This window comes from Solanum lycopersicum, chromosome 1, assembly GCF_036512215.1.
Source record: "Solanum lycopersicum chromosome 1, SLM_r2.1".
Lineage (NCBI taxonomy): Eukaryota > Viridiplantae > Streptophyta > Magnoliopsida > Solanales > Solanaceae > Solanum > Solanum lycopersicum.
In genome coordinates this window covers 89,550,680-89,691,148 of record NC_090800.1, presented here as the reverse complement: position 1 = coordinate 89,691,148, position 140,469 = coordinate 89,550,680, and the positions used below count along the sequence as shown (strand labels likewise).

At 31.1% G+C, this 140,469-nt stretch overlaps 15 protein-coding genes, 5 long non-coding RNA genes and 1 other non-coding gene across 37 annotated transcripts in view; 13 read left to right on the top strand and 8 right to left on the bottom strand.

The window, feature by feature from the left end:
- The window catches only part of LOC101266676 (uncharacterized), a 10,623-nt gene extending 2,045 nt beyond the window's left edge, over positions 1 to 8,578 (bottom strand). For both annotated transcript variants that reach the window (XM_010316821.4, XM_004230486.5), the window contains exons 1-11: positions 8,175 to 8,578; positions 7,827 to 7,903; positions 7,099 to 7,257; positions 6,369 to 6,582; positions 5,298 to 5,384; positions 5,032 to 5,171; positions 3,976 to 4,056; positions 3,090 to 3,154; positions 2,405 to 2,580; positions 1,302 to 1,432; positions 1,122 to 1,209 (exon numbers count right to left, since the gene is read on the bottom strand). In XM_010316821.4, coding sequence (XP_010315123.1) covers positions 1,122 to 1,209; positions 1,302 to 1,432; positions 2,405 to 2,580; positions 3,090 to 3,154; positions 3,976 to 4,056; positions 5,032 to 5,171; positions 5,298 to 5,384; positions 6,369 to 6,582; positions 7,099 to 7,257; positions 7,827 to 7,903; positions 8,175 to 8,342 — 1,386 coding nt within the window. In that variant the 5' untranslated portion in view covers positions 8,343 to 8,578. The remainder of the gene's footprint in view (positions 1 to 1,121; positions 1,210 to 1,301; positions 1,433 to 2,404; positions 2,581 to 3,089; positions 3,155 to 3,975; positions 4,057 to 5,031; positions 5,172 to 5,297; positions 5,385 to 6,368; positions 6,583 to 7,098; positions 7,258 to 7,826; positions 7,904 to 8,174) is intronic.
- A 1,445-nt stretch (positions 8,579 to 10,023) lies between these two features.
- LOC101251335 (endo-1,4-beta-xylanase 5-like) lies at positions 10,024 to 13,567 on the bottom strand. 6 transcript variants are annotated; one of them, XM_019211844.3, is made up of 9 exons: positions 13,537 to 13,567; positions 12,614 to 12,699; positions 12,371 to 12,423; positions 12,078 to 12,294; positions 11,807 to 11,976; positions 11,595 to 11,693; positions 11,093 to 11,501; positions 10,605 to 10,981; positions 10,024 to 10,527 (listed from the first exon to the last, which is right to left on the bottom strand). In XM_019211844.3, exons 2-9 carry the CDS (start codon positions 12,666 to 12,668, stop codon positions 10,183 to 10,185), a joined length of 1,725 nt encoding a protein of 574 aa, XP_019067389.1. In that variant the 5' UTR covers positions 12,669 to 12,699; positions 13,537 to 13,567; the 3' UTR covers positions 10,024 to 10,182. The 6 variants fall into 6 exon arrangements, with proteins under 6 accessions (XP_019067389.1, XP_010315121.1, XP_004230568.2 ...); XM_010316819.4 differs by lacking the exon at positions 13,537 to 13,567 and adding an exon at positions 12,775 to 12,993; XM_004230520.5 differs by lacking the exon at positions 13,537 to 13,567 and adding an exon at positions 12,779 to 12,992.
- Positions 13,568 to 15,783: 2,216 nt separating this feature from the next.
- On the top strand, positions 15,784 to 22,037 carry LOC101250746 (uncharacterized). Of its 3 annotated transcripts, none has more exons than XR_003244214.2 (7): positions 15,784 to 15,985; positions 16,941 to 17,087; positions 18,124 to 18,366; positions 19,872 to 20,222; positions 20,571 to 20,692; positions 21,159 to 21,360; positions 21,509 to 22,037. It is a non-coding gene; the product is annotated as an uncharacterized lncRNA (long non-coding RNA). The 3 variants fall into 3 exon arrangements; XR_182385.5 differs by having other exon boundaries at positions 17,509 to 18,366; XR_739174.4 differs by lacking the exon at positions 18,124 to 18,366 and having other exon boundaries at positions 15,788 to 15,985.
- Positions 22,038 to 24,832: 2,795 nt separating this feature from the next.
- Positions 24,833 to 29,432, top strand: LOC101249866 (uncharacterized). The gene is made up of 5 exons (XR_182383.5): positions 24,833 to 25,032; positions 25,317 to 25,716; positions 28,015 to 28,120; positions 28,386 to 28,446; positions 28,868 to 29,432. It is a non-coding gene; the product is annotated as an uncharacterized lncRNA (long non-coding RNA).
- Positions 29,433 to 29,541: 109 nt separating this feature from the next.
- Positions 29,542 to 36,924, bottom strand: LOC101248721 (2-carboxy-1,4-naphthoquinone phytyltransferase, chloroplastic). Of its 2 annotated transcripts, none has more exons than XR_011211820.1 (12): positions 36,618 to 36,907; positions 35,254 to 35,524; positions 34,233 to 34,336; positions 33,321 to 33,392; positions 32,632 to 32,770; positions 31,139 to 31,245; positions 30,974 to 31,064; positions 30,830 to 30,868; positions 30,635 to 30,745; positions 30,292 to 30,367; positions 29,987 to 30,125; positions 29,542 to 29,881 (listed from the first exon to the last, which is right to left on the bottom strand). XR_011211820.1 is itself a non-coding variant. In XM_004230511.5 (12 exons), the coding sequence occupies exons 1-11, from the start codon at positions 36,695 to 36,697 to the stop codon at positions 29,997 to 29,999; spliced, it is 1,209 nt and encodes a 402-aa protein (XP_004230559.1). In that variant the 5' UTR covers positions 36,698 to 36,924; the 3' UTR covers positions 29,542 to 29,881; positions 29,987 to 29,996. The 2 variants fall into 2 exon arrangements, 1 of the variants encoding a protein (XP_004230559.1); XM_004230511.5 differs by having other exon boundaries at positions 30,292 to 30,357; positions 36,618 to 36,924.
- A 7,506-nt stretch (positions 36,925 to 44,430) lies between these two features.
- ABCG3 (ABC transporter G family member 3) lies at positions 44,431 to 48,876 on the top strand. Its single transcript, XM_004230503.5, has 8 exons — positions 44,431 to 44,834; positions 44,966 to 45,045; positions 46,622 to 47,080; positions 47,161 to 47,247; positions 47,321 to 47,446; positions 47,580 to 47,771; positions 47,851 to 47,937; positions 48,005 to 48,876. Exons 1-8 carry the CDS (start codon positions 44,648 to 44,650, stop codon positions 48,668 to 48,670), a joined length of 1,884 nt encoding a protein of 627 aa, XP_004230551.1. The 5' UTR covers positions 44,431 to 44,647; the 3' UTR covers positions 48,671 to 48,876.
- On the bottom strand, positions 48,805 to 59,078 carry LOC104645389 (uncharacterized). Of its 6 annotated transcripts, none has more exons than XR_011211826.1 (4): positions 58,751 to 59,035; positions 58,370 to 58,498; positions 55,779 to 56,442; positions 48,805 to 49,397 (listed from the first exon to the last, which is right to left on the bottom strand). It is a non-coding gene; the product is annotated as an uncharacterized lncRNA (long non-coding RNA). The 6 variants fall into 6 exon arrangements; XR_739166.4 differs by lacking the exon at positions 48,805 to 49,397 and adding an exon at positions 52,831 to 53,123; XR_011211827.1 differs by lacking the exon at positions 48,805 to 49,397 and adding an exon at positions 55,225 to 55,657.
- Positions 55,411 to 58,375, top strand: LOC101267569 (ABC transporter G family member 1-like). The gene is made up of 8 exons (XM_069289597.1): positions 55,411 to 55,660; positions 55,797 to 55,876; positions 56,004 to 56,462; positions 56,578 to 56,664; positions 56,747 to 56,875; positions 56,958 to 57,149; positions 57,277 to 57,363; positions 57,467 to 58,375. Exons 1-8 carry the CDS (start codon positions 55,411 to 55,413, stop codon positions 58,181 to 58,183), a joined length of 2,001 nt encoding a protein of 666 aa, XP_069145698.1. The 3' UTR covers positions 58,184 to 58,375.
- An 890-nt stretch (positions 59,079 to 59,968) lies between the features above and the next one.
- On the top strand, positions 59,969 to 60,704 carry LOC138338613 (uncharacterized). Its single transcript, XR_011211822.1, has 3 exons — positions 59,969 to 60,081; positions 60,166 to 60,251; positions 60,555 to 60,704. It is a non-coding gene; the product is annotated as an uncharacterized lncRNA (long non-coding RNA).
- An 8,765-nt stretch (positions 60,705 to 69,469) lies between these two features.
- On the top strand, positions 69,470 to 73,213 carry LOC101247666 (phospho-2-dehydro-3-deoxyheptonate aldolase 2, chloroplastic). Its single transcript, XM_069289587.1, has 5 exons — positions 69,470 to 70,300; positions 71,056 to 71,333; positions 71,467 to 71,743; positions 72,115 to 72,360; positions 72,696 to 73,213. Exons 1-5 carry the CDS (start codon positions 69,767 to 69,769, stop codon positions 72,945 to 72,947), a joined length of 1,587 nt encoding a protein of 528 aa, XP_069145688.1. The 5' UTR covers positions 69,470 to 69,766; the 3' UTR covers positions 72,948 to 73,213.
- A 2,349-nt stretch (positions 73,214 to 75,562) lies between these two features.
- LOC101268808 (protein EXORDIUM-like 2) lies at positions 75,563 to 76,966 on the bottom strand. Its single transcript, XM_004230583.5, has one exon. It carries the CDS (start codon positions 76,879 to 76,881, stop codon positions 75,976 to 75,978), a length of 906 nt encoding a protein of 301 aa, XP_004230631.1. The 5' UTR covers positions 76,882 to 76,966; the 3' UTR covers positions 75,563 to 75,975.
- Positions 76,967 to 90,395: 13,429 nt separating this feature from the next.
- Positions 90,396 to 93,336, top strand: ABCG67 (ABC transporter G family member 67). Its single transcript, XM_069289564.1, has 8 exons — positions 90,396 to 90,905; positions 90,998 to 91,077; positions 91,192 to 91,650; positions 91,729 to 91,815; positions 91,918 to 92,043; positions 92,209 to 92,400; positions 92,505 to 92,591; positions 92,670 to 93,336. The coding sequence occupies exons 1-8, from the start codon at positions 90,719 to 90,721 to the stop codon at positions 93,291 to 93,293; spliced, it is 1,842 nt and encodes a 613-aa protein (XP_069145665.1). The 5' UTR covers positions 90,396 to 90,718; the 3' UTR covers positions 93,294 to 93,336.
- Positions 93,337 to 93,775: 439 nt separating this feature from the next.
- LOC101267279 (phospho-2-dehydro-3-deoxyheptonate aldolase 2, chloroplastic-like) lies at positions 93,776 to 97,006 on the top strand. Its single transcript, XM_069295217.1, has 5 exons — positions 93,776 to 94,270; positions 94,539 to 94,816; positions 94,950 to 95,226; positions 95,591 to 95,836; positions 96,165 to 97,006. The coding sequence occupies exons 1-5, from the start codon at positions 93,980 to 93,982 to the stop codon at positions 96,441 to 96,443; spliced, it is 1,371 nt and encodes a 456-aa protein (XP_069151318.1). The 5' UTR covers positions 93,776 to 93,979; the 3' UTR covers positions 96,444 to 97,006.
- Positions 97,007 to 103,692: 6,686 nt separating this feature from the next.
- LOC101251627 (uncharacterized) lies at positions 103,693 to 107,372 on the top strand. The gene is made up of 6 exons (XM_004230521.4): positions 103,693 to 104,010; positions 104,640 to 104,852; positions 105,480 to 105,575; positions 105,785 to 105,930; positions 106,426 to 106,645; positions 106,903 to 107,372. The coding sequence occupies exons 1-6, from the start codon at positions 103,876 to 103,878 to the stop codon at positions 107,107 to 107,109; spliced, it is 1,017 nt and encodes a 338-aa protein (XP_004230569.1). The 5' UTR covers positions 103,693 to 103,875; the 3' UTR covers positions 107,110 to 107,372.
- Positions 107,373 to 108,703: 1,331 nt separating this feature from the next.
- On the top strand, positions 108,704 to 112,608 carry LOC101254539 (7-deoxyloganetin glucosyltransferase). Its single transcript, XM_004230532.5, has 2 exons — positions 108,704 to 109,320; positions 111,427 to 112,608. The coding sequence occupies exons 1-2, from the start codon at positions 108,798 to 108,800 to the stop codon at positions 112,380 to 112,382; spliced, it is 1,479 nt and encodes a 492-aa protein (XP_004230580.1). The 5' UTR covers positions 108,704 to 108,797; the 3' UTR covers positions 112,383 to 112,608.
- A 1,777-nt stretch (positions 112,609 to 114,385) lies between these two features.
- LOC101266986 (7-deoxyloganetin glucosyltransferase-like) lies at positions 114,386 to 116,704 on the bottom strand. Its single transcript, XM_004231306.5, has 3 exons — positions 115,994 to 116,704; positions 115,219 to 115,927; positions 114,386 to 114,672 (listed from the first exon to the last, which is right to left on the bottom strand). The coding sequence occupies exons 1-3, from the start codon at positions 116,559 to 116,561 to the stop codon at positions 114,435 to 114,437; spliced, it is 1,515 nt and encodes a 504-aa protein (XP_004231354.2). The 5' UTR covers positions 116,562 to 116,704; the 3' UTR covers positions 114,386 to 114,434.
- A 1,555-nt stretch (positions 116,705 to 118,259) lies between these two features.
- Positions 118,260 to 118,344, top strand: TRNAM-CAU (transfer RNA methionine (anticodon CAU)). Its single transcript is given in 2 exon segments — positions 118,260 to 118,297; positions 118,309 to 118,344. It is a non-coding gene; the product is annotated as a tRNA-Met (tRNA).
- Positions 118,345 to 118,885: 541 nt separating this feature from the next.
- LOC101246094 (chaperone protein dnaJ A7A, chloroplastic-like) lies at positions 118,886 to 125,465 on the bottom strand. The gene is made up of 8 exons (XM_004230501.4): positions 125,197 to 125,465; positions 124,295 to 124,409; positions 122,473 to 122,614; positions 122,315 to 122,372; positions 121,718 to 121,760; positions 120,338 to 120,386; positions 120,171 to 120,251; positions 118,886 to 120,076 (listed from the first exon to the last, which is right to left on the bottom strand). The coding sequence occupies exons 2-8, from the start codon at positions 124,399 to 124,401 to the stop codon at positions 119,219 to 119,221; spliced, it is 1,338 nt and encodes a 445-aa protein (XP_004230549.1). The 5' UTR covers positions 124,402 to 124,409; positions 125,197 to 125,465; the 3' UTR covers positions 118,886 to 119,218.
- Positions 125,466 to 129,500: 4,035 nt separating this feature from the next.
- Positions 129,501 to 134,998, top strand: LOC101266681 (uncharacterized). Of its 2 annotated transcripts, none has more exons than XM_010316811.4 (4): positions 129,501 to 130,378; positions 131,587 to 133,132; positions 134,068 to 134,511; positions 134,708 to 134,998. In XM_010316811.4, the coding sequence occupies exons 1-3, from the start codon at positions 129,600 to 129,602 to the stop codon at positions 134,440 to 134,442; spliced, it is 2,700 nt and encodes an 899-aa protein (XP_010315113.1). In that variant the 5' UTR covers positions 129,501 to 129,599; the 3' UTR covers positions 134,443 to 134,511; positions 134,708 to 134,998. The 2 variants fall into 2 exon arrangements, with proteins under 2 accessions (XP_010315113.1, XP_069145640.1); XM_069289539.1 differs by having other exon boundaries at positions 131,587 to 133,161.
- Positions 134,999 to 135,582: 584 nt separating this feature from the next.
- Positions 135,583 to 138,346, top strand: LOC101247964 (metacaspase-1-like). 2 transcript variants are annotated; one of them, XM_010316810.4, is made up of 6 exons: positions 136,020 to 136,697; positions 136,904 to 136,981; positions 137,150 to 137,222; positions 137,308 to 137,419; positions 137,510 to 137,686; positions 138,050 to 138,346. In XM_010316810.4, the coding sequence occupies exons 1-6, from the start codon at positions 136,295 to 136,297 to the stop codon at positions 138,104 to 138,106; spliced, it is 900 nt and encodes a 299-aa protein (XP_010315112.1). In that variant the 5' UTR covers positions 136,020 to 136,294; the 3' UTR covers positions 138,107 to 138,346. The 2 variants fall into 2 exon arrangements, with proteins under 2 accessions (XP_004230645.2, XP_010315112.1); XM_004230597.5 differs by having other exon boundaries at positions 135,583 to 136,697; positions 136,904 to 137,222.
- On the bottom strand, positions 137,915 to 140,223 carry LOC109119316 (uncharacterized). Its single transcript, XR_002026622.3, has 3 exons — positions 140,066 to 140,223; positions 139,819 to 139,968; positions 137,915 to 138,221 (listed from the first exon to the last, which is right to left on the bottom strand). It is a non-coding gene; the product is annotated as an uncharacterized lncRNA (long non-coding RNA).
- Between the last annotated feature and the right edge of the window lie 246 nt (positions 140,224 to 140,469).

Sequence of the window (140,469 nt, the reverse complement as noted above, 5' to 3'; positions counted from 1 at the left end):
AACTGACCATTAAGATTTCGTCTAATCCTTATACTAAACTAACCAATCATAGTGAAGTGGTCAGTTTATTTTAAACAAATTGACCAGTTAACTATGATTGGTTAATTGTATTCTAAATTGTAATGGTTCTCTATCATCATGATAGCCAAAAAGGATGTTAGAAGCAAGATGAATTTCTTAAGCGATAGTAGAAGTATTATGAACAACACCGTTTTTTTTGTCTGACGAATATTATGACTACACCATATCAACCCAAATTCCCAAATTTAAATGTGTCAGAAAATATTTACCAATAGAGGATAATAAATCCTTCCATCCAAATTTATGTAATGGTATTTCCTTTTTAGTTTGTCTCAAAAAATGACATCTTTTTAAATTTTAGAAATAATTTAACTTTAAACTTCTCATTTTACCCTTAATGAGATGATCTATAACCATACAAACATCTATGGCTTTTTTAGAGTACAAGTTCCAAAAATCTTTCTATGATGCTCCATGCACAGTCAAAAACCATCCCATAAACTGGGACGGTGGACCAAGTACATATTTCAACTTCCTAAAATCTTTCCTTTGATGTTAGAATGAAAGCTAAATATTTCAGAGTGGTTGTATTCCTCTTCTTTCGTCTCATTTTCTTGGACTTGTTTTCTGCTTCAGTCCATCCGAGAAGATAATTCTTTACTTACACGACAAAGTTCATCATTTTCGATAAAGTCAATTTACACACTATGGGAAGCCAGGTGCACTAAGCTCCCCCTATGCATCGAGTTCGGGCAAGGGTGGACCACATTTGGACCTTGCAAATTTGCTAGAAGTTCTCTCCACGTTGTGATCTACTGATCTTATATAGTAATCTAGTTTACATTATTTTATTTTTTAAAAAAAATTGTACATTATTTTAATTTTATTTGGCATCTCTACAAGTCCTTCATATCATTCAATCATTATTATAAAATATACAGTTTAAATAACATGCTTTAAAACTTCATGAAAGTCACATAAAGTCATGCAAAATGAGAAAAAGGAGTTGTGTTTATGCCTCATATGTGATAATATTTTGACATATTTCCTGGAATGAAACCTTCTAGCTTAACAAAAAAACATATTGATCAGTTACTTACCTTTTCAAAGATAGTCTTTGCGTCGTTTTCAAGATGGATAAGGTTGAGAAAGTTGTATGAAATAGGAGGGGCATAGCGTGCGACCATCCTAACATAATTTACATTGTCATTTTAAGCAGTAATAGGCAGATAATGGTTGCAAATTCCCTAAGAAAGAAAAAGGAAGAAAGAGAGACGTACGAGCATATCATAAGCAAACTGACTGAACTTGTTTGTCTTGGAGTCAATGAATAAAATGTCAACATTCCTATTTTGAACAAGGAATAGTATGTGCACATACACATATACATTAAAGGAATAAAGGCAGCAACCTGCACAAGAAACAAGGGAAAGAAGACAGGAAAACATAAATATGACTGTACAAGCTAGAAAGTAACTTTAAGACCCTACCAGTTTAGCTCATTCAATTTAATGTCAAAATGAAAATTGGTGACTTCCATATGTTGGAAAATTATACAATAGCATAAGTAGTCAAACCGCTTGATAATCTCCAAGGGACATGTAAGTTGGACGATATTGTTGGTGAGATCCCTATAAATATACCCCTAATTAATCTCTTTTCCCCAAAGAGAGAAAGGTCATGCAAATTCTGCATTCTTCTTGTTCCATGAATAATTTAAAATGTTTTCAAGGAAAAGAAGCCAAACAGCATTTGACTTTAATTACATCTACTGGAGAAATATACCCATCAACCATTAAGCTCCATCAAAATATTCAAGCTAAAAGAAAGGGGGCACATAGTGTCTCCCTCTAACTCGCACATACAAATAAAAGTTATTGATCTCATAGATCTAAACAACGAGAATACCTGTAAACATGAGAGAAGCTCTGTAGAATAGGAAGCAATGCTCATAAAAGTACATGTATGGCAATACTTACTCTTTCCACCACATTTTTACCTCTACTTCAAATGTGCAGAAGAACACGATCCAAGCAAGGAACAAAAGAAAGCTACAGAAAAATAGAATTTAAAGAACATGTTCAGTCTATCTTTTTAGCAGTAAGATGTTTCCTCCATCTTACTTGAGATCATATATGGAATCCAAACAACTAGTGAAAAAAAGTACCTTCACTGTTCAGAAGAATTATGGACAGGATAAACGATGCAAACGGTATCACAATGTTGTGTTGATTATTGCTAAATAAATCATTTGGGAAGTTCTATCTCAAATCTAGTCAAGGTCTTCAGACAGAAGCTTTCAGTCATTACAAAGTTAAAAGATTCTATTTCAATAAACTAAGAGAGGATAGAAGTAAAACAAAAAACGATAGAGAAATGTTACCTGTACAGGCATTTCGTGCTTTTTCATGGCATTAATCAGAATAGAAAAGAGCGATAAATCAACTCCATTTGGTAGAATTGTTGCCTCGGCAAGAAGTATAGAAGCGGACATACAGCCTAAGAGGATTGCCAAAACTTTCTGAAGTTGCTTTGCCAATACACAACGCCAAATCAACTCTGCAGGGGAGCAACTCAATAATTCACATTGTATTTGGTCATTTATTCAAATTTTCTTTTTATTTTGTACTTTGTGTATGATCATTTATTATGAAGCTGCATTTTCTTAGATGTTTTATACAGAAAAATAGGAAATACGTTTTTTTGCCTGCAACATTTACCTATAAGAACTAGAAACTACATTATCCCACAAACATATTAGATTTTGTAGGTAGGATTATGTATTTCAAACCAATAAGAACAACAACAAATCTAATCCCACAAGTGGGGTCCGGGGAGAGGGTTGTTTGTATGCAGCCTTACCCCCTTCCTTGTGATGTCATAGAGGTTGTCTCCAATAAGAATTACCAATATTCTACTTTTGAAGATCATCATCGAGATTCATTATAAAAAGAAACTTGTAACATAATGTGCCGCTTTCTTTGCATCTAAGTAGGAAGTGTTTCAAGAAATGCCAGAACTTGAGAAAGCCCATCTTACAGAATGAACAAAAAAAATCTGACGGTCACCTGTCGTGTCCAGCATAGACCCTAATCTTCCACTTCTTTCAGGCCGGAAGCTTGATACGTATTTCCTGCCAAGTTAAGAAGAAATAAATTCCTAGAGTCAATTGAGATATCAACACAAACAACTTAACCGGCACCACCAGATTGTGTATACCTTGTACCACTAGCCTAACAAGTTCACATCAAAGAAAAGCTAAATATACTGTCTTACTACTGCGCGTGTCTCGGCTCAAATTGTACCTCTCCTATAGAATCAACTCAATCAAGTAAACAACATGAAAGTGAGCAGAACACTTCCCCTAGTGAACGCGAAAGGTCAGTCCCCCTCCTTTCACTTTCTTTTGAGATTGAATGCCAAAGTTTCATTCTATCAGTTTCTTGTCATATGAAGATTTACTACTGGTCAAAATAAAAGAACTTAAATAGTAATGATGGCCAAGTCAAAACCTATGCAACAGAATTAGCAGGCAGGTTTAAGCACATGATTAGGGGAAGTAAAGGAGAGCACTACTCTTTGATTCATCCGGTTCACTGCATCATCTATCAGTTTTTAAGTCCTGAAGACCTGAACCATGAATCTTCGTACAGAAAACACACTAGATATTTAAACAATTACTAACTAATTACTTCACAGAGATACATATAGGACTATAGCTATAAAAGACTGCTACAACAACAACTACATCAATCCCAAGCTCATTTCGATCGGCTATATGCATCCTCCACATTCATTCTGATCAATTTGAACAATTATTACAATCCTATACTCAAAAATCTGTCTTTTCATATAAAGTAGGGGTACAATGATTCTAAAACTTAACCAAAAATGTCTAGACTTCTACAGTTAATGGAAAATGAGGTAACAAGAAAGAAAGGAGATAGAGCAAACCATCCAGTGCCACTACGGTGCTCAAAGTTCTTTATGGTATCTTCCAGCTCAAGTGCTTGAGTTACAAAATTCATATACTCGCTGTATTAGAGAAGGGGCATAGAGTTAATTATATGATATTAGTACATCAACGAAATGTTAAATAAAATATCAAACTGCATGAGTTGAATGTATGAAGTTGGGTGTTTGAGAGTGTTTCACCCATAAATCAAGTGGTTCTTTGAGTAGATAATTCCCAGAAAGCACACACCAGGGGGAAAATGTATTGCTTCTCAGTTTATGTGGCACTTTTTGAATTTCGAGATCCATACCAATCTTTCTTTGACTGTAATTTTTATATATCTTTGAAATATTTTGAATTGTCAATTATTGTGACTAATAGTATTTTTTACATAATTTCTAAGTACACAAATTTTATTTCAAAAATTTAAAGATTCCATGCCCGAAGTACTGTTAGACTCTTGAAATTCGAACGGTGCTACATAATTGAGACAAAGGGAGTATTAGTTTATTAATTTACTCTACGCATATTAAACATATAGTAATGCTTCAGTATTTCCCTTTTAGACAAATAAACCATTCTTCATAAAAGTTGAGAGCTTTAGTGGGTTCAACTTCAACAGACAAAGGGGGCAGAAAAAACATTATACTGAAACTATTAAGCCACTAACCTACAGCAGTGTAGTTGTCATAGATGGAAATACTAGCCTTAAAAGACCATTGCAGAAGAGTTACACGAGACCTGATGTAATTATTAACATTCAAATCTGGAATAGATAAGATAAAAAGAAGAAGGTTTCAGGGATACCAGGATCCTAACATGACCTCAGCCATAAGACGTAGGAAATTTTCTTGGCTAGTTTTTCACCAGCGCAAAATGGACTCCTAAGCAATTAATATATTCTTAAATTCAAAATAAAGGACTCAAAGCCTGGGTAGGGGATCCAGGTTAGAACATTTTTGATAACCAATTATACGGCATGACTTCTCATCTATGATCCAAAATATCAACCATGCCACACGTATCACACTTCTTAGTCAGCCATGAAGATGTACCTTTTGTATCGGTAGTATTTCTCTCGAGCTATCTCGAGCTGACGTCTAAGTGCAGCCATTGTTTTTGCATCAGTGTCATAATCCATATCATTTTCTCCTAAATTCCCCCCTTGTGGTTTAAAAGAGGGGTCTTCGCTAAGCTGCAGTTCAAGTAAAACAGGCATTAATGGATATGAGAAAAGAAGCACTTTAAACAAGAATAGAAGTGCCTAAATGTTAATATGAAGCTTTGAGGCATAATCATCAGCAAACAAAAGCATGATTACCATCTGACTCAGCATCTTGTCTATGACATTCATGTAAGGTCTCAAAGGATCACGCTTTGACATCTGTTTTGACGTGGCTTGGGCAACCTGAAAGGGTGAAACCACATCTTTACTGGTGGATGATAAATTTTGAATTCTTCATCTTCAACAAAATTAATCTTTGCTCCAACTGCAGCATTTTAGGTAGGTCAAAAAAATGAACAGTCAAAGCAAAGATAGCCCGGGATGGAGAAATGCATGCACATACTATCAAACCACCCCACCAATTGTCTCAAAAGCAGCTAAATGTATTGCTAGCCTATTTTTTATTATAAATAGAGTACTGGAAAATTATGGAACTGCACTAAAGATAAGAACATGACTTCAACAACTGAAACTGAAATTTGTGGAGAATTCAAAAAGTAAACCTAATTCTTCTTCGAGCTCTCCCTTTTCTTCTAGTGATTTGTATGCGGAGATCCCTAATTCACATGTTGCTCGGTTTGATGGAAGTAACAGATAATAAAATTCAGTCTTGTATCGTTCTAAACAACAATGGTAAAATAGGACAAGACAGCTTGAAAATGCATTAGCGAGTCCTAGAACTTTCTTATAAACAACATAACAAAACAAATCTCTCGGTATCCTTTTTTGTTGTAGTTGGTAATCCGCAGCCGCTACCCTTCGGTTGTGCACAGGATAAACCATGCTCCAGTGTAACAGGCTGTAAGCCGCACAGGAGAGATAAATCGCACTAAGCAAGCCCTATGTGACAAGCTCGACTGAGAAATCATGTAGGGGTTTCGAACTTGAGGTCCCCCCTCCCATTCGGAGTTCACCAACTCAACCACCCTTGCGGGTTAAAAATCTCGCTTCTCAAAATTTTCCATCTTAAACATATTTCATCCGCGGAATTAGAAGTTGTAGTCTCTGTTACAGCATTCTAATCTTTTTCAAAGATTAGGAAAACGAAATATTTGTCAAGAAAATATTTTAGAAATAAATGTTAAAAAGCACAGAAGGTGTATTGATAATTAGACTTTGTTATGAACAATTACAGAAGAAAAGTCACGTGTCAAGTACAGAACTTACTACTATTGCATTTGAAAAATCCTGATGAGCATCATCAAGTTTGACGGCCATTTTGGCCACCTTGTGTGAAAGAATCTTTTGGTGAGTTGTCCAATCTGCAGATCTCCAGATGCCTTTTGGAATTTCACTTAGACCAAAGCCAAGAAGAAATGCACCAGTGACTAGACCAAATGTATTGGAGCAAGCCATGGCAAAACCAGGAATGTTTCCTATCCTGCATGTGTATATTCACAGTTTGAGAGTGGAAGGAAGGGATCAATGGTTGGAAATAGAAGCTTGGGGTGGTAAAATGTGGAAACAATTTTGCAGGAAAAAAGAACAGACTAGGCCATGTCTCTTTAATTCCTGTGCTTCCTCCACGACCAAATAGATGTAAGGTCTGTCTAGATAGTAAAAGTTAAACAATCACATCAGCCTTTATCTACTACCAATTCACACTTTAATATAGAGACTAACTGGTCAGCTCATTGATCCCAAAATAGAGGTGCTCTACTTCACCAAGATGCCTCCGTGGCACAGTTTTAAAAGAATGCCTCGCAGTCTTTTTGTTGCACTTGGCAAACAGTGTTGTCTTGTTGTAAAACCAGTGCGCTTATTTTTATCCAAAAAAATGTAACATAATCCAATGACAAACAATCAAACATGATTTATAACAACAAAGCTCAGACTCGGGAGAAGAGAAACATGTGGCTGCAGTCTACATAAACTATTGAGAGAGTTAGATATAAACCGGTATTCTTGAACAACAATGAGCAAGACAAGTCCAACAAGCCCGATAGCACCAACGCATAAGTAGAAAACTAAGTTTGCATGTGCACTAGTCTTCAGTCTTTCAGTCATAGTGAAGTCCCCTGCATCTTCATAACCCTGAAGTATAGGCACCACAACCCTAAAATAGCCATATGTATGATAAAAAGCACTTCGTTAGAAACGCCCCAACCAGTGTCATCCAAATGTTACTGAAGCAATATCTAATGAAACTTGAAACTACAGAAAATCACTCTTTATCAAGCAATAACAGCTATTAGCTACATTTGGCAGTTTAAAAATTGATCATCCACTTACAGATTTGAACAAAATCAGACGCCTGTGGCAGTCTGCGAGTTTTCAGTGTTTCCTTCAATGTGGACCAACTCTGAAAAGATTGATGTACATATACTCTTACCAATACTCTTAGTTTTCCTCATATGACTAATCAGAAAAACTCGTATTTTTTTCTACATATGTCAATAATTCAAAAGTTAATCCTTCACCCCCAAAAGGCTAACAATGCAACAATTGTCCTGATCACAAACAGCTTAAAGAATTTATTGAAAAAAAGAAGATAAACCCAAAACAATGCACTTCAAGTACTACTATTCTTCTATGTTCAGAACTAGTACAATGCATTTCAGTAAGCAATCAAGGATGGTGAATTAAGCATAAGGTTCCACATTAATATCAGAGATTGTAACGCACCAAGTGAGTAAAAATGTACTCCAATAAGACCAGCTCCAAAAGAAAGATATTTGTCCCTTGTCATGATTGGATAGTGTCTGCACAAAACAGGAACAATGCTTAAACCCTTGTCTACTAGATTTATGAATAAATAATGCAAGTATGCATATTAAGCTGCTAGGTCGAGGTCAGGTAAAGCTAATCAATTCTCACAATATTGTTGTACACGTTATGTAATCTCCCAAAGCCAAGCTACAGCTACATCTGTACCAGCTAACGGGTCGAAAAATGAAATATTGAGAATTTATGTAACTGATCGGTCGTCGAAAATGAGCAAGGATCAAAAAGGTAAGGGAAAGTGAAACGTACAGCCCAGATATCGGCAGGAACAAGGATGATGATAGAGAGAGAGCAGAACCAGGTGTAACCGACGGTGTAACGAACATAACGAGGTACGTCTGGTCCGGCGAAGTACCAAAACGTTACTCCCACCATTCCGATGGTGAAGGGTAACGATATGAGGTAAAACACCCACATTTCTGATGATCTCCGTAGCGCTTTCCTTTTTTTATTCGCCGGCGTTACAAGGAAAGCGATCGGAAGAAATGTTACCTACGTGCCCTTTGCGTGGAGAAAGAAATACACCGAGACCGATTCATGCTACCACCTCACTCACCTTACCTTCCAATTTACCTCCAATGCCGGAATAACTACAAATTACTCCACTTCTTAAAAAATTCCATATATTATTAACGGAAAAACATCAAAAATATTTTAAACTTGGCATATAAGACATATTTATAATCATACAAACAATATGATATATTTAAATCGAAAAAGGATCAAAAATACCTTTGAATTATCTAAAGTAACTCACATATACTCTTAAATTAAATTTTGGCTCAAAATTACTCTTCCCGTTAAATTATTGGGTCAAAAATGTCCTTCTAATTAACGGAAATTCTTAATTGCCATGTGAATGCCACATGGCACCCCAATTGATTTTCATTGCCACATCGACTAAAAGAAAAAGGGTTAAAAGTACCTCAAATTATTCAAAATAGCTCATATTTACCCTTAAATTATATTTCAGCTCAAAATTATCCTTCACGTCAAACTAGTGGGTCAAAAATGACCTTCTTATTGGGGAAAGTTGTTAAATTTTACACGTGTCACATTGACTAAATCCCTAAATCTTAATTTCATTTTATGAAATAATGAAATGAGGGGGGAAGTAATTAGGATTTAGGGATTTAGTCTAGGTGGCAGTGGGACCTTATTGACATGCAATGTGGCATCCACATGGCATTTAACAACTTCTGTTGATAAGAAGGGTACTTTTGATTCAATAATTTGACGGAAAGGGTCGTTTTGAACCAAAATATAGTTTAAGGGTAAAAATGAGCTATATGGATAGTTTAAGGGTATTTTTTACCCTTTCTATTTAGTTTACGTGGCAGTGGAATCCTATTGGTATGCAATGTGGCATCTATATGGCATTCACGTGGCATTTAACAACTTCCGTTTATAAGAAGGGTATTTTTGACCCAATAGTATGACGGAAAGGATAGTTTTGAGTCGAAATAAAATTTAAGGGTATATATGAGATATTTCGAATAGTTTAGGGGTGTTTTAAAGCTTTTTCCGTATTAAAATTTATAAGATTCAAAACATAAAAATATTATGACATATTATGATCACAAACTTAAATGTCTTTAATTTTTTTAAAAATTTATGTAACATTAAATAAATTCACATAAATTACATTCCTAATGTTTTTTTTAAAAAAAAAAAATTATTCGGCTGCGGAATAAAGAAGTAAATGATGTGTTTCACAATTTAATTTCCTTAACCCGTCTTTCTTGACCTTAAGTTTAATCACGGAGAACTTTTAAAATTTTAAGAAAAAAGAGAATAAAATTTGACAATTGGAAGACAAAAAAGTCTTAAGGTATTGTCACCAATATTAGAATTTGAAATTTAAAATGCTCGTGATAGGCTCTAATTAACATCTCTAATATTACTAGTAGGTACTTCGTCTGTATCGCTCAACAAAGAAGTTGGTAAAGTGGGTATATAATTGTAGGAATATAAAAACTTGATAGAAGCATTCAAATCAATATTTTGATTAATATTATTATTATTTTCTTTTTGAATTATGACGACTTTTTATATATTTAGTCGGGCTCAAATATAAAATTAACTTAATACGTAGTGATAGGAGAAAAAGATGCATATATCTTATAGGGAGGACATACATATTCTCTTCTCAGTACTTACACGTAGCATGTACATTGCCCGTGCTACTTGTTTTCTTAACAATGAAAGTTGATTGTTCTTATCAATTCACATTTTCAGTGGCATGTAAAAGATGAATTCACAGAATAATCGAAACATGGAGTGTTTCAGACTTGTCATCATAGACCTGCACTCTCTTTGTAACATTGGCACCACTATTAGGATTGTAAACTGTGATCTCATAGTCTCCATGGAAAACCTTGACCTCAAACGATCCTTCTTTATCTGTAACGCCCGTTAAGTTTGTTGTCTTCCATTCAGCAAATAACTTGTCAACCACCTCCCCTGATGGCGAGTTTTGCAATTCGTAATTTAACAAACACATCTCATTGCATCTATCTGGCTTCCATCCTATCCATATCATCATCCCTTTCACAGCTGGATGTGCAAACGCTTCCCTCATAATTTCTTCCAAATAGTAAGCCTGTAATTATATAATATGTTAGACCGTCAGCAAACATGACAAGTAAAATAGGACGTGAAAAAGTGATAGGAGTCTACCTGGTTGGAACAGGGCATAACATTTAGCTCGGTAAGCCAAATGGGCATTTTAGTTTCTCCTAACAAATCGAAGACAGCACGAACATATGGTATATTAGGATGACTATCAAAATGCCCTTGAAGTCCAATTCCAATCACCAATTCCTCATTCCCTGGAAATGACTTAATCTCCTGAAGCTTTTCGACATATTTAGAAGGTATAGAAACCATATCACCAGGGTGCTCTAAAGTGTTGAACTCATTTAAGAACATAGTCGCTTTGCTATCTAATGAACTTGCAATCTTGTAAAAAATAGCTGAAGCATTTTTCCCAAGTCTTTCCTCAAATAGCGGGTGATGTAAATTCTCATTTACAACATCCCAAGCAACCAATTTACCTGTAGAGACGAACGGATATTATCAGCTACAGGTTCAACTGAACTCAATGTTTTCAAAATAATAAAAGTTAAACCTATCAAGCTTAAATTTTGAATCATGTGTTTATTTACCTGCATATCTTGACATGATACTACCCATTCGTCGTACAGATTCACTTAAAAGTTGTCTTGGGGGTAAATCTTTTACCCAACGTTGGATATTATCTGCTCCCCATAAGACGGTATGTCCTCTGACATCAATCCCATGGTCTTCAAAGAATTTGAGCATTGCATCTGGAGTACTATAATTTTCGTGGCCCTGTAATCCTTCCACATAGTACCATTTCATCTCGTTGTCAAAAACTGCTGTTGTAAACCTGGACACGAACCATTTTTGATATGATTCAGACATTAAAATGGATGATGGTGTTGCGCAGCCAATCACAAATTGAAGTTTCCTCTGTTGAATTTTGATTTTTGCTCCTCCAATTTTCTTGCCATTCTTATTTGACACATTTACTCTCAGTGTCCTCTTCCGAACCTATCAAAATATATAAGACAGAAAGAGTAAATTAAGAGGAGAAAAAAAAAAGAATGAAATTTTCGTTTGGAACAAGTTAAATTTAGGAACAACCTTCTCTATATTTTTGAACCGATTTTCCTGCCATTCGTATTTGGTAAATTCTTTCAGAGAAACACTATCCACCCTTAACTCGGACTTCGTGTTATTACTCTGCACAGTTAAAATAATACAGATTACTTGCTACAACATGTTAAAAAATGTTGCAGTAACAGTTATAAATGAGAATATTTTTACAATTGCCTCGCTCAGGTGTGATATAATACCTGAAAATGGAGCTCTGAATGTGCATTATGATCGACAGTGAGTCCACCTTTGATCATAGACCAGCAACCAGATTTAGCTATTACTGATCCCACAGTAATAACAGTTTTTTGGGCTGAGTTATAAATCATGGCAACCACAGTATCTGATCCTTCACTTAATTGAACCCAAGCTGCACAATATTATTTATAATTAACTTGATAAAATTCAGGTTCTTCAAAATCAATTGTAGGAATATGAAATTTTCTTTAATGCCTATAGTAATATTTTTACCTGAAAACGCGTAATATAGGCCCTTCTTTAAGTGAAAAGATTGTGAGACACTATAAGGCGTGGTTCTATTATACGCCACAATAAATTTGTTTCCACCAGATTCCCTTGCTTCTATTTTTACATGACCATCCATTTTCCAGGCCTCTGTGCCTTTATCAAATCCAGGATTTGCAATTAAGCCTCCTCCATATTGAGGATCGAATGGTTGCTTGTGGCACTGAAATTAGCATACGTGAGAAGAGTTTAACTTCAATACGTTGATACTGTAAAAAGAGAAATTCGAGTATATATACCTCTATTGTTGCTGAATGGTCATAAGGTTTAGTAGCACCATGAACCAAATATCCTAGAGAAGTGAAATTGTTGTTAATTACTACTTCATATAAGATACGGAAAGTACCTGCAAGTGTTTCATTGCCAATTCGACTCAAAGACATGAAATTAAACATCTTGATTTTATATATTCAGATTATATTAATTAACTTGTTCGTCTTCACAAAAATGTCTATTTCACGGAGCCTGTGCCTTCTACTGACCTGCCAAAAACAAGGAGCAAAAGAGAATGAACCCATTGTTTCCAAGTGTAGTCATGTAAAAGCTTTCTTCCTCTCGCGTTTTGATTCTGAAAGATAAAAAAAAAAATAACATAAGAAATGATGTAAACAAACAAATTGTACTTTAAGATTGATATTGCTACTTGCAAAATGTGTAATGCCAAAAGAAGTAACGCAATCATATGATCAGCCGGTTCATCTTATAGAAATCAAATGCCAATGAACTTCCAATTTTCGGCAGGAACGGTATATAGAGACAAATGTGTGAAATAATTAGGAGGAGTTGGTTCATGAACTTCCAATTTTGGGTACGATTAATAGAGACAAAACTATGATCACATGTTCTATGTAAGCACTGAAATGCAGTGAAAAAAAATGTGAATAAAGTTATTATGTAATGATAATAGCTAGCACATGTCTTGGTGCTCATAATTAAATCCAATTTTGAAACTCTCTCCCTAACTCCTAAGAACCATTTATCTCAAGACCCTTTATTATGTTAGGTAAATGTTGATGCTCTTACTTCTGACAAGTTGTTTTGGTCGAATTGTGAAAAAAGTTTGTATGCTAGTTAATTTGATGGACTATAAAGATAGTGACTTATTTTTTTAACTTAGGTCAAGAACAATTAAACTGTAAACCTTACCGATTTAGTAATGACACATAGTTGATTTTTCATATGATTACTCAACTAATGATTATTATCTCAAAAAAATCTCTTTTTTCTCTAGATTTCAATATTAATTAACAAAGAAAGTGATTTTACGAGAAAATCGACTGTCATGACACAACACAAAAGTGGAGCTAGGGGAGAATATTACATAATTCATGAAAGAAAAAACTGTATGAAATGCTCACCAGAAAAAATTAATAGAAACAACAAAAACTACGCTCAAGTGACTTACTAGTATTAGTCAAAGGAATCGCTTTCTTTTCTTCCAATTGCCTTAATCTCCTTTTTTTTTAAAAGTAATATATGAACCACTTCATATATATATATATATATAAACATGTTTGTCAAACCGTGTACATTTAAAATATTTACATAATATGAATATAACATAGTGGAGCTTTAAAAGCTAGGTTAATAATGAATTCTTCATCCGATCGAAGAATTTCGAAATAGATGAATATTATGAGAATCAAAAATTAAATTAGTATCGTAATTTAAACGTAAAGAAAGGAAATTAAATTAAATTAGTACTATAATTTAAACGTGAAGAAGACAAGTTAAGGTGGGATGTTATTATTTGGGACAAATCCATAGCCAAATTTAGCATCTCAGATGTGAATTTAATTGTGATGGTTGAACCACAAAATATTAGAACAGATGCATCAAAAGTAAGTAATAGTTACCAGCTAGATAAAGGCTTGTTCATTCCATCTAAATTTAAAAAGATGATACATTTTTGCATTTTATGATGATTAAAGTATCTAATTCTTTTACATTTATTAAAAGAACTACATAATTATATATTTTACATAAAAACTCTTTTTTAAGTCGACGCCTATTTTAGTTTTATTCTTCAAACTTTTATTTATACAATTTTGTAGTATTTCGTATTTATCTCATGTATTTTCTTATTTTTTTTTTAAAAAAAGATACATGATTGAATATAAATTGGGAAGTCATAAATCATTACGAATATTTACTGTAATGATTCTTGTTGATTTGTTGCGGAAGTCATAAATCTTGTTACGTGAGATTTCTATTGTGCTATGTAATACAAATTTATGGTTAGTTTGATAGTTTTAAAAACTTATGGATATAAATCATATTTCTTAAAAAAAATGAAATATGTTTCTCAAATTTTATGGCCAAACACATGGTAAAATTTCACCCAAATTTTCATCCAAATAATATTTGCCAAAAATATTTGAATATCTATGAGCAAACGCTAGCTAAATAGTGGAGTTAATACCTCAGATTGTCACTCAACTATACACTCTTCTCTCAGAAGAGTGCATAATTGAGTGATCATTCTATACCCTGCACTATTTCTGACCTTTTTTCCTAAATCAATCACTATATTTCGATCTCAAAAAGTAATATAATACAAAATTATAAAACTTGTGAATCCAAAAGTGTAACATTTGAGTCAATCTACTTGTGTAACAGAAAAATAGCCATAATAATCAAGTTCCGATCATATAAAATACATAATGAAATTCTGCACAAAATTATACAAAATTATGTAAAAGGATAAAAAAAAAATCATAACTATGCGAAATTGAATAAGAAATGTCACTTTGCAGCTTAGTCTAAAATATTATTACGGTCAATAATTTAATACAAAAATATCTCTTACTTACAATGAGTCAAAAATGCTATTTTTCATTTTTTTTTTTGCCTTTTTAACAACATTCTTTTCCAAGTGATGGTTTTTAAAAAAATATTAAAATGTTTATTCTACTCCGATTCAGAAAAGGTCAAGACATAATTTTTTAAAATTTATTATGGAATTCTTTATTGTTACTTAAATGAAAATAAATAATAAAATTATCATGATATTATATATATGACATATGTTATGATTTTAAATGGTAAATGAAATTATTATGTTTTAATTATTAAAAAGAGATTAAAGAAAAAAAAGATTATTTCTCACTTATTTATTAGCTAAAGTGATTTTAAACGAAAAGAAAATAGCAATTAGGTTATTCAATAGTAATATTTTTATCTAAGAAAATATTTTTTAAGAAGAAAGAAAAATTACTAATTGTTATGGTTTTTTTTAGAGTCAAATTATAAAAACTTTGATTAATATTTTATGATGTATAATTTTATCATGTTGATATGCAAAATTTATAATTTCTATTATTTTTCGTATAGTTTTTGAATATCTAATATTGAATTAACGTATTCTAATTTAACTTTAAAAATTAATCAAATTGACTTCTGAAAAAATCGCAACATGACAAATAAAAGTGGACAGAATGAATTTTATCTTTTTACCGGTAAGTAAATAATAAAGGTGTTTTTGCATCAAACTATATTTAATAGTTTGGACATTTTTAGACCAAATTATTGACAACAAAAATATATTTGAATCAAAACACTATTAATTAAGGGTATTTTTATTCGGCTTCACACAACATTTTTTTAAAAATCATTTTCCGTATATATCATAATGTTTGGGGCCATTTAGGTCAATTGAATTCTTGGGCAAGCATCCACGATCCGTGGGCCAGAAGTCCATACCCCGGGTATTTTCCCAAATCAACTCTGTCAAAACCCTAATAAACCGTTTCTCGTGGCGGGTCGCATCGCCATTTGTATCCATCCGAGTAAGGGTACATTCATCGGACCAGTTCTTCCTTCAGTTTTAGCAGTGGCTTCCATACCGAATCTAGGTATTGCAATTTTGGGAGTAAATAGATTTGTATGTGAATCACGAATGTGAAAATGTCTGCATTGATTTCAATTTTGGAAATAATTTTCTTCATTGTATATAGACAGGAAGAAAACAATCCGAAAAATTAGATATAGTTGCTGCTTTTCTTCAAGAACTTCAAGAAACTATGATTTTCTATATTTCCTTTGGTCCCAATTTTGCATTATTGATCTTTTAATTTTTTGTCTAAATAAAATGTATGGAGTTATTTCTTGACTGATTATATTGATTTATAGAGTGTGGTGCTGAAAAAGGAAATGGAGACAATGGGGTTTGTAATTTCAAAGAAGAGTAAAGGGACATGGAGATATTGATTCAAGGTTGCTAATGACCATAAGCAACACATAGACTTGTCTCGTGTTAAAGAAAATGCTGTGGTCTTAACAATTGGTTAGGAAAACCAATTCGAATGCTTCTAATTCTATGGTTGATTCACATTTTCAAAGTGTCCATTTGAACAATTAGAATTAGTTTTCGGATCACTTGCAAAAGCCTCAGGTTTAAGTGATGGATATGTTTCTAAGTAGTATTTTACATTTATTGCAAGGTTTGAAGCACATTATTGCACTGTCAAATGTAAAGGGCCATACTGATTTTTCAGTTTGGTACATAAATGCCTCTTTAATTGCTATATGTGTATGTTTGTGTGTGTGTCTTTTTATATTTAAAATATTATATATCCTTATAACGATACAAGGAGAGAAAAGTGAAGGTATATTTCAGAAGATAAGATTTACATTGTTATCTTCTGACCGATACTCATTTATTTCTTGTTTCATGTCATTTCTTATCTTTCTTCGTTTTAGATATGATCGCCATTATTTTTTTTCACGGCATTTATTCAATAAATGGATAATTGTTGTTTCTTGATATACTGTAATAGCTGATTGGATGCTCATTTGGCCTTTTCTCAGGCTCTTCCTTTGGTGATCAAATAAGAATCGCTTATTACACTAGCGTGTTTTTTATAAAGGAGATAAACTAGTGTTACTCTACAAGGAGATTACACAGGCAAATATGGACTTCTTAGTTTCCTGGTTGGGCAATATGCAAAACAGGAGGTTAGTAGAGTTCAAAACAAGTTATCTGATTCAGTTCTGTCCAGAATTTTTTTGAGAATATATAATCAGAGGTTGATTGGTTGGCCACATAAGAAAGTATCATTGCACACAAAATTCTGCATGTCTAATATACTATGTTTGGTTTGCAACATAAAACTTTGTATTGCTAATTTAATTTCCGGTGTAAAACTATGCATAACAAAATCCCCTCCCTCCCAATTAAGTGTCTTGGTTTGACTAAGCATAGAGTTTAAGAAACAAAGGGAGACTTTTGAATCATAACAAATGTGCTTTTAAGCCAAAAACTATAAGTCCATCCAGACAGGCTTTAAGACACATAACATTGGGATGGAGGGAGTACCATTTTTGTTGTAGTACTAACTATGTATGGCTAATACTAACATAATTATGTGCAATTCAGATCATGGATATGGAATAAAAAAAGTAATTTGGATAAGAGTATCTAGAAGCATAGATATTGCTTTTAAAGTACACAAATATTCAGCTGATAACAATCAAATGGCCCCTCGAGGTATGAGTAGTGTGTGCTCATTTCCTATACAAAGACCTTGAGGACATGCAACAAGTGGGCAGTAAGACTGGCAGGTCTCTTGGTCAAATGTCTCTCCAACTCTTTTACGCCAAGTATTATCATATTGATGGTAATTTGTGACCCCTCAGTGGTCGTAATTATTTACATTAGGGTGTAAAAGGTACTCTATTGATCTATTTTCTTGTGAATTTGTATTCCTGATGTTTGGCACTTTTAGGATAATGGTAGCTGGTCAGTTCCATTCATTACTATTGTAATTCTCAATGACTATCGACTTGACTTGTACGGTCACACTTATTAGGCACTTGTATGAGAGAGATTAATTCAACCATAATCCATGTAGAAGGCTGCTATAATCTGTCAATCTGAAACAAGGATTGGGAGAATCACATTTCTAGAGATCACACAATTTATATTGGTATCAAAAAGAGTAAAAGAAAGATGTAGAAATGGTAGTTTATTAATTCAGCAATGTGTATGCAGTTATAAAGAAGGGAGGGTATGATAGGATTTGCATGCGGTTTTCTCCCACATCGTCTGCAAAGCAAAAAACCGTTCTTTTGTTAATCTATTTAGCGGTCTCTACTTATGAACTTCAACACAGCTATGGGGCCCGCCTAAGTGCGGGCCCTTGATGGCTCACATTACCTTGTTGGAAGGTCCTTCCAATGAGTTGCAGTATGCTGCAAATCTTGTCTGCGCGTTTGCTGGAAAGTAGGGATCCAGGTAATGTAACTTCTCCCTCAAGCCCTTGTTCCATTATATTAGTTTTGTCCTTTTTCTGGTTTTCATTTTCTTTGATTTTTATGATAATTGTTCATCCTTCACTTTATATCCTTGGTATATGCCTATAAGTTTCCTTTCTTTCTGTCTCTTACCTTTGGGCGTTATGTTTTTCTTATTTTTGTTGAAATACATTTGGAAAGAAAGAGAACTAAATTAAGTATAAGCTCTTAACACATATGAAGTTTCTCGTTCTTCTTTCAGATTTACCAGTTTCAATAAAAGCTTTTGGTTCTTATTTTCCCTTCTTGTGCATCTATTTTGAACGTCTTCATTCTTTTAGTTCCAGTACGACATCTATCTTAAACCTCAGTTAAAAAGCTTCATCTGAACAAGAACAGAAAAGGCATGTACTGACTAATTGAACGGTTTTGTTGACCCAAATATTAGAAGTTTTCACTGGTTCTGCTCTCAATCTGGGTTTATCTTGAATGATTTGGATAGTCGGTGAATGTTTGATGGTATATGGATTTGTTTCTTCGCTGATTTTAAATGATAAGATTCTTGTTTCTTGTTCTGAGAATCTTGGATAAGATCTCAAAGCTAATCCTATGGCGGTGTTCTAAATTTCTCTTTTAGATGTTTAACATAGTTGACATTTTTAAATACAACATAGCTAGCAAAAAGAACATGCTTTATACCTGCTGACATCGGCTCATCTGACTTATTATTTGCCAATTTTCCTATTTTTTCCTGTTATAAAATATTAATTGGTTTTTACCTCATATAAATAACATCTAGTTTTTTAATCCTTCAAAGATGATTGACTGAAATCCAGATTGGTTAATTCTAATACCGAAAGGAACTTGTCTCCTGGATATAAGCAGTGATTCTTCATAAATTTTCTGATTTATCATGTCTGCTAACCTTAAAGGTCTGACAACGCAAATGTAGAAAATAATTATTTTTTGGCCACATTTGTCCTTAGTGTCCTTCAACATTGTCATCCTGTCATTCAGCCTGGATTGGTATGAAATTTGTTGCAGCAGCCTCTTCACAAAATTCTGTTTACCACACCCCTTGATGACAATGTGTGACGATGTAAAGTTATAGTATATCGGTTATTAACATGTCTCAGATTCGAAATAGTTTTGTCTTTAATTCCATTAATGAACTCTGTATACCACAAGTTTACCAAATATTAGAGAACGACACTATCCATACAGCCGGAACCTCATGGATGCACAAAGTTAGAAACACAATGCATTCCTCATATGTGCAAAGTCAGTTTTTACATCATTTAAGCTCTCATATACCTGTTTCCTATAGATCCACATTAGTGCTAATGAAGAACATCCCAGCTGTGTGCTTGGCATCATTCACTGTAATCTGGACTAATTTGACACTCCCACCACAGCTGTGTTGCCTATTGCAATGTAACAGGAAGTAGCACATTTCACATGAAGCACCAGCAGACAATTGACTTGTGTGATCCTTTGCTTTCTCAGGTTCCTGGCTGTCAGCACCCCTCCCCATCTGCGATCCAAGCAATTAAACACACCTTTCTTGGTGCTATCCCACCTGTGACTCAAGCAATCAAACAAACCCTTCTTCTTGTTGCCTGAGTTACAAATCCAGGCTATTAGACAACCACTATTGGTGCTCGAGGTATCCCATCTGTGAATCGAGCAATTAAACACACCTTTCTTGGTGCTATCCCACCTGTGATTCAAGCAATCAAACAAACCTTCTTGGTGCTGCCCGAGTGACAAATCCAAGCTATTAAACAACCTTTCTTGGTGCTCAAGGTATACCATCTGGGAATCAAGCAATTAAACACACCTTTCTTGGTGCTCAAGGTATCAAAACCAATAAATGCAGGACCTACATTTTAAAATTGAAATAGAATTGTCTTCCTGTATTAGTTACCATTATCAATTTTTTTTTATCTTCTGTATTATGTATATAAAGATTAGAACCTAAATGAGAACTGTATCAAGTTCTTTTTAATGTATAACATTTCTGGGAGGAGTATATGACATTTCTTAACATTTCCTTTTAGTTTATAGCCCTACATCTCTTCTTCCTTCCCTCCCAGACCTAGATGTGTAACTTTCTTTATTGAGCCTTACATCATCCATCCACTGTATTCCGAACCTATTCAGCACTCTCACCATAGCTGTGTTACCACTTTTGCAATGTAACAGGAAGTAGTCCACACTATCAACCGTGCATTTGCACATGAAGCACCATGCGTCAGCTGACAGATGTGATCCTTCACGCTCTCATGTTCTCGGCTGTCAGCATTGGACCCAAGTTGCGACCCAAGGTAATAAACATATCCTTCTTGGTGCTCCAGGTATCTAAACCAATAAATTTGGGATCACACATCCAAATTAGAATAAAATTGTTTTCTGTATCATGCGTTCAAAGGTTGTAAATTGGAAGTAGAAGTTTGGCCAAGTGAAAACAGTATGAGATTATTATTTTTTAATTTATAGCCATACAATTGTTTGGTATATCACAACATTGTTGAGAGGAATATATGACATTTCATAACATTTCTTTTGAATTTATAGCCATACAATTGTTTGGTATATCACAACATTGGTGAGAGGAATATATGACATTTCATAACATTTCTTTTGAATTTATAGCCATTTATAGCCCTACATCTCTTTTTCCTTCTCCCAAGGCCTTTCTGTGTAACTTTCTTTGTTGTTCCTGGCATCAGTGTAGTCTAAACCAATTCAACACTCTCACCGCAGTTGTATTGCCACTTTGCAATGTAACAGGAAGTAGCCTACATTCTCAACTGTGATTTTGCACATGAAGCACCAGGTGAAAGCTGACACATTCTGATCCTTCGTGTTCTCGGCTGTCAGCACTGGACTGAAGCTGCAGACCAAGCTAATAAACACACCTTTCACGGCGTTTGCTTAGGTTGGAACAAGCATTGTTCTTCATTTATCACCCTACTTTGTGGGATTATATTTGGTATGTTGTTGTCGTATCCCTCCATCTCTTCTTCCTTCTTCCCTAGGGCTGTGAAACCTTCTTTTGTTGTGCCTGACATAGTCCTCTGTTTTCCAAACCAATTCAGCACTCTCACCATTGCTGTGTTGCTACTATTGCAATGTAACAGGAAGCAGTCCACATTGTCAATTGTGCAATTGCACATGAAGCACCAAGTAACAGCTGTATATGTGATCCTTCGCATACTCATCTTCTCGGACAAGTCGTGGTATAAATGAGAGGACTTTTTCCTGGAGCCTGGTCAGTAATACTGGATTAGGCTGAATTGGCAATTATCCAGGCTGTGGTTGCGAACTTGCTTTCTGTAAGCAAGATTCCGATGGATAAACTTACTGCAGTTGTAAAAGGTATTGAAATTAGAACCTCAGATTGGCGGAGTCTCTTATCAATCAGTGATTTTAAGGCCCGTTTGGGAGTCAAAAAGTCCAATGAACAACTATGATCCTTTCCTGAGCAAGTTGGGTTAGTTACATAAATCTTCACCGTGCAGGTTGATTTAAACCCCCCTTGATCTGATCTAATATTAGTAAAAAAAAATAGTAGCTTTGATTTAATCGAAGCAGTGTTACTTCAATCAATGGAAAAATCTATCAAGAAATAAAAGAAGAGAAATAAAGTTGCTTTTTTTCTTCTTCCGACTTAATTCTCAATTTATATAATGAAATATATGAACCACTTCATAATAAATAAAAATCTTCGCCACACCGTGTACATTTAAAATATTTCCATAATATGAATATAAAACGTAGTGGACTTGGAGCTTAAAAAGCTTGGTGCATGAAAATATTAATTTCGAAATACATGAATATTATGATAACCAAAAATTAAACTTGTGCTAGAATTTAAACCTAAAAGGGGGAAAAAAAAGTGAGATCAGAGATCTTACTTTTCGAACAAATCCATAGCCAAATTAAGCATTTTAGATGTGAATTTAATCGAGCTGGTTGAACCACAAAAAATTAGAACAGATTCACTAAATGTAATTATGGTTACCAGCTAGGTAAAGGCTTGTTCATTCTAAGTCAAAAAGATTGTTATATTTTTATTTTGTTTTGCACTTTTTGCAATGTATGTTGCAAATTTCATGGATTAAGATTTATATTGCAATTATATAAAAAAGTTAAAGTCGGATGATCTATTTTAGTTTTATTCTTCAAAAAAAATTTATTTATATAAGTTAAGTCGACGATCTATTTTAATTTTTTAAAGAAAAACACGACCAAATTATAAATCAACCTCTACATGTCAATCTTAAAACTAACGTACACAAGACTAAAAAACTTATAAATCCAAAAGTACAAGATTTGGGTCAATCAACTCGTGAAACTCAAAAATAATCACACACAATTAAGTTTCAATTGTGTAAAACATAAAATTCTCCATAAGACTATATAATTTAGGGAAAATGGTAAAAAATACATTTAAATCATGTAAAATAAACATGTCCCTAGTTAGCAGCTTAGTCTAAAATGTACTTTTTGTTAATAGTTTCATCCAAAAATGCTTCTATTATTAATTAATGGATTAAAAATACTATTATTTTTTTCAATTTTCTTTTCAAATACATTCTTTTTGTAATAATGGTTTTTTAAATTAGTAAATATTTGTTCTAATTCAATTCATAAAAGATTAATAATTTTGTTATCATTATCTAAAGAAAATTAATGATAGAATTACCATGATTAATTAAAAAGGTACATGGAGAATTGTTAAAACGAGATTAAGAAGAAAAATATGTTTTCTTCTTATTTATAAGCTAAAGTTATTTTAAAAGAAAATAATAATAATTGGATTCTTTAATAAATAATATTTTTTTAAAATTAGAAATAGAGTATGTTTAAAAAGAAAAAAACACTACTAATATAGTTAGAAAAAAAACATTTTTGATTATTAAGTATAATAAATTTAGATCAAACTAGTAGTGGAATTTTTTTTTGTACCAAACTATTAATTGAGTGCATTTTTGCTCAATTTTACCTAGTATAAGGACATTGTTAATTCTTTCCTATAATAACATTTTATGTTTAGGGCCATTTAGGTCAATTGAATTCTTGAACAGACCTACAAATCCACAATCCATGGTCCAGAAATCCATAACCCGATTCATTCGGCTATTTTAGAAAACTTTCACATATAGCCATTTAAAAATAATTAATTACTCTTCATGACTATAGTTTGATAATTACAATTTGTAACTACATGTTATACGAAGGAGAGAGACAAACGAGACTGGGAGAGAGAGGAGAGAGGCTAGAGGGAGAAAAGAGTGGGAGAAAGGTGAATTTTAGATAATTGTATATTATACATATGTATTTGTATATATGGCAAGAGAAATTGAAAGAGGGAGGAGAGAGGAGAGCGAGACTGGGAGAGGGAGGAGAGAGACGAAGGCGAGAGAGGGCATAGAGTGAGAGAGAGATGAATTATATATGTATATAATTGTATAGTACATATATATTTGTATATAGGGCAAGCGAGATAGGGAGAGGGAGGAGAGAGGCGAGCAAGAGAGGTCAGAGAGTGATGAATTGTATATGTATATAGGTTAAATAATTGTATATTATACATATGTATTTGTATATTCTGCGAATTATACATATACAAACATGACTAATTATAAAAATTCAAAGTCAGTTTACATAATTAATGTATAATATTAATGGCAAATAGTAATTATAACAAACTATACCGATAATAAATAATTATAGGGAAAATTGTATAAAATAGCAAACTAATAACCTAAATTAAATGGAATGGCTAGGGTTTGATTTAATTGTGCTCCATAGCAAACGTTGGCAAAAATTTGCCAGGCGTCTCTCTCCCAGAAGTCTCGCTCGCCACTCTCCCATTCTCGCCTCTCTCGCTTTATACACAGAAGTGTATAATTTCTGTTTCTGTTTTGTATAAAGCGAGAGAAAATTGTATATACACATGCAAAAATGTATATCTTTGTGTTATACTCTTAATTATATAATTTACAAACATTTTACTTCAAATATTGCAGAGAAAAAGGCCAAAGAATTATACAATTGTGAATTATACAATTGCAGTGAAATACAAATTTTTCTAGCTTTATACAACAGAAGTGTATATATTTGTGTTTCTGTTTTTGTATAAAGCGAGAAAAACATATATCTTCTTGCTCTACACTTATAATTATGCAATATACATACATTTTAATTCGATTCAACTGTATGCAAAGCTAATTATACAATTGCAGCCAAATAGGCCAGCGAATTATACAATTTAGGCCAGCGAATTATACACTTTTATATGTATAGCGAATCATACAGTTTTTATGTTTGCTATGGAGCGCAATTATGCAAAGTTTGCTATATTATACAAATATGATTTTTTTGTTTGCTATATGTGAAAGTTGCCCATAATTAAATAGTACAAGTTTGCTTTGTTGCATAATTTTCCCAATGGGCTATAATAACCCAACAAGGCAACAACCGAGAAACACAAAGAGTCCATGACCCGGTTTTCCCCCCAAATCGACTATGTCAAAACCCTAGAAGACCCTTTACCGTGGCGGGTGGCGTCGCAACACTAGCCATTTGTATCCATCCGGGTCAGGCTACATTCCTCGGACCCATTCTTCCTTAGCAGTGACTTCCATACTGAATCTAGGTATTGCAATTTTGGGAGTAAATAAATTTTACATGTGAAGAATGTGCAAAATATATTTTGTTTGTGAATCAAGAATGTGTTAGAAGTCTACCTAGATTTCAGTTTTGGAAATAATTTTCTGCATTGTATAGACGGACAGAAAACATCTGAAACAAAAGATTAAGTTGCTGCTTTTCTTCAAAGAAACTATCATTTTCTTTGGTCCCAATTTTGTTGAACTTTTAACTTTTTGTCTAATAAAATGCATGTAGTTATTACTTTTAACCAATTATATTGGTTCATAGGGTGTGGAGTTGAAAAAGGAACTGCAGACAATGGGGGTTGTATTTTCAAAGAAGAGTAAAATGATATGGAGACATTGGTTCAAGGTTGATAATAGCCTTAAGCAACAAATATACTTGTCTCGTATTAAAGATAATCTTGTGTTCTTAACAAATGGTTAGGAAAACACATCACTTGCAAAGGCCACAATTCACTTTAATGCAAGATGAGTCAATCTGTTGGTTTAGGGCGACAACACTTGAATCTGATGGCATGCAATTACAAAGAAGGTGTTTCTAAGTAGTGCATTTATTTGCTATGAGCCCCAGACGTTCAAGGTGTTATCTGTGCTGAGTGGTGATAGTGGTTTGCAAGGTTTGAAGCATATTATTGCATTGTCAAATGTACATATTGCTCTTTCAGGTTGGTACATAAATGCCTCTTCAATTGCTATGTGTGTATGTTTGTGTGTGTTTACATATATAATGTATATATGTATGTGTGTGTGTCTTTTTATATTTAAAGTATTATGTGTCCTTATAATGGAAATGTAAGTCATCTGCAACAGAAGACATGAGGAGAGAAAAGTGAATGTAGATTATTTCAGCACATAAGATTACATAGTTAGCTTCTGACTGATACTCCTTTATTTCTTTTTTCATGTCATTTCTCGTCTTTCTATGTTTTTGATTTGGTAACAATTATATTCTTTTCATGGCATTTATTCAATAAAATGATAATTGTTGTTTCTTGATATACTCTAATAGCTGATTAGATGCTCATTTGGCCTTCCCTCCTTGGTGAACAAATAAGAATTGCTTAATACACTAGTGTGTTTTTGATAAAGGAGACTAATCTACAAGGAGATTACACAGGCAAATATGGACTTCTTAGTTTCCTGGTTGAGCACTATGCAGACAGGAAGTTAGTAGGCTTCAAAACAAGTTATCTGATTCAGCTCTGTCCAGAAATTTTTAGAGAATATGTAGTCAGGGATTGTTTGGTTGATAACATAAGAAAGTATCACCGCACACAAATTTCTACATGTCTGATATACTATGTTTGATTTGCAACATAAAACTCTGTACTGCTAATTTAATTTCCGGTGTAAAACTATGCATAACAAATATTCCTTCCGTCCCAATTTAAGTGTCTTGGTTTGAGTAAGCACAGCGTTTAAGAAACAAAGGGAGACTTTTGAATCTCGTGGTCTTAAATAAAAATGTGTGTAGTCTTTATTGTGGTCTTAAACTTGCCAGGTAGATTGTTGAAACTGGAAAACTTACTAATATAGAAAGAGTCAGTCTTTCTAGGACAATCAAGAAGGAAAGTAAGAGCATGTTTGGATTGACTTATTTTAAGTGTTTTAAGCACTTATCTAGTGTTTGGGTAAGATAAAATAATGCTTTTAAGCACTTATCTAGTGTTTGGGTAAGATAAAATAATGCTTTTAAGCACTTGTGTCTAAGCCAAAAACTACAAGTCCATCCAAACAGGCTCTACGACACTTAAACTTGAGATGGAGGGAATACTCTTTTGTTGTGATACTAAAGTATGTATTGCTAATACCAACATAATTATGTGTGATATAGTGTATTATCTTATGTGGGATAGGATACGGAATAAAAATAGTAATTATCGATACTTGGATAAGAGTATCTAGAAGCATAAACTTTGCTTTCAAAGTAGACAATTATTCAGCTCATAACAATCCCTACATTGATATTCATTGCATAACACTCCTTCATCATGATCCCTGCATAAACTAGTCCGCAAACCAAATGGCCCCTCCAGGTATGAATAGGGTGTGTGCCTGTTTCCTATATGAAGACCTTGAGGACATGCAACAAGTGGGCAGAGTAAGGCTGGGATGTCTCTCCAATTCTTTTAAGCCAAGTATAATCATATTCATGTTAGGAATATCTCTTTTCTTGAGAATTGCTATATATGCCAAATATACTTGTCAAATTTTTTTATCACAGCAGCGGTAGATCACATGTCATAAAAAAGATATGCCATTAATGGGAAATACGTTACTTATTCCTAGAGATAATTTCTTTATAAAGATTGTGGTCAGATTTTGTTATGGTCTTTATCTATCTCTATCACGAACCATGTGCAATGACTGCCCACTCTTTTAGGATATATTGGCATATCGCATGATCAAGCCAGTTGTACTCTTTGGTTGTTCTGTCCTGTCTGATCCAATTGATTGTAATGTGTGACCCCTCAGCGGTTGTAATTATTGCATTAAGGTGTAAAAAGGTACTCTATTGATTTATTTTTCTTGTGAATTTGTATTCCTCCACTTCTTTGATAATGATAGCTGGTAGGTTCCATTCATTACTATTGTAATCTCAATCCACTTAGCTTGTACAGTCACATTCATTAGGCACTTGTATGAGAGACACATTGATTCAACCACAATCAAACATAGAAGGCTGCCATAACCTGTCAATGTTAAACAAGGATTGGGAGAACTGCTTTTCTAGAGATCACACACTTTATATTGTAGATTTGGTATCGAAAGTAGTAAAGGAAAGATGTAGATTTTGAATGTAGAAATGGTAGTTTATCAATTCAGCAACGTATATGCAGTTATAAAGAAGGGAAGGTATGATAGGATTTGCATGCGATTTTGTCCTTCATCGTCTCGAAAGCGAAAAATCATTCGTTTGTTAATCTATTTAGCGGTTGCTAATTATGAACTTCAATACACAGCTATTTGGCCCGCCTAAGTGCGGGCCCTTGATGGCTCGCATGACCTTGTAGGAAGGTCCTTCCAATGAGTTGCAGTATGCGCGTTTGCTGGCACGTAGGGATCCAGGTAATGTAACTTCTCCCTCAAACCCTTGTTCCATTAATTAGTTTTGTCCTTTTTCTGGTTTTAATTATCTGGATTTTGTGATTATTGTTCATCTTTAAATTTATATCCTTGGTATTTGCCCATAAGCTTCCTTTCTTTCTGTGTCTTGCTTTTGGGCATTGTGTTTTCCATGTTTTTTGTTGAAATACATTTGGAAAGTAAGAGAAATTAAGTATAAGCTCTTAACATATGACATGTCTGATCCTTCGCATTCTCATGTTCTCAGCTGTCAGCACTGGACCCGAGCTGCGATCAAGTTAATAATCACACCTTTCTTAGTGCCCAAGGTATTTAAACCAATAAATTGGGATCATAAATTCAAATCAAGATAGAATTTTCTGTATCATGCATTTTCAAAGGTTGGAACTTGGAAGCAGAAGTTTGGATAAGTAAAAACCGTTTGTGTAATTTTTTTTCAATAGCCATACAATTGTTTGGGATCTCATTACATTTTTGTGAGGAGTACATGACATTTTATGACATTTCTGTTTAATTTACCATCTCAAAAAAAAAAAAAGTTTTCCTTTTTGAATTTATAGCTACATCTCTTCTTCATTTATCACCTCACTTGTGGGATATACTGGGTATGTTGTTGTCGTATCCCTACATCTCTTCTTCCTTCTTCCCTAGGGCTGTGAAACTTCCTTCACTTTCCAACCGATTCAGCACTCTCACTATAGCTGTGTTGCCACTTTTGCAATGTAACAGGAAGTAGTCCACATTCTCAACTGTGCATGTGCACATGAAGCACCAAGTAACAGCAGTATATGCAATGCTCCGGCGTTCTCATGTTCTCGGATCTTAGCGCTGGACCCAAGCTGATAAACATATCTTTCTTGGTGCTCAGTTGGATCATACAACTCGTGGAGGACTTATTCCTGGAACGTGGTCAGTAATACTGGGTGTCCCTTATACAGCAGCAACATAAAACCTTGGTCAGAAACTAGTATTAGGCTGAATGGTCAATTATCCAGGCTGTGGTGCAAACATGCTTCAGCAAGATTCCAATGGATGAACTTATGATAGTTCAACAGTTGTAGAAGTTATAGAAATTAAGATGACAGTACACTGTTTGTTTGTCTGTTGAAATTTGTCTTGTAATAGAGTCCAACTTGATTGAAAACCTGAGACTGGCGGAGTCTCCTGTCAATGATTTGAAGGTCTGTTTTGGACTCGAAAAGTCCAATGATCTTCGATTTTACAAACAAACAACTATGCCCCTTTTCCGAGCAAGTTGAGTTAATTATATGAATCTTCTTATTTTAAACTTTAATATGATTTATTTAAAAGAAGTAGCTCTGTTTTAATCAGCCAGTTTAATTACTTTAATCAATAGAATAATCAAGACCTAAAACATAGAAATTTAGCAAAATCAGTCACCATTAGGCAAACATAATGTAACCTATATTATTAATTAATTGTCATCAGGAAACACTAATTTATTATTGATGCATCACATTCATGCATTTCTTGAAAGTTCTTCTTAGTGCTCAAGTCTAATACACTCAAAAAGAATTTTGGAAATTTACTGAACTAAGGGCAGTTCAAGTAATCCAATGTCCATTGGATCGAGCAGGCAGGCTATTGCCAAGAAGCTTTGAATCTTTTTTCCATTCCCTTCTGTAGAAAGTTCATCTTGTAATTTGAATTCAAAAGAGACTGAGTTTGTAAAAGAAATTGCTCCTTGATGCTTTTCAGGTCTCTCAGCGACAATGTGTATTCCTGAGATCAGACGTAGCCACTAAATCAGTAAAAAGTCGTTCTCACGTAAATGCTATACTCATACTGCACTCTGGTAAATAGTTTTATAACCACGATAAGCCTAACCTGATGAATCCTATATTGGTTTTGGAACAGGATATCTAGCAACCATTTTAGCAGCTACCAAGCCAGCAGCCAGAGCCACTCCAAATAGAGCATGAAGTCTCACACAGTAATACTTTGCCATAAAGATCTTTGCTTTGTCCTAAAAATTGAAGTTCAAAATCATGACTCGAATGAACATTGATTGCCCAAAGGGGGAGCAAAGTAGATATAAGTCAGAGGAGGATATACAGTTGCACTTTCTATATTACCCCAACAATGACCAAGATGATGTTTTCGTGGAAGAACAAAACAAGATCATCACTCACCTTATGGTTCTTCTCCACATAGCTAACTACGAGTTTTCCCACTGGTATTGTTAAAGCACAAAGAATCTGGAAGAAACTGATACTGGATTACATAGTGGAACATATCTAAGTATTCATAATTTGAAGGTTAAAATGATAACATTAAAATCGCCAACACAAAATCCATAACAGATTTATCACAACTTAGTAAACTTCTTTGGTGACTACAAGTTCAGGAAATTGTTTCTGGTTAAAACCAAATGAACAAAAGCTTCCCAAAACATGTACGTTGCAGATAAACAGAAAAGGAAGTTTCTCATTGTTAATTATTGTAACCACATTAAGAAACCATATAAGGACTTACAATACATGTTAACGGAAGTGTTTGAGTAAAACCGAGAAGAAGCATCCCTGAATAGAGTGTTGCCACACCCACTTTTACAACTCTAGAACCAGCTTCAGTACCAAGCCTAACCTGAACTCAGAGGCAAAAATAGAAGTGACCAATAGTTCTTTCATTTCTACTTGAACTTTTGATGTCTGACCTAGGTGTACTTACCAGTGGAGAAAACTTCCTCACGGCCTTATCCCCTTCTACCTGAATTTTGTATCAGATGAATGAGTTGCAAGTACAGGTAAAGCAATGGTTAACAAATTATTTCTCACAACGATTGAGTCAGGGAAGGTAAGGAGACCTTATTACCTGGTGGAAATGACTACAGAACAGGATAAGTGATGTTGTGAAACCAACAAGTGCTGATGCTGAAAGTGTTGTATATGTGATTGGGAGCTCACTGAAATGCATATTAAACCAGATTTAGTTATGTGTAAAAGCCTTCATTATATGAGTACTAATATTAAGACAAACCTGGTGTTGCTTTGAAGCAAGTAAAAGGCAGTCGTAGCAAAAGGACCAAATGCAGCAAAGCACAAGGGTTCCCCTAGACCTTGATAACTTAACCGAAAAGGTGGGCACTACAAGACAATTTGTTAGAAGCAACGGAATCCAATTATTTATACATTGAGGGGAAAGAGAGACAATAAACAACTAAAATTACTCATAAATCTCCCATATAGCATAGAGAGAGAGATTAGCACAGAAGCTCACTAATTTATTATTAAAAACATTAAAATAAGATCTTTGTAATTTAGCATGGAGAACAAGAGGACAAGACAGGTGCTGTAATAGAAACAGCTGAAATTATTTTTCTTTTCTTTAAGAAACTAGTTGGTATTGAGCAAGCTCCATCGAGGGAAACTTTGAACAGATACAGCTGAGGGTGAAAGAGTAAAGTAGGAGCAGGGAAGAGAAAAATTAGAGTTCAAGAAGGCTGACTACTTCCTGTTATCCCAATGGGAAATTGAGATTAAGGCATGATAGATTGATTAATTGCACTTGGATTAGAGATTTTTTAAGCGAAAACTTCGATTTCCAAGCATTGTAGCAATTAGCGGGGTTATAAGAATGAACCATTTGAAGTTCAATTCTTCTTTATAAAGAGAACCTTTTCCACTTCAATTAAGATGTTGAATTTCCTATGTTAACCATAACAATAAATATTGCTTATGGAGCAATATATGCAGGATCAGAAGTATAGAAGATTCCATTGAACTAAATTATTTGAAGGGAAAAATCTAATATACCCCTCAACTTTGTCATTTAGAGCTCAACTTTGTCATTTAGAGCTGATATACCCCTTATTATTAAAAGTGACTCATTTATATCCCTACTTATAAACAAATGACTCACATATACCCTTTTCCTCTAATTTTTTTCTAAAAAGTATAATCCCTATGAGTAAATTTAATCCTCATCAAAAAAAAAAAATTGACTTTTTTTTATTTCAATGACTAATTTAGAATTATTATTTTGATAATCAAATTTATTTATGTTTCACTAATATTTTTGTAAAACTTGTTGTAGATGACCAAAATTTTTTCTTCGAATACAAAAATCAAATTACAATATAGACAAAAAAAGTTAAATTTTTTTTCTTTAAACTAAGGAATGAAAGAAAAAAATAAGAATAAGAAACTCAAATAATTATAATAAAAGAAGTCAAAAAATGATTTATGTATGAAAAAAATTAAAATATACCTTGAACTTTGATAAAAGAATCATATATACCCCTAAATAATTTTTTTAAAAAAATTAAAAGTAAAAAATATAAATTTAAAACTAATTTTTTAACTTCCGTTAAATGAAGGGTATATGTGAGCTCATTTTGTAACGGCAGGGGTATATGTGAGCCGTTTGTATAACGGTAAGGGCATATATGAGCCACTTTCATAAAGGGGTAAATCAGCTCCAAATGACAAAGTTGAGGGGTATATTAAACCCTTTTCCCTTATTTGAATTACCTGATATATGTAACCACAAGTAATTGCAGAAGCTAATAGTAATATAGCACGTAGATTTGCAGCCTCCACAGATGTATAAGTAAGCCCCAAGAAGCCAAGGGCAAGTAACAAGCAAGCAGCAACGAATGTTCCTGTGCGGCTTACACCAAGATTACAAAGCAAAGTGAGTCAACCTTAAAACAGTAATTCCAAACAAATTAATATAAGGCCATTGCAAGACCACATTGTTAAGGCAACCTTATACTGGAAAAGTCACCGGAACCTCATATTCACAAACTGAAATATGGAAGCAGTCTGAGAAAGAGTGACTTTAATTGATACATCCTCTTCTTTTTTTAGAAAGGTAACATTTTAGTTGACACATACTTTTAGTCAGCAAAAGACTCTAGCACATACTTGATACAGGTTATTGACTTATCTAGCTTGTACTCACAATCTAGTAACTATGACAAGTAGCAGTCTGACTGAAGGTTAGTCAATATACAGGTTATCCTGTCCCCTTCAAGTATTCAATGACAATGATTTCAAGCATAAGAATTAAGAGCTCAATATACACAGCCATGCACTTCATTTTCAGAAAATTATGGTACATCATCCTATTCAATTAAAGTAAGATAAAGAAAAAAGAAAAAAAAAGGAAAAAAATAAAATAGTAATGCGATTGTCATGGCAGCAGTAGAAATTTTTACCTGCCAACAATGTTCACAACTGACTCTTTCTTGTCCTTATCAGCTCCTGTGTCAAAATCATAAACGTCGTTGCTGCCCAGATTACAGAAATATTGATACAGAGTGCAAGATGTGTAACAAGGACATTATAGTCCTTACTTGTAACATAACCATAAAAAATAGAGCCACATGCATTATAATAAAGTACAACCTTTTTAAAACAAATCAAAATTATTCCTATTATAGTGCACCAAGGCAATGTCAAGGGTTGGCTAGCGGTCAATAAAGTGGGTAGAGAACCATAAGCTCTCATGTTCAAATCCCTGCGGAGGCAAATACTAGGTGATTTTCCCCATTTATCAAAGCCTTGATGGGCAGAATTGCCTAGTACTTGAAATGGTGGGAGATAGTAGGTACCCCTTGAAATTAGTTGAGGTGTGCGCGAGCTATCCCAGACACCACAGTTTTTTTTAAAAGAAACAGTGGGTTTGATGCTTAATCACTTCCATCTACCAAGTTAGCCCAAATATCTCTCTCATATGTTCAGAAACAATCTCAAAATATACAATTCTTGCCAAGGCAACATGGATTACACTTAAGGGTAGAAGAAAAGAAAATGTAATGAAAGTAAATGAAAAGAGAGGGGGAAAAAGAAGCAGAGGACTAGAGAAGAAAACAAGATTTTCAAGAACTAACCCCTCCAATATAAAAGTCCTACCCCTATCCTTATTCATTAATTGTTGCAACAAGATGAACCTAAAAGGACTTCATCTTGTTGATTGAAGAGGGATTTGATTGTATCTAAATGTCATTCAATCAAGTGCTTCTTGCACTAGACAACTTTGACTAGATGGTGAAAGCACATCAAAGTATTTCCACCATGCCACCATGATCAAGTAGTAGATAGAATTCCCAAAGACAGTAAACACACACCTTAAATTAAGCCAAGTGATAATAAAAACTGAAGATGCCAACAGCATAAAATAACGCCTAGCAGAAAAGAGGCCTGTCTGCAAATAAGCAGCTGCACTCCCCACCTATTCATGAGGAGCAAAAGAACAGTGAGATTTTAGTGTGACGATGCTGCAAAATCTTGTTCACTATAAGCATAGACAGTTTTACTATAATTATTCACTACAACAACAAAACCAAAGGAATCACTTTGGAAATCTCTTTAGCTAGATCAAGTGAAAACCACTAACACCAAACATAGATGGGCTCCAAGAAACAAGAACAATATGGATTTTTTGCTCAACTAAACTCAGAATCAAACTTCTACGTATAAAAGGGAATTCACCCTTTACCCTAAAAATAAATAAATATAGGTGAATTTTTTATAAGCCTAACATCACTCTAGCTTTAATGGAAAAATCTCCTATTTCTTTTTTTCCAAATAAAACCAAAAATGACGTAACAATGACATCCTCAGAGTTGTCTTCCTGTTCTTTCCAATCTTTTGAGTAACATGATCATGTTATTTCAATGGAATACAAAATATCTCGCCTATCTAGTAATCATCATCACTCACATATTGAAGTTTACCGGCTCCTGACAACAGTTCAGGCTGTTCAATTTATTATTTTATTATACTGTTTATAATAGTCTTCTAGCTGCAGTTATAGGTCTAGCTAGCTTGTTTAGTTTATTCACAATGGCGATTCTGCATCATCTCCGATCTGTAAATAAAACTTCTCAACAAATATATAAAAAAAATCCACCACATTTTTCTTGATAGGCAATTTAAGTAACATATTTAACAAACCACAGGTAGCCTTTGTATAGTTTGGTAACACAAGATTAGAACTCGTAATGATTGCTTGCATTTTGAATATCATTAAATATAAGAAACTAGTTAGGTGTTACCTTCACATTATGCCATTCACATAGGTTTACATCCAAAATCCAAACAACATATATAGTTGAAAATGTTCCAAAAGAAGACTTCAAAACTTACAGTTAGAGGAATTAAGGCTACAGAGTATATTGGCAATTTGATTGCCCTCCATATCAAAGTAGCTTGTGAGATATTTTCTTCATTCTCCTCACTGGTAGCATCATGTTGTTGCACTTTACACATGAAGAAACCTCTCAGGCTTGAATGCCATTGCTTGACTTCTTTCCATCCTAAGTCAATAACACTGCCAGATCTTCCTGTGCATTGGAAGCAGCAGATTGATCTTTGTCTGACGTGTGATGGTAGTGAACAAGTCCTTAAGATAAAATTCCTGCCAAACCGCATAATGTCAAGGTCAGAAAAGATTCAATTGCTGATCAGGGATTGAACTTAAAAGGTTTTCAGACATTGCGGTAACTATTCAAAAATCAAGCCCAAAGATAATCAACATCTTTGGGATGTTCAGCAATCAAATGACAAGCAAACATTTTCTAGCATTTGCAAATTCAACTATGTAAACAGCTAAATATTTAATAAGCTACAGAAGGAAATGAAATAAAAGGAAGCATTCATAATGTATTGAAGCTACACATAAGAAAATATCTACAGAACAGATTCATTTCATGAACTTTGATATTTCCTAAGGTTACATGCCCTGCATTCATGCGTACAAATGTGGATAGCCACGACTGCATTTACGTTTAAACATATCCACAAAATGTATTCACCTCATGCATTTTGACATGTCCTGAAGTTGAGTAGCCAGAGACAGTTTCCTCCATTTATGCATATGCAAAAATATTGATCACATACTAGTCTAAAACATATTCGCTGTTTCAACCATACCTATGTTTAATAATATTTCCTCATAAAAATTATTTGCTGGTGTACCGAACAGGGTGTAGATTTCCCACTCCATTAATGTTTTAAGCATGCTCGTTACAGGTAAATGAGTAGCATTTCCAGCTCTCGAACTACTTATATAGAAAATGACAATTCTATTTAGAGTCAAGCCCTTCTTGACTCAATCCCAGAGTATAAACTAGTGGTTAATAAAGTGAATTCAGAACAATGAGGTCTCACATAGAAAGTCCACGGTAAATATACTAGGTGATTTCTTCCTATTTATCCGAACGCTTGATCGACAGATATACCCGGTACTTGCACTAGTACTAGTGGGAGGTAGTAACTACCAGTGATTTTCTTCTCTTTTTTTTTGTGATTTAAACTTTACATATGACACATTAAGACGATGAGATTAAAAAGTAATTTGGTACATACATAAAATCCAAAAGTCTTTGTTTACAAAGACAAACAAAATTAAAATTGTAGAAATATGACAAATAAACCAAACATATCAAACCTTTTTTCATGGAAAAACTTTATCTTGGAGATTTACTCACACAACACTAAAGTAAACTTGCCTGGAAGAAATAGGCGCATGGCTAGTCTTATTAAAGGCAGAAACAAGAATTGGAACATTGAAAGTGGCTGACGATGCCATCAGTAACTCTGATTACCACTTAAAGCATCAGCCAAAATTGGGATTTTGAAAACATCACCACTGAAATTGAGAATAAAGAGACAATGCCCAAGAACATATAAAAAGTAGCAAATTTTATCTGTATCAAGAATCAAGAATTTCAAGAAACACCAGTGCAAAGATAAGCCTATCAGTTGAGCAGCAGTCAATAAGAAACAAAAGGACAAAATTAGTCCCTTAGTTTCGATGGTTAGTACAAAATAATTCCCTCTTTCTATATTTACATTTTAGTCCTTTAAATTTGTTATAAATTACAATATTTTTAGTTTCCAATTTTCCATTGAATATTTATGAACCTAAACTATTAATTAAGACGAGAATCATGAAAAGAAAGAAACTAACGAAAAGTCACATGATAATAGTTGGAGAAAATATTAAGTACTCAAGAGTTTTTTTATATTATTGTTGGGAGGTAAAAAAAAAAAGTTAAAGAATATTTTTTTTTTTGGAAAAATCAAAATTTTGATTAACTGTCGAGTAAAAATAACTTTTTTGCATCTTAAAAATTCTTTTTTTTAAGAAAATTAGAAACGAAAACAGAAAATTATTTTTTTGTGAAGACTAAAATATCACTTACATATTTATCTATATCTCTTAATAATTAATTAACATATTTCATAAGTTTTGTTAAGTTCCATTGAAAAGTTTCTTTTTTTTTCTTTTTATATGATAAACCTTTTATTTTATTTATATTTATATATCTTATTATTTATATTTGATATATTATTTTATAAATTTGACAGTCAAATTCATCTTGTTACAACTATTATGGCTAACAATAATTTCATACGATGATATTCTACCACTGATAAAGACTATTTTGCAAATGAAGACATTATTATAGAGATCGAACAAGAAGATGGGTGACCTTAAAAAATACAAGGTTGTTTACTCCTGTGAAAATATTGCGTGATAAAATTAGAATCAAATTCATTGAAAAAATTTGTGATGTATGAAGAACTTTATCTATTTTTATTATAAGATTTTTCGTATTTAGTGATTTTATTTGCAGAATAGTTTTTAAATTTATTTTACTTGATATTTTTAATTATATTTAACTCATCATGTTAACAATGTATTAATATTTTATTTATTTACTTATCTATGTACAATATTGATTAATAATTTGATTATGTGTATTTTAATTTAATTAAAATAAAATTCTAATTAAAGTTATATATTAAATATTTAAAATGTTTTTCTTTACAAAATAATTTTAAAAGTATATTGATATTTGCTCTTTTTTGTAATTTGAATCTCAAAGCACTTTTCAAATGAATTTGTCCAAACATCAATTTTTTTTTAAAAAGTTTATTTTTCGAAAAAAACTAATTTCTGAAAAAAATACTTTTAGAAGTAAAGAGTTTTTAGCAGCAATGTATTTTGGATCTTTCTACTTGATAATTTGTTAATTAGCTTTTCAAACTCAATGAAATTCAATATTGTAATCCCTTGTGTGTTTTCATCATTAACCAAACTTATGTGAAAACTTAATAATTGAGCTTGCTCAACCAAGCGTGATTTTTAGCGTTAAAGGAGCGTGTTTATCAAGTACTATTTTAAATTATTTTTTAAAATATATATTTTTTCTTTTTTTATATTTTATGGAGTAACGTCTTGTACTAGTAATTATTATGAAATAACTATTACATGATATTACTATATATGCCATGTCATTTATGTAAGAAAAAATGAGCTACACACTATGATTTGAGAGTTTTAAAATTTTTATTTTAATTTTGAGAATTTATTGGATGAAAATCAAGTAAAAAAATTTAGGATACAAGCTGACAAAGTACTTAATAAACAGAGTTCATGTGGGGGTTATATCTTCCTCACGCAAAAGTAGAACACCAATCTCAATTAATTAATGTTCAGATAATTATTAGCTCCAATTGTGAATATTAATGGTAATGCTAAGTGATCAGAAAATTTAACTAGAATTTAGTTAAAAAGTTTTAGAAGTGTATAATATTTTTAAATAAACAGACCTTTTTCCATTTCTTAACTAAAATGTATTAAAATGACTAAAAATATTAAAAAGAGAAAATAATATAAATAAAATATATGTCGGGCCAAATTTTGTGCCCAATTTTTTTCCCAATATTAATTAGAGTTGAATAATGTTCCAATCTTTTTGAACAATCTTTACCTTATAAACGAATTTTTGAGTGGAAAATCTTAAAGTTTCTCATCATTATTAGAGTATTATATCAATCACGATTCATTTTTCTCAAAGAAGCAGAGGCCCAACTAGTGAGCAAATTATAATAAAAAAACTGAGGAATAAAATTAAACTTATATTTTTTCAAAAAAATTTGAACATGTACAAATATACTCTAGTTGCTCTTCTGTTTTCTCCCTGCTCCAAAATCTAGCAGATGATGACTACCTTAATGTAGCATGGTTTTTTATTATATAAGTAGTTCAAGTGTCATTATGCAATTCTCTCTTTTATTTGTTAAGACTGAGGCAAATTGATCATACATGTACCAGGCCGACTGCTGAATATATGAACTGTGAGCAAGTGAAACTGTTTTTTTTTTTTTAATATAGAAAAGGGTCAAAAGTGTTCTTAAACGGTGCATAAAATGTTTTCAACTAAAAGACTGAATCATTCTAAATTTAGAAATAGCATAGTGTAAACTTGTCGTTTTAGCTTTACTGAGAAGCTTCTATAGTCACGTGAATGTTACGACAATATTGAAGATCATAAGTTTCACAACATCTTATAACTATATACAATATGACATGTTAAAAGTCTTGAAAGTAATGAAAATATTCATTTCTTTCTCAAAATTATGTGCCCATTCTCATAGGTTCAATGCTATAACTTTCGAGAGTGACATACTTAATTATAAACCAAGATTATAGAGTTCAATATTACTATCAAGGATTGATCAAGTTTTAACTAGATAAACCATAGTGAAACTTTGAAGGGTTTCTTTGAACCTTAATTTCTTTTCTCAATACATACAAGTCCACTTAATTGACATTGGAGCTCCATTAATTTGCCATTGTAGGGTAGGAGGTTTCATAGTTAATGTTGTGGCAAATCAAGTTCAAATAAACTTCTTTTGTGTTTTAAGAATTATTGACATTAATTTGTCATTGTAGGGTAGGAGGTTTCATATTTAATGCTGTGGCAAATCAAGTTCAAATAAACTTCTTTTGTGTTTTAAGAATTATTGACATGCAGTGCATGTGATAAATGGTTCTTTAAGTTTTTATAACCAAATTAAACTAACAACGTTTTAATCGATTTTGGCTCCTCTCCGATAATAGATCTCTCCGATTCCTCCATTACCTTTTTAATATTTTAACATATGTCATACAAATAATCTAATGACTCATATTTCTTTGGTTAACTAAAGAGTTTTATCATAATTAATATTTTTCTCACTTTCTTTTGGTGCTTAGAATCCTTTCTTCTTAGTCATACTTTATTAAACTAGCAATGCACTAAACCAATCGAAGAGATTAGTATACTAGAGAAGAGCCTCTTCCGTTTAAATTCATGTCGACTAAGGAATACGTACTATTAACTACGTATAATACGTATTAATAGTACATTAGTACGTAGTACGTGTTACATCATGTCACAGTAGAAAAAGTCTTGCCTCGATGACATTAATACCCGCGCACCATGCCTTCTCCACCACAAATTATTCCTAGTACTATTTTTTTTTTGTTTTCAGCTGAATGTCCGGAGTCCATATTGAAGATTCGATTAAAATTTGAATAGCGCGCATGGTTATTTTTGGTTTCCTAGTATTATATCACTTGTCTTTTTCTTTATGTATCCGCTAAATTTTTATCTTCATTACTCTTTTTATTTGAAGATTGAAGATATTTTTTCTAATTAAAAAATATTTAAATTTCAAACTTTTTATTTTATATTAAATAAGATAATTTATAACCACACAAATGTCTAATTTTAAGTGGTATAATTTAAAAAATCTATATATATTCACCACTCAAATGGGGAGAAATTCCCAAGTGTTTTGGATGAATTTGGAATATTTTGTTCTTTTAACAGTGATTAGACTACGTGTCTAGATTATTATTTTTTTCAGAGAAAAATTAACGCCGACATGAATTATTGATAGGCAAAGGCACCACAATGTAATTGATCATGTCATTATATTGGAAAGGAGCAACTGCCCCATCCTAATTCATGACAAAAACTTAACTAAAATCTAGCAATGGATAAGAAACGAATTTTTAAATAATAATTAAATCTAGCCATATTTAAATGTTATGACAATATTGATGACCATGAATTTCAAAAAATCTTATAACTATATACAATATGACAAGTTAAAAGACATAAAAGTGGTGAAAATAATCATTTCTTTCTCAAAATTATGTGGCCATTCTCATAGGTTGAATTCACGTAAACTGACATTGAAAGAATAGAATAGAAGTAGTGGATTGTGTTATCAGAAAGGGCAAAATAAATTAAAAATCTAACAAGTTGAAAAATAGGGTAATAACAACAAATAATAAGTAAAGGCTGATATTTTCCTGGATTTGGAGATGAATGGTGAAATATAAATAAAAGAAAAATATGTGTGATATTTATTAAAAGTGTGACAGTGAAAGTTAATAATCAACATATGTAACACAAACTCACAACAAACTTTATCAAAAAAATAAGAATCACCAACGTATGTTTGTGATAGAACTAGTGGGAGTGTCTCACCTTCACCTTTAATTAGAAGTCTTAAATTCGAATTCTAAATATGAAAAAAATTCTTTTGAGAGCGTCACCCCGAAATAAGTAAAAAAGAAAAGAAAAGAAAGTCAGACCCTATATAAGTCTTTACTACTTGTATAAGCACTACTAGCTTGTGATTCGTGTAGAGCTAGAGTGTCTGTACCCTACAATACTAGAATTTCGACTCTTCTTGATGTGTATAATTATACTCCAAAGAATATTACTATCAAGGCAAATAAAGGATCGACCCTTCGAGTTTTAACTAGAAAAGGTGATTCTAAACCATAGTAAAATGTTGATGAATACAAGTCCACTTAATCGACATTGGAGCTCCATTAATTATGGCTGTGGCAAATCAAGTTCAAATAAACTTCTTTTGCGTTTAAGAATTATTGACATACCATGCATGTTATACATGGTTTTTCAATTTTTTATAACCAAATTAAATTCATCACGTTTAAATCAGATCTCCAAGTAAGGACAATAGCATTAACTATTTAATACTTTCTCTGCTCTTAATTATTTGTTTAATTCTTTTTAGTTGTTTCATTCTACTTATCTATTTTGCTAAATAAAAAAATGATAATTTTTTTTTTACATATTATAACCTCAATTCATTAATTTTGGAAAAGATAAAATTTCTAAAGTTTTAAATTTTTGATTCATTTGTTTTATACTTAATAGGCTAAAATAGTAAACTCACTATATCGATCATTATTTTCTTGATAAATATATCAATTTAAAAATGAATAAATAATTAAAAATACAGAAAATATATATTAATAGTACGTGTTACATCATGTCAATTGTCACACAGAGTAGAAATAGTCTTTGCCTTTAATGACAATAGTACGCGCCATCGCTTCTTCACCACAAATTAATCGTAGTACTATATTACTTCGTCTTTTTTTCGTGTCTTCAATACTCTCTATATTAAAAAAATAAAATTTATTTGATCGAAAATAATAAAATATTAAACTTTTCATTTTGTCTTTAATAAAATGATCTATAACCATATAAATGTCTATAATTTGTTTTAGATAGCATATTTCAAAATAAAAAATCTATTTATTTATTCATTACTAAAATCCAGATTAATTCCTAGTGTTTTTGAAGGATTTGGAATTTCTCGTTTTTTTTTTTTAAAATAGTGCTTAAATAACGTGTCTATTAGTTTTTTAACACAAAAATTAACCCCAATATGAATTATTGATAGGCAAAGGCACCACAACATAATTCATTCATTATATTGGAAAGGAGCTACTGATTCATAACAAAAACTAATTAACTATTACACTAAAATAGAGGAATGAGTAAGAAAAGTGTTTTTTTAATACTAGTTAAATCTAGACATGTTTGCTTTCTAGGATTAAGAATTTGGATCTGATAATTATTGCTAGTTCTTAAGAACCAGAAAGATAATTAAACACCCCACCTCCATATGATTTTAAACCTGTGTCTTCATGTGGTGGCAAATGATAAATTTTGAATTTCTTGTATTATTTTTTGAATTTTTTTTATAGTCTCACACACATATTATAACGCATTTAAAACTACAATTTTCAGAAAAGAATAATCTTAAAACTCCTTATGGAGTGATGAACAGTGCTACATGAATTGAAATTGATAGAATCATAGAATGGTAGAAAAGTAACCCTAATTAATTGTCCACTTTTGAATTGACATACTAATTAAGAATACAATTACTGACATAGTGGGTTTACTATTTTACCTACGTTATTATGAAAAGGATGAATTAAAAGTTTAATATTTTCAAAAAAGTTTTATCTTTTTTTAAATTTAATTAATTAAGGATATAATAAGTAAAAAAAATTATTTTTTCTTGATTTGTCAAAATGATCAAGAATCAAGGACAACAAAAAAATAAAAATAAATAAGTAATTAGAGACAAAAAAATAACGAATTGTGTGTTTTCTAAAAAAGATTTAACGAGGGAAAATAACAAATACGAAAAAACTAATATTTTATTTTATTCGAAAACAAATAGTGATATTTTGATGAAAGCAAATAGATCGATTTCTTGCCTTGTAATCTCCTAAAGCGACGTACGACTCAACGAAGACCAGACAGTAAATCTAATTAGTAACATATGATTCATCAAATACCAGACATCAACGTGTTTTAAATGCTATAAGGCTTTTATTTCCTGTATATAAATTTTCTTACAAACATGTTTTTAGCCTTTTTAATATTCATTTATTGTTTCACACTAATAAGTTACGCGTAAAAATTATTTATTATATCCTTAATTAAACTCTCTCTCACAAACTATAATGCTAAACTTTTATTATTATTAACCTGAATGCATGTATGCAGTTATATATTTAAGTCTATCTTCGCTTGTAGAATTAGGGTTTAAAATTTATTAGGAGGTTAGAACTTGTTAGTATGGCAATTTTCATTATCTTAATAGAATATATTTTAACATAATAGATGATCTTTTAGAATTTATTTATATTACATGCATTGAAATATGGAGTGTTCATAAAGTTATTATTACCTTTTTAAAAAACAAATAGATACAAATATAGAGAATAGAGAGTGCGAAAACATTGTTACTACCTTCTTTTTTTTCCTTCTAATTCTGTAAAAAAAAAAAACGTAAATTAATAAATAAAATAATAATACATAAACTTAAAGCAAAATATGAAATTTATTATTCAAAAATAAAAATAAAAAATAAAATTATGAAATGAAACTTGACCAAACATATAATTTTTTGTTTTTACTTTTTCTTTTCTTTTTTTTTATGAAAGAGAAATTTTTAGTTTCTTTTAAAAAATAAAAAACAATTTTTACTTCAATTTAAAAGTAGTTTTACATACAACTAATTTTTAAAAAAAAAATAAAATTCTCAAAATTAGTGGAGCTCCCAACCACAATATCAAACAGGTTAATTATAAATCTCTAACCCAAAGTAATTTAATATTAGACCTAATTCATGGGCCAATACGTAGACTCATTTATTAAATAGGACAAACTCACAACAAACCAGTACAAAGGAAAAACAAATGACTTCATTGCTTATTATATCTATATATATACACACACTGATGATCACTACAAGAACACAAATCACTACTTCCCTCGATTTTGTTTCATGCTTCTCTTAAAGTTGTTAGTAACATTATATACATATAAAGTAAATAACTTTTAAAATATCGTTAAAAATGAATATGTCAAAAAATGGAGAGGTTTTGTTGACGTGGGAAGATTTGTGGGTGACGGCTTCAAGCTTGAAAGATGGCAACAAAGCCATACTTAAAGGTTTAACAGGCTATGCAAAGCCTGGTCAGCTCTTGGCTATCATGGGACCTTCTGGCTGTGGCAAATCTACACTTCTCGATACAATAGCCGGTACATACATACATATATATTTATATTTCACCACGTACATTTAATATACATAGTACTCGATCAAAACGGATTTTTTTTTAACACTATAGTGTTATTATTTTGATTAGCTATTTATTTTATGTTATTATTAGGGAGATTGGGATCGAGCACTAGGCAGAAAGGAGATATTCTAATCAATGGTCGCAAACAAACACTGGCTTATGGAACCTCTGTGAGTAAAATTTTAAGAATCAATTAATTACTTAGCTTGGTAATTAATTGATTCTTAAATGTGCATGTATATTATAAACATGTATCGTACATGGCTTCTTCGCTAAAACAGAGGCAATTAAGAAAGAATAACGGAAAAAGGATTTAATATGTTTTTCGAATATCAATTTTGTGATTTAAAATTGATATATCGGTCTCTCCTTATACTAAATACGGTTTTGCATATGGTTACGTTACACAAATGACCAGATGTACATTTACCGTAACTGGCCCGGATATATCTTTAAGTAGTGAAAAATATAATTTTAAATTACTTTTTTAAAAACTTTTATTTTTATAAATATCTCCTTGATAGATCTAATTTTTTTTTTGGTCGTTATTGGATTTTATTAATTTTATTTCATTTTAACGTGAAAATATTAAAAATAAAAAGAAAAAAGGGTAAACGGAAAAAAAAAAGAAAATAAAAAAGTAAGAAAAAATATCAATACTAGTTTGTGTGTGGCTATAATGCAATTCATTTATTTTATATTTATTATAGAAAAGTTGGAGAATGTATGATATATTTTACAAAAAGATGAGTGAAATATAAATTTGCACATCAAAATAAGAAAGTTAAATTATTTGTTAAATTGAAGAAGACGAAAGAATTACGTTTAGAACAGAATAAAAAATACCTCCTAACTTTGCCAAAAGATAAAATATATACCTGGATGAATTTTATTTTTGTAATAAAAAATAATTTAAAATATACTTTTTCACTTTTATTAGATGAACGACTAAAAAGGTTTATCAAGGTAATTAAGATGAAAAAATTACATAAATTGGTACATTTTAATAAAGATATTTAAGTATATACGTAAGTAATTTTTAGATTAATATCTCAAAAAATCGCTCAATTTTAACAATTTATTTATTAAATTTTATTTTGTATTCAATAAAATCACTTAATTGACTTTGACTTTTGCATAAATAAAATCACTCAACTAAATTTTACACTAAGAAATCTAATATGGCAGAATAAAATATTTATTCTGATGCCATATAAATATAAACCCCCAAACAAATAAAATTAAAAGGAAAAAACTTTTGAAGGAGTTTTGACGGACAAAATTACTACAGATTTTAATTCATAAAAATTGTTTTATACTTAAAATGAACAATTTTTCTACCCTAAAAACGCTAATGTTGAAACTAAGGGTGTGTTTGGTAGATTGGAAAATGTTTTTCTGAAAAATAATTAGATTTTGAATTTATTTTCTCATGTTTGGTTGGTGAGTAGAAAATATTTCTCGGAAATAATTTTTAGTGTTTGATTTATGAATGAAATATGTTTTTGAACGACATCTTTTATTTTTACTAGAGTAAGAAATAATTTATGAAATTAAAAATATTTTTAAAAAATAAAATTACTATTGTTTTGAAACAGTAATGGAGAGGGGATGAGTGAAAAAATAAAATTTTGGAGTTGACAATATTTAAAAAAAAACAAATGGGAGGATTTTGTAAAAAGAGGAGCAAATTGTTACTCGTTAACTATATACAGTTTGTAGTAACATTTTGATACAATCAATCAGGCCTATGTGACTCAAGAAGATACTCTAATGGCAACTCTCACAGTAAAAGAAGCTGTATACTACTCAGCTGAACTACAACTCCCAAATTCGATGCCAAAATCAGAGAAAAAACAAATAGCAGACATGACTATGAAGGAAATGGGGTTGCAGGATGCAATGGAAACAAGAATTGGAGGATGGAGTGGGAAAGGAATTAGCGGAGGACAAAAAAGGAGAGTCAGCATATGCTTAGAGATTTTAACGCGCCCAAAACTTCTCTTTCTTGATGAACCAACTAGTGGACTTGATAGCGCGGCGTCTTATTATGTCATGAAAACAATTGCAAGCCAATGTCAGGGGAGAACAATTATTGCCTCAATTCATCAACCTAGCACTGAAGTTTTCAGTCTTTTTCATTCTTTATGTCTTTTGTCTTCTGGAAGAACTGTCTACTTTGGACCTGCTAATGCAGCAATTGAGGTGACCATGTTATTTGAATTTCTTAAAATGGCTAACTTAATCAATCAAAACATTAATATTAATGGATTGAGTTGCTGCAGTTTTTTGCATTGAGTGGTTATCCTTGCCCGACGCTCCAGAATCCATCTGATCATTTTCTCAAAACAATTAACAGTGATTTTGATCAGGTATATATGATCTTTTTGTATTAAAATATACATATTATGTGTATCAGTTGAAACTTTTGACCATGAATAATAGGACATTGAAGAAGGTCAAACTAGTAGGAAATCAACAGAAGAGGTGATTAATATCCTGATAAAGTCGTATAGTGATTCTGATAAGTACAGAGCTGTTCAAAGTCAAGTTGCTGAAATCTGCAAACAGGTGCAAAAAAAAATAACTCTGTTTCAATTGATGTTCCCCTGTTATTAATAGGTGAAGCTACATGTAGAAACAAGAATCCCCTTATTTAAAATCCCGACTTTGCTGGCTCAACGACTTTCTAAATCATGTACAGGAAGGTGAAGTATTGGAGAAAAGAAGCCGTGCCAGCTTCACAACTCAAAGCCTTGTTTTGACAAGAAGGTCATTCGTGAACATGTCCCGTGATCTTGGATACTACTGGCTGCGCTTAGCTGTTTATATTGTAATAGCTGTAGGTCTTGGAACTATCTATTATGATGTTGGCTTTTCTTACACTTCAATTCAGGTAAATCATGAGAAACACACATCGACATGTATTAAATTGATTGTTTCAAATTGCCTGATTATTTACATGGTGAAAATAGTCAAGAGGCTCCATGCTCATGTTTGTGGCAACATTCATCACTTTTATGGCCATTGGTGGATTCTCCTCTTTTGTGGAAGAACTCAAGGTACAATACATTTGGTATGTATTTTCACCTTTTCTTCATCTCATGATGTGCTAATGATGTATGCTAGGTATTTCAACGAGAGAAACTAAACGGTCATTATGGTTCTGGTTCATTTGTCATTGCCAATACACTTTCTGCTATACCGTACTTGGTATTGGTATCTTTTATCCCAGGAGCTATCGCGTATTTCCTCACTGGACTACAAGGTGGATTCGAGCATTTCATGTGCTTTGCATTAGTCCTCTTCACGTGTATGATGTTAGTTGAGAGCCTAATGATGATTGTAGCAAGCATTGTGCCTAATTTCCTCATGGGGTTAATCACTGGAGCAGGAATACAAGCAGTTATGTGCTTAAGTGGAGGATTCTTTCGATTATCAAATGAGTTGCCTAGGGTATTCTGGAAGTACCCTTTACACTATGTCGCATTTCATAAATATGCTTACCAAGGATTGTTCAAGAACGAGTTTGAAGGACTAAAAATTCATGACGAGAACATGAAACGTCTGATCAAAGGGGAAGATATTCTGAAATATAAATGGGAAATGGATATGGATTACTCAAAGTGGGTGGATCTTGCCATTTTACTGGGGATGATAATTTTATACAGGTTATTGTTCTTGCTGTTAGTCAAGGCTGGTGAAAAGGTTAAACCAGCTGTAAGAGCAATCATGTCTAACTCACCTCAACAAATCAATTCAGCAGAAACACCTTTGCATGAATTTGCTGCTTAAATTATTGTATTCATGTTATTATAGTTGCTTTTCTGGTATAATTTGCAAATTTCATCATGTAATAATAAGTCAAGTGAGTAATGTATGTACCTTTTAAGTTAGTTGGATCAGCCTTACATAGCAAACTCATCAACTAGATGTTTCAACTCAAAGAATCATATGATGTAATGAAGAGAGCACATTAATTGTTCAATGATTTCTAATAAGTCTTTCCTCTCTAGTATATATTAGAACAACCAAAGGTTAATATAGAAAATGTATATCTAGGGAGAAAACATCACATAATTGTGCAACCATTTGGATTCTCATAGCTATGTTGGTAACCATAATCACCCCTTGGAGGAAAACAGGATGTTGGTGGTTCACCTTGATGCCCCAACAGCGGGGATGGTTGTCCGCGGTGGTGCCCCATTAGCATTGGCGGTGGTCCAGGCGGATGCAATGCCATGCAATGACGTAGAGTATGATCCTCATGAAAGTCATTCAAAGGGTCATGATAATTCATTCTATAGCCCACATCAAGGCTCTCCCCTCTCTGCATTCTCGAGAATCGGTCCAAGTTATCGTTCCAGTAGTAGTTTCTGACGTGTGATGGGGGTCGTGGTGGCCAATGACATAGCCATAATGGTGGTGGTAATGAATCTTCAAGTGGTGTTGGTGGTGGACAAGGCTTGCTTCTCCGCGGACGAATCATGTCAGGATCCATTGAAGAGTGCTAAGAGTATTACTATTAATTATAACAAAACATTCGCAGTAGTTAGTATAATCACACAAGTGAGATTTGAAAATTACAGTTAATAACAAATACGAAATATTTACCTGATGATACTTGCTTGTAATGAAAAGTATGTGGACGAGGGCGAATAAATGTACAAGGTTATTCAGGAAACTAGGGTTTAATATGAAATACAATAAAATATTAATGGAGGTTTTAAACCCTTTAACAGTGTGATACTTAATCATAAATTTCTTACTTATTTCATTTTATTTTTCCTTTTGAACCTACGCCAATTTTTTATTTTTCTCCATTAATAGAGAACTAGGGATATTAAATACTACTAATACTTATTCTTTTTTTTTTCTTTTTGGTCATGTGCAATTGTGTGTGCTAACAAAAAAATAACGCAGTTTCATTTGTGTTTACTATTTTAAATTAAAACACACAAACGAAGGATTAAAAGGCGAATAACATTTCACTAATGAGTGTTTTCATACTTTAATATGGAGTAACAAATTTTAGTGGATTTGTCTCACAAGTGCAAAAAATAAGAATTTAATATAAAAGGAACAAATATTGTAAAATAGCAAAGGACATTAAAATAGATATATACAACATTCATTTAAGAGGGACTATATAATTACCCTCTTTAAATTGAATAAAAGCTAATAGTACAAAAATAGTAGATTGAAGGAGATCAAGTTGACAATTGACGAGCGGATTTTTTTTTTATTTTCTATATCTCCTAATAAAATACAAAATAAAAATGAAAAAAAAATCTATACACAGTAAATGCTGTGTATGGTACGTATACCATATTATACACGGTAAATATAATTAAAGAAGATTCTAAACTAATAATAATGTATACTCCACCTTCTAATCAATCAATCATAATTAAAGTCATATTAAATATCGATTTTACTAATTAATGGTGATTAATGATTAACAAGACAGGGGAGGGAAAATATTCCACATACAAGTAGAGGCAGCAATTTAATATTTGTCTGGATTGGGAAATTAACGAATGGTGAAATATAAATGAAAGCAACATATATGATTTATAAAAAATGAGTAGATGTGGTAATTGATTGACACACACTTGACCAGAATAATTATTTTTCTACTAAAGACACGTAATATATAGTATAAACAGTGAGTTAATTATCTAGAAAATCGGACCCTGTATGAAACAAAATTAGCTAGCTAAAATGATTAAGATGGGGATGTATCTTTTTATTTCTCAAAAAGAATTGAGCAAAATAAACTTTTATATAAAATGATTAAGTAATTCTGTAGGTGAAATAAAATAACTCTTAAGATATTAACTTTATGAACAAAAATTTATAAAGTCTACTCAATTCTTCTACTTACTTAAAGAGAGGTTTAAATTTTGAAAAGATTGTATAACCTTAAACAAATTTAAAAATGTATATGCGCCCCTTTTTTGGTCAATCTAAATAATCAGTAGATAGTTACATTATACATGTAATTGGAGAATATTAGTAGCTAAGTTATTTTAATTGACTACATAAATTTTCACTTGAGAATTCAATTCTCTACTTTGTAATTGGTTTCCCTTTTCCTTTTCCCTTCCCCTTCCTCTTTCACTTGATGTATTATTTTGGAAGTATGGCTGAGAAGATACTGTGATCATACATGGGCTATTTCCCATACGTTGCTTTCTATGTAGTCAAAGCTCATCCTCAAAACGGGTAAAACACGGCATTCCTTTAACCTCTTATTTTTTTCCGCAACAAGCAAAAAATTGTCTAATACTAAATATCTTTGTATCATGTTATATGACAGTATTTGATTTAAGTAATGAAGTTTATAACGAAAGGACTTTAATTTATATCTAATCTACACTTACAACTTGTAATTTTTATAGGCATCTTATGCGATTTCTTATGATATATATGAGTTAAACAATTTCCTAATATAAAATGACATTATCATTATTTTTTAAAAAGACTAAAACTAAAAGTATGAGATATATCTTGGTCATTAAATTTGATCAGCTTAATATAGTTAGCAAACTCATTATCCTTTCAGAAAATTGCTGGAGGCGATGGCGAAGACCCACACATTACAAAAGTTTTTTCTAATATTTGTGTGTAAATAATAATTTTCTAATAAATAAATGTGTACACACATGAAACGCTCTAGGATGTGACATTATTTCAAAATAAGACAAAATAAATATCCTTCCTTCATATATTAATTTTTAGTAGTAAAATCTTAAATAAAATCACCACCATGATAGACCCAATTAAATTCCCTTGCTAGCTAAATTGTCGCTAATCGATACCGCTTATCTTATATATAATTTTGCCAACATTTCACAGGAAAAACATGCTACAGCAAATAAAATTTTTACCAAAGTATCTCGAAATGTAATGGCATTAACTCAATTATTACTAAATATTTTTGCAACGCTACTAAGGAAAATCTGTTGCTACTAAATGTCCAACATGTCACTCGGGAAACAATACAATAAATAAAGAATTTAGCAACAATAATATAATTTTTGCTATATAATATTTAGCGACAATAATAAATATTGATACTTATAACCTGCACTTTATCTAAATGATGCTAAAGGCTTCAACAACTCTGAATATAATGACATTAACTCAATTACAACTGAATATTTTCTCATGACGAATGGCAATGATTAGACCAAAATTCAATGAGAAGCTATATAAAATAAAATACTACCGACGTCGATGTGAAATCTAAATTAGATTGAGTTGTCATATTGAATAGTTGAATTTGTTTATATATATAAATATATAATCGTAAACCTAACGAGAAAGAAGAAAGTTGAATTGAATCATTGGTTGGGAAGAAGAGTTAATGTGAGTTGTTGTAGTAGTATTAATGGACAGGCCCATTCTCTTTAATTCGGAATCGATAGTGTTTCTCTTACAAAAGCCCATAACTATAGTAAATACATTTTGTGAAGAGAAAGTTCCATGAATGAAGCATGCATACTTGTGTTTATTGAAAAGCATTTATTTTCTCCCATGTGATTTCTAAAATCAGGTATGGGCTCATCTTTCGTTGACTTTTTCTAAAAAATAAAATATTCATACCAAAATGTGATAAAATTGGAGAATCAACCAATGGGAAAATAATTAATAACAAATTGCTAAAGTTTAAAATTTTACTCGACATTTCCATGTTTCACGTATTGTTTAGTTCCTATTGACACCGGTGATACTTATTAATTGTGTTGTAATAATTTGTGTAGAGGTGTGTTTATGTTGGTAGGTGGAGTGGGTTGAGGCCTTGAGATTTAATATTCGCTAATTAATATTGTTATTTGGTGTAATTAATATCTCTCTATAGTTCCAAGTACTTGGGGTTAAGTCTTGATCTACCATGTTAAAGTATATAGATTAGTCCCTCTAAGATGGTGGGTAGGAAGTAACTGGAGGTAAATCATAAGTTATCGATTTATCTAAACTCAATAACTTTGGATCAAATACAGCAGAATATATCAAAAAATTTCACTAAAAAAATAAAAATTGTAACATATTTCGTTGTCCCTTACACTAAACAAGATGTGGTATACTGGTATTATTCCAAACTCGAAAACATACAAATTTTGAATCTGCATCCATTCAAGTAGATTCCTTCGTCCTCTACTACAAATGTTAACCTCCGCATTCGATCAATTTAGTTCAAAAATCAGTTCGGTCGATTAGTGCCAACCCCTACTACATATACCTAGACATGGTACAAGAATCTATATTATTTTCACAAGGATAAAAATCTTGAAATGTTGATTGTTTTTTTTATACTTCTTAATTGGGAGCTTGGTTTGATTGAATTTGCAGTGCACATAAGCATAAAAGACTTTATATTTAAATTACAAAATCCCTTAAAATTTATGGATTTTGAATACATCACTGGACTTCCGGATACATAGATGAGGAATGTCCGACAGGGGAGGGATGTTCAGATAAGGAATAGAACATCTGAATGACTTTCGGATATATCAGCACACATCTTGATATATAGGTGAAAGAATGTATTAGAGGAGATGAATATATCCGATAGGGGGTTTTGAAAAAAATTTAAACGATAGGAAATTTTAGAAATTATGATATTATTAGATGTGTAATTAGATAATTTTTTCCAAAAAAAAATATAGAGAGATTACATGTTGATAGATTTAAAAAAAAATCCTAAAATATATGAGAAAAGAAAAAAGGTTGGCCGTGACCTAGTTGACTAATAATTGATTGATCTCTATAACTGAATCCATGTTGTTGATTAATTGTTGATTGATCTCTATATCTAAATTTGTATAGCTTGATTCTTTGTTGATTGATCTCTGTAACAGACTTCAAATTCAAACTAAATTGGCTAATAAAAGCATTCTCTACCGGTTGAAATTCTAATTTATTTGTATTATATTACTCTATTTCAATTTTTTCGTCTTACTTTCTTTTTTAATCTGCTTCAAAAATAATCTCTTTATTTTTTAGTTAACTCTTTAATTCTAAACTACTATCAAACATATATATAGAACTATAAAATCAATGAGCATTTTAATATCCTTTTAACTTAAAAGACCAACATTGTTCACTTAATATTTGGTGCATGGTCGTTGGACTTCCCTATCAAGAGTTCGAGAAAGTGTAGTATCACAATCTTTCTGACTTTTTTTTTTCAAGAGTTTCACATGTACCTTATAATTTTTATAATAATTCTCTGAACTCAATTATGACGCATAATTAAAATTTTGAGATTTATATTTGTTTGGACCGTAAAAATAAATCAAGTGAGACGCAATAAGCAATAACACATTTGAGATTTAATATTTATTTATATCATTTAAATAGATATAACATATATCTTAACCTCAATTGATATTTTTTGATGTTATTCTTATATATGCATATGTTTCACCCATAATCTAGTTCTTATCGACAATTGTGCAAGTGATATTTAAGTTTATGTAATAATTATGTTTTGCTATATTAGGCTCCATGTTCGCTAATTAATATTGTTGTTTGGTGAAATGAGGTGAATATTCTTTTTCTCTATTTTTCCAAGCTTTTGGGATCAAGTATTGAATGATGAATCGACCACATGAAAGTTTTTAGACTAGTCCCGACGAAGTGAATACGTAACTAATTCGTCCAAACTCAATAACTTCGGGTAAATATGTTGAGAAATTCACTAAACAAATAGAAATTAACATATTTCCTGGATTTGCTTCTATAATATTAGATGACGTTGTCCGCTAATAAACATTTTCTATGTAGCGTACATGACTGGTTTTGTTAACCTGGGCATTCAGTCAGTTCGGTTCAATTCGACTTCTCAATTTTGGCCATTTTAAATACAGGCTTTTAGATAGTGGTTTGTAGTATTGTTCAGTTGCCATTTAATTTCTGATTGTAAACATCCTCATTAAGCAATTAAGATTATATTTAATTTGGTTTCAGTTCTATCTTGTGGAGTTTCATATTTCTGGGTTTTTGTTTTATACGGATAAGTGCCCACCCCTACATATAAGAGTACAAGAATCAATTAAAAACAGCCTAACTGTGTGCTTAAACAGGTAGCTAGTTATTGCTTAGCCTATTATATACTATGATTATTATACATAGTATTAAAAGAAAACGACTTCCATACTGAATTCTTAACCCCACATGGTTACAAATTACTAGAGAGTAGAGATACGTTGGTCCCAAACTTCATTTAACGAAAAAATTATTCAAATCAAAGAAGCAAGAGTTGACAAGAGGGAACTTTTTTTAAAAAAAAAAATGAGAGTTAGGATGAGAACGAGTCATTAATAGCTGAAACTTCAGACTCCAAAGAGAAACATAAATGAGTTGGTTCCCTTGAACTGTTTGTAATAGTTAGATATATTTTGACATATTATCTTATTAAAGCCCTAGCTGACAAAGATGACTACAACCTCCTTAAATACCCCATACCTTTTGCATGAAAAAGAAATAAACCATCATTTAGTCTTTGTATTTCTTAAGGGTATTGTATGGCTTCTGTAAATTTGAATATGGAGTTACAGGAAGTAGAATTGAATAATGCTGAGAAAGGACAAATGGGATCAAAAAGTCGAGGCGTTTTCTTGACCTGGAATGACTTATGGGTTACTGTTAGCACTAAAAAAGGTGGAAGCAAGTCCATACTTAAAGGTCTCACTGGCTATGCTCGACCTAGTGAGCTCTTGGCTGTTATGGGTCCTTCTGGCTGTGGCAAATCTACATTTCTCGATTCCTTAGCTGGTAAATATTAGTATATTACTACTATTACTATATCTCTAAGAAAATGGTGCATATAATATCTTCACTGGGGACAAAATAACAGCTATAATGCTAATTGTTTTTACAAAATATGACTAACCTGATGAACACCTCTCAGGGAGACTGGATTTCAGCACGAGGCAGAGCGGGGAAATTCTGATCAATGGTCACAAACAGAAACTTTCGTATGGAACATCTGTAAGAAATTAAAATCTTCAGCTGAATGCCGCATGCGCTACTCATTTTGTTTTCCTTTTTTCACAATAAGATTACTATATTTTTTTTATTAGCATGCATGGTAATGTTCTTTATCCTATAAAATCAGGCATATGTGACTCAAGATGAAACTCTGTTAGCAACACTAACAGTTCAAGAAGCAGTTTACTACTCTGCACAACTCCAACTCCCAGTTTCCATGACAAAATCAGAGAAAAAACAAATAGCAGAGCAGACTATTAAGGAGATGGGGTTGCAAGATGCAATGAACACAAGAATTGGAGGATTTGGTAATAAAGGAATTAGTGGAGGAGAAAAGAGAAGACTTAGTGTTTGCATGGAGATTCTAACGCGGCCAAAACTTCTTTTCCTTGATGAACCAACCAGCGGCCTCGACAGTGCTGCATCTTATTACGTGATGAGCGGAATTTCACGTCAAAGAGAGGGAAGAACCATTATTGCATCTATCCATCAGCCAAGTGCTGAAGTTTTCAACCTTTTCCACAGTTTATGCCTTCTGTCTTCAGGAAGAACCGTATATTTCGGACCTGCTAGTGCAGCAATTGAGGTATGTATATATATTCATTATTCAACTATTGACTTGCCAAGTAATAGAATGGACATATAATACAAGTGACATATGTAATGATTTGATAAGTTTCTATGTTTTTTCATTATGATAGTTTTTCACAAGGAACGGTTTCCCTTGCCCATATCTTCAGAATCCATCAGATCATTTTCTTAAAACAATAAACAAGGACTTTGATGAGGTAAATATTATTTTTTCCTCTTTCTAAGAGAAACCAATTAATGTTACCCTTTTATTAAATTATATCTTGGTTCTATTTAAAGGATATTGAACAAGGCTCAGCTGGAGAAAGGAGACCTACAGAAGAAGTTATAGACCTTCTCATAAATTCATATAAATCATCAGAGGGATATCATGAAGTTCAGAGCCATGTTGCAGAAATATGTCATCAGGTAATTAAGAAAGAGTTAACTCCCAAAATGGAAAGGAGATGAGAAAGGAGTCTCTCTAATTGCATCCATTAAATATTTTCAGGGTGGTGAAATGTTGGAAAAAAGAAGCCATGCTAACTTCAAGACGCAATGCCTTGTTCTTACTAGGCGGTCAACTGTGAACATGTTTCGTGATCCTGGCTACTATTGGATGAGATTCGTTGTTTATGTCGCCATTGCTTTAAGTCTTGGCTCCATCTACTATAATGTTGGCTCAAACTATCGGTCAATTGAGGTATAGATAGACAGAACACAGATAACGAAACACCAATTAAATTTTACAACTTAATCTCTAAGTACTTTTCAGTTCTTCTTGACGTGCACATGATTTATGAATCATAACACGGCCTTGGATATTGCAGGAAAGAGGTCTAATGGTTGCTTTCGTAGTTTCATTTATGACATTTATGACGGTCGGTGGATTCCCTTCATTTGTGGAGGAAATGAAGGTAGTGTCATTTTCTCATTTAAATTAAAACAATTAACGAGTTATATGATTTATTTTGTACTATCGTGAGTACTTAATTAACTGCTTGGACAAAAATACTGCAGGTATTTCAACGAGAAAATGTGAACGGGCACTACGGATGTTTGGCTTTTGTCATAGGCAACACACTTTCTTCTATACCGTACGTGTTACTAATATCATTGGTTCCAGGTGCCATTGCCTATTTCCTTGCTGGATTTCGAAATGGATTTGAGCACTTCATCTACTTTGCTTTGGTCCTCTTCATCAGTATGATGGTAGTGGAGAGCCTAATGATGAATGTCGCAGCTATTGTACCGAACTTCTTAATGGGCATTGTAACGGGGGCAGGAATACAAGGACTACAAATACTAAGTGGTGGTTATTTTCAATTACCGAGTGAGTTGCCTAAAATACTTTGGAAATACCCACTATACTACATGTCCTTCCACAAGTATGCTTACCAAGGTATGTTCAAGAATGAATTTGTAGGACTAAAGTTTAGAGATGATATGTTTGGAAACAATCATATAATGAGTGGAGAAGTCGTCTTGAGAGAAAGATGGCAAGCAGAAATGGGATACTCAAAGTGGATAGACCTAGTCATTCTGGTCGGTATACTAATTTTGTATCGATTGGTGTTTTTCCTTATAATCAAGACAAAAGAAAAAATTGTGCATGCAAGAAAGACATCCACGGCAATTCTATCAAACCGAAGTACACAAATCATGGCTAAGTCCCTACCTGCCTCACCTCTCCATGGACTCACTCCACCTCATGACACTCCCACCAACAATAGATGAACTAATAGTTAGTTCTTCTGTTCTCTACAAGATTTGACACTATATTTGGCTTCTTATTTCTATAATGTATCAATTTGTACTGTATTGTATTTTACCAACTGTTTTGTGGATGTAATGTTTAAATAGACTATAGCGTTTGATGTAACACTTTTTCCTTTTTGGCCTATAAAAGAGATGGCACTTTACCTTTAACTTGTCATTTTACGATTGATGGAGATAATTTATAGCCACAGAAATTTCTTAGGATTGTTACACTGCAAGTTTCAACAGCTTCTCTTCCATAAATCCGTGTCTAGTTCAACATTGCCACATAAACTGGAACCAAGAGAATGGAGTAGTATTTTTTAGATTTACAACTAAATTTCTCTGTTCCTTGAGAAAATTGGAAGATGAGAAAACAATACTATAGGTCAAATATTTGATTTGGCTAATACCATATTCTGTCAAATAAAAGCAATTTTCACAAGTATTATAGGTTTATACAGAGAAGCATATGATAATTTCATCATTCTAGATTGCTAGAGGTAAGCCAAAACCTAATTAAAGAGGGAACAACAGAAATTGTACCTGATTATCGGATCAATCGAAATCAGACTGGCGAACCATAGCTTAGAAGTAGAAGATAGGTCAACACTTTCCTCTAACTCTCGAAGAATGAGACGAAACCTGAGCCCTAATTCCATGATCGAATTCAGAAGAGAACTCCATAACAAGAGTAGCGTAACGAAAAAGCGCAGAAATCTGAGGACATGGATGAAAAAGATTAAATTTCACCCCTTGCTAAACGAAAATAGCAAATTGTTTATATTTTTTGTTTGTTTAGCGCAATTCAATTTGAACTTACAAATTATTAATATTTGAATTGATAGTACGTCTTCCTTAAATATTTTAAATTGATTTAAACCCCTCATATGACTCTTTGATATTCATTTTGATATTTTTTTTTTTGCATTCAGCAAAAATATGATGTTGAGCGTATTTTACTAGCGGCCTAAATTTTCAAATTAAAAAAAATCAACTTGAATTTTAGAAAAATATTTATTTCTTAAGCACTTAGTATGTAAATGAATTAATAATATACATATATCGCTCTTTAAATATTATTAGTTTATTGTTAGTCGGGAACTTAAGATATTTTATCTTAATTTTAGCTTGAAAATTCTAAAATTCAGCTCTTTTTTTAAATCTAAACTTTATTGATTTATTTATTTCAATTCACTTATATAGCACCTCTTTTCAATTTCGCTTGTGTGTCTAGTCCATTATTTATAGCACTTCTCTACTCTCCTATTTAATTTCACATATGTAATTTTCCTTTGCTTTGGGTAAATTGAGCATCAATACGTGTACTTTAATTCCCAATTTGGGTTTCTTTTGAATGGTTTCAGCGGCTATATATGAACCCATGTTCTGATGAAGACACCTTTAATCTTAAAAAAAATATTTCTATACCTTTTCTTTTTGAATGAGGAGAAATGCATGAAAATGAGAAGTAACATGTGTATCTGTCTACAAAGCAATAAAATAATTTTAAAAAAATGGAAGTGACATTGATCAAATTGCATTATCACTTGCTATTTTCTTTAATTTTTCAATCAGATATCGAGATATTACATCAATTTGACATTATTATTTTTTTTTGGTGCGACAACTTCTGTTAGTTCAGTGCATCTACAAGTAATAAAGGTCAAATAGGTCAATTTGTTAATCTCCACAACCAACTCCACAAGACTCTTGAAAAGAAATAGAGACCTTTTAAGTCTTTGAGAAGGTAAATGTTATTTTTGGGTGTGTCAAAACAGGAAAGTCATATTTGTTGCTTCAGAAATATCACAGCTTTTGTTTATTTAGTTTTGGTGTCTCAAAACAGTCGGATGACATTAATAACGTTATGAATGGTTGTAAAATACATCTAATGTTATGCATTTTAATTTATTTTTTAAGTGATGATTTTGTATGAAGTGATATACGTTTTGTTTCAGATGATGGAAGAAAAATAGTATCTGGCGTGGCACGACAATTGAAGGAGTCGCATACTTCTGTTGTGTAGCACTACGACATCTATTTGGTATTGTTTGATGCATTTCTTATCCTCTTTCAGTTGGTTCTCTCTTTTTGATCAGATGTCTAATTTAATTATGTCTTCAAACCTTGCTTAATTTATATGTGCCGCATATAGTTGCAATTTTATATGCGAGTAGATTTTTGAAGTCCAATTATGATTCATATATAATTTAGCAGCTTATGATGCTTCATTTTAATAATATTATCGATCATATCTTACAGTTTCATAAAAGATATTATTATTGTTTGAGTATTAAACTAAAGATATTTTTTAGATGTTAATGGAACTCTTTTAACTTCCTTGCAGACCAACTATACAAGGAAATGACAAGGTATTAAGAATGTATCTAGTGCTATTTCAATCAAGTTAGTTTTATTTTTTCTGATAATTATTTTTATGTGTAATATATGAAATATGATAGAGAGATTTTATATAGATTCTCTTTTTATTTGTAAACATCCTGTTATGTGCAGTCATTTTTTAGTTTACTCTATCTATTGTCATGTCATAGAAGATGAGAAGTCACCAATTTTTTGATAGTTCGCCGTGACAAAGTCAATAACTATTTAAGTCACAGCGTGACAAAGTACAAATACTTTTATTGCAATTTTGCTAAGAGATGAACTTGAGCAAATTATGTACCTTTATAAAGTGTTTGTACTTTACATAAGAAAATGCTTATAAGTCAATAACTATTTAACTTTCTTTTGTTTTAACCATCTTGATATAAATATGCAGTTTCGCAAATTGTGAAATCGATAGACTTAACAGTAACATGTTCTGACTAGTTATGATGTGTACTTTTTTTAATAAATTGCAGGAACAAATGTTAGCGGAAATGTGAAATTAAAAACAAAAAAGAATAACAATATTTAACATGGTTTGGATCAAAATGATCCTTCGTCCATCAAAAAACAATTGCACCAATATTTATTTCACTCAACAAAGAATACAAGTGAAATACTACAAAAGAGAGAACACAAATGTCTTAGTAGGTGAGAAGGCAAGTGAGAGGATGATTTGAAAATGAATTAAGAACTATCTATTTATAGGAATGAATTCATCCTATTGATGTCATCCATGACATCGATATATGTCAAAAATGTCAAGGTTAAAAATATAAAACCATTTTATGGTTTGCCTAAACTTCACCTACCAAGATACTATCTTGACTTTTATTTTGTACTATCTTACTACCAAATATTCATGTTAATTTATCTTCCATTTAGTTTAATTCCACAAGAACCAAACCAACTCTTTCAACAACAAATAGTAATGTGTGCGTAAAAAAAAAGTAGATAATGTACAAGGAGTTGCAAGAGTTAGAGGTCAGAATGATCGACTCTACAATCAGGAATCATTTAGTCGTCGATGTTCTCCATGACACACCGGATAGTCCAAAGATTGTGAGACTGCTAGAATATGAATAATAGGTTGTAAATGCACAATGTTTCTAATAAATTTGAGCATTCTTCGTTTCTTTTTTACTTTTTGATTATTTTGTTTGGGTGCAAGTTGTTTGAGCTGTGTCTATCATTTTAATTTTCTACTTTATCGATGATTCGATGGAGTTCGCTTCTTTCTTAATTTTTGATTATTTTGTTTGGGTGCAAGTTGTTAGAGTTGTTTTTAAAATTTGTGTTTTTAATTTTTTACTTTATCAATAATTTTCAACTTTATCGATGATTCCTTAAAAATTTTTAATTTTTGATTTTTGATTTTTATAATTCAATAATTTTTAACAATACTTTATTATTTATGGAGAATAGACCTACTATATTGGGCTCGTGCCCGTGCAGGCCATTCCCCTCTAGTTATAATATACATATATCACCCTTTAAATATTATTAAATTACAGCTCTTCTTTCAAATCTAAACATTATTTTTTTTTGTGTTCATTTCAATTCACTTATATATCACCTCTTTTCAATTTCACATGTCTAGTCCATTTAATTCATGATACCTTAATTTAATTTATTCATTATCAACTTGTAATTATTTTATTTATTTATTCAGTTTTACTCATAAGCTAAGATATTATTTTATTTCACTCATGTACCTCAATTATTTCATTCACTATATTCAATTTATATATTTTCTAACTATTTATTATTTTATTTATGTATTTCATTTTACTCATGGTGCCTTGTTCATTTTATTTATTGGATCTCTCGTTTAATTTATCAAATTTCAATCGATATTGGTTTATTAATCCATTTTAGTTCACTCATAATAGCTTATCCATTTCATCCAATATCTCTAAAGTTACAATACAAATTAGTCAAATAATTGAAATACTATACATGAAACCTTTGTTAATTTACATGAAATAAAGGGTAGAGTTTGTGCGAAGTTCGCATACAGGTTTTTCTTTAACAAATTCGAATCCCTTATTTATATTAATAAGAATCCTAATATTCAAATCATTAAATTACTATGAATAAGAAAAGAAATAAAAAATGTTTACTCTAAAAATATAGAAAGTAAAATCACTATACTTTTTACTGAATAATTGGCATAAACCTATTTTTCATGGAATATGCTTTGAGAAAATTTCAGAAATAACAAATACAACAAACATAATAAATAGTTTTATTTGTGATGGAGATTGTGGTTTGTATATTTTTTTTTTATTTGTATATTTTGCTTGCGAATATACAAATAATGTAAGTTATACAAATTCTATATATTTAGGATTTTTCAGAACCTCGTTTGTATATTTCGCTTGCCAACATCCAACGGGGTAATTTATTATGATTTTTTCATAAATCCTATACAAATAGCTAGGATAAGTATATACAAATTCTGAATTTATACAATCATGAATCGAATTATATAAATTAGACAAATTATACAAATGAAAGGCAAGAATTAAAAAACATGTAACCGTAAATTATATATATATCTTTTAGAATTATAATTCTAAATATTTGATATTCTGCATAATTTTGAATCAGGCATGTATTATTGTACTACCTATTTGTGCGCAAAAGTTAGAACATTGCACTTAAATGGCTATGTCCAAATAGACGGCACGATGAATTTTGTTTTACCAAAGAAAGTATAGATATATATATAAAATTTAGCATGTTCCATTTTGAAAAATAATTTAACTAAATTATACATTAAATTTACTTTTTGATTATTTTTTTAAAAAAAATATCTAACCTATATATTCAGATTATTGCCTTTTTGAAAAGTATACTGATATATTTTGTTTTCAAAAAAAAGAAAAAAATACTGACATATTTTTTTTTTCAAAAAAAAGAAAAAAACTTTCCTTCTATTGATAGTTTTTCTTCTCTTAAAAATCTATTATTTTTGTTACCAGAAAGAGTGTGTTCCTCCTAATTGTTAGTACTTGAAATTTGAAAAGTTGGTTAAATATTCCAAATTCAATAAAAATATCTTAAAGAATAATATCCTTTAACACGTCTCAAATTCTAAGTTTAGCTATTGTTTCAGTATTTGTTTTTCCTAGTAAATTTTTGTTATCTTTGCCTATATTTGTTGTATTTATTACATAATTAATACAATTTATTTGAACTGTATTTATTTACCTAAAGAATATAATGTGTATCTTAGTATTCATTTGGGCAACAAATACAATTAAGACAAAATTAAAAATACAAGAATGGCCACCACTGCACAAGTGGATTTGACTAATCGTAAAAAAAGAAGAGATTTTGAAATACTACAAATTTTTTTGTCAAAGTCTAAGCTAGCGTTTGGCTATAGATATTCAAATATTTTTGGCAAATATTATTTGAATGAAAATTTGGGTGAAATTTTACCATGTGTTTGGCCATAAAATTTGAGAAACATATTTCATTTTTTTAAGAAATATGATTTATACCCATAAGTTTTTAAAACTATCAAACTAACCATAAATTTGTATTACATAGCACAATAGAAATCTCACGTAACAAGATTTATGACTTCCGCAACAAATCAACAAGAATCATTACAGTAAATATTCGTATAGTGAAAAGGTCTTGGTACAAATCATGATAATGAAAATACAACTAATATAATTTCGGGAAAAAAAAGAGAAGAAAACAAAAGGAAATAAATATTGCAATCACTGAAGAACCTATGCTTTCTCATCTGAAAGAGTTCAACCTATTCTTTAATATAATCTTCCCACATTTTATGAACAATCTCTTCTCGATGAGCTTGCATTTCCGAATCAGATGATCGAGAAGATGAAACGATGTTGTTACCCTGAGCCAATAGTTCGTCACTTTCATCAACAACCATATCATCATTTTCATATTCATTGAATATTCCATCACTACTTTGGTGTTCACGTAAAAAATTATTGATTGGTGTCAATAAATATATTATTTTTGTAAAATAAAAAAGTTAAGGGTAAAAATTGAATTTCTAAAACTTTCCAAATAATGAAATTTGGCCCAAATACTAGTTTTTTCTAGTATTTGGGAATTTGGAAAATTTGCCAAAAAAATTTGCCAAATAATAAAAAAGTGTATGAACAAATAAAATTTGCCAAGTTTTACTTGCAAAATTTATAGCCAAACGGGCCCTAAATATTAGATGCTCACTGGAAAAATAGGCCCATGGTTGGTTCGATAGACTGGACATGCATCCGTAGTTTTGATATATAATTTTATTATTATTTTATACTCTTTTATTTGGTTATTTATTTTAGATAAGTAATACATAGTATCTAAATAAGTTAAATGGTGTGTGGAAAAATAATAATATTAAAATTAGATAAAATAATAACAACAACAATGATACTTTTACACTATGTTTGGATCATTGTTATCCATTGTATTGTATTGTATTGTTACTATACCTACAATGTTTGTTTTGATTGTTACTTGAAATGTATTGTACTGTAATGTTAAATTTAGTTGTTACCTAACAATGAAAACTCTATTTTATGGAACAACCAATTTGGTGTGTTTCCATTGTTCATTAATTTATTTTTTCAATTATATCTTTACATAATATTTTACAATTTACCTTAATTATTTAAATCTAGTCAAACCTTCTACCTTAGAATAATTAAGGATATTTTAGTAAATTTATAAATTACAACAGGATACAATCATGTCAAACAATTAAAATGTTATTAAACGACAACAACAAACAATATAGTCTAGCCAAACATTATAATACAACAGAATACATTATGAAACAATGGGTAACAATGATTCAAAATATAATATAATATTAAAATTTAAAATTAAAGAGAGTCCAAATTCAAAATAATTAGGTTAATATTTTTATTTATATATTTATACTTTTACCTGAAAAAAAAACTGAATAAATAGAGATAATTTCAGAGACCTCCCTCCAGGTTTCGCTCTATAATTTCTTTCTTGGGAAGTTCAATTTTGTCTTCTGTTTTAAGAAATTGTAGCCGAAAAATGATGGGTTATTGTGGGGGAAAAATTTACGTGAATTAGTAAAGGTGAAATAGAAATAAAGAGTTAATATGTGATGAAAATGTGGGTTAACTTAGTTGAAAACTTTGATCTTTGTTGGATTAAATAAACAAGTCTTTGTGTTAAATTATTTTTAAAGTATTTGTTAAATGAGTTGTTTTTTATATAATATTTATTAATAAGAAGAAATTTATAACGTAGAGTAAAAAATTGTTAAATCTATATTAATTTATATATATTTTGAATAGGTTTAAAGAATGGTTACAAGTAAATGAAAATAAATGAGGTAGACGTAATATCGTAACCCAAAGGGGAGGTGAGCGTTATAGAGTGAAACATGGAGGTCTCTGAAATTATCCTTAATAAATATTATAAAAATAATTTTATTTTAATTTGATTGACAAGTACTAACATTAACATCATGTAATATTGTTTTGTTGATATTTATGATACTATTTTAAATTATAATTTAAAATTTAATTTAATAATTATAAAAATATATAATTTTTTTAAAAAAGTGGGTTGGCCCGTCAAGCATGTAGCCCACATATTTGTGGGTTGGACCGACCATTTTCTAGCCCACGTCAAAAATGGGCTAGCCCGGCCTGACCCGTAAATTGTCAAAGCCTGTATGGGTTGGCCCGAATGGGGTGGGCTAGCCAATATTAACAGCTCTAAGATTAAGACGTCTGAATTTGAATACGCATTTAAATATTAAGATGTGTAAATCTGAATAAACATCAGAATATTAAAATAATGTCTCTGAATCTGAACACTAAATTATTGGGACAATTTGTTTCCAATATTTGAAGGCACATATGAAATTAAACGTTATATCAATAAAATATTATCAAAACCTTGTTAGTAAAATATTTTTTTAATATAAAATAATACTTTTAATATTTTTTACCGTAACAAGGTAATATGATTTATCTTTCAAGAACTCAACATCAAGTTACATCATTAATATGACTATTTTTGCACTAAAATTTCTTTGATGATCTAATATAATGCAATTTAAAATAGCTTATATACAGTAGTAAATACATAGTTTAGGAAAATATTTTATTTTATTTTATCATAGAAATTTATTATTGCTAACGATCAAATAACTAATACTTTCTTATTTTTTTAACCCGTGCTAAATATTATATCATGAAGTGCTTATCAATTCAAATATATTGATTAATTTATGAAATTAAAAGATATATAGTAAGTTAATATGAATAAAGAAATTATAATGACAAGCATGTGATTAATTAAAATAAAACAACTTTATGAGTTGTTGTGATCTAGTTGAATTAAGATAAAAGTCTTATTTTTTAGTCTGAATAGTGTTAAGGGTGTCTTACAGATCTTATTCATTCAGATATATCCAGACCCATTAAGAGGCTTATAAGAAAATAAAACAAACCAACTTAATGAATTGAATCTAAATAATTAAGATCCAGTTTTTAAAAACAAATACATTTACTAAGGCAAATCTGAATGATTAACATTCAAACCCCATTAAGTGCAAACAAATGAGGCCTAACATAATGTAATTTTTTTTTGTCTATTTTTATGATAATATTTTTAAATTGTAATTTATAATTTAATTTAATAATTTTAAAAAATAATATAATTTTTTAAAAAATGGGCTGTCCCGGCAAACCTGTAGCCCACGTACTGGTGGGCTGGGCTGATTATTTTTTGGCCCACACCAAAAATGGGCTAGCCCGGCCTGACCCCTAAAATATCAAAGTCTGTATGGATTAGCCCGAATATGGTGTGCTAGCCCATATTGACATAAGAACGAAGGAAAATGATTTTCTATAAATATTTTCTAATTGGTTCTTTTAGTTATATTTTAGTATTTGATAATAAGAAATAAAATATTATTTTAAGAATATTCATACGTTATTTGGCAAAAAAAAAAAATTGAAAGGGAATATGAATGGAAAGTGGGGGGTTTGGGGTGGGATGGTTAATGTGTGAGCTTTGGCTAGAAGAGACAATAAATTTGGTAGGTCAATTTAATTTTTCTACTTGTATTGAAAAAGTCAATTTCTTCTTCTTCTTTTTTAAGTAATTTGTTTTTAGAAAAAATTAATTTTATATATTTTATTCGACTAGACATAAAAAAATTGGAAAAGTATTATTTGAAAAATCTGAACACACCTATTAAAGTTTAACTTATATATGGTTAATGTGATTTGTAAAGTATTTTATGGGAGAATTAATTTTTGTATTCACTATAATTTATCGTTTTTAGTTTTATTCCACTTACAATTTCTTAGAGATTTTAAAAGTATAGAAAAAAAGGAAAGTTATACTACATTCATGTTAATTAAGGGTTATCTTTGACATTTTAAATTTAAATGCAATGATTTTATCCATTTTTAATTGTCAATTTAATGTCAAAATAAATTTTTCATAAAAAAAAATATTAATTTCCAATCCCATAAAGGTAAGGGAATTAAATGATGATTTTAATTGATATTGATTCCCAATTTCACAAAGGTAAGGGAATTAAATGAGAATTCTAACTAATAGGACAAATGGGATAAAAAAATACATTATCCTATAATTTAGGGTAAGGGAATTAAATGATGATTTTAACTGATACTTCCTCCGTTCAGAATTATTGTAATGTCGCGTTTATCGTAAGTTAATTTGATTAATTTTCAAAAATAAATTGGATCATATTAATTTGATATTTTAAATAAAAAATTAAATATTCTAAAACTATATGAAAAATAATATGAATTACAATTAGTTGCATATTAATATGATGAAAAAATACATCTTAAAATGTTAATCAAAATTTTTGTAGTTTGACTCTAAAAATAAAAACCATGACAAACAATACCGAACGAAGGAACTATTTGATTCCCAACCCCACAAAGGTAAGGGAATTAAATGAGGATTTTAACTAATATGACAGATGTTAGGGTTATATGGGTAATTTGGAGATTGTATACAAATATTAAGGGAAAAAACATAAAAATGTGGTCAACTTAAAACAGCTTATAAGCTAAAAATAAAAAAGCACCCCTACCCCAACTTTTAATTTTTGGCTTAAAATAAGTTTTTCTTAACTTAAAATAAGCTATTTTGAGTATTGCCAAACAGTTAAATAAGTCAAAAACCAGCTTTTAAGTCAGTTTTGACCAGCTTTTAAGCTGAGCCAAACAGACTCTTCATCTTATTTTAGAACACTTTTCCCTTCTCTCTCCCCTATGGTTGAGTATAAACATCAAGAAATTGAAAAATTGAATTAAATTATTTTGATTTTTGATTTTTGATTCGATATTCGATATATAATTTATATTTTTTGATATTTTGATTTGATTTTTAATATTTTATTTTATATAATTATTTCGTTTTATTGAAATATATTATATAATTTTATTAATATTAAATAAAAATAGGTAAAAAAGAGCCTGTTTGGCTCAGCTTAAAAGCTGGTCAAACTGACTTAAAAGCTTGTTTTTAACTTATTTAACTGTTTGGCAATACTCAAAATAGCTTATTTTAAGTTAAAAAAAAACTTATTTTAAGCCAAAAGTTAAAAGTTGGGGTAGAGGTGTTTTTTTTTAGCTTATAAGCTGTTTTAAGTTGACCACATTTTTATGTTTTTTCCCTTAATATTTTTATACAATCTCCAAATTACCCATATAACCCTAACATCTCTTTCTTTTATTTTCCCCTTTTCACGTTTGGCATAACAACTTCAGCACTTTCAAAAGTACTTTTTTAAAGCTGTTTTATTAAGCTCATCCAAACGGGCCCTAAATATGCTTGCTTATAGGTTTCTAACTTAAGGTATGAAAAGAAATATTGGGAACTCCGTATTCAGAGATGAACTCTTCGGTGTATGAATTCGAATTGGTTGTGTTTTGTATTAGAAAAAAAAGATATATGAGAAAGTGACGTATACGATGCAAAAATGAACTTATTATATATTAATATAAATTAATCGAGTTTTAATATAATATAGATAAGAAATACATAATTGAACATCTTCAAATAACAACTGTTTAGTTCTAAACAAATTCAGGTGTCTCTGTATCTGGAGATAATTGAATTCTCTTTGTATTCCCTAATCCCAACCCAAAAATGGCTCTGACAGCAGCCACCGCCGGCGGCAACAGGGGTGGCTCAGCCCTCCCCAATTCGTGCCTTCAAGCCCCAAAACCTGCACCGTTGCAGAAACCCATCTTCTTCTCTTCCTTTCCCAAAATAACAATCCCGTCAAACTCCAAAATCAAACCAAGAATCAAACCCATCTCAGCCGTTCAATCTCCACCCTCAACAACAGCAAAAACTGCTCAAAACCCAGAAGGAAAATGGAGTCTCGAAAGCTGGAAATCGAAGCCGGCTTCTCAGCTCCCTGAATACCCTGATAAGGTAAAGCTGGAATCAGTTCTCGAGACCCTTTCGACGTATCCCCCAATTGTATTTGCTGGGGAAGCTCGGAATCTTGAAGAGAAATTGGGCGAAGCTGCTCTTGGGAATGCTTTCTTGTTGCAGGGTGGTGATTGTGCTGAGAGCTTTAAGGAATTTAGTGCTAATAACATTAGGGACACTTTCAGAGTCATCTTGCAGATGGGCGTTGTGCTTATGTTTGGTGGTCAAATGCCTGTAATCAAGGTAATTTTCTCTTTGAGTTAATGACTTCATAGCTAATTTTTGTACTAGTCATCACCCAACAGTTCCATCCTTTATAAAAAGTTCCATTACAATTTCAAAAAAAGAAGAAGAGACTAATAATTTCTGGTGGTTTGCATGATCACATGGCATATGTGGTTTGGTCCCATAGGTGGTCTTTGTCTGTGATATATACAATTTTACAGAAATTGATTTTAAGCTATTCAAACCCTTCGGGTGGTTTAATTAGTTGGTAGAGGGAAAAATTGTTATGTTTCCACACTGTTTGACACTTAAATGGTTAAATTTGACCTAGATTATAGTATCTGACTATCTGTAAAGTGAATTCTTTCTTTCTTTTGATTGCTCTGGGGCAGCTTTAGATGGTTGGCCTATGATGAGGATGTGCTTGAAATAAATCAAATGATGCTTGTTGCTAATGGTGAAAATGATATTTCAAATTTATTCTTACTTGCTCCTTAGGTAAAATACTTGATTGAACTTTACTTTAGTATACTGCTTAGGTCTTGGTTCCAGTTATAATTAAGACATTTTCTTGTTTGACTAATTATCCGAAATCTTGCATGCATATCAAGCAGACAAAGAAGCAACTGAATCTCGAAATTTAGAACCAGGTGTAATGTATTCATTTTAGCGGTTTTTTGGCTGTAACAAAGATAGTCCTACTTTTGATTGTTGATTGATTCTATAGATGAGGTCCAAGATTTGGTTATTTATTCTTGTACTTTACTGGTTAGGTGGGTAGAATGGCAGGTCAATTTGCAAAGCCAAGATCTGATCCATTTGAAGAGAAGGATGGCGTGAAGCTGCCAAGTTACAGGGGAGACAATGTGAATGGCGATACTTTTGATGAGATATCAAGAATTCCTGACCCCCATAGGATGATTAGGGCCTATACTCAGTCTGTAGCTACATTGAACCTCCTCAGGGCATTTGCTACTGGAGGTTATGCTGCCATGCAGAGGGTTAACGAGTGGAATCTTGACTTTACTGATCGCAGCGAGCAAGGTGACAGGTATGTCTTCTGCTATGCTTTATTTGTTACTTATCAAAAGAAAATGTTTGTCTTTTATTGGTTTTGTCGCCTGAATGTCCTTTTATTATAACTTCCATTACTAAAAATTTTGTGAGTAATCCGTTTCCTGAAGGTACCGTGAACTGGCTCACCGAGTTGACGAAACCATGGGCTTCATGACTGCTGCTGGGCTTACAGTTGACCACCCAATCATGACTACAACAGACTTCTGGACATCACATGAGTGCCTTCTCTTGCCTTATGAACAAGCACTTACTAGAGAGGATTCAACTTCTGGCCTTTATTATGACTGCTCCGCTCATATGATTTGGGTTGGGGAACGAACAAGGCAATTGGATGGTGCTCATGTTGAGTTTCTGAGAGGAATTGCCAATCCACTTGGAATCAAGGTACAGTGCACTACCTTTACTGCACTTCTATTTTCTTTGAAGAAAGGAGAGTGGTAAGATATGCCAATCATGAAGGGTCTGATGAATATCTTGTAAGATGGAACGAATAAACCATAGACTGCATTTGACTCGTATAAATTGGGATGGAGGGAAGCAAATACAGACCAGAGTTAAAAAAATTTAAATGCAAAGTACAGTTATAGTATCCAACTCTTCATTTTCCTAACAAAACAATTACCGTATCACCAGATTTTAAGTTTTCTTAGTTTCCACTTTCCACGATATTAACTAGCTTGGAGTTGCGACAAAGTTGGTTGACTGATTGATGGAGATACATGCTATATAAGCTAACTTTGTTTCCACATTTGTAGGTGAGTCATAAAATGGATCCAAATGAACTAGTCAAGCTTATTGACATTCTTAACCCTCAAAATAGACCAGGAAGGATTACAGTAATCGCCAGGATGGGAGCTGATAACATGAGAGTAAAGCTTCCCCATCTGATCAGGGCTATTCGTGGAGCTGGTCAAATTGTCACTTGGGTCAGTGATCCTATGCATGGAAATACTACTAAAGCCCCTTGTGGACTCAAAACACGTTCATTCGACTCTATTCGGGTATTGATGTTATTCTACTTATTTTATATACCTGTACAAGAACTTGCTTTATGCTCTCGTGGTATGTATGCTATGCTGTATTTTTTCACAAAGATTTATCCACTTACCTTGGCAATACAAGGGAAGTATATCTCAACTCTTGAAGTATTCAAGAAACTATAGCAGAAGATCTAAGTAAATATACGGCAAGAAAGTAGTTGATGATAAGATCTAATAAACCCTTTACTAATACAGGAAATATTGTGAGCTTATGCGCTATATTCCTACCAACTAGACTATCCTAGTGAATATTTTTTCGCTTTTTGCTTATGTGTTGATTGCATAAATCTGTGTAGGCTGAGGTTCGAGCATTCTTTGATGTACACGATCAAGAAGGTAGCTATCCTGGTGGTGTGCATCTGGAGATGACAGGTCAGAATGTAACAGAGTGTGTTGGAGGTTCTCGGACAATTACTTACAATGATCTGAGCTCGCGCTATCATACACATTGTGACCCAAGACTCAATGCTTCTCAAGCACTTGAACTTGCCTTTATTATTGCGGAGCGCCTCAGGAAAAGAAGACTGGGTCCTAAGTTTGGGTTTTAGAAAACCGATCTTACTCCCCTTTCACTAGTATTCGCAGTTTGGCCTCTGTGTGAAGAGGTATAAGCATAGTATGGGAAGATTCAATTTTATAGTAATATGACACTCAAAACATGGAAACTCAGAAAGGCTATTCTACAGTGTATGTGTTAAGATAGGACGGACCTCTTGATGCTTAAAGATTGTATATATATAATAAATAAGATCTTCGCAAGTAATGCGAACTGACTCTGTTTGGTTTGATATATGGAGTAATATTTTTAGTGGCAGAACAAGTTTTTTTCACCAACAAAATCCAAAATTAAAGAAATACGTACAATTAACTTTAATAAAGGGGTTCATCGCTACATCTGAATCCATTTCGGCATCCTAGCTCCCCTCAACCCTATGAAAGACTATTTTATTTCTAGGCTCAAACTCGAGATATTTTTATTTTATTAACGCAATACTTGTTACTGTGGAATATGCTCTGATCCTTCACAAAGTTTTAACTTTTTAGAAACATTTTTTATTTTTAAAAGCATTATGTAAACCATTTCTTTGATTTTATTTTTTCAAGGGGGGTGTTAAAAGGTACGTAAGACTTTTACTTTTGAAGTATTACCTTATCTATCCCAAATATTAAAAGAACAAAATAATATTCTCTCACGGATCGAGGTCTTCTTTGGTTTTAAGAATAAATTGTGGAAAAGATGGAGACCCCTCTAATAATTGCCATTTTTATTTTTAATGCAATTTAGTATTTCCACTGAATTTACATTGGAAAACCCTATATTAGAAGGCATAATTATTATGATTTAATTTTTTTTTCTAATTTTATGAATTTATTTGTAAATTTAGGAGTATATATTGATAAAGATTTACTCAATATATTATATTTATTTCTTAATTTTTATATAAATTTAAAACAATATTTTGTAATTTAGCTTGACAAGCTTATCCTTATCAACAAATGTGAGACGTGACCCCTGTAGTCTATACTGGCACGTGATCTGTACTACTTCAGAGTTGCAGCCTAGCACCAGATAAGCATACAATTTCTTAAATTTATAACTCCATTTTAGGGACGTTAATTTTGTCATACTATTTAATTAAGTACATAAATATGTTTAATTATATAAACCATATCATATTTTTTACAACTTTGATTGAATATGACTCAAGTTTTACCACATATTATTAAATAAAGGGGTATATATATCAAATGATTAACTTGTAAATTCAAATTTAAATTTTAAATATTTAATAAAAACAATTCATCGTGTGATTGATTGAGTGATCAGTATCGAGTGATCTATATAATAATTTTTGCATCTAACAAATTTACGAAGTAATTATTTACCGCGTCACTTATAAATACATAACACGTGATAATGATAATTTAACTAATATAAATTTATTTTATTTATTAACATAACTTCTATGTTAATTTCAATTGTTCTAATGTAAAATGTTTGATTTGTATTTGCATAATAATTGAGAATGAGTAATATTATTTTTGAATTTATTGGCATTCATGTGGGAAATGGTCTATATAATGATTGTGAAGATAGTTTGCGAAATTACTAAACTACAAAATGGGGGCTATCACACAACTTGCAATAGTTGACTGAAAAACCCTTAGATAAGGAACAACAAAAAAGATTGTTTTGGATAATAACAGCAATTGTTAAAAGGCATAATATATTTATTGAACCTAAACTTTGCTTCAAATTTTAACTTTGACCTTCAACTTTTATAATATATAAATAGAAATTTTAACTATCCAACTTTTAAATAAATAAACACATGAGTCCTATATGACATAATACACATAAAACATCACGTAGGATAAAAAAATAACATGTAGGACATGTGTGTCTATATGTTCAACTTTATACAAATTTAAATGTCTATTTGTGCACACCTAAAGTTAAAGGACATAAATAGGATTCGAGGTCAAGTTAAAGGCATATTTATGTATTATGCCTCGTTAAAAGCAAGCATGCACCACCTTATTATTATTATAAGAATATACTTAAATTTTAGATTAAATTAAACACACAATTAAAAACTAATTTAAAGTTGAAAAGTCATGGACTAATTGTTACTCTAATTAATCTCTATCCGAAGATATTGATACAGAGTGAGTCCCCTAAAAACAGACTACGCTTTGCCACCCCCCCCCCCCCCCGGTAAGAGTAATTACTAATTTTAAAGTATTTTAATTAATAATACGCCAACTCAGACAATTTAACAAAATATTCTTCCGTCCAATAATATTTATCTTCTTTATGACATAAATAATAATTTTATACTTAATTTTAATTTGTTCTTTCTAACGATTATAGTTATTTTTTATTATTTTTAAAAATTTTATTATAATATTAAAAGATTGATATACTTTTCAATCTATAATTAGCCAAAATCAATAATAAACCAAATATTATAAAACAGTGAGAGTAAAAGATTTTAGTTGCAAATTAATTTGCACCATTATTATTACTACTCCCTCCATTTTCCATTTCAAAAAAGTAAAGTATTGAATTTTAATTTATTTAAAATAATATAAAAATAGTTTGAAAAATAACTAAGAAACAAAAGTTAAAAGTATCGATACTGTTCATAGTTTAATAATCTTTTTAGTAACTAGATATACTTTACCTCTTATTATATTTAATGAGTAATTATCATTTTAATTGAAGCTATTCAAAATTTTTGCTAAACCAAACTTTTCTTTTACCAAGATAAAAAAGGAAATAAAAGAAGAAGGAGCTTTTTTTTAAAATTCATATTTTATACAAACACTAATAATATTATAGATCATATTATCATTAATTATAGTCCTATAATTATTGGATTTTACAAATTTTTAAAAACATAAAAGCAAAGGAATATACAGTCATACAAAACGACACCCACCCACCCCCACACTTGCCATTCCTCAGTCCATCTTATCATGATGGTACAGTGGACATACGTAGACTCATCCACACCCAATCCCACCACCCTCTTCTGTTCTTCTTATCTCCCTCTGATTTTTTTTTCACTCTCAAACTAGTGTCGAGCATGCAGATTTAGTTGGGTCCCACATCGCAGGGAGCAAGAACCTACGCCCATTAACCCCATGCGCATTATAGCTAGCACCCGTACTCTTATCAACCAAAGTTTGACCCGGATATCCAGGATAAGAACCCGACCCAAACATACCGGTACAAGCCGAAACAGCCTCCAGCGGTGCCGTCGCAGGACCCTGAAAGTATCCATTGTTAAACGGATTCGTTACGGTTCCCGCCAAAACCGTTGCCACGTTGATGATCATACCGTCAACGCCGACGTCGCCGTTCGGCGCAACCAAAGGCGGTGTTTGTGGGCCGTAGATAGGCTGATGAAACGGCCACGCACACTGACCGGCGCATTGAATCTCCGAGTTACCAACCCAAGCGTAAGTAAAACGGACTTTACCCCGAGTTGAACCATGGGACCCGCATCTACTACAAAATCCTTCCACAAATACATCCTTCGCCGTCAACACTAAGTTCACCGACCTACCCATGTAACCACCCTTCGAAGCCAAATACACAATATGTGAATTTTTAAGAGATTTTCCTAACGAACAATTTTCATCGAGAATTTGCTTTCCTAGGGTAACAGTGGAGGCACCAGTTTTATATTTCTCAGTAGTTTTCCACCAGGAAGCAGCTGAAGGATTTGGGGCTTTTGGGGAATTTAACGATTGAAGGAAATCAACTATTATAGACCGTTGGGCAGGGGTAAACTTACCGTACCATACGAGATTCACGGTGACGGTTCCTTTAAGAAGAGCACCGTTGTGGTATTTAAGAACAAGAGGTTGTTCCTGAACTAGAGCAGCCATGGAAGATCCGAAGAGAGAAGAAGAACACAATAGGAACAATAAGATCGAAGAAACAGTGGCAGAAATGTAATTTGTAGCCATATTGGGGGATTAAAAAGTGTTTTTAATTAAGCGTATTGGGCAAGGGAGATAGAAGAAGAGCTGAGTAAGTTAGAAGGCAAGTAGTGGTATTTATAGTAGGGCTAAAGAGTTAGGAAGACTAGTAGACAGCTGTAGCAAAGGAGATGTCAACATCAGGTATTGCCACGTGGAGAAATATAATAGGAGACTGGTGGAAACTAAGGGTAGCCGTACATTGCCAGGCTGGAAGATTCATAGGGTGACGTGGTCGTCTACTCGGAAGACCTTATTTTGTAGGAGAGTTAGAACACACCCAGAAAAAGGCATGGTCTAGAGCATGACGTGGCGTTATGGCACTGCATGCAGTGATATTGACGTGTCTCCTATTTTTTTCGTTTGTAATCTTACGATTATAAACATCTACTTGAATAGTAAAAGATTAATTATTCATCTATAAATTTTATTTTATTTAACAAAATAATTAATTAAAAGTCATAAATAAATAGTCTATATTAGGTGAAGTTACATTAATAATATAAAAGTTTTCTGCGCTATGATTGCATTTAACGCAAATCCTAATGGTAAAAAATAGGGAGAGCACAAAATATTTTCGAAATTGTTCTATATTTAAATTTTGCAACTGGCCAAAAAACAGGAATATTAATTCTCCAAATCAGACTAACTCTATTTTTAATATGTTGTCTGATATTTGCATTGAAGCTGACGCTTTCAATATAATTTTCTCTATATTTAAACTTTCAGTCTAATATATCTAATTAAAGATGGGACAGTTTTATCACTATATTATCAATGATATTGATCCATTTCATTTCTATTTTGATCTATATTATCTTAACATTCTCGGTAAAGAAAAAATGTTTATATTATTAATAAGGAATCAAACTTGATATTTAGACAATGATTATATATTTGGAAGTAAAGGCAGGGGTGGGGGACATTGAAAAGTAACGTGGAAAAGTTGAAAAATGGGCAAATCATATGGAAGGTGGCAACATTTGATGGACCACTTCAGTGCAGCGTATATTAGGCTTTGGGAGTTGGTAGCCTATGGACCACTTCAGTCCATACATGCACTCATCACCACTGCTCAAATTCAGAAGTGTTATCATTTTTTGTAAATAAAAAATTATATATTTTCTTATTATCAAGACAAAAAATTACCCTCAATTTAATTTCATACATATAGTTTAACAAATATTTAGATTCTTTTGAAAGTAAATATTTTGGAAGCTCTCTAATTTAGTGTGTTCATCTTTTCATATTCAAATCATATTGAATCATAATCAAAGCGGAGGCTTCTCCGTGATTTTACTTTTAAAAAAAAACTAAAAAACAATAAGAATGTCATAGTATCAAGGGCAATTACATCGTAGTCTTACTCTATTCAGAATAATTAAAATCTCTTAAAATTTAAGATTTTTCGTATATATCACTCAACGTCTCAATATATCATATAAAATTACATAATTTTGTTGAAACAAAACACACATTATCTAATACATCGGTCAACGTTTTGATAGATCATGCCCCCATATATTATCCTTGTTAATATAAGACACACATGTCCTGACACATCCCTCAGCACGATGACACATATCTCGTTTTGATTTATAACCTCTGTGATACAAGACACGCATGTCCTGATCCATCGGATAAGAGTGATGTATCCGAGATAAGGGAAGGTATATTTAAGTAAAAAAAAATCTATCTTAATTTATGTGACATTATTTAACTTGACACGATATTTATAGACGAAAGGAGTAGTTTTTAATTTTTCTAAAAAAAGAATTGGTTCATTTCTAAACTATAGAAAGAAGAAAGCTAACAATTTTTTTAATAGATTAAAAAAAGAAAGGATATGAAAGTGGAACAATATATTTGTCATTTATTTTTTTTTGTTGTTGAGAATCAAATAGTGAATGAAAATCCAAAATAGAAATCCCTAAATAAGAGAATAGAGTAGACTATACATACGTGGAATCTGATCCTAATTTTTATTTTGAAATATAAAATCAAAAGATTAGGTACAAAGTGTTTATTTGAGCCTCTCTAATACAAGAAATAGAAGGAAAGTTGTGTTTGCATTATTTGAGAAATGGCCCATTTGTCTCTGATTCCAAGGCCACTCACTATATACTTCTTCTCTATTTTCTATACATTGTGCGGCAGAGTCCAAACAAGCCACATATAATAATTGTTCATCTCTTTATTAAATTTATACACTTTTAAAATTTACAAATAAAAGAATATTTTTAGTAACTAATCTTTTAAATATAATATATTATAAGAAAATAATTATAATTGATGATAATAATAAATTAGGAATAATATTTAAAATTATTACTAATTTCATTAAGTGTACTGGTATTGCTAGACACTCAAAAATAGTAATTATCTCCATTTTTAAACAAATCATGAAAATATAAACAATTTAAAGTAAAATCAAGTATAATTAATTAAATCTCTTAAAATTATCACCTAAAACTAAGTAAATGAAAGGAAAAACATGAAAAAGAATTTCAATAACTCTCTTGAAATTTAAACAATTCTCATATTTTAAATTATGACAAATGCTAAATACTTCATATATTTTGAAATGATGGAAAATATTTACTTGGCACACAACTAAAAGAATAAATAATAAAGATAATATAATTATATTATCCTTTAAATATATTAAATTTTAATAATTTTAAAAATATATTAGATTTTAAATTAATATTTTAATAGCAAAAGTATTAGACACAAAAAATAAATTATCTTTTAATTTTAAAGTTGAACAAGTATTGTTAGAAAACTATTTTAACATAATAAACCAGTAAAGATGGACGTGGAGAGTATAATATTGAACCAATAGAATTCATGATTAGTTTTATTTTAAAAAAAAAAGAATTTACATGCAACATAGCCATAAAAATGCGACAATTTCTTTTCTTTTTTAACAAAAAAATATAGGCTTAAATGTATTTTAGTGTTATTTTTTATTAAAAAAATTGTGTCCAATTTAATAAACTGAAGGCTAAGTTAGTGCGCGAAACTTCCAATGCACATAGCACATTGGGGAGAGGAGCAAGTATAAAGCGTTTTTTAGAATATGGGGAAATATTAATTTTATAAAGTAAACAAATATTGTTGAATGTGTCAAAATAATAATGAATAGAACGAATGTTATTTTATTTTTTTTGACGAAGAAAATATGTATCTAGAGGGGCTCTATATTTTTAAAATTTAAAAATGAAAAGTTGAGGAATATCTAATTTTAACTTTCAATTTACTAATGTTTTTCTTTTTTTAACTTTTGCCAAAAACACAAAAATTAAAATAATTTTACAAAAAAATGGATCAATTTTTAAGTAAATACCAACCAGGTTCTTTATCCTTCCTAATTGGTGTTCAAGTAAAGTCAAAGTCTCAGATTTTTAATTACGAAGTGATCAATCACCTTTTGTGAACCATAATTTATTTTAATTTTTAAAGTAAGAGTAATGAATTTTTGGGACAACTGGATGAGAATGTGCGAGTTTAATACCCCACAAATTATTATTACAAAATTAAAATAATCATGTTGTTTAATATTATAAATTAGTAAAAGTAAATGACATTATTAATTTTATCCGATGATTTTATGTCCTACATGATGTTATATATGTATTATATTATATTGAACATTTATATTTACTTTTTTATTTTGATACAAATTTAATGAATTATTTATATATATACATAATAAAAAAACATAAACGTTATCGACAATAATATATATATTTATGTATGAGTAGCCTCATTCCCCAAGAAGGTTGGTATAAGTGGGGGCATTTTGGTTAGTGGGTTGTTGAGTCTTTGAAACAAGTGACTAAATTGTTCCAAACACTGCCGCCCCATTGCGCAGTCGAATCGTACTTGGACGGACGCCTGCCGACCATCTTGATTCGATTGCCACAAAATCTAAGATCAGATACATATTTAATTTAAGCGTATAAATTATAAAAAATTACTTTTTAAATTTTATATAGATCAAAATACATTAAATAAATTGAAACAGATATTTAACGTAAAAAAAAATAAAATCTCAATGGTTATGTGGGTATAGAAGAAGAAACGGAGGTGCAACGTGTGGAGGAAGATGTGTAGCGTCGGCAAAAGCAGGAGTCAAATGTATCAACGAAGCTACCTATAGCTTTAAAACTTGAAAGTTTATAGCCCTACCAAATACTACACGGTAGGACCAATTTTGGAATTTTAGCCGCCTAATAAAGACTTGTCTACTTAATTCCCTCAAAATAAAAAATAGGTTTTATGTTAGTGGTTCATCTTAGTTAAATTAAAAAATATATTCTACTGCTTATTTTACATGATAACATTTTTTTTTATCACTGTTAAAAAGAATGTCATTTTTTTTATATGGTAAGTATTCAAAAGTATAATTTTTTTTATTCTTATTTGTCTCATTTTATTTTAAAGATAGTACTTTCACTATCCATAATTAATTATCACGGTTTCCTTTTTAGTGTCAAACTATAAGAATTTTGACCAATATTTTACAATATATTTTTTCATCATATTGATATGTAAGGAAATTGAAATTTATAATACTTTTCGTATAGTTTTTAAATATCTTATTTTTTTTGAAAAAGTATTTAATTAACGTTATATAATTTAACTTAAAAAATTGGTGAAATTGACTAATAAATAAAAATGGATGGAGGGAGTTACTAATACATTTATAAGAAACGAGAAAAGTAAGTTTACCTTTTTTTAAGAATAATTTAGTTAACATTTCAAAGTCTTCTTTATCGTTTAAACTCTGTATTCTATCAAATATTGTCACGTAAAATAGGATAGAAAAAATATTAATTAGACTTTTTAAAATAATTTTTTTTATATTTATTCATAATCTTATAAAAAAAAAAAGAAAATGATCGATGAAAGAGAGGAAGCAATAACCTGCCAATATTCGACAGTGGCCGTACGCATGCGTGCTCGCTTGGATTTATTTTGCCCACTCCCCCCTACCATCGCTGCAAACTCTGCAGGTAGGCCACGGATAAAGTGAAATTCAAGATAATATTAATTTTTATTTGTTCAGAAAATTATTTTTTCATAAATTATTTTTATTATCAAATTAAAATATTGATAACTAAAGGACGGAGGGAGAACCTCTTCAGTATTTAGGATAGTTTAGTTATGCTATATAAAATGTTAGATATGAAATTGTGAGATAAATTTGAAATTTCGTTTAGATATGTTATTTAAATTTTTTGTGTTATATATTTTTTCAATTAACGTAAAATCTCATAATTTGTAGATTATTATGATTGTCTCAATTATTTATATAATTTTATCAAATAATTTTTATTTTATAAAATCGCATGATATACTTTTTTAAAACTATTCTGAAAAGTACAATACTTACTAATCAAATTTAAATTTAGTAACAAAATAAATTTGAATGAAGTAATAGAAAATTTGGATAGTAAATAAATTTGATAGAAAAATAGTAAATTTAGCGAAAATAAATGGTAAATTAAGAAAAATTTATATCACTAAAAAAATCGCTATATGAGGTTATAATTGATTTAAAACCTTAATTTTTGCTTACATCTTAAAATTAATAGTTGATAAAACAATTGATATAAAAAAACTCAAATCATGATATTTTAAGAATTTAAAATATTTAAACGCTATTTAGGACTTGGAGGCCGTTTGTCCTTATGCAAAAGAAAATTCAGTTTCCAAAGTACAGACTATATATTCACTCTTCCTCGGCAACACCACCGTACCGTACTCTATTTAGTACTCCAATATACGGTTCATAATTTTCCTTACTACAGTATACTTTTATACGTGAATTATTAGTTTTAAAAATATTTATATAATATATTAATATAAAAAAAAAGAAAACTAATTTATATATATTAATTAAAATAAAATTTATATTTATTTATTAAACATATACCTTCAAAAAAATACCAAAATAACTTGAAAAATTCACTATAACTTGATAACATTTCCTATAATCGATAAAGCTCATAATTAATTTAATTTTTTCTCTTTACGTTAGAAAATTTCACTATTACTTGATAAAATTTTCTACTTTTGTACGGTAAAGAGCTCAGAAGTTAAATGATTACAGAAAAATAACAAAAAAAAAAAAAGATAGTGGAATGAGTGTTGTCATTTTTCTGGGTCCACTGTCTTTGTTTAGATTAGTTTAGAATAATCTGCCTCTTATTAAAGCGCCCATTAAATGTGATAAATATAATTTTTCTTTTGGAATATTATCTATATTACAGTGATAGACGGATGGGATAAATTATCTCAAAATAATTTATTGAGAATAATTTATTTTCGATCAAACGAATCCTAAGGATTATTTCTATTATGTAACTAAGAGAGGAAGAAGGCTACTAAGTAGTTCCTAAATACTTATTCACTTTTTATCTTTTTAGCTATCTTTAATTATATCTATTTTGATTTTTGAAAAATCAAGATAAATCCTCGATTAATTATTTTTAAAAAGATATAACTCTTTAAAAATATTACATTTTTAATTTATCAATTTATTAATTAATAAAAATAAATAATAAATTTATCATATCAATAATTATTTTCTTTATAGATATACCAGTTAAATTACAAATAAAGAGAGTATTAACTCTAAATTTATGAGCGGTGAACAGTTGTATTCATCTTATTCATTTACAGCTAATATATACAAAGCCTTCAATTAAAATACTTTATTATTAATTCGGTCAACTTAAGACTTGCCAAATTGCAATTTGCACCTATATATAACCTACTCCGTGATAAATAGTTAGAAAATTTAAATAGTTAGAAAATTTAATTAGGATTTCGTCGGAAAAGTGTAAATTATAATATTTTTTATTTTAAAATAAATTGATCTTTTTTCTATTTTTGTAGTAAAAAGTACTAAACTTAAAATGATAAAAATATTTTCATAAAATAAAATTACATAGAAAAAAATTGTTCCGGCCAAAAGGATTTTTCCTTATTTAGATTACTATAATTTGACAATGGTTATCCGTTAAAAATAGTTTGTGACTATATTTTTCGAGTTTAAAAATTAAGAGATAATTTATTTTTTGTGCTTATTTTATTTTTGTTATTAAATAGTACTAATATATTTCTCAATCATTAAATTAAAATTAAAAAATAAAATGGTAATATTACATGTATTATTTACTATTCGTTAAGAGTGTGACAAATTAATGAAAAACTATTGACCGAAAGTAATACTACTACTTTGATTAACATATTATATATTTATTGCTGTCCTCTATAAGCTTAAACTCCCTCTTTCTAGTTTTATGCCACTTTTAAAAATAAAAGATGTAGTTAAAAATAATTATCAATTTGATGTTTTACTTTTTAAGTTGATGGTTGTAATGGAATATTCTTTTGGAGTCAAAATGATAATTAAAATGGCGCAGGCGGATTAATTGGTTCTTTCTTTTACTTTTACTTCTACAATTTTAACTCTGAAACTAATGATTGGAATGATATAATATTCATATTAATTAATATTTGATTTTAGAAATTGTGAAATAATTTAGGGATTAAGTAATTAATCAGAAAAATATAATTATATTATAAGTTGAAATGAACGGAGGTAGAATGGATAATTGCTAGGGCGAATTATGCTCTGCTAATTAACAAATTCAAAAGCAGGCAAATGACACGATAAGTCAGTTCCATTTTTATTAAATGTTTGGTAACAAGTAGGAGAATGATAAAAGTTAGTATTAATTTAAGTAGACATCATAATTAATCCTTATCCATATCTTTGCATCACATAGAGGTCAAGTAGTACTCTTAATGACTTAAATCAATTAGGTTAGTGGAATTCTTTTAAAGCATTTCAAATCCATTGGATTAAGAAACTATCAATCACTAATTGTGTACTTTTATTCTTATAAAGTGATGATATGGTTGTTGACAAAAATAATTATCAATCAATTCAGAATAATAAAGTCATGTACTTTTATCTACTGATGTTTGTTGCACTCACTTCAAACTATTACATTGCTCTAGTGTCATGTACACTACTTGTTATTTGCTGCAACGAAAATTCAATTGAATTGTAATATAAACTTATAGTCAATTTTGATAATTTTTAAAATTTATAGGTATAAATCATATTTTTATAAATAAAGTGAAATATATATCTCGAATACTATGGCCAAATAGATGGTCAAATTTCACCCAAATTTTTTTTCAAATAATATTTAAAAAAAATTATTACTAAATGTTAACTTAAATTAATAGTAATAAAAGGTGCTTTTCATTCGAGAAATTTCTTTTCTATCTTAATATTTTTATTAGTACCAAACATTGAAAACATCTTTTTATTCAACCCAAAAAGAAAACGTCTTTTTTAATGTTTCCTTTCCTACCAAACATATTAGAACTCCCTACTTTTATGTTTACTAATCCACTATAAAAATATTATTTTCTCTGTCTCTTTTTTTGTGGCATCATTTTTTTTATTAGTAAAAAAAAAATATTATATTTTTTATATGATAAGTATTTAAAGGTATAATTTTTCATTTACTTTTATTAATTTCAATTAATTTTCTAATATATTTATGAAAAAAAAAAAAATAAGTTACTATTTTGAAGGACAAAATAATAAATATTTCAAAGTCTTTATTATTTTTTTTTGAACTCTATACCAAAATAGGACCATACCAAAATAGGACGGAGGAAGTACTTTTATACGAATATTACTTGTCCATTGTGTGGTGTTGTATATTTGATTGAATTACCTTTTTTCCTTTGTTACTCGCCCTTACCTCTTCTTTAAATGACTGATTGATGCATTTTTTAGAGCTATTTGGACCACACTTCCAAGGTAAAATAGATTAATCATAAAATGGATAAAAGCGTTTAAAATACATCTAAATTATTAAAAGTGTAAATTTTATATTTAAATTTTATTTATTTATATATATATAACTAATTTATTAAAAAAATTATCAAGGTGGAATTATTAATCCATGTAGAATGAAATGTGATGATTTTTAAAAAAATAAAAAAGGAAGTGTATTCCACACACTATAATCTATATATATATATATAAATCTGGATATGAAAGTGCTGATGTGGCACCCCTCATAGGCCAGCATTAGAATTTATATATTTTATCTTTTTTTGAAGCTTTTTTTTTCTTAATTTTATCTTGATATATTAGTTAAATTAAATAAATATCCTCTGTTCATTATTTCTCTTTAAATTCCTCCATTAATACCTTTATTATTTTAGGTATATATAAGTTACAATTTATCCCTTTAAATATTTAAACCTTTCCCTATTCCTTCTTAAAAGTATTACTAAATTATAATTAAGACACTAATGACCAATATAAGTTACAATTGTAGGTATTGATTACTCCATTACTCTTTTAATTTATTTATTCAATAGTTATGGATTACTATAAATACTAAAACCATGTCATCTTCACCAATGCAAGAATTTTTTATTTTATTTTCCCTTTCTTTATCATATTTATACTAAAGTACATCACTTTGGTTATTTCTAATTTTATAATATATAGTTTATTTGTTACTAACTTTTACAATGTGGAAGATAAGATGAGCATTTGACAATTTTGGAAATTCAAATTCAATGAGAACAATATCTAATTTGAGTTACCAAGGTACATCACTTTGATTATGTCTAATTATATATACATATATATATATATATATATATATTCTTTTTGACTAACTTCTATTGTTAACACTTAACAGTGTGGACGAGTAGACGAGTATATGACAATTTTGGAACTTCAAATTCAATTTTGATGAGTACAATATTTCACTCATGTTACTCTTTTTATTTCAGTTTGTTTGATGTCTTTTATTTACAATATTTTTTTTGTTTTAATTGTTTTTTTCCTCATTATTGATGATTTTAGTATACTTATTATTTTGCGCATTTTTTTTAAATAATCTTTATTATTTATAATGGAAGACAAGATGAACATATGACAATAATTAAGTTTAACTTTCGTAAACTCACAAGGAAAAGGAACCCTACATTAATGTTTATGTCCATCAATCTTCAAATGGTGTAGTGAACATCAAGAGTGTGTACAAATTGAATAATTAGAGGCTAGGATAATTTTCTTTGGTATTCCTACAAAGATTATGTTGTTTATTTGTTTAATTTTAATTTATTTTAATTTTCTTTGGTACTCCAACAAGGATTCTTTGATTAATTTAACTAATTATAATTTATACCTACACTAAATAATATTATTGAAATTTCAGGTATATTAATTTTAACTTTGAAGACTTGAATCGTTTTGTTTATTATCTTTTAAGGTTTTTTTAATGGTTTCAACATTGTATATATTTTATTTTGAATAATGAAATCAATTTTGAGGATTAGGAAATTTCACAATTTTTATTTATGTTTACCTTTTAGAATAATTTAGAAATTGTAACTAAAATATAGGTAAGTTTTAAGTTGTATTTTAGTTAATACATATATATAATTTGGGTTTAATTTATTTGAATACTTTATGTTATTTACGTAATTGAGACTATTTATCTTTCAATCTATTTATTTTTATATAAATAATAGGCAGTATATTATAATCGTAGTAAAATTAGTCAAGATAGAAAATGATTTACAAGCATTTCATAATCTAAGATTTAGTGAAAGATGAAAAAAAAAATTCATTACTAAAGGAAAGTATAATACTTTTGAAGGAAAAGAATAAATATTAGAAAAAAACTATATGTACATTAAACTTATTATATTATTAAATTAAATTTAAATTTCATAAAGAGTTCAACTTATTACATTAAATTTACTTTTCTTATTAAAATAAAGAGAATAAATTTAAGATTTTTTTTATAATTTCAAAAATTCTTAAGCGATTTCAAATTACAAAATATATAAAATTTAAGTACTAATAATAAACTTAATTAAGACTTAAAATTTGATATATTTAGATTAAAGACTATAAAGAATCTTTAGAAATATATTTAATAATCAACTATTCAAAAAATTAATTATTTAGCAGATTTAACGAATAATTTTTTATCGCGCAAAGCGCGGCTAAGTTCAATAGTGAGAGTATATAACAAAAGAGAGCGTTGCGTTTTTCAAACTAATACTTTAATAATTTAGATATAAAACTCACAATTTTAATAATTTATATATTACGTTAATTTAAAAAAAATAATATATTTTGATCTTTTATCTCATAATATAAAAAGGATAAACTAGAAATAGTGTCACGAGTAAATAAACTAGTGCCAAACATTGTAAAGGTAAAAAAGAATTTCCCCCAAATATTTCATTTTACTTTTAGCATTTATCGTGTCTCCTTTTTCAAATTAAAACACGAGAATTAACACTAGAAAGCTGCATGAAATGTGTAGATACAATGCGTCCTATCAATTTTTTTGGATGGTATAATGTTTAATCAAAAAGGCCCACATATAAGATTTTAGATGTATAAAACAACAAACATGAACCAACAACCAATAATGGAGCTCAAGGGGTCTACCATTAAATGTGCGGTTTGACTCTCTAAATTTCAAATTCTCGTGAATTCAATAGCTTTAATTTAAATAAACAATTTTATGTGTATAATTAAAAATGTACACAATTAACTTTAAATATAATTATTTTTATTTGAAATTGATAAGATTAAATTTTTATAAAGCATAAGCTAGCCCTTAGGGTTTGTTTAATTTGGTGACGAAGTTATCTTATGATTATTGATAAGAGGGATTTAATTTATTGATTTCATAAACTAGATAAATATTATTAGATATTTCAAAAGTAATATATTGGACAACGATTATTGCACGGAGAAAATGTTTCTTTTTTTTTTCTATAAAAGCTTAATTTTTTATTTATATTTATGAGGCGTGTGACTCGTTTTAAATGTATGTTGGAACTACGCGAATAGTCAGAGGTAGAGCCCACCAATTAGGCATCAATCTTAATGCCACAAGACTACAAATTTATGCACATTTCCCTTTTACAATTGACCCATTTTCATCAAATTTATATGGGCAAAGATAGCTGTTTATTAGTAGTTCTAAAAGTTATTTTACTTTGACATGACGAGTCAATTAATGTTACTTACTGGAGTAGTGTACATGACCATTTATTCACAATCTAACTGTAAATTTAAGTGATCATAAAAAAACAATTTAATTGCATCAAATTGCCAGCGTTACATATCATAAATTTTAGGGAAATCATTATCCTTCCATTCAAAGAAAAAATCATGACAATATTTAATGTAAATTAAAAGCTATTAATGAAACAACCACCAATGAAAAAGAAAAAGAAAAATAAGAATTTGTATATGCAAAAGAGATAAGAGAGTTGCAAGTTGCAGTTGGAGAATAATGTTGGCAATTTCTTAACAAAAAACTATTGAAAATGATACAAAAATGGAAAATAAAAATTCTTGGATTAGTACTAAGTAGGCCCTACCTTCCTTTAATGTTTTTGTTACATTTGAACCAAATATTATTAACTTAAATTATACAACTGGAGCTGTTATCACGTTATTATCAAACGTATTATTTTGCACATATAATAATATACTATAAAGTTGTTAACTCTATATATGCATGATAATGCTACTTCTAAATGACTCGTTTATACTAACCAAGTCACTCTCTGACCGACGTCTTATGATAAATACTAATTAATTAAAACATTGTCATAGAAATCTAATTATATTATTATGTATGGTGATAAATAAATGAAAAGGACAAGCAAGGGAGACTTAAAATCATGATTGAAACAAGTCCTTTTCCATCCAAAAGCTAATAATGAATTCAACAATATTAAAATTTAATATAGCTTTCTAGAGAATATATAGAATGTAAGAAGTTGGAAATGAAAGAGTGTTCTGCAACCAAAGAAAACTTGTGCAAGAGTACTAAGTACTCATTCATCCTTAATTAATGGTTTTAATTCAAATTTTGTTAAATATCAAGTTTGAGCCCATTTAGGTATAGACTCATCTTTGTTAGAAAACAATTTCTTTACTTTCAGTGTAAATCCACATTCAATCAATCTTTAAAATAAATATTTATTCTGTTTAAAAAAGAATGAACTCATTTCTTTTTTAGTCTGTGAATAATAATGACCTCTTTCTTTTTTGGGTAACATTTCAATTTTCAATTTCCACATGAGTTGTTTAAGGCCATAAAATCAAAATTTTTTTTTGTATAATTGACATAACTTTAATTTAAGATCACAGAATTTAAAAATATTCTTTATACTCTTAAACTCTGTATCAAGTTAAAACAGTTTATTCTTTGTGAAACGAATGGAGTATTTGATAGCGATAGAAAATAAGAAAAATAAGTGTGTTTTGCACACTAATAAGACCATACAAAAAAAGAAAGTAGTGGCACAGTGTTTTGCACACTAATAAGAGCACACAAAAAAAGAAAGTTGTGGCACAGTGTTTTGCACACTAATATAAGACCACACAAAAAAGGAAAGTTGTGGCACAGTGTTTTGCACACTAATATAAGACCACACAAAAAAGGAAAGTTGTGGGACATGACTACTGTCTAATATATTAATGAGATTAATTAGGTAGGAAGTAATCCTTCATCTGCGGCCGTTACGAAGCTACCTACTTTTAATAATTCCTATTTATTCGGTAATGGCTGAAAATTGATAGCATGCATGCATAGCGTTTTACTTTATAAGTAACCATATAAACTAGTTTCCTTCTTTTTTAACTTCATTTATATACGCATTTCCGCAATTATTCCTCTAAAATTTGATTATTTTAGCTACAATATACTTGGTATATTTTTCTATGGAGATGTGGGATGAAGAATCGAATGAAGGTGTTTTCTTGACATGGAATGATTTGTGTGTCTCTGTTTCTACTGGAAGCAAAAACATAATTGAAGGTGTCACTGGCTATGCTCGCCCAACTCAACTATTGGCTGTAATGGGTCCTTCTGGCTCTGGAAAATCTACACTTCTCGACGCGTTAGCTGGTATATATATATATCTGTGTTCCCAAAATATGATGTTTATGTTTAGTTATCTTCGCGAATTAAATCATGTTTATATACTCATGATTAATCAGGGCGACTGGATTTCAGCACGAGACAGAGTGGGGATATTCTAATCAATGGTCACAAGCAAAAACTTTCTTATGGAACTTGTGTAAGTTAAAAATCTTATTCATCTAAATTTTACATACTGCAAATGCCCTCCTGCATTCTTTAAACTCTGTGTCAAAGTCAAAATAGGTTTAATTTCTTTATCCTGAAAAATCAGGCATATGTGACGCAAGATGAAACTCTGATAGCAACGCTAACAGTTAAAGAAGCTGTTTACTACTCTGCGCAACTACAGCTACCAGATTCCATGACAAAATCAGAGAAAAAACAAATAGCAGAGCAGACTATTAAGGAGATGGGGTTGCAAGATGCAATGAACACAAGAATTGGAGGATTTGGTAATAAAGGAATTAGTGGAGGAGAAAAGAGAAGACTTAGTGTTTGCATGGAGATTCTAACGCGGCCAAAACTTCTTTTTCTTGATGAACCAACCAGCGGCCTCGACAGTGCTGCATCTTATTACGTGATGAGTGGAATTTCACGTCAAAGAGAGGGAAGAACCATAATTGCATCTATCCATCAGCCAAGTGCTGAAGTTTTCAACCTTTTCCACAGTTTATGCCTTCTGTCTTCAGGAAGAACCGTATATTTCGGACCTTCTAGTGCAGCAATTGAGGTATAAATTTATACAGTTTATGGTCATATTTTTAAACAATATGTGAAAAGAATTCTACACTTGTTTTTGGTATTGTAGTTTTTCAGGACAAATGGTTTCCCTTGCCCACTTCTTCAAAATCCGTCTGATCATTTTCTTAAAACAATAAACAAGGATTTTGACGAGGTAAATAAATACTGTATCCCTACTTTTCTTTTCAATAATTCATGGAGGGGTTAATAATGTTTGCCTTTCTACTAAAATTTATTAATGTTGCCCTGTTAATAGGATATCGAACATGGTTTAGCTGGAAGAAAGCCAACAGAAGAAGTGGTAGATTTTCTCATAAATTCATATGAATCGTCCGACGAATACCATGAAGTTCAGAATCAGGTTGCAGAAATATGTCAACAGGTAAGCAAAAAGTCCCAAACAGGAGTTGAAATTTATGAATTCATATAACTGAGTTCACGGACAAATATTTTAGATGTTAGTGAACTTGTAACTAGTATCCGCTATGTATGTACGCACATACGTGACGGAGAAGGAATCACTCTAACACCATTGTGTATTCTACAGGGAGGTGAAATGTTAGAAAAAAGAAGTCATGCTAACTTCTTTACACAAAGCCTTGTTTTGACAAGGAGATCATCTCTGAACATGTTTCGTGATCTTGGCTACTACTGGATGCGATTTGTGTCATATGTCATCCTTGCTTTAGGTCTTGGCACCATCTACTATAACGTTGACTTAAGTTATCGTTCAATCGAGGTATAAACAACAGATATAAGAAATCAGTAAAAAAAAATATAAATTAGTAGTACTACTAAACAAACATACTATATATATGATCATTGACAAGAACAATTTTCCAGGAAAGAGGTCTAATGGTGGCTTTCGTTGTTTCATTCATGACATTCATGACAGTTGGTGGATTTCCTTCATTTGTGGAGGACATGAAGGTATATATCTTCATTAATTTCATCATCACAACCAACTAATTTCTCTGTTTAATCATTCGTCACAACTGATTAAAACAGGTATTTCAAAGAGAAAACTTGAACGGACACTATGGTTCTTCCGCTTTTGTGATTGGCAACACTGTTTCCTCCATGCCCTACTTGTTATTGATTTCACTAGTTCCAGGTTCCATTGCCTATTTCCTCACTGGATTTCAACCGGGATTCGAGCGTTTCATCTACTTTGCTCTTGTTCTCTTCATTAGTATGATGATAGTCGAGAGCCTAATGACTAACGTTGCAGCTATTGTCCCTAATTTCCTCATGGGCATTGTAGTTGGTGCAGGAATACAAGGATTGATGATATTAAGTGGCGGTTTTTTCCAAATACCTAACGAGTTACCTAAAATTATTTGGAAGTACCCGCTATACTACATTTCTTTTCACAGGTATGCTTACCAAGGCATGTTTAAGAATGAATTTGAAGGATTATTTTTCACGGACAATGTCAATGGAATCAACGTTACTATGAGCGGAGAAGATGTATTGAGAGAGAAATGGCAAGTAGAAATGGGCTACTCAAAATGGGTAGATCTTGCTATTTTGGTAGTTATATTGATTTTGCACCGTATGGTATTCTTCTTGATTGTCAAAACCAATGAAATATTTGTACACGCAAGGAAAACATCCACATCCGTTAGTTAATCAATTGCAGTTTATATATAATTAATGATTTTCAACTTTATAAGTCGTTCATCACTTATTATGGTCATTTGTTAGAGAATTGAGAGTGAGATGACGAAGGAAAGTTCAAAAAAATTAACTTTAACTTTATTATTTTGTTTTTATTTAATATATATATTGCGTTAAAAATTTAAATGTCATGTTTCACTACGCATTCAGACTTGCAGGATTTCAGTAAAGCTTTTATATGTGTCAAGATATTTTTAATTATTAGATTTTATATTCAGTTAATTATTGCAATGGAGAAAAGGACTATAGATTACCAAAAGGATTAATAAGACATGAACGAACAAATAAGATAAAGTGATAGTAAATATGCTTGCTTATCGATTTCTAACTTAAGGTATGAAAAGAAATATCGAGAACTCCATATTTAGAGATGAACTTTTCGATGTATGAATTCGAATTGGTTGTGTTTTGTATTAGAAAAAAAAGATATATGAGAAAGTGATGTATACGATGCAAAAATAAATTTATTATATATTAATATAAATTAATCGAGTTTTGATATAATATAGATAAAAAATACATAATTGAACATCTTCAAATAACAACTGTTTAGTTCTAAACAAATTCAGGTGTCTCTGTATCTGGAGATAATTGAATTCTCTTTGTATTCCCTAATCCCAAGCCAAACACACACAGAAATGGCTCTGACAGCAGCCACCGCCGGCGGCAACAGGGGTGGCTCAGCCCTCCCCAATTCGTGCCTTCAAGCCCCAAAGCCTGCACCGTTACAGAAACCCATCTTCTTCTCTTCCTTTCCCAAAATAACAATCCCGTCAAACTCCAAAATCAAACCAAGAATCAAACCCATCTCAGCCGTTCAATCTCCACCCTCAACAACAGCAAAAACTGCTCAAAACCCAGAAGGAAAATGGAGTCTCGAAAGCTGGAAATCGAAGCCGGCTTCTCAGCTCCCTGAATACCCTGATACTTGATTGAACTTTACTTTAGTCTTACTGCTTAGGTCTTCGTTCCAGTTATAATTAAGACATTTTCTTGTTTGACTAATTATCCAAAATCTTGCATGCATATCAAGCAGACAAAATAAGCAACTGAATCTCGAAATTTAGAACTAGGGTGTAATGCATTCATTTTAGCGGTTTTTTGGCTGTAACAAAGATAGTCCTACTTTTGATCGTTGATTGATTCTATAGATGAGGTCCAAGATTTGGTTATTTATTCTTGTACTTTACTGGTTAGGTGGGTAGAATGGCAGGTCAATTTGCAAAGCCAAGATCTGATCCATTTGAAGAGAAGGATGGCGTGAAGCTGCCAAGTTACAGGGGAGACAATGTGAATGGCGATACTTTTGATGAGATATCAAGAATTCCTGACCCCCATAGGATGATTAGGGCCTATACTCAGTCTGTAGCTACATTGAACCTCCTCAGGGCATTTGCTACTGGAGGTTATGCTGCCATGCAGAGGGTTAACGAGTGGAATCTTGACTTTACTGATCGCAGCGAGCAAGGTGACAGGTATGTCTTCTGCTATGCTTTATTTGTTACTTATCAAAAGAAAATGTTTGTCTTTTATTGGTTTTGTCGCCTGAATGTCCTTTTATTATAACTTCCATGACTAAAAATTTTGTGAGTAATCCGTTTCCTGAAGGTACCGTGAACTGGCTCACCGAGTTGACGAAACCATGGGCTTCATGACTGCTGCTGGGCTTACAGTTGACCACCCAATCATGACTACAACAGACTTCTGGACATCACATGAGTGCCTTCTCTTGCCTTATGAACAAGCACTTACTAGAGAGGATTCAACTTCTGGCCTTTATTATGACTGCTCCGCTCATATGATTTGGGTTGGGGAACGAACAAGGCAATTGGATGGTGCTCATGTTGAGTTTCTGAGAGGAATTGCCAATCCACTTGGAATCAAGGTACAGTGCACTACCTTTACTGCACTTCTATTTTCTTTGAAGAAAGGAGAGTGGTAAGATATGCCAATCATGAAGGGTCTGATGAATATCTTGTAAGATGGAACAAATAAACCATAGACTGCATTTGACCGTGGAGATGAAGGGAAAGTTGGAGATTATAAATTCGAAGTGGTTTCTGAACCGTGCATGGACCTTCGTCTATTCTTTGACCATTCACATGCTGAGATTCAACATTTAGCCTGTTATCAGTGGGTACATAGTCTAAAATGTTTGAATACCAGTTAGCAAAAAGAGAAAACAAAGTTGGTTGACTGATTGATGGAGATACATGCTATATAAGCTAACTTTGTTTCCACATTTGTAGGTGAGTCATAAAATGGATCCAAATGAACTAGTCAAGCTTATTGACATTCTTAACCCTCAAAATAGACCAGGAAGGATTACAGTAATCGCCAGGATGGGAGCTGATAACATGAGAGTAAAGCTTCCCCATCTGATCAGGGCTATTCGTGGAGCTGGTCAAATTGTCACTTGGGTCAGTGATCCTATGCATGGAAATACTACTAAAGCCCCTTGTGGACTCAAAACACGTTCATTCGACTCTATTCGGGTATTGATGCTATTCTACTTATTTTATATACCTGTACAAGAACTTGCTTTATGCTCTCGTGGTATGTACGCTATGCTGTATTTTTTCACAAAGATTTATCCACTTACCTTGGCAATACAAGGGAAGTATATCTCAACTCTTGAAGTATTCAAGAAACTATAGCAGAAGATCTAAGTAAATATACGGCAAGAAAGTAGTTGATGATAAGATCTAATAAACCCTTTACTAATACAGCAAATATTGTGAGCTTATGCTCTATATTCCTACCAACTAGACTATCCTAGTGAATATTTTTTCGCTTATGTGTTGATTGCATATATCTGTGTAGGCTGAGGTTCGAGCATTCTTTGATGTACACGATCAAGAAGGTAGCTATCCTGGTGGTGTGCATCTGGAGATGACAGGTCAGAATGTAACGGAGTGTGTTGGAGGTTCTCAGACAATTACTTACAATGATCTGAGCTCGCGCTATCATACACATTGTGACCCAAGACTCAATGCTTCTCAAGCACTTAACTTGCCTTTATTATTGCGGAGCGCCTCAGGAAAAGAAGACTGGGTCCTAAGTTTGGGTTTTAGAAAACCGATCTTACTCCCCTTTCACTAGTGTTTGCAGTTTGTCTCTGTATCTGGAGATAATTGAATTCTCTTTGTATTCCCTAATCCCAACCCAAAAATGGCTCTGACAGCAGCCACCGCCGGCGGCAACAGGGGTGGCTCAGCCCTCCCCAATTCGTGCCTTCAAGCCCCAAAGCCTGCACCGTTACAGAAACCCATCTTCTTCTTCCTTTCCCAAAATAACAATCCCGTCAAACTCCAAAATCAAACCAAGAATCAAACCCATCTCAAACTTAATTAAGACTTAAAATTTGATATATTTAGATTAAAGACTATAAAGAATCTTTAGAAATATATTTAATAATCAACTATTCAAAAAATTAATTATTTAGTAAATTTAACGAATAATTTTTTATCGCGCAAAGCGCGGCTAAGTTCAATGATACCAATTTTGTCACCAAATGGAAAATAAAAATTCTTGGATTAGTACTAAGTAGGCCTACCTTCCTTTAATGTTTTTGTTACATTTGAACCAAATATTATTAACTTAAATTATACAACTGGAGCTGTTATCACGTTATTATCAAACGTATTATTTTGCTCATATAATAATGTACTATAAAGTTGTTAACTCTATATATGCATGATAATGCTACTTCTAAATGATTCGTTTATACTAACCAAGTCACTCTCTGACCGACGTCTTATGGTAAATACTAATTAATTAAAACATTATCTTAGGAATCTAATTATATTATTATGGTGATAAATAAATGAAAAGGACAAGCAAGGGAGACTTAAAATCATGATTGAAACAAGTCCTTTTCCATCCAAAAGCTAATAATGAATTCAACAATATTAAAATTTAATATAGCTTTCTAGAGGATATATAGTTGGTAGATGACATAACACTGGTGGCCTTCAGAATTATTGATATGCTAAAGTGATCATTCGAATCAAATATTACTGATAATTGGAGTGCTAAGTACTCATATATAGTTTTATCAGAAATCTCAAATTTTCATTTATATGAAATCGTTTCTGTTAGAATTTTTTTTTAAAAGATTTAAATATTAATATTTCTTTGAAATGGCACTATAGGTCATGTGTTCGAATCGTATCATTAGGATAAGGTGCCATACACCCACAGAATGACAATTGACAAAGAAAAAAAATTAATTAATTATAAGTTAGGCACCTCAAGAATTTGTTTGAATTTCCTTTCTTATTCTGATTTTATATAATAATTGTGTTTTTTTTAAGGAAAAATAGTTTGTTGTTGAAAAAAAATTATTTGGTCGAAAATAACTTAATTATATATTTCCTTTTCTTGGATGAAGATTTTTGAACTTCTATAAATAATATATTTTTACTTTTCACAAATAAAACAGAAACATGTGTGATATATAGTTGTTATTAAAAGAGTCCTGTTCAGAGATTATAGAGATTTTCTTTCATTAGTTTTATGCCTATTTTTATGATGTAGGTCAATCGATCAAATCATATTAAGAATACGCATTTTAAGCATCTCTTTTCTTTTATGATGATCTAATTTATCATCGTTGAAGGTTTATAATCGTTAATTTTTACATTATGTCTTATTAATTATATCGATACCAACAATTCATTTCATACAATAACATATTCAGTATGATTCCATAAATAAAGTTTAAAAAAAATAATATTTATATAGATCTTATTCTATTCGTATCGAATAGACATACTTCTAATAGATTATTAGCTCAAAAAATATAATAATAAAGTAAAAATATGAAAATAAAATAACGTCAAACTAACAAAATATAAAACGAATAAGACAACATAATGTATCATGCAAAGATCACGAGGCGATTACAAAATAAACCTAACCATCTTCATTTATTTGTTAGGCACCTAAAGGAAATTTTTCCAATTTATTATTCGTGAAAGAATTATGTTTCTCAATAATTATTTCTTCGAAAGTCATAATTCAGTTGGTATTCAATCATTTTTCTGTCTTATCCATGTTATTCACGGAGTCAGTTTTGATAAATATTAATATTCTTAGCCACATGATTATTTACCACTTCTATTTATTTATTAATTATTATTTTTGTTCTTGTGTTACCTTTTTATACTATTCGTATTTAGATTTTAATCACTTGGGGTTTGAATTTAAAAAAATGAAAAATCGAAAAACTGTTCACATTTAGTTATTTCATTATGATTTAGTTTATTTCTTACGTTTGGAGGATATCTATAATTGATATACCTTTAAATATTGTGTTTTACGTTATACTTATGATTTATATTAAAAGGTATATTTAAGAAATTCAAATATATATAATTTTTAAAAAATTGTAAATATAACTTTGTTATGTCTTGTTATTGACATAACCGATTAATCAAACTGAAAAAAATCCAAACCAAAAAGATAAAAATTAAATCAAACAAAATTTATTTTGGTTCGAATTGAATTACACTTCTTCAAAACCAAAAACACAGAACCCTAGATCGACTAATATAAAATTGAACCGATAAACCGAATGCACATCCCTACAATCACCCGTAACCAAATAATTATAAATTGCCGTTCATAGTTCATACACCTGTAATTTTTTCAGAGAATCATATAGTTATTTTTACCTGACATTTTTTTTTCTAATAATAATTGTTTATTGGTGTGAGTACGCAATTATTTCAATACTATAAAAAAAAATTATATTTCATTATTCGATTATAAGGCAGTAGCAAACTTTAGTTATAATGATTGTAAAGTTAGAATTTCACCTCCAACTATTATTCCTCAAAGTAAATTCTACATGACATAACATATATTTATCACAATTCAAATCAAAATTTCCTAAATTCACGGTATTCAACTCACGTTAACTAATATATATGGCCATGAAGACCATATCTAGCTAGATTATCTTATTTTTGAGTGTGTCTCTCTTCATGTAATGTATGTAACAAGGTAAGTGTGGTACACTGAGCCCTATGTGATCATTCTATCATCTTTATACTCTATTCGTCGAACAATAAACTCGAATATCAAATATCAAATTAAGTTAGTTCATAAATATCATTAACATAATGTGATATGAAACGATATTACACCTTTTATGTAGTTTCTCAATTCTTTTTTTTCTTTTTGCTATTAATTTATGTGTTATTCATATTGATCTGTCACTGATCATGACCACATAGTCTCTATAGATAGATATTGAACAATAAATGTTACTTGCTGGACTATGCAAATTGCAATGATCCTTCACAAGCTAAACTGTAAACTAAGTCATCCTAATAATGGTGATAATGAAGTCACACGTTTTGAAAATGACATATCATATAGTTTTAGACGATTTATATCTTTATTCTAATCTTAAATTCAATAATTTATACTTTGATTAATATAAATATAATTGGGAGGCCATTTAAAATAGACCCTCCAAAGAAACCAAAACAAACTCATGGGTCGACTTGACCTAATCATTATACACGTGTCATGGAGAAAAGCCTCAGTATTTCAAAATGTCATGGATGTCATTCTCTCTATTCGGAACAATATTTAAATAAAAAATTTAATATATATATATATATATATATATATATATATATATATATATATATATATATATATATATATATATATTTATTTATTTATTTATTTATTTTTTTTTAAAAAAAAGAAGAACCACCAATAAAAAAATTGAAAAAAATTCGAATCCTTCCTATCAATGTTCACCATTGACTTTGAAGTCGCAGTCTGAAATGATAAATTCTAAAGAAAAAGATAAAATTTTATAGTTAAACAATAAAATATCAATGCTTATACTATTTTTATTTCGTATTATAAGAAATATTAGTTAGCTAGAAACTTTTCGATAACAAATGATAAAATTACATTTGCTAATTCTATATTTTCTAGTAGTACATCAATTAGATCATGTATGTAATTTATTATTATGATGATTTGGTGATAAATTGATGCAAAAATATGCGTTAGTTGTCCATGATTGAGTAGTAAATATTTGTACGTAAAAAACACACGTCATGCTATTTATACTAGTAAGCAATATAATATTTTCTCCATTCGAAATTATTTATCATGTTGTTTTTATTTGAAAGTCAATTTGACTAATTTTCAAAGTTAAATTAGATCATATTAATTTTATATTTTGGACAAAAAAAATTAGATATTCTAAAACTATATGAAAAGTATTATAAATTGCAAATTTTTGCATACTAATATGATGAAAAATTACATCTTAAAATATTAATTTGAATCTAAAAATAAAAATTGACAAACAATTTCGAACGGAGGGAATAGACGGTAGTCCTTAGGGAAATTATTGAAAGGAAGGAGAGGTTTTTTCAATTAATGCCTAATTCTTGGTTAGTAGGTCCACTTCCCTTCCATTATTTGTTCATTGGAATGTATGTCATCCAATCCAAATTTTATTTACCACACCATTTTCTGGTATGGCAAGTAATACCATGATTTTATAACTCAAATAAATTGTGAATAAGAAAGTACTAAATATATATAAGTTCTTTGCAAAAAGTTTTTGTTTTCAAGAAGTCATCGATCTCTTGTAATTGTAGGCAGACATTAGATGAGAGAAACCATCTAACTTGTCATTAGATAGTCTAACTGTGAGTGTTCTGTTATTATTAATATACATCGATTTACGGTGAGTTTTATGGTTTAATTATACATCGTGTTCAAGACTTGAATAATCCATATATGTACAAAAATAGACATAAAAAACTTACTGACTCTGAATAATTAATTTAATTTTTCTCAAACTTGTTATCATTATAATGGTTTCCCCTTTCTCATTAGTCATTTGTAACTTTTGCTTTTTTGGATAATCTTCCCTATCAATTACTATAATTTAGTTTTTTTTTTTTAAAAAAAAATACTTATTTGTATCATTTTTCTTTTATTGATTTGATTCTTCCAATCAATACATTATAAATCAATTTAATTGACTTTAAGTATCACAAAATGACAAGAAAATAATATGTGAAATAGAATAAGTTTTATGGACAGAATTCCACCAAGCTCCAATCATGAATTCCACACACCATATACAAAGAAAAAGACACGAAGATAACAAAACATCATTTGCCTTTATAATTCCTTTGGTGAACACATATAGTCAATAATTCCCACGGCATTATTGTTTCATTACGATATACAACTATATAGTTTAAAAATCGTTTGGTTGATTAGGATAACGTTGCGTACAAAACACAAAATAGAGATAAAGTACCCATTTTTTCCATGTGATAATTAACTAGATTTTAATAAATTCATTATGTTGTCGATAATTTATTTTCCGTATTAAGATTCTTTCTGGATTAGATGAAGCAGATAGAGAAGTTTCAATCAATCAATGGAGAAACTAAGACTTTCAACAGTAAAATAAAAAAGACTAGTCGAAAAACAAATATTGACCCAATCATGAATTAATTTAGACCCTTCAATATGTATTATCCTGATAATATATTCAACCCTAATCTTTGACTAATTAAGACTAGTCAATTATTTAGATGCATGCATTCACGATTTTTGAGTACCCGTGATTAACTTTTATTAAGAACTTAATTATATGAAACAAACTACAAAGTTGCTTAGCATGTAATTAACAAAATTATTTTATGTTAAAATGAAAAATTCAAATTATATTCGTTGCCTAAGTCCTAATTCCTAATCTACCATTTTTATAACTCATACTAATACAAATAATTGAGATTCTATTCAACCGTGACAAAATTGTGAAGCTTTTCAGAAGTTTTTTATGAATATTTTTTCACTCGTGAATTTTAATTTTACCAAGAATCATATTTGCTTTGCCGTCATGTTTTTATTAGTACTTTTATGATTATGATCAATTAATATTTCAGTATTTTACATGAAATATTATTGTGCTTTTATTTTGTTTTCAATTAAAAAAAAATTGAATATGTAAAGTTTTAAAAATATAAAAGTGAAGTAGATGATGATTGATCACAGTGCCCGCTTTTGCCTATAAATTTTAGTACCAATTCCTTAGGTCCCCATTCGGGGCCTCGGTTTTCTACCAATAATAAATTGTGTAATTTTTTCAGAAAAAAGATTAATTATTTAAAATAAAAAGTAATATATTATTATTATTATTATTATTATCTTCTTAACCCCATTAAAATAAAATAGAAGAAATCAAGAAAATATTGATTTGGATTCTTACATTTTCTTCGCTAATACTTACATTATTTATCCCTTTTAACTCCTTTTGCCCTATATTTTTTAATTCCTTCGTAACATTTCATATCAAAGTAGGGTATATCACATATTAGCGTTTTGAATCAGATTTTATAGTTCTAACTATTATTAATATTCAAAGTTTAACAACTTATTACTTGTAAAATTATTTTATCAATTCATGTCATAATTCTCTCAACAAAATGATATTTTTCATTGTTAAATTGACAAAATCTTATCTAAAAACAATAATTAAAAAAGTATTTGAAAAAATCATTTATGAAAAAGCATATTAACTAATAATTTACATATAATATATTTTAAAAGAATTACAGAAAAAGTTTATTTAAATTTAAGGCCTCTAATTATAATTTCGCTTTAGACCTCGAAGTATGTTAAGCCGCTGATCAGCATCATGAGCATCAATCTAACCGGAGAAAAAATAAATAATTATACAGCCTCTTTAACATGAAAGACATTTAGGCTAAGTAGAATTATGAAAATTACTAATTAAGCTGTCTATACGTGGGATGAGAACAGTAATATGTTTTTTTTTTTTTAGAAAAAAAAAGATAACCTAAAAAAGAGTATAGAAGACCATTGGGAAAAAGTGTAGCAGAGTATGTATGAGGTCAACGACCGTAATTAAGGTCCAACTCTATGGCCCAAGAAGCCCATTTCAATTGTGAGAAGAAAGCCCAATAAATTTTGGTCAACGGCCTAATTGATTACTTCATTAACAAAAAACGTCATAAAGGCCCAAGGAGAAACAAGTTCATTTGGGCCGTAAAGGGTCTCAAATTCACTCGAAGCAAATAAATGTGACAAATCATCGACACCTACTTCGACTAATGTGGTAATTTAGTTTTGAGTATTCACAAGAAGACTATTTTCACAAATTAATTCATAATTAGAATTAATAAAACAAAAGAAAAGAAGTGCAAAGGATCCGAATTTCTCTGGCTATGAATGGTATTTGGTCAAAGAAATTAATCTAATCCATTAAAAAATTAAATGTACACCTGTCAATGGGTATAATTTTTGTTGAATCTGAGTCACCTTAATCATTTTCCAAATGTTGACAGACACTCCTCCTTTCTTAGACGTAGTGGCTTACGCATATTTCACAAGAGTAGACAACTTTGTTGCGAATTCTATTAAAAAAAAGAAAAGAAAAAGTGCACATGACATAAGGCCGTTAAAAATGTGAAATAATTGGTGCCAGAAACATTGAATTTCGTTTATAGAAATGGGTTTGAGAGGAATATTGGGTTTTGAGTATGGGATTGTTCAAGCACCCTTGGGACCTGATATCTCAAGTCCACAACTTGTTGCTGCTGTTGCTAATGCTGGTGCTCTTGGTTTCCTCAGAGTCCCTGATTGGGTATATTTATTCTTCTCAACTTAAAATGCATCTAAGAAAAAGCTTGGCTTGTTTTTCTTATTTATTGATGTGAGATTTGTCATAATAAAACCCTTCAAATGTAAAGACTTTACCGAAATTTCAGATTGTTTTATGTCTTTTTTACTAGCTATATTCCTAATTTAATTTGTCACCGTACAGAATTTGAGAGCTTAATTATAATCCCCTCTTCTTACCATCCCCCAATAAGTTGTGTAGTGAACTTGTTTTTATAGGTCAACATCTCCGCTCATAGCATGCTGGAAGTGTCTGATTATAGCAAAACGCGCTGTTGAAACTATAGTGTTAAGGGTGTGAACCCTTCTTCAGAAAATATATATTAGCAAAATGATATATGAAATGATTAAATAATATATTTTGGACATTGATAAAATAAGGTGATCTATCCTAGTTGTTTTAGACGCCATGAAAGAGCCACTATTTTCACTTTTTTTGGACATCCTCTTTGGGGTGCTCACATGTTCGAATCTCACTAGCAACCCCTTTAATTTTAGTTCACTTTTTTTTGGACACCCTCCATGAAAAGCCACTGATAGTCCTACTGAAGGCAGTGGAGTCTAAAAGTGTTAACCTTTTTATTGGTGTGGCAGGAAGATCCTGATTATGTGAGAGAGCTCATAAGAAAGACTAGAACCTTAACTAACAAGCCATTTGGGATAGGTGTTATTCTTGCATTTCCTCACAAGGAAAATGTAAAAGCTATACTGGATGAGAAGGTTGCAGTATTGCAGCTTTATTGGGGTGAATGTTCAAAGGAGTTGGTTCTTAAAGCTCATAAAGCTGGGGTCAAAGTTGTACCACAAGTAAGTTTTCAACACAACTATTTCACGTTTTCAAAAATTCACTATTTGTCATTGGAATCACTAGCATCATTAACCTGTCGCATTACATGATGTTGGATCATTTTTGTCAATTTATTTAGCTGGATTAGAGTGGGGTTTTGCTTTAAATTGCTCTATACTGCTCACGAACTTCTATTCTTCTTGTTCTAGTAGAGTTCATCAATGAAGGTGACTATTCACCATAATGATACAAAAATTCCTTGAAATGAGCAAAGTACAAGATACTCCTGTTTTTATCATGATTTATTTCTTTCTTGCAAGTTAAATTGTTAAGGTTTAAGAATTCACAATTACTCATATAATGGTGTTACATGTATCATAAATCTATTGAATGATTTCTATTAGTGTTGGTAAGAGATGAATTTAAATGCAGATTCATGCTCATTGAGGATTCAAATAACTTATCTCAACTTGTTTTGGACTGAGTTGTAGTTGTTGTATGTCTTAGTGATATATTTTGAAGTATCCCATTCTCAGCTTCCCACTTGTCCTGTAGCATGATTGTACATCTGTGAAAGAATAGAGAACTTACCTTCACCTACTTATTCCTGAAATATAACTTATAAAGCATATGTGGTGTTTTTTAAGATTGGCAGCTATGAAGAAGCAAAGAAAGCTGCTGATGCTGGTGTAGATGCAATTATTGTCCAAGGTCGGGACGCAGGAGGCCATGTAATTGGCCAGGTATAATGGTGATCATTTTCATGATATGCATTAGTTTTTTTATCATGTTAACAATATTTGTTCTTCCTTGAGAATATTTCACTTCAAGCACTTCCCCCTCCCCCCCTCTTCCCCTCAACTCCTAATTGTTTCTGTTGGAGTCGATCTCGTCGCCATTGTAAAATTACTTATGGAATGATATATGACCTACTCGGTTGATTTCCTTTTAGGATGGTTTAATCACCTTATTGCCTAGAGTAGTCGATCTTGTTCGTGGTCGTGACATAGCAGTAATTGCTGCTGGAGGAATAGTGGATGAGCGTGGTTATGTTGCTGCTCTGGCCCTTGGTGCACAGGGTGTTTCATTAGGTACCAGGTATGGATCTTTTCGTTGTAACATTTCAAAGGTGTTTAATCTATTACCAGTACCTGCTGCTCTCCGGCTTATATCCTCTTAATATTACTGGGCCGAAGTTAGGTATCACTTATAAATTGCAGTTTACTATGCCCTCTTGCTTAAATAGTTTCTTATGTGCATTTTTAGTGGATAGATACGTAGGTTTGATGTTGTTGGTCAATGCGGACTCTTATTTTTCAATAGTTTATTTTATCGTACATTCACATGTATGAGGCATGAAGAATGTTAAAAGAATAAGTTCAAGACATAATTCTATTCTGAAATGTTTTGGCCCTGACAGTAAAGATGGAACAATGAAATATATGTCACAAGATGCTAACATATTGTGTGATAAATAGATGTTTCAGCGCATCAGACAGGACTATTTAGGAACTTCCCTTGCGTAAAAACTATTCATGTCCTTGCGGATATGCAAAACAGTGACTAAGTTATTAAAATCTTAAACCTTTTCAGGTTTCTTGCAACAGAGGAAAGCTATGCTCACCCAACGTACAAGAGGAAGCTGATTGAATTTGATCAAACAGAGTACACAGACGTATTTGGTCGTGCAAGGTGGCCAGGGGCACCACAACGTGTTCTGGCAACCCCCTTCTTCATGGAATGGAAGGCGCTCCCAAGTCATGAGAATGAGTCAAATCAACCTGTCATTGGCCGCACAATCATACATGGCAGGGTGAGTATCCTAGATTACGTTCTTCCTAACACAATCTTGAAAATTTTCCTATCCTATATATGACTCTTCATTCTGTGATCAACCTTTTAATGTTGCGAGTACTAAAAGAGTTCGTATAGTTTTCTATTTTACACTGATACCAGCTTGTCTTATCATTTGATACTTGATCCTACGCATTATATATCGTATGTGGACTATAAACTTCTATCTGTACCTCTTTCTTAAGAATGTACTTAGTAATTAGTTTCATTGAACAGGAAATAGAGGTTCGTCGCTTTGCTGGTACTGTACCAAATGCGACAACTACTGGCGATATAGAAAGCATGGCGATGTATGCTGGTGAGAGCATTGGTCTTATCAAGGAAATTCTACCCGCAGGTGAAGTGATAAAGAGGATCGTTGAAAGGGCTCAACGACTGATTGACCAACAATTTGCTCAAGTCAGCAGGACACAGAACAACTAGGTATCAAATTGTTATTAGGTGGTGGACTTTACTGGTTTGTAACCTATAAAGTTGAACCAAACACACATTATGTGCCAAGAGTCCACTTAAATGAATCCAAAAATGAAAAATAAACAGCGAAAATAAGAAATTGTACATGAATAAAGAATGGAGTGATAAGAAATTGTACTTAGGAGTTGTGATTTACCACCCTCCAATATGCTTTTTGTTTACTTGATACTCCCACTCTCGACACATCTATTAATAAAACAATTATTAATATAGTTAGTTTATCATTTTATCATAATTAATTATGAAGTGAAGTGAATGAATTTAAAATTTAAGATTTTTAAAAAGTTATATTTTTCAAAGTAATTAATTAAGGATATAATAGTTAAAAAATTTCGTCCTTTTTTAATTTATCAAAATGAACATGTAACCAACTACACAAGGTTCTTCTGTGTTAATTTGAAAAAATTGTTTAATAAGATACTTCTCGCTTCAAATTTGAGGTGACAAACCAACAGATTCAATCAACTTTAATAATTGTATAATAAAAGTCACGTGTATAAAATAAATTAATATAATCCAACTCGATCTAAATTTGTGTGGATAAAAATAGGTTTGGTTCGTTATATCATCTCTCAATCCGTCTGTTTCATAGACATGTGCAATTATAGCTTTGTTGCAAGTGTCTGACATTTTGTGTTAAATAATAGTATTCATTTTCCAAGAAAATATCAAAAATAAAAATATCTTTGAGAAAATACGAAATATACTCAAAATATTTTACTAGTATTTCATATCAAACGCACCAACCAATTTGCCTGACAAACCAATTAAATGATAACTGGTGGTGAGGCCTAAGATTAATCTTAATTTAACTCAATAAATATTATTTCATATTTCTTCATCTAAATCAAATAATGATCCTTTTGATTCTATTAAAAATCAAAATTAAATGTTTAACTGTTCAAACTGAGCTTGCCTAAGAAACAAAAGAATAACGTTTTAATTGATGTTAAAAAGAATTGACAATTTTGTTGATGCTGAAATGAAAAATAAATTAGTTTTGCATATCTTAGTTCTCTCTAAATTTACAAATCTTTAATTTTAAATAGATCATTTTCTTAAAATTTAATAAAAATAATACAATATCTTTTATAGATTATAAAATTATTTTTAATTAATTTGTTATTAAAAAATTATATATATTTTTAAATATTATATTTCTATAAATTATAATTCTTATTATATCATTACGATGAAATATTATATTTTAAAACGAGAATTGAAATTCACATAATTTAAATTTGAAAGCATCATATAAATTTGAAACAGATGGAAAACTAGTATAGCTGCTACAATTTATGGAGAGTATTGAAATGTTGTCAGATTTGAATCTCTCTAAATATAGAGTTACTTTTATTATGAGACGCTTTATCTTTAATAGGAAATCTTTCGATGCACAATCAAATTTAATCCTACTTCAACATAAATATCGAAAATCAAAAAGAAATGTCATAAGGCCCACGTGTTTTGTTGTCTCTATCGAAAGGTACTCCATAATTATTTTTTCTCATCGACTAGGTGATAAGAGAAATAATCAGTTTGAGGACTTAGCAAATATGACTCTATAAAAGTAACCACAATTACTTTTTGAGTCTTGAACAAACATCATTTAAAAAAAGAAAAAGAAATTAAATATTATGGCTAGTTTTACAAATTTGAAAAATGGTCATGTGGTGTGTGTACCTTATCCAGCACAAGGTCACATAAGCCCAATGCTGAAACTAGCCAAACTTGTTCATCATAATGGCTTTTGCATTACTTTTGTTAACACTGAATTTAACCACAAACGTCTTCTCCGGTCTAATGGTCCACACTCTCTCGACGGATTACCGGACTTCCGGTTCGAGACCATACTGGACGGCCTCCCATCGACAAACCACGACGTTGATGCCACACAACATATTCCTTCTCTTTGTGCTTCTACGTCTAAAAATTGTCTAGTACCATTTCGCAATCTTATTAACAAAATTAACGCGGATGGTAACGGCGTTGCTCCTCCAGTGACATGTATCGTGTCTGATGCAGTTATGAGTTTCACGTTGGATGCTGCTGACGAATTGGGTATCCCGGCGGTGTTGTTTTGGACTGCAAGTGCTTGTGGTTTCATGTGTTATTTGCACTATCATCACCTTGTTCAAAGAGGATATACTCCTCTCAAAGGTAATTAATTACTAACAATTGTACATCTACGTGATCAGAGGCAGAGTCAAAATTAGGAGTTTTGGGTTACACAAGTTTATATCTATAAATATTTTTAATTTTTTTAATACAAATATATGATCTACGAAAAAACTAATAGATTTGTCCAAACCCATAAATTCCTACCTAGCTTCGCCTCTCTCTACCTTACCACGAATCTTCTCAAAATCATCGTTTTTTTCCTTCTGAACGGCCTCTTAACCTATCAAAATCATATTTTGCTATATAAAAAGCATGAAAAATCTAATGTTTATACAAATTAAAAATCAAGTAACTTAAAAAGTAATTATGTAATTCCATTTATTAGAAATTAACAAAAATCAAGTTACTTAAAATTAAGGAAATGGTGTAACAGATAATAAGTAAACTAGCTTGTTATACTTATTAACAATTGTACATCTATCTCATGGTTAATCTATCCAAAATCTATGGGCACTCATATTAGTATATAAAAGCATTAAAAATCTTTATAAAAATAAAGTAACTTAAAAAGAATTAATTACATGTAGGTAATTCTATTTATTAGAAATTAATTAATAAGGATCGAGTTTCTTAAAATAAATGGTGTAATTGATTATACAAACAGCTTATTTTCGAAGGCATTATTTTAAAATAACTTTTCAGAAAAGTGTTTTTAAAAAAGAATAATTTGTATTTGACTAATTTATTTGAAAAATATTTTTTATAAATAAAGTGTGTTTAGCCAATTCATTTAAAAAATGCTTTTTATAAATAAATTATGTTTGGCTAATTTTTAAAAAAAAAGGTATTTTAAGAGTTAATATTAAGATTATTTTATAAAGAGAAATTACTTTTTAGACATCTATCACAAAAATTTTAATTAAATTTTTATTTTTACTAAATAAAATGTTCATATTCAAATTTTCAATCAATATTATACAAATTTTTTTAAGCATAGAAATCATTAATTGTTATGTTTTTTCCTTTTTCATAATCTTACAGAAATATGTTATTACCTTTTTCTTGTTTTCTAATTTTATAATATAATATGTAAATAATAAATAAAAAGATAATATGCAAACGGAAAATATAATATAAAATTTATTATATAAAATTATTAAATTGAACTTAATCAAACATATGAGATATGTTATACATATATATGAGGGACATTTTAGTCTTAAAAAATATTTTTCTACTTCTGTGTTGGGCTCCTCATAACAAATCAAATAGACTGTTAAGTTATATTTACTCATATATTTCGTTTCAATTTATTTGTCTTATTTTATTTTTTATATATATATATTTTATTAAAATGCCTCTTTCATCTATTTCTTTATCAAAACCTCTTTACTTTTATGTTTCCACCTAGCATATTTAATGTTGTAAGATTATATGATATTTTTATACAGTATACACACATTTAGTTTATGACCAGTACAAGATTTTAAAAAATTTACTTACTTCTTATACATTGAATTTTTTTTAAGTTTGCAGCTGAAAAAAAATTGAATTTTTTTAAAGTTTGCAGCTGAAAAAAATATTAACCTAAAAATACCATGAATAATATTATAATATAATGAACGAATCCTTGTACGACAAAGAAAAGTAAAATTAAATTATTTCTTCTTTTTTTCCTAATCACTATATCAAAGAAAATCCTACTTAACAATGTCCAAATGATATTTTTGATGGGACATGAGGGGTCGAAAGCTAATTTAAATCATTTTTTTTGAAACCGTAAGCTTCCGGCAATTGGTCAATTATGCTTATATCTACGGGTATATTTGGTATTTTCATTGTCTCATTTTATGTGATACTTTTCGTTTTCTTATAGTCAAATAGTTTAACTTTAATCAAGCATTTTCATATGGAATTTTTAAATTTTTTTAAATGAAATTTATATATTTATAATCGATTACTATAAATCACAACAATTGATGATTCAAAATATTAAAAACATATATGAAAAATTTACGATTAAAAATAAAAAATACAAAAAGTGCACATAAAATGAGATGGATAGAGTATTTTCAAGCGAATTATGAGTTCAAATTCATGATTTAAGTTGTATACAGCCTCATGTATTTTTTTTTTACTGTGCAGATGAAAATGACATTACTAATGGATACTTGGAAAAGACGATAGATTGGGTCCCTGGAATATTGAAAAACATGAGGTTAAGAGATTTTCCAAGTTTCATTAGAACAACAGATCCTAATGATATTATGCTTAATTTCTTCATCAATGAAACTGAAAGAATCCCTAAAGCCTCAGCTATAATCTTGAACACATTTGATGCTTTTGAGCAGAATGCCTTAAATGCCCTTTTCACCATACATCCTCATATTTACACAATTGGTCCTTTACAGCTGATGCTCAATAACACAATTGATGAAAACCTCAAATCAATTGGTTCAAATTTGTGGAAAGAAGATTTGAGTTGCATTGAATGGCTTGATACAAAAGAGCCAAATTCAGTTGTTTATGTGAATTTTGGAAGTATAACTGTAATGAATTTTGATCAATTTATAGAAATGGCATGGGGACTTGCTAATGCTAAGAAACAATTTTTATGGATCATTAGGCCTGATTTAATTACAGGGGACTCTGTAAAATTGCCAGAAGACTTTTTAAGTGAAATTAAAGACAGAGGGATGATAGCCAATTGGTGTCCTCAAGAGAAAGTGTTGAAACATGGTGCAATTGGAGGGTTTTTGACTCACAGTGGATGGAATTCGACGTTAGATAGTGTTTGTGCAGGAGTGCCAGTGCTTTGTTGGCCGTTTTTCGCGGAGCAACAGACGAATTGTAGGTACAGTTGTGTTGAGTGGGAGATGGGAATGGAGATAGATGATCTGAAGAGAAATGAAGTTGAGATTCTTGTGAGGGAATTAATGGATGGCGGAAAGGGAAAGAAGATGAAGTTGAAAGCTATGAATTGGAAGGTGGAAGCAGAGAAGGCTGCTAGTCCAGGTGGTTCTTCTTGTATTAACTTGAACAATTTGTTAAGTGAGGTACTTTTGGCTCCCAATTCTGAGGTGACAAATGGACGGATTTGATCAAACTTACTAGGTTAATTCAAACAAGTCAAGTTCATAAAATATATCATTATCCAAGTGTAATTTGAATTCAAAATAATGAAAGCTGTCACAGTCCGTATATGTATTAATGGACAGGTGCATGATACTTGTTAGTGTTTTGCCTTCTTGTGTACATAAAATGTGTTAGAATAGGTAAAAGTCTCATATTAATTGAGAAATGAATTAATAGTCTCCTTATATGGAATTGGACAATCCGTTCTTCATGAGCTATCTCTTCGAGTTAAGTAAGGTTTAAGTGTTATATCTTTCATGTACCAATATTGTTATAAATCTATAATAAATATTTTTCATTTCCAAGTAATATGAAAAAGTAAATTTTATTTTGAGAAAAATCGAATCAAGTAATATTGAAATGAAAAGATATAAATATTTTTTTTAGCAGGTAGTATTTTTCTTATTTATATTAAGTTGAGACTCTGTCTGATACGATTGTAATGTTATAGTTACACTAATTATTTCACTGACAAACTATTTAAATGAGAATTGGTGAGGCCAATGAAGTTTCTAGTTGGCTCTCTTAATTGACAAGTCCTGTTCCATCACATATTTAATACTGGTTTTAGCATTTGGAAGTATTTGATAAAATTAAAAATAACTAAAAATATTTTTTAAAAAGTTTAAAAATTAAAATAGGTTTTTGGCTTGTTTTACTTTTTATTTTTGACTTAAAAGTTATTTAAGTTTGATTTTTTATTTTTTATCTTAAAAAAACTACTTTTTATTGTCTAATAGTTATTTGATTATTTAAAGTATAGAAAATGGTCAAAAGTCCTTTCAATCTATAACCGGATTTTCAACTACACACTCATACTTTACGTAGGTCCTATCACCCCCCCTGTATTTTATGAAATTGAAATTATTACCTCCTTGAACGCTTAGCTTGCAAATTGAGTGTATCTTACTCTCTTTGAGAAAGTGAGCACAAAATTTAATATTAAAACTTTTTTTCTAATATCTATTTTTAAGAATATCTATTTTATTTATTTATTTATTGTCTTCTTCTTCATAGCAATAAAGATCAAATTCCTCTGTCATTCACCATCTGAACCATCATTGGCACCACCATCTTCACCGAATTTACCATGGTTGATTTCACACAAGCTTTTAAAATCTCACGTAAGAAATTTTTATAACCATTCAAATCAATTAAAAGTAAAATGAGATCTATTTATATCACCTAAAAATGAGATTTGGTTCATATTTGAAAAAAAAAATCAATTTAGGTTTAAATCAAACCCAATTGAACTCTCAAATAAGATTCTCTTTTTTTAATTTTATAGATCCTTTAATTATCAATCTCAATCAACCAATTACAAGTTTTTTCCTCATTTTTTCGGAGAGAATTTGCACTTGTTCTTCCTCTCTATTTCGCTCCCGTCACTTTTTTTAGTTTTCTTCTCTCCACTGTTACTAGTGAAACGCTACCATTGTCGCTTCCTCTGACGAAACGTCACTATTGTGGCTGCCTCCAGCGAAACGCCACCATTGTCACTGCCTCCGACGAGACGCCACTGCTGCCTTCGGCGAAACTCAAAACACCGGCAAAAACCCTCTCCCACACCTCCTCTCATCTCTCCCTTGTTCCTCATAATTCAATTTCGATGGACTTTGGTGTTTAAAGTAATGGTGAAGTTACTTTAGAAATTTGAAGGAATTAGGAAATAAATTGCTTTAGGATTTGAAGAAATTGGAAAAGTATAGGAAAAAAAGAAAGGAATTATAAGAAATTTGAAAAAAATAATAAGTTCATTAAATTTTCACGTGTCGAACGTTTAAAATTTACAGATCAATATAGATATGGTTATGGCTTTTCAAGAGTGTAACTATTTCAATTTTTTTAAATTTAAGCGGGATGATAAAACCCCTATAAAATATGAGTATGTAGTTGAGAATCGAGGCATTTGACCATTTTCTTTTTAAAGTATTATGAGAGTAAAAACTATTGTGTCAAAGTTAAAAGATTGAAAGATGACAGAGGGGGTCCTTGTCATTTCTGTTTTAATAATCATTCTACTGATTAACTGAATAATTGGATAAAAGTACATCTTTCACTAATTTATCTAACTTCAAGCTTGATGAACCCTTAATTCCAGTAGCTTCTTCTGCTAATTTTTTCCATTCACTTGCCTTTTTCTTCACTTCCTTACCTTTATCTCCATCCATCATTTCCCTTATAATTTTTTCCACTTCATCCCTCTTCACATTCTTGTCAATTTCCATACCAACACCCCATTCATCACATGCATACCTGCACATGAAGTTCAAGAAATTATTTATTTTGAATCCACCCTACATTTTCTGTTGAGATCGACTGAACCCATTGATCGCATGTTATATCATTCAGTATTACTAGTTATAATATGAACATTTGGTTTAATTATCTAAAAAGTTACAGTGCTAAAAAAATTAGTTGAAAATTTTGAAAGATTAAAGCTATATAAATTGCTACTAGTAACCATTTAGAGATGTGTTACCTAATTTAAGAAAGAAAATAAATAAATATAAGATTCAAATTTATAAACTCACGTACATCCAATCATAATTGCATTATTTAAAACATTTAGTGAGGTTTCACACATCTATATTTAAATATTTTTTTAAAAAATATAACACTAATATATATGATTTCAGAAGAAAAACATGTATTCACTTGACCCCATCCTGAATACACCTATGCAAATAGTAATTGATGCACATGAAAAAACATGTAAGATAATACATGTGATAAACTTGGAATATAACTGAAAGTTCAAATAATATATACATGTAAATACAAAAGATAAACATGCATTACCTGCAGTTTATGTGCTGATCAGCGAAAAATGGCCAACAAATCATCGGTACGCCACTTCCTATACTCTCCATTATCGAATTCCATCCACAGTGAGTCAAAAACGCACCAATTGATGAATGTTGCAAAACTTGTTCTTGGCAACACCATCTTGAAATCAACCCTCTTTCTTTCGTTTCAGCGACGAATTCACTAGGTAAAATTATAGAATCATCACCAATAACTGCATCAGACCTAATTACCCAGAAAAAGTTCTTCTTACTATTAGCAAGTCCCCATGCAAATTCCACGAGTTGTTCCTTTGTCAATACTGTTATGCTACCAAAATTCACATAAACCACTGATTTTTCCTCTTTAGAATTTAGCCAATTGACACAATCCTCATCTTCTTTCCATAAATTGGCTCTGAGTAATTTTAGGGTTTTTTCTTGTAGTTGATTAGTGAGTAATTGAAGAGGTCCAATTGTGTAAAGTGGAGGACAAATTAAAGACAAATCACTCAACACATTAAATTCAAGTGAATCAAAAGTGTGAAAAATAATAGCTGATGCTTTTGAAGCTCTTTCAGTTTCTCCCATAATAAAATTCAACATTTTGTCATTTATATTTGTGGTTCTGATTTGGCTTGCAAATTCTCTAAGACGAAGATTTTTCATACTTGGTATAAAATCTATAACCGTGTCCAAATAACCATTTGTCATGTCACTTTCATCTGCATAGAAAAATAAATTAAATTAATTAATTTATTAAGTATATTACAACTTGGACAAATTCTGACCTTTGAGAGGCAAAATTCTCTTTTCAACAAGTAGAGGCAAATGTTTGTTGCACATGAAACTGCAAGCATTTGTTGTTCTAAAGCTAACACTTGGCACACCAATTTCTTCAGCAGCTAACAAAGCAAATGTCATAATTCCATCAAATATTATGCAAGTAACTGGAGATGAATTATTATTATTAATATTGATTAAAAGCTCTCTAAATGGTGTTAAGCAATTTTCTTTTGTGGAAAGACAAAGAGAAGGAATATGTTGTGTAACATCAGCGTCAATAAGAGGAAGTCCATCTGGAATTGTTTCAAAGATGAAATCTTGGAAATTATTATCAACAAAAAAAGGGGTTTTGGATTTGAGTAATCTTTTGTGATTATATTCAGAGTTTACAAAGGTTATGTGAAAGCCTTTGGAGTGAAGAAGAACGGAAAGTTTTAGCATAGGATTTATGTGGCCTTGTGATGGAAATGGTATGCACACAGCATGAGGTTTTGGGGATTTTTTTCCTTCATGATGACACCCCATTTTTTTCTTTGTTTCCTGTATTTGAGTTTGTGGGTAATGAATAGTCATATATATAGATAGAGGTGCACGTGACGAATCTCACGTTAAATAGTTACGGAAAAGTGAAAATTTTTACTAGGCATAACTCAAATTCACATGATACGTCGTGCACTTAGTTTGAGACTCAATGTGACATAACTCTGAAAGAAAAATTTGCGATAGCCTATTTTGTCGTTTGATAGAGTATATAAAAATAATTTTAAATAAAGTGTATAAGTAATGTTTGTACAGTTGCATTAGTATTGTTTGTGTTAGTTATATATATATTGATTATTTTTTATGCATTGTTTAGTTTCTCTTATTAAAGAAGTATATATTATAAATATTTAACAAAAATACTTTCCACAATCCTGATGAAAAATATGTAAAAGTGCTTTTGAGGGTTAATTGAACCTTTAACCATGTTAATACATGTATTAAATCTTTTGCATTACTAATACAGTATATAACTAATATTTGCATTTGCATTAGTTATATATGACATAAAAAAATGTATCAAACAACATACTACACAGAGTTAATGCATACACTCCACCGTACCAATGTAGATGACTTGTGTTTTGAAATTTGAGTGGTGAGTGAATACATTTTTTTGGAAAAAATACAATATATTAAGATCAATTATTATATTAACAATTGGCACTGTTGAACTGTGATTTTTGAGTAGTACAGATCAATAATAATGTTAAATTGTTAGCTATATTATAAAACTAGACGGGAATAATTGTTGGAAAATAATTATTTTTAATTTTCCTGTTTTTGAAGGAGAATATTTCTATCTTTCAATAACAAAACGTCAAAAAAAAAATTCTAATAAAAATATTTTCCTGTTAAACAATTTATGGGCGTACCAAGAAACGTGAGTTGTCACAACTCACAAGTGAAAGATACCCATAGAATAGACAAAAGCAGACGTAAGAGAATGATTTTTTTTTTTTTTTTTGTAATGAACGTTAACAACAACAAATATTCTCTCTCACTGATTTCACCGCACATTATATATAGAAAAAATTGCGTAAATTGATACATTTTAATAAATAATTATAGATTTTAGCTATATTTTTTATTTATTATTATTTATAGCAATATTATATTAAATTTGCTATATGTATTAAAATTAAATTATGTATGCAATTTATATGAATTATAATTGTTTTTTGAAATATATTATATTTGTTTGGTAAAAATTTGACATATTATATTATAAGTGTATTAAAATGTCTGATAAATGTATTAACTATCATCAAAACTTGTATTATATGTAAATGATAAATTGTTCTTTGTAATATGTATTAAACTTGTAATATAAATGAATTAAAAGTGATTAAATGAAAAAAAAATTATTGCTATAAATAGTAAATATTTTTTATTAGTAATATATTTTTATGTATATTTCCCTTATATCCCTCTCTCCCTATACTTCGAACCAAGACTCTTCTTCAGACTTGGGTTCTCTAGCTTCTATTCTCGGGGTACGTAGATCCACCCGTCTTCGTTTTCCTATAATATAATGAATGTTCTGGTAAATATATATTATTGTTTTTTTTCTTTCTACTAATACAAATGTTCTGGTTAATTAAACCAGAAAATGTATTCAACATCTGGGCTATCACATGAGCAGAAAATTTTGTCTTTTAACAACTCCAGACTGTTCCACATAAGATGTAAGAAATTTATAAATAAAATACAACTACATAAACAATAACAGGGGTGGTGGCGCAGTTGGCTAGCGCGTAGGTCTCATAGCTTCTGAGTAATCCTGAGGTCGAGAGTTCGAGCCTCTCTCACCCCATAAACAAACACTTTTTTTAAATAATATCCTATCACCCATCATCTACAACATACATATACCAGATGACAGACGCTTTTTTTCTCTCCTCACAGCTAAAATAACGTTGATATCTGAAATCATTGTTACTTCTATCCAATTCTTAGCTGGTAGTTGCATTCTCCGTCATATATTGTGGCAGCCGTTACTACTGAAAAAACAGTGCAATGCCTTCACCACGTCGGGGAGGATAAAGAGACTAAAGTCCAATCTGCAACTCTTCACCTTGTTAATTAACTAATCTTCATCTCGCGAATTAGCTTGTGAGGTAAAAGTTAAGTGATCCATGTTAATGTGCACAACAACTTCTCCTTCATTTTGGGCAGGGAGGACAAAAGTTACTAGTTGTTTGTTTCCTTCTCATATAAACAAAATGAAGAAAAGGGCAGGAAGAGTTCAGTTCCTTTATGTTTTCAATTAGTATTACTTGAAGATTATCGAAAAAATCAAAACAGAACCAGTATCACCAGAAATTAAATTCAGCTGGGGTTGCTGGAAAAGCACGAAACTAAAAATATGGAAGTGGTTATTAAATAATACAGCTTACAAGTAAGCTCAGATCAGTTCTTGATGGACAAGAAAATGATAAATATAGAATAAATATTGAGACATCAACAATCTTAGCTCAGCCCTCTTGATCTTTTCCAGCATTTCACTGGTGTGTAGGTACAGTACATAACACAAAATCAAACCTCAAAATTGTCTATGTCTACGACTATACTATGTAGAGTTCAAGGAATCAACATTAATATCGGTGTGCCAGTAGGTAGAGCATACCAGAATATTGATCATTGGAAGTATTAGAAAGATAAAACAACCTGGTTGCTTTAGCTACAAACTACCTCTTGCTGTTGGTAGCAGCTTTAGGCTTGTTTAGATTGGCAAGTTCTTCTATGAGCTTTCTTTCTTCACTACTCAACCGTTTTGGAATCTCAACTTGCACTCTCACCAATTGATCCCCTCTCATGTTTGGTTTGCTCAGGAATGGCACCCCTTTTTTGGCCATCACCAATGTTGTCCCTGGCTGGGTACCTGCCGGAATCTTTAGATCAACCATCCCATCTACTGTAGGAACCTTCATAGTGGTACCCAATATCGCATCAATGTAAGAAACTTTGCAATTGTAGAGAATATTGGTGTCATCCCGTTTTAATACTGGATCCGGGAGGACTTCAATCATGACAAAAAGATCTCCGGGGGGTCCACCTCTCCTTCCTGCATTACCTTCTGAACGAACCCTTAAACGGCTACCGGAATCTACACCAGGTGGAACTTTCAAGCTAATGCGTTTTGACTTCCTCACTCGGCCATCACCGTTGCAGGTGCCGCAAGGAGTAGAAATCTCTCCAGTCCCCCCACAAGAAGAGCATGTTGTCACCTGCTGGAAAACACCCAGTGGGGTCCTTGCTGAGGACACAACCTGCCCTTGCCCACCACAAGTATTACAGGTCGACGGTTTAGTCCCAGGTTTTGCACCTGATCCATCACAGGTACCACAAGTTTCAAGCCTGCTAATTTCAATCTCCTTCTCAACCCCAAATACAGCTTCTTTGAAATTCAAAACCAGATTATAGCCCTGGTCTTCACCTTCTGTGGCCCTGCTCCGAGAACCTCTACCTCCCATACCACCCATGCCACCCATACCACCAAAGCCGTCGAACAAAGACTCGAATAAATCAAAGGCGTTGCTAAAATCCTATGAATAAAGAACAACAATCGAAAAAATTATTTAGGTAAGATGACCATCTGCTACTATTGTTATATCTTCTTATAAAGTAAGAAATTCTCACCCCCATGCCCGCACCAGCTCCTTTAAGACCAGCCTCCCCATATTTATCATATATGGAACGTTTCTCATCATCAGACAAAACCTATTGCAGAACATTAAATGTCATAAGAAGTGCTTGAGATATTCTCCATTATGGTCAACAAAGAGCACCAAGAAGAAGAACTATACCTCATACGCATTGCTGATCTCCTTAAATTTCTGTTCAGCTCCAGGTTCTCTACAATATGGAAAAATGAATGCACATATAAAGATCTTACATGCTGTAAAGAAAAAAAATATAGATCGACAATGACAGTGCACCTTCATATGAATGCACTTAAATATGTCAATAGGAAACTAAAGCTTGTAAGTTCAACTAATAAACACTTACTAGCTACCCCAACATGATATGCTTATTTCTACGAAAACTACTTATCATCAGCTAGTGTGACCTTTCCAGTATTATGCTCTATCTTGGGAAAAGTTTTTTTTATTTCTTGGGTCATTTACAGTGACCAAATACTCACTGATATGCTTACTAGCTACCCCAACATGATATGCTTTTTTATTATGCTCTATCTTGAGAGAAGTTTTTTTTTATTTCTTGGGTCATTTACAGTGACCAAATACTCATATAATTTGTGGATGGAAGAATATGTATATGTTCTGCTGATTTTCCATGTAGTTCAAACATAAAACAGAAACATAAACAGAAAGGCCTCAAATAATGTCGTTATTCAATGAAAGATGAGACAAATACCATGGCAATTCCTTGCAGCATTTTAAATAATTACACACTCAAAAAAAAATCTACATATAACCTGGATTAACAAATCAAGACAAGATATGCTATTATATGGTAAATTCACAATTTCACATATCCACTCCAAAATTCTTCATTCATCTTCTGCCATAACTATTCCTGAAGTCTGAACCTTCATTTTCTAGTTTCCACAATTCTCCGCACAAAATAAGGAAAATCAAAGTTCGTAAAGAGGTCAATCATATGTTCTTGAGCAGGTACAACAAGATACAAAAAAAAAATTAAAGCTAGGGAAAAAGCCAAGTATGTGCTACTCTATATCATCTTTCAACAATAAGACCATAGTTATTTTGATGACAAGGGAAACCCGCAGCCGCCGCTACCCTTTGGGTGCGCACGGCTAAAATCCCCACTCCTATGCAATAGCTCGCAAACCACACAGGAGAGGTGACCCGCACTAGGCATACCCGGTGTGATAGCTAGACCCAGAAGCAAAACCAAGGGGTTTCGAACTTGTGACCTCCAACATGGAAGTCCCAAGCCCAAACCACTGGACCACCCTGAAGGGTCAACAATAAGACCATAGTAGAAATCATCTTAATCTCAAATTTCCAGGTACTATGAGCAAAATCAGTGAAAAGATTCAATCGTTCTGAGCTTGAGTAGGTAAAACACGGCTCTTCAACAAAATAAAGAAGTGACTATAAAGCTTGAGAAAATCCAATATATTCTACTTTATAGCATCTTTCAACAAGAAAATCATAGTAAAAGGCATCACATCTCAAAATTCCAGAGACTATACTCACTTGTTCACATCTGGATGGTAACTCCTTGCAAGCTTTCGATAAGCTAAACAAGAAAAAACAGTTGATCAGAAAAATAACATGAATGCGATGATGAATGTATCTTTTTCAACTACAGAATTCTTGAGCATTCTATAAGTAGTTCTAATTTACAGTCAAAATTCAAAGACATAAATGATTTAGCGAATTCTAGAAGACAGAATATGTAAACGACTAGGTAACAATGCTAAATTTGAAATTCTCTAACTTCAAAAGTTTCTAGAGAGACCAAATTTCAGGAGGCCAAGTTTGAAATTGCATATAAAGAAGATATAACTTTCCAACAAGGAGGATAATTCTTATTTACACATTATATACCAGATATTCTGATTCTCACCACTACTACCAAAACAAAATCAATGCACAAAAACAATTGAAGAAATATTCACCATCAGCATCAAATGAAGAAAGCAATACACTATTCAGAACCTTATCTCTTAAAAAATAAAGAGATTGGCCATAAAGGTTCATTATACAGAACCAAATAGAAGCTAGAATGAACTTCATTGAGGAAACTTGAAAGCAGAAAATAGAAAAGAAAAGAGCGAAGAATGTACTCACAGCTTTTGATTTCTGATTTGCTAGCATTTCTAGATACACCTAGGACATCATAATAATCCTGTGAAGATGTACCAGCATTAAACCAGCTTTACTATGCTATATATTTACAAACTCACATACAAACATAAATGCAACTCAATATCAGCAAAGCGTCTTACTTTTTCAGCTCTAACAACTATACTGGTCCCCCTTCGTTGATAGTGGTTCTTGTTTGATACTGAACTGAAAAGTGCTTGCAGGGATTCTTGACAAAAAAGGGTTGAATTTGGGGATGCCAATGCCCTTATCTTGCTTGAGAAACTGCATAGACAATAACAAGGTCAATAAGTGTGGGCAGATGCCATCTGCTGGCTAAGCAGGTACATATGACAATCGTCTCTTGGGTTAGAAACCATTCCAATTTCATATACTTCTTAGATGTAAATGGTTTGACTATTCTTTTAGATAACCGAGCAATCCCCGAGAGCTAGCTGGTGCAAAGTTTGAACCTCAGTTAATAATGGATTCATCCCTTTACCCTTCTCCAGTTACATCATTTCTTTGTGGACTAGCCATGGGGCTGGACTGGATCAACGTCTCGTTTGTCTTTCATTAGATAGTAGCGGGGATTATGACTGTGTTGTGGTTAACACAAACAGACATGATTTATGGGTATGACGTAGGACCATCAAGTTACACTTACGTATATCTATAGATTCTTTTTCAGAAAAAATCAGAAACTCTTCAAAGTCAATTTGTATCTTTCACCTTATACCATTCAGAACAATATGTAACTTTCATCCTTCATACAGACCTCATATGACACTGTTGCATCAACTTTTACTGAGATGCATCATGGAACCCCAACCTTTGTTCACTACATAATCACCACTACACTAGAACTCCAGAAGTATCCAAAAGTTATAGGTGGAACTTGGAAGTCTAATTCCATATATGGATACTACATTTGTCAATGGAAACTGCTAATCTCCGAAGAGTAAACATTAATGGCACAATCATTTGTTCTGGCTTCTTAAAGTTGAACTGTAGGACAGTTTTCTATCAAGGTCAAAACTAAATGGTTAATGCAAGAAATTACTCTTGTAACTGTCATGTAGTGCTGTAGGTTCAAATCTACAGCATACATAAAATTCTGAGTCATAACTAAAACATGTACCAATTCAAGATGTTAGACATCCTTATTCAGAAGAGGGCCGAAAAAATCTCCCTCGCCTAATTAAATTGTATCACCAATTACGTTAAGCTTTTAGCAAGCGAAGGTTGCATAAATGACTTAAAAATATATAGAGTTCAAATCCAAGATAATACATTAGACATGAGACTGTGAGGTTAACCAAGCATACTAAATAGAAAGTCGGTCCACAAGAATGGTTTCACAACATACGAGAATTTGAAATGAAAAGAACATATTCGGCAAAAGGGTTTGGGGTGCCTTCTATATTTGTTTGCTATAAAACAGCACATCTTAAACTCCTGCGCCCGCGCCCTAATAAATATCTGGCCCATTCTCGGTGTTTCTTTTTAATTACACCCTCCGTCCCATTTTATGTGGCACCATTTGACCCGGCACAGAGTTTAAGAAATAAATGAAGGACTTTGAATTGTTTACCAAATTGTCCTTCCAAAGTAGACTCACTTTTCTCTCTCCTCGTAAATGTATTAGAGTACTATTTAAAATTAAGTGGGACAACAAAGGGTAAAAGATGAATTGCACCTTTAAATACTTACATATAAGAAAATATGACATTCTTTTTTGGACTGATCGAAAAGAAAATGGTGCCACAAGGGACGGAGGGAGTACCACGTAAATATAATACTTAATAATTTGTGTTGATTTCAACTCAAATATACCATATAAAATAGTTGGCCTAAAATCAGTTTGTCACAGGTAATACAGAAACATTTCCAGATCCAAAGAAATCATATTTCTTATACAACAAATAAGTGATTCATGTTCAAAAATGCCCCAGCATGACTCACCAAAATGGAGATGCTGATAATTTATTTGTAACAGGAAATTTTGGCACAGACTGAGGCTGAACACCCCACCGGGCAACCCATGTGCTTCCACAAGGTATGATTGCCATCTAATATACTGCAAGTACAAAAAGCATCACATTAATTGAGGAACACATTGAAAGTTGAATTATTTCCACTTAAGACACTCCGTGGAAGGTAGTTGTAGAATAAAAAGGACTACATTCAGAAGGCAAATGACAGATTTTAAAAACGTCTTTCTACTTATCCAGAGAAGATGAACAAAAGGAAAAGATCCACCATAATTTACAATAATTGAAAGTAATAAAGAATCTTCCGCTACATACAAAGAAACTTCGACAGCCAATCTTGCACTGTTTCATTATTCCTTATAGGTGGAGTAATAATCAATTAAGCCAAGAATATTTCTATAGAGAAGTACAACCCTCCCCACCCCAAAAATAAGCATTACTCTGCACCAACACCTGGTTATTTGTGGTAAGATAAAATTACATGATATTTTTGGTAAGATCGAAATTAGATGTCATTTATAGTTCCCAGTGGTTCGGAGATAAAAGATTCAAGAAGCTCAATACAAGCTTCCACTTTACACATTGAGGTAATTATTAACAAGAAACACAAGAACCCTAGAGAACTCATATCAACACATAATCAAATGAAAAACACAAAATTAGACACATAATCTCTATCAAGCAAATATGCAAATGCTCAGATTTTTAGAGCAAAGCATAGTATAACAGAAATAGAAATTGTCGCCCATATAAAAAATAAATAAAAAAATTAGTCAATACAGGTAGACCAGAAATATGTTTGCTCAATTTACATGTTTACCGAACACAGATATAGTTTAATAACCTACAAAAAGACTGAAGTCTGTAGCAGACCTGTCACTGAGATTGGCCGGAATTTTGCGATGTTTACGCGCCGCTACGGCAACGGCGGCGGTAGTTGTGTGGTGGTTGAAAGGATTGATGGAGGAAGTCTGGTTGGGAAGATGAGGCTCCGAAAGAGAAGATTCGAGAAGAGGCTCTATCTCTAGTTATACTTGTACCACTAACATTAGGCTTCTATATTGGTTCGCTGTAAAACGGCACATCTTAAACTTCTCTGTCTGCGCCCTAACAAATATCTGGCCCATTCTCGCTGTTTCTTTTTATTTATTTATCACGTAAATATTTATATTAGACTACGAAATAGTTAATAAAATAATATGCGTGTTCATTTCAAGTTTTCGACTCAAGCATAGAATAGGTAGTCTAAAATCAAAATTTAAAAAAACTTTCTAGTCTATATTAATATTTATCGAGTAGAGAATAAATATATAATGTAATATATTTAATTACTTTAAAATTTTCTAAAATACGAGTATAATTTTTGTTGAAATTTTTGAAACTATCCATAAATCTTAGCTCACACTTATTTGAAGAATTAGTCTCGAATGTATATGCTTTTTGCGTAATAAAAGCGCATATATTATTTGATATCAAATATAAAGAGATGAAAATATTAATTTTACGATCTGATGATTATAATTTTTGTATAGTTGAAATTCTCACATAAGTTAAGAGAAACAATTACTCCAAGTATTATTATTCATTTTTACTTGCTACAATTTGATTTGACATACTCATAGTGAAAATAATTATTGATATAATATTTTATAATGATATTCCTATTAAATGACGTTTTGTACCAAGTCTTGAAAAATGATTAGAGAAAAGTATTTAATTATGAAGGTAAAATACAAAAAAAAAAAGAAATTGTCTTTTTTTATATGACAAAAATGAAAAAATTGATTTTAAGAATAAGTGACAAGTAAAAACAAATAAAAAATAAGAAATGACTTTCATTTTTACTTGTCAGTGTAACTTTTACTTGTCACTTAATACTAAAATAGATTTTCATTTTTACTTGTCACTTTTGATTTATTAAGAAATGACAATTTTTTCTCATATTTTACCCTCAACATTAAATTATTATTTTTCAATTTGCTTTCTTAGACATCATTTAATAGGAGATAATTTGATAAAATATATATAGCATTAATCATTTTTTTAATGAATATGTCAAGTCAAACTGTGACAAGTAAAAGTGAACGAAAAGAATAACATATTTCGCAAAAGACATCTTGAAATTATTGAAAAATAATTATATTTCAATAATATCAAAAAATAATTGACAATACAGCCTATTCTTTTAAGTATAAAGAAGAGTTATTTTTCGATCATAAAAATTAGTTTAATGATATTAATAGGCTCGATAATTATATGTGAAAAATAGCTTACCAAACACTTAAACATATTTGCATTTTTACTTGGTTATTTATTCCATAAAAAATGTCTCATTAGGCCATTTCCTCTCCTACAGCATAGTTCAAGGCTTACTCTCTAGCAAGAATGGCCCAACCAATGCTGCATTAACTTGTAGCACTTTTCCGTTCTTTACATTGTTGTTTTTTACCGAAAATAAATGTTTTTCAATATTAATTATTTCATAAAACTAATGCATAAAAAATATTATTTTTTAAATTTTATTTTTTACCTTTAAAAATTATCAGTTTTGAAAATATTTAGTTGATCCATTGATTAAAATAATTAATCAAAATAAATTAATTCATATTTGTTTATTGATAACTTGACTTCAAGAGAATACTAATAAGGATACAATGATAAAGTTACCTGATTTCTTAAGACACTATAAAATTTAAAATTGTGACAACTAAATAGAAACGTAGGGAGTATCAATTTAATTAAAGGGAAAAGGGTTAAAAATATCCCTCAATTTTATTTTATTGGTTGACTTTACCCCTTCCGTTAAAAGCAAGTTAATTTTACCCCTGCAGTTAATAAACTTAACAAATATACCCCTCCTTGGATGGAAATCCCCAAATCAATAAAATTACCCAATTTAACTTAAATTACTCAATTTTAACCCTTCCCGACCCACTTAATAATATAAAACTCATTTCTTTTACCAAATTTGTTATTTTCCCTATCACCACCACCAAAGCCACCACCTTATTCAAATCTCCTTCGCCGCCACCGCCAAAACCACTCTCCCACTGCTCTTCATCCTTTAAGTGAGCAGCCAAGAAAATCTAGCTAACAATAATACTACTTCAAGCAACTTTTTAAAATCTAATAATAGTGATAATTAAACTGTAAAATCCCAAATAAATCAAATAATAAGAAACTCTTATGAACAACAATCCATTGGAGTCGAAAAAACTTCCTAAACCATTGCAGATCTCAATTGAGGGACACGAAAACTAAAGATTCAAAGTGAAATGATGAAACAAAATTGGGCTGCAATGGCCGAAAAAGAGTGTGAAATTGGGAAAGCTATTTTTCTCTGAGTGTGTTTTTGTGAAGTATTTAAAATTATGTGAAAATGAAATAGCAAATTGTTGACTTATGTGCATAATCCAATAACTGAACAAAGTTTTGAAACAAGAAAAGAAGTCAGTTAAGTAGCGATCTCCATGCAGGTGGAGTCCTCGGAGCGTAAGCGCCGGAGGCCTAAGCCAGCTCCTCTACAGGTTCACCGGTAAGAAAAGTAGATTGATAAAGGGAATGAGTTATATTATCAAATGGGTCGGGTCGAATTAAAATTTGACAATTTAAGTCAAATTGGGTGATTTTTTTTTATTGGGGATTTCCATCCAATGAGGGATATATTTGTTAAGTTTATTGACAACAGGGTTAAAATTAACTTGCTTTTAACCGTAGGGGTAAAGTCAACTAATAAAATAAAGTTGAGGGGTATTTTTGATCCTTTTTCCTTAATTAAAAGAATATTATTCCCTCTTCCCTTCCCTAATGTTTTAAAAGGTCTGGGTGTGCGGTGAAACATTCTATACCATATGAGGCGAGATGTAAGTCTCAAGATATGGCATAATTCTTGTGGATTTACGAGGCATAGTCTCATGTATATTTAATTTTATAATTTTATTATTAAGTTAATAATCAACGTAATTCTTATGAATCTACGGGATAAGTCTCATTTATACTCAATTTTATAATTTTATTATTAAGATGATAAGCAAAAATTAAAACTTTCAATTATTTTACAAATAAATTTTAATAAATAACCTATAATATATAGAAAAAATATTATAATTTTTATTTGAGAAAGATACTAATAACCAACAAAGAAGGAAAAAAATTACAATTACTATTCGAGAAATATCATACACCAATAATAAAAATACGATTAAAAAAAATTTAAAGAAAAAATATAAAAAGCGCTAGGACATACATTTTTACGTATCAGGCTTCTATTTTTTACTCTTGAAACTTAGGCCCCAAATACTACAATTACGCCCTATAAATTTTATATTTTAAATTTGTATCCAAAGTGTTTTTGATATGTTCATCCGAAATTCGCTTCAAAAATATTTATTGAAACACCGAATTTTCACCATTACCCATGTAATCAAATTCCAATGGACTCAATCACTCAATTGTATTTCTTTTTTTGTGAATTAATCACTGCTTTGGGAATTTATAGGCATTTTTATTATACCTACAATTACAAAGGGTAATATCTGATTATGTTTGATTTCCTATCTTAAACAAACCCAAGGAAATACTACTATTTGCTATAGTAAATGCATTTACTTAGGATTTCAGTACTACTTTACATATTATTACCTTCATATGCTATTACACTATAAAAAATTAGATTAATTTAAATATTTTGAACACATTATATACATATATATAAAAAATGATTTAGGATATTTTTTTAGATATTAAATTGTAAAAAAAAAAAGATTTAGGAAATCTTATAGATCTTAAAATATAAATTTAAAAACTTTTAAACAACATATTTGCCTTCATTCCATTTTTAAAAACAATGTACCAATGATATTTTTTTATCTCCTCTTAGAAATTCTCATTACTTAGTTCAAAATAAGATTAACTCTTTATAAGCTTAGTATTATTATTTCTTATCCAACATGAGATCGAATGCCAAAATTTTCATATAAGAAATTATATCAAAATTTCTATAATATATACAATTGATGACTTGAATTTGAGTAATCGTTATTATTAGTTATTACTCTTTTTAAAAATGTTCATTTCAAGATATTTATTAATTTATAAAATTAATATATAGTAATTAATTTTTATTTATTTTTATAAAGTAATAAAACTATGACAGGGAAAGCAATATACTATATAGTATAAAATAAAGTGTGATCATTTCGTTTGGTCATGGAGTCACCTGTAAGTCGTTCGTAAGAAGCACCACCTTATAGTCCCTGTCGGAATTCTCATCGGAAATGGCGACTGTTGCACCGACTTGTGGCCCAAAGTTGGAAACGCTGGCTCACATAGACATCAGTAAATTTTCCCAATCTGAACTCCACGAACTTTCCCTTTGCTCCGACTCCGCTTATGATCTCCGGCGTACTAACGAAGTCGTTATTCCCCAAATTGACCGGTCCCTCTTCAATGAATCCGCCGGGAGCCGTCGTCAAACCTATTCCCGTCTCCGCCACCAACACCACCGTTCTCGCGTGCCTGGTCTTCACCCTTCAACTTCACAACCCAAACCCCCGTGTACTTCCGACCCTGAAAATCACGCAATTCTTCATTTTCTTAAGTTCTTTATACATAATCCAAATTCCCAATCTCCACCGCCTCCTCCTATTACACAGCCGGCTACTTCCGGGGTTCAAGAAAAGACCCTACTTTTGATGAATGAACCTGACAAAAAGAGGAAGAGAGGACGGAAGTCTAAGGATAACAAGAAGCTGAAAGAGAATGGGGTGGAAATTCTGAATAAAAACGGTGAGGTGGTGGATTTAAACAATTTGGAGAATAATGGGGATAAATTATACAGTGGAGAATTGGAGAAAAGGACTGTTAGGTTACAGACTGAAGAAGAGGTACTCGGTTTTGTTAGGGACTTGGACGGACAGTGGTGTAGCAGAAGGAAGAAGAGGAAATATGTTGATGCTAGTGGATTTGGAGATATATTGCCTATTGGTTGGAAGCTCTTGCTAGCCCTACGTAGACGGGACGGTCGCGTCTGGGTTTATTGTCGTAGAATTGTAAGGTTGTTAACTTTTTCTACTAACATACTTTCGCTTGTTAATTACATGTTCGTTTATAAGCTTTTATGCATTATGATTATGCGGGTTATTGTTGTATGCTTTGAAATTGTGTAGTATGGACTGCTAACCTTGTGATGAAAATGAATGCTAATGGTTATTCTGTTGCATGTTTGTTAAGAATTAACTAGATTCACGTAGTGTTATCAAAGGTGTGTTTAAGCCCTGAAGCGAGGCTCAAAATGCGTTGAGCGCTTCCCCTCGCTTAATATGTGTTTCATTGCCGTCATCAAAGTTTTAAGACATACTTTTCCTTGTGAATGGGCATTTTCTGAAGAGGTGACGCGAAACATTGATATTTCAATTTATCATGAAACAATCAATTTTTTGTCCTTATATTTGTTTCATGCTTATGATTATTAGTATTGGACTAAACACATATATTTTTATGTTTTCTCCATTTGTGTCTTTTCTCAATAAAGATCATGCTTTATTTGCGCTTAAAGCCCCTACAAACTTTAGAGTTTTTTTGCACTTATCACTTTTGATAACACAGGATCTATGCAGCTTTTATGTGTTTCAATATCATTGCATGTGTAAGTTGAAGTACCATGAAATTTTATGTTTTTGTCGTGAAAAGTTTGAGTTCTTCAATGAGTTAGTGCATAGCTTGCTGCTGAAAAACGTTGCTAGGCCAATGCACTTTTTGTTTGATTCCTGAAAGTATATGCACTGATACAATGCATGCTATTGGGATAGCATGGCTGCAACCAGGTTTCTTCCCCAAGAACCGGGTCCATAGCTCATGGTATCCCCATCAAAGCATATTGCAGCTTAGATGTAGGAATGATAGATAGGTCCATTTGTTGAATTTTCTATGATCGTAAAGTAGGTAAAATGATTTTGTTTCATCTTGAAGATGCCAATTTTCAAATTAGTCGATGCAAGCGTTAGCAGAGATTGAAGTATTACCAGATTTATCATAATTACATAGATTGAGATAATCACTCAATTTCACATGGAACTCATTTTAGACTCATTTTAGTTGATTAATAGAAATTACTTTTTACTTGAAATCTCGAATCTCCTTTAATAAGCTCCTGCACAGCTTGGTGCAACTAAATGTTGTTCTAACTGTAAGATGTTTACTGCCCTTCTCTTGTTTTGTGGCGAAGTCCAGTATTTTCTTCTTACTTGGCATTTTTTGTGTTAGCCCTACTGGTCAGCAGTTCATATCATGCAAAGAGGCTTCATCATACTTGCGGTCCCATTTTTTGTCTGGTGAAGCAAACCAGCCAACTCAGCAGGTTGATGATACTGTTGCTAAAAGTATGAGTAACTTCCACAGTGATACCAGTTTGGTTTTGTCAACAGACATCCAAGAAAATCCTCATTCTCTTCAAAAAGGTGACATGGCAAAGCATAATGTAGTTGCACATGCAGTTGTACCCAGTTCATCTACTCTACACCTACATCTGAGTGATGTTTGCTTGATGGAGATGGATAATCTCCCTGAGGTTAAAGTTCAAGACATTTTTGAATGTTATAAATGTAAATTGACGTTTGAAGAAAAGAATGCATATTTGCAGCATCTATTCTCATTTCACCAGCGGACCACAAGAAGGTACAGGGTTGGTCCATCTGTTGGTGATGGGGTCATAATTAGAGATGGAAAATATGAATGCCAATTCTGCCATAAGGTATTTGAAGAACGGCGTAGTTACAATGGTCATGTAGGAGTCCACGTGAGAAACAATGCAAGGGGAACTGTGGATATAGCTGCTGCTGTTGCTGCAGACAAGGGTGTTCAGTCCCCACATCATGATGGGTTGCTTTCAAGGACATGTAAAATGGATGCTTTAATTGAAATTGCCCAAAATGCAGTTGTAGAAACTTCTAGTGCTAGACCTGCGACCAAGGACAGTAGCATGCCATCTAGTACTTCAACGGACTTGGATGGAAATATGTCTACCAACATTGACCAAGTTGCAAGGTCAACCACTGATATTGGATTGTCAGATACCAAGGAATTTATGACTGAAACATGTCTTGAACAAGGCAGAAATCAGCCTGATTATACCTGCGTGCAAGTGACTAAAGATAAGAGTAGTGAGATTTTGGCCAACAAGTTCAATCTGAGAGTGATCTCAACCAATGATTCTGAGCAGCCTGAGGGTGATGATGCGAAGAAGGCTGGAAGCAACAAGGTAGTGCAGGGCCCGGGAAACAAACAGACAAAAGAAAATGATGATGTTCGACCTGAGACCATGGAACTAACTTTTCAGGAAATCGCTAGTCAGAATGCATTAACTAGCTCTTCAGTCTCTATGGTGCAGTCGTTGCATAATAATTTTGAGCACTCTGAGGAAGGTGTCGGGAAGAAGGATGGAACTGATAATGTAGCAGTGGGTAAGGGAAACAGCCTGACTAAAGCAAATGATGTCGAATTAGAAACTATGGAACTGACTTTCCAGGATGATGCTACTCTGGATGAGTTAACCAATTTCTCGCTGTCTATGGTGCAACCATCTCATAGTGCTTTTGAGCATCCTGAGAGTGATGACATGAAGAAGGATGGGAATAACCAGCAAGCAGTTTGTCCTGGGTACAGCCTGACTAAAGCAAATAATGATTTGGAATCTGAGACTATGGAGTTCATTCTTCAGCAAAATGCTATTCGAGATGGACTAGCAGGCTTTTCAGAGCCTATGGTGCAATCATTCCACAACTCTACTGGCATTCTTTCAGGATCTAGTAAGGTAAAAATGCTTTTTCTGCATCTGTGGAGGTAATACATTTATCTCATAGTTGCTGACGACGAACTTGTTCTTTGTTTTTATCCTGTAAAAAATGCATCAAGCAATGCTCAAACAATTTTTCCTCCTTCTCTGAGATCCTGACAACTAATCAACTTTGTTGATTCGTGACCATTTTGTATTTTTCAAAACTTAATTTGGTTATCTTGCCTAGGATTTTTTGTATTAGGGCCTTTTTTCGTCTTTTCTTCATCTCCAACATAAGTGAGAAAGAAAAATGCTATGACTTGGTTATCATACAATTTCAGTTCAACTTGGCCAATGCTATGATGTGCTTACTTCAATCTGTCTGGAAACAAAATATATAGATTGAAGATAAGGGTGTCCAAAATCTGTATTTGTCGGGCTTACAACCATTACATCCAGAAACAAGGTTTTAAAGTTGAATAGCTCCTCTACTCTTAGGGTTTACCAAGCCTCTAAATACATTCCTTGTCTGATCAACATTGGATACTGTTACTGCTCATTGATAACGCAACCTACCTGATGCACCAAGGAAGAAGCCTTTTTATTCGCCAGTTTATCTTCATTAGGAATCATTTAGATGTTAAAACTTTTTGTCCCACTCATTGTAGCATCTACTTAAGTAGTGAACATATTACTATCCTCTTGTGTTGCTTACGTAAATCTAAACTTTTGTGTTCTTAGTTCCACTATCCTGACTGTTTGAGAGGATTTAATTCTTTGAGAATTATCGCTGTTATTGGCAATTTCAAATGTGCAGATTGCTGTTTTGTTGGGTTTTTATGCAGCAAGGTTTTGAATATTAGCTTATTGCAAGATTATTCTGTTTTATAGATACTATAACTGCTCATTCTTATTCAACTAATTCCCTAATTTCACGGGGTAGTAATTTATTTTTCCTAAAACCTCTTCAGGACAATGACGAAGTTTCTGCTATTGGTCAGAATCTGGATAATGGAACAGGATTTGAGGAGCTTAGGCTGGATGAGATAGACCATTTTGAATACAGCTTTGATGGTGGTCATGAATCTTCATCTTTACCCGCAACTTCTATTGGATTGGGTAATGATGCAAGGATGAAAGAGGCTTTTGCATCGGTTGGATTTGATTCTGGAGGAATCATCTTAAACATGGAAGAATTGAATCAACTTTCAACAGTATGTGTGTGGTGCAGAGTAGAATTCAAGCTTGAAGCTTATGATACCGAAGCTCATTCAGATTCAATTGGATTTATGTGTCCAGACTGCAAGGCTAAAATATCTGGACATCTGGAAAGTGTGTTTCCTTGAGTCCTCATGGTTTTTGATTTCCACTGGGCCATCTTGTGGTGCTTGCTGCTCAATGTCCTGATACACATGGTAATCCCTTAACTTGCTTAAGTTCTAGGTGCAATCAGTAACGAACAAATATTTTTGCTGCTACTTTCCTTCTTCACAAGTCTCAACTGTGAAAAATTAGCATGCAGCGAGTTTTTCTTGCTAAAATACTACACTGAATTAGCTTGTTCTTTGGCAAGCTTATTTACTGACTCAACCTTTATCATCTTAATTACAGAAGATGAAGGTCTATTTTCCGCCTATAGAGATGGATGTTACAAAGCATGCATGTGTTCTCTTCTTAGGAGAGTTTTAGCTGGTATACTTAGTTCACTGTAAATTCATCTATGGAATAGTGTAGTTTGTAATATTCCTCTTTATCGTATGTTAAATTACAGAAGATTGGCCTTCTATGTATGAAACTGAACAGTGTATATTCTGCTTATATGTGTATTATCTGTTTATGTATGTCACTGATTAGCTCTATGAGCCTCTTTATAATCTAGGCATCATCAATGCCATTTTCTAATGTAGGCTTTTATATTGCGTTATCCTTCGATGATGCCTTAAATTCTGTGTCTCCATTTACTAGACTTGAGAACAGTTGTATGTAGATGAACAGAACGAGCAAAGGGGAGACAGTATTTCAGTCCACTTGTGAAGTTGAGCATCTTGTTCGATCTCCTCCATTTATAAAAGTAAAAGGAACATTAAAAGTAAGAAATTTGGCTGTGGAAAGATCCTTTCCTTTTCCCCCATTCCACTCTATTCGTCGTCCTTTTGGACAGAAGAAGAGAAGTGCTATGTTTTTGTGAATGTTCAAAACTAAAGGGGCACAGTATTTCAGTCCACTTATACATTTGCATATGTTATTGAGCATGTGAGAATCTTGATGATCATAAAGAGGAAGGGCTTTCTGGGGAATGCTTTATATTTTCTGAAGGGATTATATTATGTTATGAGAAGCATGTTTACAATTGTGCTTTAGATATAAGCTAGAATAAAGTAGCCTTTTTGATCATTTGTTCTACCTTTTGATTCTTCACGTTAAATCCCTAAAATATTCCTTCCAGTATTCATAAACATAATTATATCTTTTTAAGCATATTTAGTATACCAGAAGAGAGTGAAATTCACCTATATATGAAGCAGAACAAAGCACTTTATTCCTTTTATATGTAAACTTGGTGAAATAGACATCCGTTCAATCTTACAGCAGCTAGTCGTATGAGCATGAGCTCAATGTTATGTCAAACTTAAATCATTTTCGTCATAGGATGTCAACTTCAATCAATTTCTTCGTACTTGGATCCAATTAATCGACAAATCATGGACAGAAAAAGACCAAGTCTAAAGATAACTTGTTCATTTTTCACTTCAAGGCAAGGTTTAGAATATGCTACTGTTCTAAGCCACTCTATGTAGGAATATTTACTTTCCAAAAAGAAGATGGAAAAAGGAAAGTTTCATCCCTTGCTTCTGTACTGGCATCTTCTTCTAGTTCACACATCACATTATAATTGTCGATTGAATTTCAATGATATAGAAATTCAGGGACAAGCTTGATTGAGAATCAACCAAAATTAAAAAGAAAAATTAGAAAATGACTCACTTTTGGTTTAGTGGAACAACTCATGTTCACATCTTGATAAATGTTTATGAATATCTTCCTGCTTTTACTTATTAATTAGTTAGAAGAACATTGATCAATTTCACATAATTTCAATAAGTTGTGCATTTAGTGAAGTGACTTGTCCTAGTGCTTACTTATTGTCTGCTGACTTTACTTACTGAGGCCTAAGTAGAACTAGTTTATCCCTTTGTGATGTATATGGTATGTCAAAAATGTCGACAGCAACTGCCATTGCCACCACATAGTAAGCTATTTCGTTGTGCGTGTGGCAATATGATTCCACTAGGCAATAGTGAGAGGTCACTGCCAATCCAAGAACATGGTAGATTCAGTTCTAAAATGAGAAGATTCAGAGATAAATTTAGGAAAAACAGTTCAAGAGAGAACAGCCGATCTCCTTCTCCGAGTGTTAGTCCACGTTTGTCTCTTATTTTTACAAAGCCAGCACCAAGTGGGAAGCGTGCACTTCTTTGTGGGGTGACTTACAAGAAGGAGAAATTCAGACTTAGAGGAACACTGCATGATGTACACAGCATGAGTGATTTGCTCGTTCGGAAATTTAACTTTACAAATGACTCTATTCTCATTCTAGCAGGTAATTTCAGTTTCTCTATTGACAGTATCACTTGAAATTATGAATTCAGGATCTATGACTTGTTGAGATTTTTGTAGTTTTATACACTCATATATCAGTAAATGTGGTTCAGTAGTTAAAAAAAAAACTAATGGCTGAAGGCATTAAATTTAACTTTTTGATCTGCCTGAGTAAGAAATATATATTGAATGAAACGATTTCTGCAGAAGAAGAGGCATTTAAACCTCCAACTAGGAGAAACATCCTGCAGGCTTTCAAGTGGTTGATGGAAGACCTTAAATCAGGTGACTCGTTGGTGTTCTACTTCTCAGGACATGGCTTACGACAACCTGATTTTTGTGAAGATGAACTAGATGGTTTCGATGAAACAATCTGTCCTCTTGACTTTAGGACTAATGGCATGATCAGCGATAATGACATCAATGATATTCTTGTTAAACCACTGCTTCCAGGTGTTACACTTCATGCTATTGTTGACGCTTGTCATAGTGGAACTGTTCTTGACTTACCTTGGGTATACAAAGAGTATGTTCTTACCATCCAAAAGTTATCATCTTCAGAATCATTTTGAAATAAGAGAATCTTATGTCAGTTATTTGAATTTTAACAGAAATAGATGGGTTGATAACAGACCCCCATCTGGTGCTAACAAGGGTACGAGGGGTGGTATGGTCTTCGGTTTCAGTGCTTGCAGGGATAATCAACTAGCTGCAGATACCTCTGTATTATTTTTTCAATCCTTTGATTGTTTTTTTTAATATGATTGATCTATATATTCTATCCTCAACTACTATTGTATGAATATAATGCAGGCTTTCTCTGCTGAAAAAACTATGATGGGTGCCATGACTTACACATTTATTAAAGCTATCTGGGAAATTCCAGATATAACATACCAAGGATTACTTGATAATATGCATAAGGCAATTGAAAATGTTAACGAAGCTAGATGTCCACTGTTGAAGATATTTCAACGCAAGATAGACCAGGTAACTTAAATTCATTCTCGAAATCACACTAATGCTATTGTTCTTAGGATTTGGTAACTTATATGACAATTTAAACTAGTTTTCACACAATCAGTGCTAGGAGAAGGCCTCTTACTTGTTTTCCAGGTTACTAATTCCGCTTATTATAAATTAGTGTAAAATAAATCACTCCTACATTGTTAGCATTTAAAAGTTAAAACTAGTTATGGACCTCATCTGAACTAAAAGTTTTCAGGCAAATGTCTAGAAATTGGAAAAACTTGTGTTGTATCTCCTGAGTGTTACACAGAATGTTTTTATTTAGTACAGTAAATGCATATACCTCTAGTATTTAAAAGCACGATACTCTCATAAACCTTGCAGGAACCGGTGTTATCATCTTCTGAAAAATTCAACACTGACATAAGGTTCAAGCTCTAATTTCTGCTGCAGAAAGACGAATTTGGACCTAGATATTTCCAGTTCCATCATAAAATGCGGGCGCGGGCGCTGCTAGTTTTATACTCGTCTCTTGTAATTGCTTCCGTTTCTTTATCTTCCTCGAAAATACGATCCAAAGATTTGTATCAAACTCTCTTTGGCATTTTTCTATGCTCATTCTGCCTATATAATTTGTATCTATATCTCTGAGTTAATAATTGCAAGTTTTCAAATAAGAAATTGTGTTCTGATGGTGTCCTTTCCAAGTCTCTAGCGGGGTATTAACTAATATTTATCGTAAGTTTTTTTTTTTTTTTTTCCATGTATAAGCATATAGACAAATTACTTCTCAGATGAGGCAATTGAAAATTACAGTAGTTGATTACAACATCAAATAAGCTTCTAAATTGTTAATTTTGAAATTATGAAAATTTTCTATATCTATAATTTTGAAATTATAGAATTTCAAGTTCCAAAATTACAAACAAAGAATTTCAAAATTATAGATATAGAAAATTGCTTAATTACAAACAGAGAAATTTGTTCTTATTTTATTAGGTGCCTTCATTAAACTACACATGTATTTAGTGCCTTCATATAAAACTTCATTAATTTTGTCGTTCCTTGGAATCCCCTTGTGATATAAACTTGATAATTATGATATTTGTGTAAGTCTTTGTCGAAAATATGTAATTTAATTCCTGCGTTGTTATTCTATATTATTTTATTCAACTCTCTCCATATGATGTTTGACAAAAAAAAAAAATTAACTTTAAAATTTTATTTGTCACATAAATTGAAAGAGTGAAAATAACGCTATAATATATATTATTAGTCATAATAATTAATAATATATGATATTAAAAAATATATTAACGTTTGTTTGAATTTCAAATTTTACATGTGTTACATAAATTAACAATATTATTTGACAATTACATTTAAATTAGTAAATTACAACAATTTAATTTTGTTTTTGTTTTTTAAATAACATATTAAAAATTTGATTAAATCTTAAAATTGCATGTACCGAATAAATTGAACAATTGAAAATTACTTTTAAAGCATTATAAATCAAATGTATAATACAGTGATTCAAAAATACTTAAAATTTAACTTGAAAATTACTTTAAAATATTATAAATCATAATAGATAATACAGTAACTTAAATTACTATAAAGGTATTATAAATTATAATAAATAATACAATTAATTAAATTACTTAAAATTCAACAACTTAAACATATTTTTAAAATATATTAAAATTTTGGTTAATTATCAAAATTTTACATGCGTCATATAATTGAGACATAGGAAGTCACATATAATTTTATAAAAATTACTTTGAAAGTAATATAAAGTACAATAAGTAACAACTTAAAGTATTTAAAAATTTGATTGACTTTGTCAATTTCATATGTGCCACAAATTAAATCAAATAAAGTAATATATATTTGATCCGTGCTTACCCATGTGACTGTAACTAGTTAAATTAAATAGATGAGAATACGATACCTCTAGAAGGAAGCTCAAATTAGTGCATATTATTTTTCTCGTTATGTATCGAATAAGATGGAGATCACATATTCATTTTCCTAGTTGCTTCCAATATTAATTTTCTTGCGATTAAAGATGAAACACAATGATTAAAAAAATATGATTTTCTGTAATTTAAAAAATTGGATTCTCAAAAATAATTATTAGTACTTACTGAAACACCAATTTGATCCTTTTGACCAGAAATGACGATTCCCACTATAAAAATTAGCATCCGATTCAACCAGCAAATTGGAATTTGTCTTCTCAAACTATCATCCCTTCCGATACTCTCTGATATGCTAAAGAGAGGTAAAGTACACCGCTGTAAAAAGAAAATTTCATGGTTATGAAATAATATAATGCCCAATCAAGAAAATTAAAAGAGAATAAAGCTTTTTCATTTTGCTGATTTGACATACAAAGGCACAAGGAGATAGCCACTTGACATGGGGCAAATGATGCTGCGTTATGAATATTGATATCAGAGAAGTTTTTTTATTTAAATCGACTTTATTTTTATTCTTTTTTGGGAAGATCCTAGAAAAGTAAATAGGTATTAAACCTACGATTGTAAATTAAGATCGAATTAATTCTGTTGGGTTCTTAATGCCCACCCACTTTGTTAGATATTGAACTTAGTTTTTAGTTTATTGTACTAAAATCATAAATTTGATTTTTGAAATAATCAAGTAACTCATTTATGAAAAATGTTAAAATTCAATTTGAATCGTCAATTCATTTTATAGTATCAACCCAATATCACTTTAGATTTTTTTTAAAAATGTATGTTGAGTTGATGTATGCTGTTGTTTTTTGTTGAGTT

What these genes read in the sequence shown, in the direction of transcription:
- ABCG67 (XM_069289564.1), top strand. Translation starts at nt 90,719, where the DNA reads ATGGAGATGTGGGATGAAGAATCGAATGAAGGTGTTTTCTTGACATGG. An exon ending in AACTTTCTTATGGAACTTGT is followed by an intron (nt 91,078 to 91,191) that starts GTAAGTTAAAAA and finishes CTGAAAAATCAG; the next exon opens with GCATATGTGACGCAAGATGA. An exon ending in TAAACAAGGATTTTGACGAG is followed by an intron (nt 91,816 to 91,917) that starts GTAAATAAATAC and finishes CCCTGTTAATAG; the next exon opens with GATATCGAACATGGTTTAGC.
- LOC101247666 (XM_069289587.1), top strand. Translation starts at nt 69,767, where the DNA reads ATGGCTCTGACAGCAGCCACCGCCGGCGGCAACAGGGGTGGCTCAGCC. An exon ending in GTCAAATGCCTGTAATCAAG is followed by an intron (nt 70,301 to 71,055) that starts GTAATTTTCTCT and finishes TTTACTGGTTAG; the next exon opens with GTGGGTAGAATGGCAGGTCA. An exon ending in CCAATCCACTTGGAATCAAG is followed by an intron (nt 71,744 to 72,114) that starts GTACAGTGCACT and finishes CCACATTTGTAG; the next exon opens with GTGAGTCATAAAATGGATCC.
- LOC101247964 (XM_004230597.5), top strand. Translation starts at nt 136,295, where the DNA reads ATGTATATGGTATGTCAAAAATGTCGACAGCAACTGCCATTGCCACCA. An exon ending in TTACCTTGGGTATACAAAGA is followed by an intron (nt 137,223 to 137,307) that starts GTATGTTCTTAC and finishes GAATTTTAACAG; the next exon opens with AAATAGATGGGTTGATAACA. An exon ending in AACTAGCTGCAGATACCTCT is followed by an intron (nt 137,420 to 137,509) that starts GTATTATTTTTT and finishes AATATAATGCAG; the next exon opens with GCTTTCTCTGCTGAAAAAAC.
- LOC101266681 (XM_010316811.4), top strand. Translation starts at nt 129,600, where the DNA reads ATGGCGACTGTTGCACCGACTTGTGGCCCAAAGTTGGAAACGCTGGCT. An exon ending in TATTGTCGTAGAATTGTAAG is followed by an intron (nt 130,379 to 131,586) that starts GTTGTTAACTTT and finishes TTTTTGTGTTAG; the next exon opens with CCCTACTGGTCAGCAGTTCA. An exon ending in TTCTTTCAGGATCTAGTAAG is followed by an intron (nt 133,133 to 134,067) that starts GTAAAAATGCTT and finishes AAACCTCTTCAG; the next exon opens with GACAATGACGAAGTTTCTGC.
- LOC101266986 (XM_004231306.5), bottom strand. Translation starts at nt 116,561, where the DNA reads ATGACTATTCATTACCCACAAACTCAAATACAGGAAACAAAGAAAAAA. An exon ending in GAGAATTTTGCCTCTCAAAG is followed by an intron (nt 115,928 to 115,993) that starts GTCAGAATTTGT and finishes TTTTCTATGCAG; the next exon opens with ATGAAAGTGACATGACAAAT. An exon ending in GATCAGCACATAAACTGCAG is followed by an intron (nt 114,673 to 115,218) that starts GTAATGCATGTT and finishes CTTCATGTGCAG; the next exon opens with GTATGCATGTGATGAATGGG.
- LOC101268808 (XM_004230583.5), bottom strand. Translation starts at nt 76,881, where the DNA reads ATGGCTACAAATTACATTTCTGCCACTGTTTCTTCGATCTTATTGTTC.
- LOC101254539 (XM_004230532.5), top strand. Translation starts at nt 108,798, where the DNA reads ATGGCTAGTTTTACAAATTTGAAAAATGGTCATGTGGTGTGTGTACCT. An exon ending in AGGATATACTCCTCTCAAAG is followed by an intron (nt 109,321 to 111,426) that starts GTAATTAATTAC and finishes TTTACTGTGCAG; the next exon opens with ATGAAAATGACATTACTAAT.
- ABCG3 (XM_004230503.5), top strand. Translation starts at nt 44,648, where the DNA reads ATGAATATGTCAAAAAATGGAGAGGTTTTGTTGACGTGGGAAGATTTG. An exon ending in CACTGGCTTATGGAACCTCT is followed by an intron (nt 45,046 to 46,621) that starts GTGAGTAAAATT and finishes ACAATCAATCAG; the next exon opens with GCCTATGTGACTCAAGAAGA. An exon ending in TTGCTGAAATCTGCAAACAG is followed by an intron (nt 47,447 to 47,579) that starts GTGCAAAAAAAA and finishes AATCATGTACAG; the next exon opens with GAAGGTGAAGTATTGGAGAA.
- LOC101251335 (XM_010316814.4), bottom strand. Translation starts at nt 12,813, where the DNA reads ATGATTGCGTTACTTCTTTTGGCATTACACATTTT. An exon ending in TTGCTCCTTGTTTTTGGCAG is followed by an intron (nt 12,478 to 12,613) that starts GTCAGTAGAAGG and finishes AAACACTTGCAG; the next exon opens with GTACTTTCCGTATCTTATAT. An exon ending in TATCATGTCAAGATATGCAG is followed by an intron (nt 10,982 to 11,092) that starts GTAAATAAACAC and finishes TCGTCTCTACAG; the next exon opens with GTAAATTGGTTGCTTGGGAT.
- LOC101251627 (XM_004230521.4), top strand. Translation starts at nt 103,876, where the DNA reads ATGGGTTTGAGAGGAATATTGGGTTTTGAGTATGGGATTGTTCAAGCA. An exon ending in GAGGCCATGTAATTGGCCAG is followed by an intron (nt 105,576 to 105,784) that starts GTATAATGGTGA and finishes ATTTCCTTTTAG; the next exon opens with GATGGTTTAATCACCTTATT. An exon ending in GGTGTTTCATTAGGTACCAG is followed by an intron (nt 105,931 to 106,425) that starts GTATGGATCTTT and finishes AAACCTTTTCAG; the next exon opens with GTTTCTTGCAACAGAGGAAA.
- LOC101248721 (XM_004230511.5), bottom strand. Translation starts at nt 36,697, where the DNA reads ATGGCATCGTCAGCCACTTTCAATGTTCCAATTCTTGTTTCTGCCTTT. An exon ending in ATCACTTGGCTTAATTTAAG is followed by an intron (nt 33,393 to 34,232) that starts GTGTGTGTTTAC and finishes TAATCTGGGCAG; the next exon opens with CAACGACGTTTATGATTTTG. An exon ending in ATGTGGAGAAGAACCATAAG is followed by an intron (nt 30,126 to 30,291) that starts GTGAGTGATGAT and finishes TTCAATTTTTAG; the next exon opens with GACAAAGCAAAGATCTTTAT.
- LOC101267279 (XM_069295217.1), top strand. Translation starts at nt 93,980, where the DNA reads ATGGCTCTGACAGCAGCCACCGCCGGCGGCAACAGGGGTGGCTCAGCC. An exon ending in CCAATCCACTTGGAATCAAG is followed by an intron (nt 95,227 to 95,590) that starts GTACAGTGCACT and finishes CCACATTTGTAG; the next exon opens with GTGAGTCATAAAATGGATCC. An exon ending in GTTCATTCGACTCTATTCGG is followed by an intron (nt 95,837 to 96,164) that starts GTATTGATGCTA and finishes ATATCTGTGTAG; the next exon opens with GCTGAGGTTCGAGCATTCTT.
- LOC101246094 (XM_004230501.4), bottom strand. Translation starts at nt 124,401, where the DNA reads ATGGCAATCATACCTTGTGGAAGCACATGGGTTGCCCGGTGGGGTGTT. An exon ending in TTATCAGCATCTCCATTTTG is followed by an intron (nt 122,615 to 124,294) that starts GTGAGTCATGCT and finishes TTGTCTATGCAG; the next exon opens with TTTCTCAAGCAAGATAAGGG. An exon ending in TACCATCCAGATGTGAACAA is followed by an intron (nt 120,387 to 121,717) that starts GTGAGTATAGTC and finishes TCCATATTGTAG; the next exon opens with AGAACCTGGAGCTGAACAGA.
- LOC101267569 (XM_069289597.1), top strand. Translation starts at nt 55,411, where the DNA reads ATGGCTTCTGTAAATTTGAATATGGAGTTACAGGAAGTAGAATTGAAT. An exon ending in CTGCTAGTGCAGCAATTGAG is followed by an intron (nt 56,463 to 56,577) that starts GTATGTATATAT and finishes TCATTATGATAG; the next exon opens with TTTTTCACAAGGAACGGTTT. An exon ending in TTGCAGAAATATGTCATCAG is followed by an intron (nt 56,876 to 56,957) that starts GTAATTAAGAAA and finishes AAATATTTTCAG; the next exon opens with GGTGGTGAAATGTTGGAAAA.